The 123,798-nt window shown below is 42.0% G+C and overlaps 1 protein-coding gene across 1 annotated transcript; it reads right to left on the bottom strand.

Moving 5' to 3' along the window:
* Window positions 1–3,078: 3,078 nt before the first annotated feature.
* col27a1a (collagen, type XXVII, alpha 1a) lies at window positions 3,079–113,582 on the bottom strand. Its single transcript, XM_030065872.1, has 62 exons — window positions 113,550–113,582; window positions 100,806–100,873; window positions 78,641–78,711; window positions 71,235–72,757; window positions 64,786–64,839; window positions 58,154–58,207; window positions 56,631–56,684; window positions 56,438–56,491; window positions 48,886–48,930; window positions 44,843–44,896; window positions 44,360–44,404; window positions 43,135–43,188; window positions 42,264–42,308; window positions 38,580–38,633; window positions 36,278–36,322; window positions 33,840–33,893; window positions 33,292–33,336; window positions 32,614–32,667; window positions 31,374–31,427; window positions 31,202–31,255; window positions 31,059–31,112; window positions 30,652–30,705; window positions 30,453–30,497; window positions 28,033–28,086; window positions 27,885–27,929; window positions 27,747–27,800; window positions 27,546–27,599; window positions 24,713–24,766; window positions 23,782–23,835; window positions 19,496–19,549; window positions 18,938–18,982; window positions 18,535–18,579; window positions 18,044–18,097; window positions 15,812–15,865; window positions 15,385–15,438; window positions 14,753–14,806; window positions 14,579–14,632; window positions 14,310–14,417; window positions 14,144–14,197; window positions 13,885–13,992; window positions 13,686–13,739; window positions 13,207–13,260; window positions 12,598–12,654; window positions 12,456–12,509; window positions 12,321–12,374; window positions 12,138–12,191; window positions 9,920–9,973; window positions 9,560–9,667; window positions 9,349–9,456; window positions 8,672–8,779; window positions 8,454–8,507; window positions 7,642–7,704; window positions 7,480–7,533; window positions 7,352–7,387; window positions 7,204–7,221; window positions 7,051–7,086; window positions 6,930–6,956; window positions 6,738–6,791; window positions 6,416–6,584; window positions 6,219–6,328; window positions 5,887–6,105; window positions 3,079–5,709 (listed from the first exon to the last, which is right to left on the bottom strand). Exons 1-62 carry the CDS (start codon window positions 113,580–113,582, stop codon window positions 5,563–5,565), a joined length of 5,358 nt encoding a protein of 1,785 aa, XP_029921732.1. The 3' UTR covers window positions 3,079–5,562.
* Between the last annotated feature and the right edge of the window lie 10,216 nt (window positions 113,583–123,798).

The raw sequence follows: 123,798 nt of genomic DNA, 5'->3' as shown, positions 1-123,798 counted from the left end.
TAACGACAATGCATTCAGAACTTGCTTAGTCTGTAGCAGATCCAATGGCGTCGCCCTATAAAATGAGTAAGAGAAGTTAGAGCAATCTAAAAACTGGAGTTACGCGGTTTTGCTGCGACAGAGGCGTCTACATTGTGAGCCTCATGTCTCCAACTCACAGGGCTGGACCGATGGGACTTTTCTGTGTGATGATGCCTCATAAAAATAAAATTATGATGTAGAGCACATAATAAGAGCGCACATGAAGTGCCTCAGTGTGACACCCCTGAATCAATTTTGTGCAGGGCCAAAGAGGAACTGGAGGTTTGTATGCGTCACGTTTGACCTTTCTGTCTGTGTGCCCCACAGCCTACAATATGCACATTTTACTGCTTAGCCACACAGTTTGTGTGGATGAGTTGCATGGTGATGCAGATGATGGTGAACACACAGAACCCGCGCCCCTATGCCCCAGTAAGCTTGTGACACTGATAGGAATATAGTAGATCACTGAAACCTTGTACAGTATGGGCATTACATCATCTATATAGCTAAAGGTTCATGTTCATATAGCTGAAGTGTTACAGTTCTTGGGCTTTCAACAAAAGAACTGGGTGCTAACAGAAGCACCTCCTATAAAACATCCTTTGTCATGCCAAAAACTACACCTCTGTACTTTGTTGCTGCATCTCTATGGAGCAAATAAAACAGAATGGCAGTAGAAACCCACTAAGTGTCAACTGTCGTTTTCACCTCCAGCCAAAATCAATTTCTTGCGCCCCAATTAACAGTAGGCAAGGCATTATTATAATCATACCACAACATGAAAAAAGCAAAATTAACATTTCAAAATGTACTAGGTACGTAATCTAGTTAGTATAAAGGATAATTAAGCTTGTATCCCAGACTCTGCACCCCACATGAACCAGGCCTGCACAGCCCACAAACAGCAACAGCGACATCAAGTGGTGTAACTGTTAATTTCAACCACAGGAACAACAAGGATGCAAATAAAACCCTGTTACTGATAGAGTGGAAAATGTTATTGATTTTATAGAACAGATGGGATGATCATGTGTGGTTCTGCATCCGGCCAGGGATCAAATGTTATGGTACCATTATAAACCATGTTCCCGAGCTGTTTGCTCCTCTGCAGCATGTTTCCCCATACCAGTCATGACTGCTAGTCTGTTCCTGCCAAATGTTTTATGGAAGATGGTCCACTAGATTAAAGTTTCAAGTTCTAACTAACTAAATTGAAACCACTGACAGTAATTTTTTGTTTGGGTCCAAAGGTAGGTCACTCTGTGCTGAACTGTCTTTCAAGCCAGCCTCCAATTGAACTAAATTAATACCATGAATTGATGCTGCCAAGTAAAGTCATGGCATGATTATATGTTTACAAATCATGTGGTCATGCATAATTGTTTTGCATAATTAAACTATATAATATGTGAATACCTAGAAGATGACAGTAGAATATTTGCACACCAAACATTACATTTAGCTTCTCTTTATCACTGTAAATAGTTAATTTTTGCAAGAGTCAGTCATGGAAACCTCACTTGGATATAAACTCAGTTTCTGATTATAACTTTTGTTAGATGCTGCTATAATGTAGTGTGCCGCATAATCCACAGTAGCACCAGCATTCCTCCTCCTTGAAGTTGGATGTGAGGCACAAGTTATATTTGATTTGGTGCGCGGCTGTGCCATACCTTTAATAAATCCATCAACTCCCTGTAAGATTTGTCTTTAATGGACTGTTACGATTCAGCATTAAACTAGTGGTTTGGCTGTCCACCACACTCAGCTGACTGTACAGCTTAACATTTCCATTTGTGATGCCATATTTGCAACAAAGCAGTGCAGTATTAATCCAAAGACTGTGCTGAAGAATAACAAGCGGCCACCATTGCTGAGGGCATTTTGTTGAACTTCTTGGTTAGTCTGATGTACTAGCCCCTCTTACTGATTACAAAAGGCCCAAAGCTTTACAAACCGCTCTTCTATCTCTTTGGCTGCCTCTTCACCAAATTTTATAATCTTAAAAGGAAGAGGAGACTGTTTTAGAAGATGTTTCAGTCACTGCACCTCCCAAATAGTCAGACTGACCTCATCCACGACCTCTCTGTATGAATGCCTTGCAGTGGAGGGCTCAAAGCTCCCTCTAGTGGGTCAATACCAACTTGCTACAAAAGACAATAAGGGAACTTGGTGCCAGGATTAGCAAACTATACTGAGTATGGCCTTCCCACCTTCATAGCATGTCAACCACTGATATCAAGCATCAAGACAACCCGAATGAGATTCACAAAGGTATAAAGGTCTGTCCCTGATGGCATTTTCACAAAGTGCTGGCAGATGCAGTGTCAAGAGCACCCATCGTGAGTCATTGGTGGGTGGCTGCAAAGACCAGTCGCACCCACCTCCAGGAACACCCACAGTTTGGTGTGGTTAAGGTTAGGGTAAGCAAAAAAAATATATATATCACATTATTTTTATTATGATGGCAAAGCATTTTTTTTTTTTTTTGGCATATTGATTAGGTTTAAGGTTTGGGTTGGGCATACGAATTTGTGGCTAGGGTTAGGGAAAGGATGTAGAGAATGAATGTAAGTCGATTAGATGATGCCTTTGCCACACAAAGAAGAAAAGGCAGAGGGGGGGTCTTTCCCAGAGGTGGGCAGTCCCAGAGCCCTGCAGGTCTTTGTGTCTGCCGCCAGACAACTCCCTTGTGATTTGCAAGTAGTTGTGTTTGTTTGTCTCCTTTAAATGGGGCATTAATTCCATGCCATCTGATCTGATCGGATTAATTATTGAATGGTTACAAGCTTGACTGATTATTATTATTATTATTATTATCATTATTATTTTATTTACTTTCCTATGGATAGTATTATTAAAGTGATTTCTGAATACAGTGCAATGATATTTAATAATATGCATGTCCTGTATAGTTTCAGTTCTGCATACATAAAAATACTATTCTAATAGGAACAATGACTTTCTCTAGTGAACACTTGAACAGCAGCATAAATAAACATTTTTCTTGGATAATCAATCCATCCAAATAGTTGAAAATCAATAGTCCACAGATAAATTGAAAGTATTTATTGAACAAATGGACACTGAACATGTGATGAAAAAGTAGACAGATGAAAGATGTAAGCACCAGAAATGGTCTTGTTCAGAGTGTCATGACTTATTTGGCTGATTTTTTTTTTTTTCCAAACAGGTTTTAATTATAAAGACAACAGAAAATCTTTGCTCCAAGTCATATGTAAAAATGTGAGGTATTCTTAGCTCATTTTAATTCTACAACGGATTTACAAAAAGAAAAAAAAATAATTTTCACATATTGGCATAATTTCTTTAAAACACGTTATAATAAAACAGAGTCCTGGTACAGTACATGGTTGATTATCATAGAGGAAAAACAAACCAACAAAAAACAAAATAAAAAAAAAAAAATAAAAAAATAAAAGACAATTAACATTGCAATAAATTTGTTCTCTGGAGCCCCAAATTTACACATTAAAAAAATCTATTAACTCCAAGACCAGTTGGGCGAACTGATATATAAAGTTGTCAGACAGAGTAGTATTGCTTCGACAAACAGAACCTTGCTCAGTCAGCAACCACGTTTACAACATTAAATAACATTAAATTAGCAAGAGGGGATCCATTGTATACAGCAAGGCTTGCACAATTATACACATTTGTGTTCAACTACAACAAAGATTTTTTTTTTTTTTTTTTAATTAAAACTATTTCCACTAGTTGTGTTCCTAGAGATATTACATACAGCTGTGGGGGGCTTTGTACAGCGAGAAAGAAAACTTGATTTTTCAAAAAATACTTCAAACCCTGTGATTTAAAATAGATACAAAGGAGATTTTTTTTCTTTTCGTTTTTCCTTTTTAAAAATTATCTCTAAAATATATTCCCTTAGAATAAGCGTCTCTGTAAATTGCAGTATAGAACAAAAATAGGTTTGAGTAAGCAACAGGTGTTTGACTATTCAGAAACTATTTAAAGTATTTTTTGGATGGGATATTACCATAATAGTGCATTATGGAAGCTATGACAATATGTTATGCGTATATGGATTCTGTACCATCTGAGCAAGCATGCACTATAAGCGTCAGAAAATTTTTGGCAGAGTGGTGTAATTACAGCACTGGGTTAGCACCTCATATAATTTACTTAGCACCATACATGAGAGATGGGACAGGATTAAAAGAGGTGTGTTTTGACTCCTGGACCCACTCTCTCCTGTGGCTCAGCTCTCCTCGAGGGAATGCCCCCGCCTGCAGCCTGTCTACTGTAACCAGGGTAGGAGAGTGTCCTGGTCCCATGTTGTGCTGGGTGAGCACAAAGTTTGCCCTCCTGTCTTTCATCATACGGGAGGAGAAGAAGGAGCTAACTTTATATCAGCATCAAGACGTGATTTCACGCTCCACAGTTGCAGGGGAAATCAATAAAACACTAAAAAAAAAAACAAAAAAAAAAACTACAGCTCCATACTTGTAGGCATTATAGCTGAAAGGAAGAGATAGTTATCCTAGATCACTCATCTCCATAACCACAGATATACTCCCTAATCACACGTAGCATCCAGTCAGTTTATATTCAGGGAGTGTTCAGACATATTTGATGGGGAATAAATACAGTATTAAGTATTCAATGATTTAATACATATTCAATTAACAGTTGACTGGGCGCCACTGGTTTCCCACATTAGGGAGTAGACTGACAGCCGTGGTCTCCCGTTCGGAGCACTAGTAAATTAAGATGTGATTTCTGCTCAATTTAAACTGATGAGTGAAATTCATATGGGCAAGAGTGAAAGGAGATGAGCACCAAAGGCAAGTAAGATGGCACCCCTGAAAAAGCCTTCAATATCACTTTATAATATAAAATTATCTTCTCATTTTCTATTGCACTTGAAGATTATTTCTTTACATAAGATAAATGTATAAAAGTTAAGGAATAAGCATATATATATACTGTATATGTACATTTAACTGATCCCAATTACTTTAATTCTTCTCTTCTAACAGAACAAGTTTTCCTGGTATTTCCAAAAAGTACACACAGTATACAGACAGTATACAGTACAAATAATAAGTTACTATAATGTCCGCTGATTGGTTAATTGGCAATATCGACTTGGCCTTGGTCTCCCTGCACTTAGCATTGTTCCAGAGAGATTGTGAGGCGTGGAGCCTTATTTTTTTTTCTTCATACTTGGCTTGGTGCGGGGGGAGGAGATCCTTTTGGGAGAAACTATTGCCATTTTGAGAAGACCTTAGTGCAAGAACTCCCCTGCTCCTCCACAGCTCTTCCACGTCCCCCTGCTCTGTGTCCCCCAGCTCCCCATGCTTCCTCCCTCTGTGTCTGCAGTCCAATAGGAGGTTGGCAGAGTGAGGCAGGGGCGTTTAGGGGAGGCTTTTTCCCACTTGGACAGTGCTCAGGGGTGGGTTGGAGGGGACTACTCCGTTCTCCACACCTGCGTGGAGGTGACATCCAGGGGAGATGATCCATCCCTTCACACTCAGAGGACTCACACAGCAGCCCTTATAGGAAGCACACAGGGCCCACCTCCAGGTGGTAGTGCGAACCAGGAACAGTCTCTGGGAGGTTGTAGATGTTGACCACAGGGAGCAAGGTCGGGTCCAGGGAGTGGAACACAAAATGGGTCTGGTGCCAGCGGCCATCCTTCATCTAAAACACAAACACAAAACACATTTGTAGTCTTAGACATAAAAGTAAAATAAGGAAATAGGATGCCACTGAACAAAATGAGCTGGACACCTTCAAGACATTTTATCAGGCCATAATTTATCACTTAATAAGAAAAAATGATTTAAAAAAGTATAGCAGATGACAACATGTTCTTACCCAGCAGGAGTCCTCTATGATATGTGGCTCAAGCTCTCCTCCCACCTCGATTATCTCCCCACTCCAGGCCTTGAAGCTCACAGCCCCCTTGGCAGCGGGCTGATCCTCAGCTAACCTCCACACAGGGACATTCAGGCAGTGGATGATGATGTGCTGCACTGCCTCTGAGCTCAGCAGGTGCAGGAAGTTCATCTGGACACGACCAACACTGATTTCGAGCTGCTCAAACACCCAGAAAAAAGCACCGGTTAACAAGACTGTACTCCAAAGTATATTAATTTACCATTCTCAGAGTTTTATAATCATGAGGTTGTTATTACTGTCTGATTTACCTTTGATACCGTGACTGGTTTCAGACAAGTCTGTCCACCTCCGGTAAAGTTGCAGGAGACTTCAATTGTATCTGAAGAGCAGCCCAGGTTGGGGTCAATCCAATAAGTGCCTGGGAAAGAGAGTAAATCAGCTGACACATATTTTCTCAGGATTATCAGCACAATTATGTGAATGTACACATAAAACATGGACTTACCATCGTTCATCTTCTGTTCACAGCTGTGCAGGTCCCTACAGATGCGGGCGGGGTTGTCCCGAGTGCCAAGCGGATTCTTCAGGCTTTGGATCAGGTTACTGAGGTAGTGGAGGGTCTTAAATATCTCTGCGCCCTGGTCCAGCATCGGCAGGTCCATCACTGGCTTATTCTGCAGACGGAGGGTCAGTGACAGGAGAGGAAAAATAGAGAGCAGAGAAAACATGCATTTTAAAAATGTAAATGCAGCAGTTAAGATAGACACTCATCAGTTGATTAGAGGTCTGATCAATTCTTAGAAAAGTCAAAGTCATACTCCACTGACCTCAGTCCTGAGTGGGGTGTGTGAGTCCACAAACAAATGAAGACCGTCCTCTCTCTGCACCAAAATAACAGAAAATAACAGAGATTCAGCATTTATAATTTCTTGATTCATAACTACTATTATATTTTGAAAAGTACATAACATCTTAGGAAAAACAGATGTATTTAATTTAGCAAAGATAAAGTGTCTTACAAATGATGGAGGGACACCTGGGGGACCCTGGAAAGATGGAAGAAACAGTAAATGAGAGGAGGAATTACCTAACTCTTAAATGGGACATTGCATTTATTTCACATTAAAATAAAGAGCTTACAGGGAGTCCGGGCGGCCCCCGAGGTCCAGGAGATCCCTGATAAATAATAAGAAAGTACTCTATGAGGTCGTATGTTATCAGTCAGGCATTCACAGTAAAATACTGATTGCGTGTAACAGCAGTGAAAAACATGATAATGCATTGCTAACATACCCTTGGTCCTTGCAGCCCCTGTTCAGAGAAAAAAAAAGGACAAATATTTTAAGCCTGAATATAATCACTGACACTTAGATTAAGCAGTGTGAACAAAGTGTAGAAAATGAGAGTCTGTGAAAAAGGTGTCTAGGTTGGTAAGACTCACCGTCTCTCCACGATTGCCCTTGTCTCCTCTAGGACCCTGTAAAGAGAAATGCACAGTCAGCCGGATGAAGAGTGGATGCAAAGACAGAGAGAAATGTAAGGGCTTATTTCAGGCTGGACAATACGTACTGCGCTTCCATTGGGACCAATAATCCCCATCGGACCAACTCCTCCTCCTCTACCCTGAGAGACAGAATCAGAGCAGCGAAAGAGCATGAAAAAAAGAAAGAGCATGAATTGCAGGTTCCAAACACGTTCCAAAGGTCCAGTCTCGTTCAATAGTCTGCTTACCATTGTGCCCTGTGGCCCCCTTGGTCCCTGTATGCCCTTTGGCCCATAGTCTCCTGGAGGCCCCTGAAAATAAGAGGGATAAATATTCATATACACTCATGTCACACTCAAAGCACCTGAGTTAAAACATGATACTCGACATGATGCCTCTGTCTAATGTCTAACATCCCTTGTCTGTGTCTCTTCCTCTCATCTCTTCATAGGGGACATTTGACACCAGTTTCCACATTTAGGACAATGTTTCCCACTGTTCTGTTAGACTCTGGCTATGATTGCATGCATACACACACACACACACACACAAATGGTGTTCTAACAAAGCCACTTTAAAAAGGCTCAAATGATCTTGAGTTATCTCTCGGTTTAATATTCATATTATAGTCATTATTCAGCTGAATATTTCTGAGTATTACTTGAATATGAGTGTGTTTGTGTTTGTGTGTGTGTGTGTGTGCATGACTTACAGTGCCCTACCAGTGCAGAGTGTGTAATATTTAAACAGTTGTATTTTGCCAAGAGCACCACAGATTAAAAAGATGACTCATTAAGAATCTGCAAATCTTCTCCTAGCCCTGTGGGATCAATGCTACTTTTCAGTGAGGGAGTTTTAGGATCCAATCACAGTGTGGTGTTAAATGACCCTGTGGGGTATCTGATCTACAGACACAAGGATCATACTCTCCAGAACTGAGATAGATGTCTATAGCAAATGGAACGGATTGGATGGATTTTAACAGTCGTATTTTCTGAGACTGTTTTGTGTGGTGAGGATAGAGTGTGCATGGTGTGCTGTGGTTGGATGTTGAACATACCCTTGGTCCAAATACTCCCATAATGCCTGGAAAACCTTGTTCCCCTGTATCACCCTGAAAAAAAACAAAAAACAAATAAATCAAGCATCAAGTTATAGAATCTCCAAAAGAAACACAAAGGGACACATGAGGACAAATATGAAAGGTTTTTTAAACACGTCAATACCAGTGTTACATCTGTTTAACTGTTTGTGGACTGATTTGCATCTGCTACTCACAGGTTGTCCTTTAGGCCCCGGGCCTCCTTGTTTCCCTGGCAGTCCCATGCCACCCTTGAAACCTCTTTTCCCAGAAGGTCCTGTCTGGCCTCGAAGACCCTGCTCTCCCTGGATAGATCGATAAATAAATGAATTAACAAGTGAAGCTGTGATTGGTGCACAGCTAAAATAGTTCAGGCCATCATACCAATCCAATTCTTGCATTGTAAGGCGCAACTCGTTTCCAAACAACAATAAATCAGTTGATGCAGCGAGTATTCCGGATGAAACCAGAAAGAAGATCAGTGGAGCGACTGGATAAACATGAATGATTTATTGTTATTTATGCAAACAAGACTGTGAGGAAGATGAACCTAGCGCTGAAACATTTGTCTGTGACTGTGAAAAAGACTCACCTAGTGTTGAAACGTTAGTGTTGCTTGTACCTAATAAATCATTACTGTTTATCAAATCGCTCCTTTGTTTTTTTCTGATTTCCAGAATATTCATCCAGAACACTCCCTGCATCAACTGTCTGCCCTCACTGTGAGTATCGAGCCGCCAGCTAAAGAGCAAAACATCCTCTTTACAATTATAAATCAGCTTTTGCCCTCCACCTAGCATGTCATTATAATTGCTCTTTGCATTTCTCATTTGATTCTATTTATAGTGTCATGCATAACACATTTCCTCCTTACCTTTGGCCCAAATGGCCCCTGATCACCTGGAAGTCCAACAACACCAGGTTTACCACGTGGACCAGCATTACCGGTAAGACCTATTTGTCCGTCATCACCATGCTCTCCCTGCAGACACACGAACAAAGCCATAAGAATAACATTAACCTTAATATTTTTTAAGGAGAATCAGTGAGGAAGTGATTTTTAAGAGTCCTTTATTTTGTCTCACCGGCATGCCTCTGCTGCCGTCTTTTCCTGGGACACCATCTATGCCGGGTGGACCCTCCTGCCCCTCTCGGCCCACCACGCCTCTGGGACCAGTGAAACCAACCACACCCTGAGGAGACAGCAGAGAGCTCGTCATAAATCTACACACAGAGCGGAATCAAAAACATGTATAGTGTGTGCTACTGGCTTCTCTGTGATAGACCTTTTTCGTCTTTTTTCACCCCAGTAGATCAATACAATTAACTTTCATCTGTGTTGGTGGAATTCATAACTTTTAAAATCACACCTGTTGCTAAGAGGAAGCAAAACATGGCAACAGATATAGGAGAAGGTGTGGATGTATGAGGAATCATTGCCTTACCATTGATCCTCTGGCTCCTTTTTGTCCTATCTGACCCTTCTTGCCTTTCTGACCCTAAGGGAGAGAAATAAAGTGAAAAAAATAAGATTATTACTCATAGTATATCTGCAGGGGGCTTGATGGAGTTGTAGATCAGTGCCTGTGACTCAATGATTGCTTCACCAGGTGGTGTCATTTCTGGCTTTGAAAATTTAAAGCTGTGGCTGCATCTGGCCACTAGAGGGTGTTGACACCTCAAGTTTTGTTAGTAAACAGAGCCAGGCCTGTTTCTGGATTCCTGGTAGATCACTTGTACAAATCCTGAAGAAAAGGGGGAGAAAGTGTGCTTTTGGATGGAAATGAGAGGATACATTTCACTCTCCCACGGCTCTCATTGAATTTCTTTATTATTTTGTCTCTGACCTCCAGTTCAAAAATGTGGTAATGCTGCAGACTTTGGGCAACAAGGTAAGCTGCTTCAAATGAACTTTTTCAGTCAAAAGTGCTGATTTCAGCAAGAGGCACTTGCGCAAGTGATTTGAAATTTGGATATATTCATCTTCTAGACAATGTGCAGCGTCAGAGAAGCTTTGAATGAAGCTGAACTGGCGAGGGGGTGAAGTAGAGGGCAGACGACAAGCTTATTCAGGCTGATACAGAAATTTAGAACGCTAAAAGCAAGAAATAATAACAGCCTGTCTGTAAATTATATGGTGGAAAGAAGACCCACAATGATGACTCCCACATTTTACTGCAACAAAATGCAGTAATGCAATATTGCTTAATGTAGCATGCAAGCAATCAGTATTGTATAATATTTTGTTCTCAACCCAAAAAAGAAAATAACAATGCAGTATTATTATTACAGTAAACAAACTTGCAAGATTTGTGTTGGAGTCATGGTCTATATTACCTCTTTGTTAGATGGTTCTACTGGACTTCTTTTGTAATTAGCTGGATAATTTCTCTCTTATGTGAAAATATGACTTTATAATGACCATAAACTGTGCCAGAGACCTGCTGATGTTGTTGTAATTCCTTGATTGCTGATGAAGGTCAATAAAAGTCACAGATTAATGAATGCTGCTTTAAATGACTTGATCTTAGTTGGGTTGAATCGTGCGTCATTAAACGGCAATGACAGCATTCACTTACATTCTATAAAGGCTTCGGCACATTTAATCCCCTCATGTGTCTGTGTGCAGACCATGTTTAAAGTGGTTAAATGTGTATTTCTGCACAGCTCAGCATTTTGATGACGATGGAAAAAGCCTGACTGAAGCTAATATACTGCAGATGATAAACAGGACTGCATATCAAAATACAACACTTAATGCATGCATGCACAGGCAAGCACGCGCTCAGCCAAACACAGTAAGCACCCAAAATGTTGTTATTAGGGGCCCAAGCACCAGAGGTGGAGTTGTCTTATGACTGCTCTGATTTTATTCTTTCTTTCTTAATTACTTCTCTGCTAAAAGTATGTGGATCTCCAAAACTGTAAGTGACCAAACCAAACTGACATAGTTTCCACGTCTTACCTACTGCACAGGCAAGCAAATTCATACCAGTTGGGCCAGAGGGTGGCACTATAATTATGAGTGTGTTTGGGCCAGAACTTGCAAAACCCTAAGTGTTAGCAACAAAATTCTTCATTGGCTGAATTTCCCGCTTCAGGATTCATCTATCCACACAAGCCACCCCAATTTTCGTTAAACCATAAGTCTGCTATTTTGCATTATGTGCAAAAACATGTTTTGCTACTCCTACAAATGTTGCTCAAACTTGCACAGACCACATCTGGATCTGGTCAAACAAAGTTATTATTTGGATTTTTGATATGCAATACCATTTCCCCCAAATTTGCTTTTAGAAATTTGAAGCTGAGGCTAATTTTACCAAAAATATCAATAGATCTGAAACTTCAAACACTTGTTGGGGAGTGTTTACTACTAGGGGGCGCTGCAAATGTAAAAAGTTTATATAAGTTGTAAGAAGGTATGTGGAAAACCATGTTTCCCGAGTGGCTTAGTCAGTAAGTCACCTTCTCTGGGGATGCAAGAGTCCTGTGTTTGAATCCCCTGGTGGCCAAGTCCTACTTCCCAGCAACCTGACAATTCATGTACGTGATGTGGTTTCAAATTGATGATATTGAGGAGAGGACTGCCTTTTGTGCTTGGACCTTGTGAATTGACACTTGTGGCTATATTTGCTTTTGTTTTGATAGGATATATCTTACTTGATCTCCTTTCGGCCCTTTGGGTCCTTGCTGCCCACGAGGTCCAGGATGTCCCTAAAATTGACAGGTGTGTTAATGAAAGCATGGAAATGCAACCAATGTGAGCATGAATGCTGAAGTAGTTTGTGAGTTTAGGATAGATAGAACTGTATGTTGAAATGAAAAGTGAGTTGTCATACTCACAGGGAGACCAGGGGCCCCAGGTTTGCCTCTCAATCCATCCACACCAACCAGACCCTGAAGCAGAGTTGCACTATATTACTACAGAAAACCACAAGAATCATTTTCAGAGCAGCCACGTTGAGCAATGATACTTACAACATATCCTGGATCTCCTGATTCACCTCTTTCCCCTCTGTCTCCAGGTGGACCCTGGTAAAAGAAAGAATTATATCAGTAAAATCAAGACAATTTTTTTGAAATGTTTATCAAACAATGCTAAAAATAGAGATTTACTCACTATATCACCCTGAGGACCAGGAGGACCCTCCACTTTCCCATCATCCCCCTGCTCGCCCTGCAGATGAAGATGAAAACAGTGAAAATTAAAATGTTTCATATCAGACTGAGACAACAGAGCCTTGACACTGTTTAAAGCCCTTCAAACAATTCCTAAAATAGCATCGAAATTGGAAGGTTTACATAGTTTATGCTGTCCTTTAACTGTATTCACATGGCTTGTTATGATGTGTTACAGCAAAAACATAACAGTGAAATGCTATCCTCTCCATACATGTGAAATCAGCTCTACTTTTGCATCTCTGTGCCTTTGTGTAAAATAAAACCAATGTTGTATTTACAGCAGGTTGTCTTTGATGAAGGGCCTGGGATATCAAAAGCAGGTTTGATGAGAATAAACTGCTTACATAGAGAGGTGTATTTTGGGAGGTTTTTTCATATCTCAAATGAAAAACATGGTGTTACTGATTACTTCTAGTCAGTCACTGCAGACAGAATGAAAGTATCTGGTTGGTACTGAGATATGCTGGGACCAGACTGAGCATCTGACTGAAGATGGGGCAAAATGATAGAGATCAAACAGTGTACACATAAAGTGAACAAGGTGTACCTTTTCACCTTTTGGTCCTGGAGGCCCCATGGGGCCCTGTGGTCCCTTATGGCCCTGCAAAGATAAACACATACAAGACAGCTGAATGAACAGCGTAAACCTCAGACAAAACATGCAGGTTATACTTGCTCATAAGCAGGGAAAATGTATGTAATGTGTAATATGAATCTGCATTCAACCTACTTGCCTTACAGGAATATTCCAACATTAGCAAAATACCCCTTTTAGCTTAGCATAAAGACTTTAAGTCTATGGGAGTCATTAGCCTAGCTCCATCAAAGTGAAAAATGACTCCCACAGACTTCATGTCTTGATGCTAAGCTAACATGAAATGCTACCTGAAGGAACCGAACCACTGGATGTACAGAGGATAAAATGGTACTGAACATCTTGTCTCAGTCTGGAAGTCGTAAAAAGAGTATTTCACCCAAAACGTTGGAATATTCTTTTAGGTTATAGTCGCCTAAAAGATAACTCACCTCATAACCAGCAAGGCCAGGTTCCCCTTGTTGACCCATTCGACCAGGAGCACCCTAGAGAGAGGAAGAGTTTGCCTCTTTAGTCACACTGCAATAGCAATCAATAGAATTGCATAAAGGCTTTCTAAATAGTTCAATACAGCATTTGTGTTTTTAAAAGTCAATGATAAATATATGTAACGTTACTGGTCTACTTTACCACGGGTCCAATTGTTCCTCTGGACCCCTTAGGCCCGACGAACCCCGGAGGCCCTGTCTTCCCCACAGGCCCAGTCTCCCCAAGGTGACCAATGTGACCTTTAGCCCCCTAGGCATACACAGGAAGTCATAAAACTATTAACGACAGAATAGCTACACTCACAGCATTTCTGCGACAAGAACATTTATGATGACTAAGTGAACATATTGGGATAAAACTAGAGTCAGAGAGGATCTGAAGAGGGAAAAAAAAAAACAACCTTTAGTCCTAGTTTGCCTCTTTCACCTATCTTGCCGGATTTGCCCTCTTGACCCTGCAGAGAGAAGAAGAGGCAGTGTGGTTCAAGAGTCAAAGAGTCTACAAGAAATGTGTGTGTGTGTGTGTGTGTGTGTGTGTGTGTGTGACCAGTAAGATAGGCCACTTACCCTGACTCCAGTGAGTCCAGGACTTCCAGGTAGGCCTTCTTTTCCCTTTAGTCCAATTTCACCCTTGTCTCCCTTGTCCCCCTCCTGACCCATGTCACCTTTTTCACCCTAAATAACATAAACAGTACAAAAGAGGCTAAGGAACAACACTGTACTGAAACTGTGCTTTTCTTTTGATACCTAAAGTGTTCAAAAACAGAGCAGGTCAACTTATTAGTGGCAGCAGCTGCAGTTCTGGAGTTGGTCAAGGTACCTGGGAACCACCTTACCTTGGCTCCATCAGGACCAGCTGCACCAGCCTCTCCCTCCAAGCCTGTCTCTCCCTGCACACACACACACACACAAACACATAAACACACACATAAAGGTTAGGGCGTGATGCAAATGACTGATAATGAATAAGGAGAATGAAATATTTAATAGTTTAAGGCTGAAAGATGTACCCGCTGTCCTATTAGACCCTGCTCTCCGCTGTTCCCAGCAAGTCCAATGGATCCCTGCCACACACACACACACACACACACACACACACATCAGACAATCTATATATTTTCTTTTAACAAAACAGCATATCTCTTAAATGATGGTCAACATTTAACAAAGTGTTCCTTTAAAGATGGTTTGTGACAGGGAGAAACTGACCATAAAAACTGTCACGGGCTGTTCTGGGGTTGATCAAAAGACCTGTGTGTCCCTGCCGGCCTGCCTGCTGTTTATAGTGAAGCAGTGAAGGGGCTGCTGTGTTCACAGTGACCCCATGCTCATTTACAGGCCTCAGGGGAGTGATGAACAATGAAACTACACACACTACCGAATTTATATGGAGGGGCAGCCAACTGTATCACAGCTCACTCATCTGTGCGTGCATTCAAGTACGTTTATGTGTGCGGGTGAACATGCACTCTATGTGTTTACGCATGTGCACTTGCGTGATAAACCGCAGACGTCACGCTGTAACTTGCTTTGATCAAGTAATGCATGTGATCATGTGATGTAAAAGTGTGCCGCACCTTTTTGTGAACTGAAACGACAAAAACATACTGATATGCAAAAACGTATTGCTCCTCTGTCTCACCTTCTCCCCTGGCTCGCCTGGCAGTCCCAGTTCACCCTCTTTGCCATGAGGACCCTTGGAAGAAACAGGACAAAGACGGAGAGCAGCGAGGGTTGACTGATTTGAATGATTGAAGGCTAATGACTCGTTGGCTTTAGACATAACACATCGTGGGCAATTTCCAGAGAAATAAGGATAGAGGGACACAGAGAGAAGACTCCTCTATAATGTGGGTAATTAATTTAATAAGACAGATTACTTCAATCAGAGAGCATTAATGATTCATAGGAGTGTGGTGAACAGATGCCTGAATGGCGCACTATCAACAAGCTAAACACATATTTAACCATTTAGACTTAACAATACTCAGGGCGTGTTTTATGTGTGTGTGTGTTCTAATGTAATTATCAGTGTGGCTATAAATGTGTTGTGAACATGTGTGTTTCACCTTCGGACCAATTTCTCCCAGCAGTCCCACAATCCCTGGTGGCCCCGGGGATCCCTATAGATGACAAAAAAAAACAACAAAAAACCAGAGATGAGAGTCAGACATAAAAAGCAATCAGTACTATTTGAGATTAATTACTGTTGGATTCCATTTAGCACTGTACATTCTCATAATGACAGATAAATCGGTCCATAGATAGACAGATGGATAGATAGATGAATAAATACAGAGGACTGCAGATGAGCCAAGTGGCAGATCAAGCCATAAACCATCCGAGCGGAGTTTGGCTTTGACCCGAATGAGTAATTGTATGACTGATTATGCCTCTAAAATTTCTCTGTCTCGGTGCATGCAGCATGATGCTCCTTGGTGGATTCCCATCCAATCTAAACAATAGCGAGGGTGTATCTGAGGCCACTCCTGTGGTTCATTTTATTCACATGACCACGCACGAGTTCACAAAAGTTTACAGCAGAGCTCAGAGGTGTATAGTGTACAAACAAAAGCAGCTGTGCAACATGGGAAGCAGAGATGAGAGCGTGCAAGGATGTTAGGAAGGAAGAAAAGAGGTGGTTATGAGCAATAAAAGGGGGAATTAGTGTATATCATTATAGTACTTGAGCACCTCCACTGTTGCTCCGGCTATAATAGCACTTTGTTAAAAGCTAACCACAGCAGCTCGCTTGAATCAGAACTATTTCGACAACCAGCTGTTAATAAAGGCCTAAAAATGTGGGGATTAAAACAAAATAAATGTATGAGGTAAACTAAACTACTGTGTCTCCTTGAGATAGACATGATTAGAGATCCATGTGTTTCAATAAGAAAGGAGGGGAACTTTTTCCTGTGTTTTACAAAAGGCACATAAATCTGTCCTCTGTTATTCTTGCACAGTGTTATTCAGAATAACACATTAGCACAATTATTTTATGATAAAACAGTATGTTCTCATTTTGTCATGTGCGTAACACTCGTCAAGTGAGCGCTGGTCATCTAGTGACGCCAAGTCCAAGAACAAACTGTATGATGAGAACCGTTTCTCCATGGAGTTTCTTCTGCTCAGCGTCAATATCAGACAGGCTACAAGCAGATTTTCTTTTAAAAATGTACTACAACAAAAACTGATGAATTTCTCATGAACATTAATGTGTTTTTTGTCTCCAGATTTTTGATTATTTTCAATTTTTGGTTTTGTTGTTGCATATATGACAATTTAATTGTTGTTTTCATTGTAGTTTATTTTTGTTTCATATGTAGAGATTAGTTATTTTACTTATTTACTGATCATTACATTTGGCTTGTTTTTTTTTTTTGTCATTTTGTGTTATTGATGCAGTGTGACTTTAATTATTGCTTGTTTTTATTGCTGCTGTCTTTGTGTGCACTCCAGGAAGATTTGCGAGCACTTTCTAGAAGGAAATGAGGATACAAATAAAGAATAAAGAATGAAAACTTGCAGACTGGGCATGGCTATCTGTCAGCTAGTACTGGTTTTCTGTGTTGTTGCTAGTGGCATAAGAAATATGCATTCCAATAAAACTCCCTGTCATTTCTCCCAGCTGTATCTCGTTCAAACATCCATCCAGTGAGTCAGTCACCCAGCTAGCCAGCAAGCCTGCCGCTGGCAGTCCGCTTGCCTGCCACTCCAGAGCAGATGTGTGAAGGAGGAGACAATTCCCTGGCTACCTTGCAGGAAACATTTAATACAGGCTAATATATTTTTAATAGACATTGATATATGTCTTAAAAACTAGCTGCTGGCTGTGAAATCTTGGAGTTAACAAGACTGGCCGGAGAGAATCAGGCCGCTGTTCATTGCCAAAGTGGTCCTAATAAAACTAATAAATATGGTTATGAAAAAAGAGGAGGAAACATTTGCTGATGGTTGACTAATAAATTATGGTGCAAAAAAGATTGGGCTGAGACTGAGACAGTTAGATATATAAGTGGAAGGAGAATGATGGTGAAAAGGTAGACAAACAACATCGCACTTCTCCTCCCAGCCTCACAACATCATTCCTCAAACAGACCATCCAACATGGCCACAGGGTCTGCAGGATCCACACCTCTCACCCTATACTGGTTAATCAGGTTCATGTCATTTATGCACAGAATACACACTCCACAAAATGAGCACTGCAGTACCGGACGTCTCCCACACTTTACCACACGGTGCATTTAGCCAGCTCAGACACAACATCTGCATGCAGGAGAAACGACGGGCGGTCTTACCGGCTCCCCAGCTATTCCCTTGTCGCCCGGAGGTCCTGAGGGCCCTGGGACACCCTGCAGACAGAGGGGTCAGTGAGATCAAGGTACGCACAAGCACAAACACACACACACACACACACACACACACACACACAAATACATGTGCACACAGTTCTCATCGGTGGTTTTAAATGTTTCATTGTAAAACAAAATAACAGCAGAAGTAGAATTGCTTGTTTACAAATGAAAAACTATAAAATAAAGTATTTTGCTTGCACTACTTTATCAGCATTAATGTACAATTCTATGTGCATAAAGCATGATAACACCTAAATATGAGGCCTGTCATCTGAGGTGGTAATCAATACTGTTAAGTTATGTTCCTCCCTTGATGAGAGTGATTATCTCAGTATGGGTGTATGTTTTTTGCTTTCCCCAGTGCACCAGCTGGTGTGTGTGTGTGTGTGTGTGTGTGTGATAAAAGAAAGAGAGAAAAGGCATAAAGAACTCACAGGAAAACCTTTAGGTCCAGTTTCCCCAGACTCTCCAATCTTTCCCTGCAGTGACAGAATGAAAAGAAGGATATCTAAGAATAGGATAAATCACAGCACCAGGATTCATCAGCATAAATGTCTGGGATGTTCACAAAACCGCTGTTGTGCAAGTCCTCTACTTGTGATGTGACAAAGAGGTAAGCTCATACATAATATGTTTGTCTCACTGAACCTGGCAAAGACATAAACTAGCCAGTCTCGCTCAGAGTAATATGTTGTTTCAGACTGAGCTCCAAGACATTGTAGGTATCATGAAGTTGCTCTAAATCAGACCGCTGCCCAGCGTCTCTAGAGGAACATAAGCAACAATAATATATGAGAGAGAGTAGTGGAAAACTACAAAAGTAGACCGATGCTTTACCTCCAGTCCAGGGAAACCTATTTTTCCTGGAGGACCGTCAGGACCCTGTGAATAGAAAGAGAGAGCGCAATGAGCTGAAGCATGCCACGCAATTTTATTGCACACCAAAATGTGTTTTCCCTATTTCTTTTGTGTATTTGTGTATGTTGGATTGACCATGTTTACCACTGTGAGGGCTCTAGAATTTTTATTATTTTTCCTAGAAAAACTCATCGACAGACTTTGCGTGGGTGAGCAAAATGCCCCAACTTCTGGAACATTTTGAAATATTTTGAAAGATTATGACCATTGTGTGTTTATACAGTCTAATTTACTGAAAAGTTCCCAGTTTTAAATATAAACTAGGAAACTGCAATAATAACACAAACAACTGAATATTTCCCTTGTGTCATTTTTGATAGTGCCCATTTATCGAACCAGTTATCAGATGGAGGCTTAGATGAATGAAAATATACAATACATACTTAAGCCAAGCCCTTGTCTTGCTGAAGTGTCTTATACCTTACTTGTGGCTGATGCAGTTGATGAAATGACCTTTGACCCCACCAAGATTCTTACCGTCTTGCCCTCTAACCCCAGCTCTCCTGTTGGACCGTCAGGCCCTCTTGCTCCCTAAAACACACAAGACAACTGTCACTTCACCAACAGAGGTCACTGTAACACAGCCAGATGGCCACAACATACAAAAACACCTCTGTGCTCTCACTTGTCACCAATAATACTCCAGGCAGTGTGAGGGCTGCTGTACCCGCAAGCCATACTTTTCAGGAAAAATAAGTAGCTCTGATGGGTACACTGTACAGTAAACACATGTTGGTGTGTGTAAATCAATGTGGAACATCAGTGGGCTGTGTGCAGGTGTGTGTTTCTCAGAGAGAGACAGAGCGAGAGAGAGAGAGAGAGACTAATGGATGTAAGAGTAAGTTATTGGCCGCTCTATAGGATGTCACACACACAGCACTGATCTACAGAGGTCAGACAGATACATTGGGTTCACACTTGAAAAACACACACACACCTTCAGAACAGTCTGAGTGTTTACATGACATGGGCGCATCTGTCAAACATAATCAATCCAGAGTGCTTAAAAGCCCACTAGGCCAATGAGCAGTGATAATAAATGGCAGCCAGGCAGTGGACCAACGCACTCCATCTGCTCTGCACCTGCACCTGAAGACGGTTTCTCCTCTAGGCTCTGGAAAGGCTGCCTCGCTGACACTGAGAGGATCCTCGCTGGTGGATCATCAGTGATGTGTCGGCCTGTGGGTCACGCTTGGCTCAACGCGATTATAAAAAAACAAGAGGAAAACCATGACTCTCTCGGGATCATTAGAGATATTTTAGGAGGAGGGGATGCAGCCACACAGGCAGCCTTTTTGTGTGAGTGGTTGATGACTGGGCGCAGTGGGAGTTTGGCCCAAGGAGAGCACTGCTAGCTGAAGTGCTATAAGCCTATTATACACAGAACTGGATGAGCAGCACTCATTAACATTCCTGTCTGGGGTACCTACTACCTACTGCTTGCGTTTACATAGTTTGATTAGCTACTGTGTGGGGAAAACGTTTCACCAACAACCAACATTCAATCAAGTATTATGTTGCAGAGTTAACTAATTGCATGAAGCTAGACTAATTCTTCTGTCTGACCATTGCAGAAAAGAAAGAAAACACCATTGAAAAAGACCATGGCTTCAAACAATCAAAACCATCACTATGATCTAGCTTAATGCCAACCAGCAACTTCCAAGAGGGTGAGGTGATTTGTATTACGACATCACTGTGCTCCTCAATATGGAAAACATTAGCTGACCATTTATAGGTCGGTCATCATGAGAAGTTATTACATATAAAGTAACCACTAGCAGGAGAAAACTTTGGTTTATGGGTTATGGTTTCATAAAACAAGAAAGAATAGAGAGAGAGAGAGAGAGAGAGCAAGAGAGAGAGAGAAATTGACATGGGTGTGATTTCTCGAGTGGTTTCCTAGGCGTTGGTGGTTCGTTTCCCACATACAGTTTCATCTCCGGCTGATCCCCCATTTTTTCCATGGTAGAAACATAGTTCAGTGTCATGTTTCTGTGTGAGATGTTGGAGTCAGGACAGATGTTATGTTTTTGTCAACATGTTACGATCCTGTGCATCATGCCGAAAAGCTCACATCTAAAAGACATACTGGCCAACTGTACATAGGCCAAGACAATGTAAGTGGAAATAGTCTGATTGTTCCATCTCAAAGATTAATTAATGACGACTCTTCCTTTCCTGTGCAAGGGCGAGGCAGTTTATGACGGGGAAATGGAGTGTGGACTCTAGGAATCCTGTCCCTGGATTATTTCAGAAAATAATACTGTGATCTGAAATTGACTATATTATAGCCTGAACTACAGCTAAATTCCCTTATGTTCTATTTAAAAGTAACACGACAATTTAAGTAATTGTACCTGTAATAATTCTGTGGTTGTCATATAATGTAATATTTGAGAGATTTTCATGACAGAAAAATTAGCATTACTGGCATGCTGTAAAGACCACCTACTGCTGTGAGAGAAAGTGCAGGACCACATAGTCTCATCCCTTTTGAATTTGCCCACAGGTTTCCACACACCCTGCTGCCTTCACTTGAACCCAAACACTGGAAAGTTTTGGTAATGTAAATTTCCAACCAGCAAAAACAATTTCCTAAAATTTCATTTCCCAAAACTGGGGTGGCAGCTGGACTTGCAAGGCCTTTTTAGGGTGTCAGTTGCCACCCAACATCAGCCATTGGCTGCACGTGTCCTCTTCTTTCCAACAGGTCTCCCAAAAGTAGACCCTCAGTAGGCATCAGTAGGCAAATGCACTGGTCCTCCTAGACTCTGTAAAGTGTGTGTTTCTCTATCATTCTCATGTGTGTGGGACAACCACCTCTACAGTGTGTGAAGTCCTCTGCTACACTCAGGTATCTAGTCTGGGACTATCCAACAGTTATGGATCAGCAGGAAGATTTACTGGCAGTGGGGGCTGCTGACATTAGCATTAATTGAAAACACAGCTTGAGACATGCAAGTGTATCCAGGCCAAACACAGCCAGGCCCATCTCCCATTGAGGGCCCAAACAAAGAGGCTCAATGCTATTTCATCACACCTGCCAGCTGGCTCGGTGCAGAGTCCATGGACCACAGCTATAAAAAACATCCATTAAAAGGCTTTGAAAAAGGTTAGAGACGGTTTGCACACCACAAAAGAACATATCAAGGATAGAGATGAATATAGTGCCAGCAGAAGCTGATGTGTTTCCATTCAGTGTACTAAACCTAGTCTCAAAGACATCATTTACTGTAAACTGCATCCTTATTGATGGCGGTTACTGCCGTCATCATCAGTATTCATTTGTATCATTACTGTCATTCTTGCTTCAAAATCATTTCAATCTTCAAATCATTTCATTCTAATTGTGTCTGTCAACTGTGAATTATAGAATTCATAGACTGTATGTTCTTCTTATGGTCTATCACAAGTCCAGTCCATATTTATGAACATGACCAAGACTCTCTCAAAACTAAAAACTAACTGTATGATAATATCATCAATCTGCTGATGCTCCAAAGATAATGAGCTGGTAAAGATAAAAAGATAATAAACATTTCAGATTGGATAGGTTTTACCAGGGGAGCTCTTTCTAATGGCACCCGAGCATAATCACAACTTTTATCTGGTCCCAAAAATCATAACTTTTGTCAGAATGACACTTAGCCAGGCAATAATTCCATCTGAAAAGGCCTCTGTGTGCCTCTGGGATTTGTTTCCTTCCAGCTTGGGAGCCATAGCAATAATCTGACAAATTTCAGGGTAGTTACTAATGTCATATCATGTTCAAAGTCTTAGGAACTGTTATTAAATGCATCATTTTTGGTTCCATTCAAAATAAGGTGTTTAGTGATGTGATGAATATTTTCCTGGGCTTAACAAGGAAAAATGTTAAAGTTGATTCCTGTACAGTAAGAATGACACAATTATCCAATACTGTATTCAGACAGATTTAGGAAAATCAATTAATTTGTATTTCATCGGCTTTTGATTCTTAAAAAGGTTAGAGGGCCAAAAGCTGTTGCCTGGGTTGTTGTGGTCGCAATGGACGGTGTTTTATAGGCCTGGAGCCCTCTGCTAACCCAGAGTGACTGAAAAGCCTGGGAACAGGGCTTGCTGGAGAGCTCAAAGTGGATATGAGCCGTTGTTTGCCCTCCAGGAGGTTTCTGACACGGCCGGTTTCCCAAATTCTCTACAGCACATTTCTCTGTACAATGGTCTCCAGAATATGTCACTATAATCAATGACAGTCAGGTCAGTTTTTCCATGAAAAATGCCATGTAGCCATGCTAACGGCTGGTCTTTAACTCCTATTACTGGTCATTGTTTCGTTTTTATGGAATAAAAAATGAGCTGTTTGTTTTACATCACTGGAGCTCTTCCAGAAGTTATAATGAGCTCTGACTTCTGAAAAGGATGAAACAGACCCACTCTGTAACTCTGACCCCAAGAATGTGTTATGCAAGCACCCATGTCCAGTAAACACACATGACATCACTGCGGAGGCCACTCCATATCATTTCATTATGTGCCACACTAAACCTTTTCCTACATCTCAACAAAAGGAATGGCAGACACACACTGTTTATTTTTTATATAGACAGACATATAAACACACCTACTGTGCGTGCATACACAAACACAGTAATGCACAGGAGGACAGACCATTTTCCACGTGTGCAGTCCATTCTTAAGGCTGGGCACTGTGCTGTGCTTACTGTACAACACCACTTGACATCTAAACTGCATAAAGTACAGGTGTGAAACATAAAGCTTACCCGTCTGCCTTTGGGTCCTCTGCTACCGATTGGCCCACGAGATCCAGGGGGACCCTGAGGAACAAAAGAAAAGCAGGATAGAGAGGGAAAGGGAAGGGTGGGGGGAGAGATAAAACAAATGTTTTAACTGACAGAGCACAGAGCCCCTGCTTGCTGACCCTGGGGGGCAGACTGACCTCGGGAACACACTATTGGGTTTGTTGTTAGATCTGTCACTCACACCAATTAAAGGCCCTGCTCTGGAATCCCGTTCCTCCGAACCCCAGAGCCCTGTATTTATGTTTGTTTTGGTGGCTCGGCGGCCCCCACTTTCCATCGATGCTCGCCCTGCACCCTGTCAGAGCTGGCCGTGGCAAGGCCACAGCGAGGGGAAACAGGGGCAGGGGCAACTTCTAATTGGTCGGAGGTGTTGGGCTTTTGACTGACATGAGGGTAATGCAGCTCCAGCAGGAGGCTGCCAGCTCTCATAACACTCAAAGAAACTTTGGCAACAGACTGTGGGTTATTAACACTGCATACCACTGTCGTGTGCTGAAAGAGGGTATTGGCCAGAATACCTATCCACCAAAGAGACACTTTGTGTAAACAGACACAGCCACAGCCAAAGGTGCTGGTCATTTGGGATAATAATTCAACAGGTTCCTGATGTGTCTTATAATGACATGTATTTTGTCAAAGCCTATTAAAGATTATTGTTTCCTGTCAGTATCTTCTGACAGAGCCACACTTTCTAATCTGTGCCTGGGTCGAAGCCTTGCTGGAGTCTCTTTGGTCAACCATAGCATTGCTAATCCAATATATCAACTGCACTCACAGTGCTGGATGTAAAAATAAGGGAGCCGTATGACTCTGGTGTCAACAGTGATTGAGCTTCTGTATGGAGTGAAAGACAGAGAGAAGGGGCAAAGTAAGTAAAAGAATAGTGACTTACTGGTCTTCCAGGTGGTCCTGAAGGCCCAGTTTCACCTGGTGTCCCTGGATGACCCTGTCACACGCACACACACACACACACACACACACACGCACAATACATAACAGATCAAGGATACAGCTGACATGAAACAGAGCGCTCTCCTGGTGATTAACTAATAAACAGAGTGAATGATCGTATAAAAACAGAAGCTATTTATGTTTTTAGCGTAAAAAAAAAAATCTCAAGGGAAGTCTGCAACTGACTCTAAAATCTGCTGAGTCAGTCCGATGCAAATCAGTTTTGTAACAAAAATGCTTTACATTCAAGAGGTGCAAAGAACACTCCAAACTGTTTTGTTTCATTTCATGTCCAAGGTTCAAATGCTTTGTTTGAAGTGGGAAGGATCATAAATGCGCACACGTGCACACACACACACACACACACACACACACACACACACACACACACACACACACACACACACACAAAATACACAATGTGAATGATGGGGTTTGTAAGATAAGATGAAAATTTAATGATCCCCAAGGGAACACTGGACCATTACAGCAGTAAATACAACCTAGAAATTATATTAGAGTAAAATAGATTTCTGGTGATCATATTATTATTATTATTATTATTATTATTATTATTATTATTATTATTATTATCTGTGTGATGAAAATACAGCAAAGATAAGTGTTGTGTGCTATCTGTAGAAATGCCCTGAGCACTGGAGAGTACGTCTACTGTAACACGAACACACAACTGGGAAAAAGTAAAGACAGACAGACTGAGGATATAATGATTTTATGTCTGCAAACACACTACATTTGGCTGCTTCTATGTCACCTTTACTGGGTTTCTGATGGCTTATCATGCTTTTTTTTGACAAGGCCATTTATCAAAGGATAAATATATAATGGGGAGCATTTTCACTCAGACCACTCAGAGTAACAGGGTCCAATAAAATCTATCTAATGTGCTCTCTATAGCACAGTAGGTCTGATCTCATGCTGCACCTCCACAGAAATACCTCCTGAAAGCCAGCAGTATGAGCTCTCTATCAACAGTCATAGATGTCTGCTGGTCAGCTCTCTTCCCTTTGTATGATGCAGTCTTTTCCACAGGGACTGTTTCTGTTTTGCAACTGAGAGAAATAGGGAAAAAGGGCCAACAGCACACATCCTGGTGTGCCTGTGAGCAGTTAAGTCCTCAGAGATTCCAGTTGGCTGTCAGCCAGCAGGAAACAGCACTGTGTTTCAACAAGAATGATGACTGACTTCTTATCCATCCCAGCCGGTTTTGCACATTAAATGGCCCCAAATAAATGAAGCTGCTTTATGAAGGTCTCTTGCTCTGTGATTGATGGGACAGACAACTGGTGGGACAGTGAAGGCTGGCTTCATTTCCCATGAGCCCCCCGGTTTGGGGGCCAAAGGTTTGGGGCCACCTTTGGTCCAGCATACTCAGAGGGATGGACAGACAGACAGACAGACAGACAGACAGACAGACAGACAGACAGACAGACAGACAGACAGACAGACAGATAGATAGATAGATAGATAGATAGATAGATAGATAGATAGATAGATAGATAGATAGATAGATAGATAGATAGATAGGGCCCTATAAACATATCCTTCATTCTGTCTAGAAACCAGCCAAGTGCACTACTGATAAGTAAAGGAAAGCTCCCTGCATGAAGAGTAATGATCCTCCTCAACTCTATTAAGTAGTTTTTAAGTTTGGGGGCCATCCTAAAACTGCAACCCAGATGTGTTTGTTAAAGATGGCCTGTGAAGACTTAAGTGTACTAGGCCAACTACAGTACGCTCTCCATTATTTAACTGACGATAGAGAGAAGATGAGTGTAGATAAATATTTAGCAGGTCTCACAGCTACAATGTCAAAATAAAGATCGGTTAGTGTTGCTACAACACTAATATGACCTGGACAGAGCCAACATTTTTTGTCTCTAGGACAAGGTGTCAGGGTGGTATTTACAAGGAGGCACACTAATTACTTCTGTGTGAAAACACTTAGGGGCAACAGCTTTCTCCAGTTCAGCCTCTGATTTATTGAGGCCATTTATTCAAATGATTCAATTTAACTACAATTTTCCACTTAGAATACCTGAGGTGCAATGTGCATGTGAGGGAGCCGACTGTTTTGCCATGGCAGCTGAATCAGATCCTGGGTCTTCTGAAGATTTGTCAATGCAGGTATGGCATGACCCGTCTCGGGTTGACACTCCATGGTTGTTGTTGTTTTTATCAGTTGCTATAAATAATAACTGTGCCTTGGCCATGGTTTCTTGTCATTTCATTCTCTGATACTTTAAACAGTGTTATTTTCAAAAAGCCCTTATTTGTCATCCTCTCTGCCTGTTGCAAGTTAGCTGTGCCTTGCTCTGGACATTAGTGCATAGTTCTTCTGATTATTTAACACACAGTTATGCACAGTCTGGTTTAGTAAATTAGTGGGAGCTCCACTCCTCAAAATGCATTTTAGAGTAATTGTGTAAAATGCACTTAATGTTTTCTGGCAGGTGTCTATCCCATTTCCATGGGCAAAACACTTGTGTACATAAGATAGTAGGTCTTAATCAGCATTTTCACACACACAGGTGCTTTCGGAAGTGATGTGGCTGTTTTTCCCTTTTGCCTCTTCTTGTGACATCAACTTAATCCCAGTCTCTTATCTATTCCCATGGGAATAGATACACATTTTTGTATAAGACAGCCAATAAATAAAAAAACAAAACAAAACAAAAAATTTCACATCTTCACACTCTCTCACAAGCTTTACCCCTCATCATCCCCAAACTCTCTCTTTCTTTATGTCTTACTGTTGATCCCTTTTCTCCAGGTGGTCCAGGGTGGCCCATCTCCCCGCGATCCCCCTAGAAATACATATGCACAACATTCAGCGATTGTAAAATCTCTTTTAAAAAGGTAAGACAAGCCCACATGGGTCCTATAAGAAATGAGCTTCTTATAAGAAGCCAATAACAACAATGAAAACGCAAGGAAAGAACGAGCTATTTCACCTTCTCTCCTGCCAGCCCTGCCTCTCCCACAGGTCCGATGAAACCAACCAAACCCTGAAAGAGACAGCGACCCCAGGTCAGATGCATGGATAAGTGGAGGAAAATGCAATTATTCTATTCACCATGTGAGTTCCTTACTCTTTCGCCCACGGGTCCAACTTTCCCTGTGATACCAGGCTCTCCCTGTAAGGACAAATGTGTTGTAATTTGTTAATGGTATTTAATTCAGCATTAATTATGTTTTGAAAACAAGATGCATTTGAATATTGTTCCTATCTTTACTCACCTTAATTCCCTCTGGCCCAATCTTCCCTGGAAAACCTGTTCTTCCCATTCTACCCTGAAAAAAGACACAGCATAACAAAATGAATAGAAAACAAATGACATTTTCATGCCTTATAATGAGGTCATCAACAATCATCATCACAATGCCTGCATTAATACATAATGTCTTTATCCCATGGCAGAGGCAGATATCCCCTCAGAGAGGTAGGAAGTCGTTTGCAGCTCTTGCTCGCTGATCTCAATAGCATGTAAAGGTAATAATGACAGCACATTTTGGCAGGCTGTGCAAGCGCACAGTGACTGTAAGTGGTGCTCAAATGTTCCTCTTGCTGAGAGAGTAATTCCTGGGGTTAAGAGAGGGCTAAGTGCTTTTTTACCAGCAGTAACTCTGGGTCAGAAAAGTCCTTGTCCAACTGCTAAAGACTAAAGGGAACTGAATGACTCAACAATCCCATAGTTTTCCTCCAGAATCGTTGGCAGCTTTCACGAGACGCTGCAGACTCACACTGTATTTCATTCAGAAGCATGCAGTAAAAGCAGATTTTTTGTAGTAATATGGGAATCAAAGTGACATTGATGAAATGTTTATTTAAACATGTTTCTCCAGGGCTGGCCGCAGCCGTCTGTTTTGGGGGAATTCTTATCACCTGATTTAGATTTATATCTAGGACTGATCAAGTTAACCATCCATCACAGTTCTAAGGGAGACAAAATGAAGAAAAGGAAAGAAAGAAAGAAAGAAAGAAAGAAAGAAAGAAAGAACACAGGAAACTACGAAAGACTAAAAAGAAAGCGGCTGAAAAACTGGATGTAAACTCAAAAGAGAGGAGGACGGATTGAGAGAGTGTGAGGAAGATGATAAAAGGGAGTGAAAAAGGGAGTGTGAGAGACAGACAGGGTGACTTTCTGAGCAGAGCCAAAAGGCTTAAAGACAGCTGCCAGTGGATGCTGAGGAGTTGGAGGACCAGCGGCCTCTGGCCAGAGATCACTCACAGTTCATGCACATGCACTACCTCCTCTCTGACGGGGGACAATTAGGGTCAGAAAATGACATGGAAGAGTGAGTGGGAGATCAGGGAAAGTTGAGGGGGTGAGAGTGTCAAGGATGTAAGAAAAAGAATGATGTGACAGAGAACGCCAAGAAAAAAGAAAATAAAACAGGATGTTGTAAAACTGAAGAAAAATAATACTTGCAATAAAGCAAAAATAAAAGAAATGGCTGAAAAAACAAACTATAAAGAGAGCAGGTCTGATACAGCCAAACTCTTAATAGAGGCAATTCTATCTAAAATTGTGCATTTCGGTTATCACTCAGTTGCTGGAGAAATTATGTCAGCAAGTCTTGCATTTCTGATGTAGCCCATTAACATCTTCCAAGGCTTTATGACAGCTATAAATTTGACCAGCTATAAACTGGGTGATGGCAGTTATCACCACCTGGTGGCCAGTAACAGGGACTGCATGCTTTCCTTCACTGTAAGAGAGGATAATCATCTAGAAATATGCTAACCAGGTGTAAAAACCTCCATCTATACACATACCAGCTTCACCCTGATCCTTGCACAATTAACTCAGTGTTTCTCACCACAGATAAATTTAAAGTTCCAAAACTTCCATGCGGCATAATAAACTCTGCAATGTCTAATTTAAGCTAAGCAGTTAAACTCTACCTACTGCTTACAGGCTGCTGAGCGAGCTCTGTCACGTAACATTAGCATTCAGCTGTGTGAAACTAAAGTACAGTCACACATGACTAGGACTCAGCCATATATTATGCAAAGTAAGCCAAATGTGACTTTGGACTCAATTTCACATTAAGTTACACACCTGTTGCCTTTTACATTCACTCTAACAGAGTTACATAACTGGGCCTGGCTGGCACACATTATGCCACTGTTACATAGTTCTACTAAACAAAAGGCTTTTCAGCTGCCATGTAGCAAAGCATTCATTTATATGCATTTTTAAAGTTGTGCTTTCATGAACTGAGAGCTATTTCATTCTTTCTGAGAGTGAAATGGTGTTTTTATTGTTAGCACTGAGACATGATGTAAAGGGGCGGTATAACGCCATATAAACACACACAGATAGTTTCAAACTACATATTTTAAGGGACATGGGCATCCATATGCATACGCCTACATGCAGATGCGGACATTTGCACATCCATGTATATACACACAAATCAGTCTTTTTCTTTCAGTTTCTCCCAGCAGCCACACAAACATGCACGTAAGCCCACACTTACAGTGCTGGCGAAGAGTGAGAAGTGAGTGAGCAAATAACCTGGGCCAGGAGGCTTCAGCTGCTGAGATAAAGAGCTCAGCCTAAATAAAGAAGAGCCACACTTGGTTGATCCTGTTTATCAGCTCTCTGCACTTCCTTTCCATCAGCCAAAATGTTTATTTAATCACAACTCACCTCCAGTCCTGCCGGCCCTGGTGGTCCAAGAGGGCCTTCATCTCCCTGGAAACATAGACGAAATTGATGGTGATCAGCACAGATCATGTTTTGCGACCAAAGGCAGCCCTCAGTAGAGAGAAGGATTGTGCCAGAAGACTTTTAATGCCTTGCTCTACTTTGCGATTGAGATGATGCGGGCTATGTCTGGGAAGCGTACCTCCAACCCGGGCACCCCTCTCGGCCCTGGTAAACCTCGGGCTCCTGGCTTTCCCTGGTTGGGCAAAACAAGATACAGCAATGGGAAAACCACACTTCTATTTATTTAACTATTTATTTAAACTGTCTATCATCTTTTACCACCAATATGTTTCTGTTGTTTCCTTCATCAGATTGTAGGTTATTGGGTAAGACAAGATTATTGGAAGGCCTAGACCATGTAACACTAAACCAATGGCTACTGAAACCAACAGCAAGTGAATTATTTTAGGCTGGCAGCAGACAAAAGTGGAGTGGCCCACTCTGCCTGTAGTTCAACAGAATACTCTTCTGTCCACATACAACACCTTTGTCATATTGTTATGAGTGTAGATTCATTCTGACATACATGACAGTCTTTTTGCTCACCTTTGGTCCTTCAAGGCCGTTCTCTCCTGGTGGTCCCATGTCACCAGGGAAACCCTGTCATGATCGACAGGAAAGTTTCAAGACATCATTTCATGTCACTGTATGAGGCCAATTCTGTTCAAGTCTCAGGTGGAAATGCTTACCTCTGCGCCTGGGGGGCCAGGTGCACCATCAGGGCCTCTCTCTCCTATCGTGCCCTGTGAAAATGAGAGAGAAAAACATTCACTACACTTGGGCTGAGAATGGAGCGCAATGTCCTCAACAATGTCCGTTATGAAGCCGTATCGTTCATGGGCATGACGTCGGAGAGCTTACCTGTGGTCCTAGTTTCCCGGGTAGGCCTGGTAATCCTGGAGCGCCCTGGATACCCTGTCCAACACAAATATAACCATAAGAGTTGGACAGACAGCGAGACAGGAATCAGAAGCATATAGACATGACCCTTGTTGTATGGGAAAAGGCATTAGACATGCATGACTGCTCAGAATCTCTGTTGTCTCAAGGGCCCAATCTGTTCTGATACAACAAGCGTTAGGCTTTGCTTACACACAGAGACAAATGAGGTGGTTTTAAATAAGAATTTCCATAAGCCAGACAGTGGACATCTGGCTAAGTCATTCGCCAAAGGCAAAGTTCTTGGAGGGGGGGCAGGGATTGATGAGGAGTGAGAATGGGATGGTTGGTAAGGCAGGAAGGAGCAGGGTGACGAGACATCCCGAATTATAAGCAGTTGTCCCAAATCCAAAATCCTGTCCTGTTTGTCCCGAAAATTTGACTAAATGAGAGTTTTCATTAGTTTAATAAAATATTAAATACTGATCACTGTGAAACGTTATTCTGTGTTTCCCACAGACGGGCACTTTTATGTCCTCAGTCTACATTAATTATGGCCATTACAGATAGCAGAAGTTGCCTTCGGGATGCGACAGGAAGATGTAGCATTCACTGCACTGATAAAATTCATAAAATAAAATGTATATAAAATTTTATGTAACAGATAATGATTGACATACTGTTACAGACAACACATTATATTTCTTTTTCCAAATAACGGCAGTCAACTTCATTTTCATGAACAACAATAATTCATTTTAGGGTTGAGTTTTCACTTTAATGTGTTCTACTGTTACTGTTTGTTGACAATGAAATACTACTACAACAACTACTACTACTAATATGACTACTACTACTACTACTACTATAACATAATAATAATAATAATAACAATGATGATGATAATACATTTTGTTTGTATAGCATTATTCCTGCTAATCAAAGACAAATCACAGTAAAAAGAGGTAAAAACTGATGAAATAAACAATATTACAAAAAATAAAATAGATAGATTAAAACAAGTGGAGAATTTAATGACAAAGACACAATTAAAGACTAAAGTAATGTGCTGGAGGCCATGAGACAACGCCTATCCTCAAACTCCCGTGTCCTGAATTTCACCCATTCTCATATGGTCATCCTAGCAAGGAGGTATAAGGGAAGTGGCTGTGTAAGCATTTGTAGTGTGCATGTGTATATGTCTCTTGCAGTGTTGGTCTACCTTGTCTCCTTTGAACCCGATCTCTCCCTGCTCTCCAGGAATCCCAACATCACCCTGAAGGCGTTTGGAAGAGACAAAGACGTGGGGATGAACAGAGGCAGGAAGGTGGACAAAGGGCAGAGAGAAAGAAAAGCAAATTAAGGACATTAGGAAGAGTGGTAAATTCTCACGCTGTTGCTCATATTTCCCCTTTTCGACTGAAAGTAGCAATTACAGGTCGGCACAAAACAGCATTCATGAACTACCATATACCACAGTGCTGACAGCAAGAATTATGGCTAGAACATGAGCCAGCTTATTCATGTGGAGTGGATCTGTCTTATGGTAGGGATTGATGGGAATTACTCCATACACCCTTATAAGCCAGTGTTCAACAGATGAGCTCCCTGTTGGTGGCTTACAACTGTGAGGAAAGCTGTATATTCCTATAAACTACTGTAGCATGGTTTTCAATGATGAGGCTGAAGCGACAGAGAAAATTGTCAAATCTCACACTTTATACACATACTAAAACTCATCTGAGGCTTTGTGCTAGTTTGGTTGAAGGAGGCACCCAATAAAAGCATGCGGTACGTTTAAGGACTAGACAGAAATGCAGAGATGCTATAAGATGCAGGGGAGTACATATCCATCACATGCTGCTCAAACACAGTCCAATAACGGGAATATTCAGATCACCTTATCACCTTTCAGTCCTGGTTCTCCTGGGTTGCCGGGCACCCCCTGGAAAAACACAGACACATGGGTTATGTGAAGGGACCCCACAAATCCAAATTTAACCTATATTCAGCCTAACGGTTAACACACTGACCACCACAGGGTTTCAATACGAACAAGTCGATCAAAAGCTAATTTGGCTCTCATGAGATGGTTTGATGGTCCCTCACTTCTGATTGCAGTGCAGCTGGAATAAAAACTTCTAATCTTTGGTTTCTTTCTGTCACAGATACTTGCACACTCGTTCGCCTGCAGCGACACAAGTGGCCGGATTCATTTGCTCCCGGGTCCTGTCTTATGCACAGTGTGAACTCCAGGAAAAAATGGTTTATTCCTCCGCAAGTATGAATGCTATTCCCCACAAACATCCTGCAACATAATAGGCAATAAACAGCATTCCACTGTAGTGTTAACTGTAATAAGGCATGTTACGTGAGTTGTTGGGGATGGTGAAGGACTTAACAGTTTCCTGTGTGTGTGTGTGTGTGTGTGTGTGTGTGTGTGATTACCTTCAGTCCATTCAGTCCTGGTATGCCCAACGCTCCAGCTGGCCCCATGTCACCCTAGTGCCAGGGGAGGAGTGAAATAAAAAAATGTTTCTATGACTAATAACCAATACTCAGATTACAGCTGAAAAAGAGGACTCAGGTCCCCTGCCTTTTATTTTGCAGACACACAGATCATTTTGGCATTCATCAAATGGTAATGCAAGAATAACAATTTCCTTGCAAAGAGTGTATCCACACTGCCATCATATTGGAATCAGTGCAAAATAATGCATGATAATATTCAACTAAACCCAGGAGAACAGGAATAGATTCAACGATCTAAGCCACGTCTCTGGGGGAGATTCTGTTTCATCAAATTCCTGCTGTGAATCTAATAAATAAATGCTTGGGGTAACATCACTGAAAACAGAGGCAGCTATAGCCTACACGGCTCAACGGCGAAACAAAGCCTACAGGACGAGATTACAATTAGCCAGGGAAGTAAGAACTGTGAGAACATCTGCATTTCCTCAAGGATCACAGCAACTACACAGATTCAACACTTCACTGGATTATCTGCTTCCTCTTCACAGCACAAGAGAAGGAAGAGCGACGTTTTTAATGAAATCTCGCCTGCATTAGTTATTAATGCATGTTCATTCCCACAGAGAACATCGGGAAAAGAGAGGACTCAGCAGTCTGAAAGAAGCAACCTCATTTTGCATTTTGCTACATATTCATCTGTCTGTGCATAATGTATTACTTGTGTGTGTGTGTGTGTCTGTGTGTGTGAGACAGAGAGTGAAAAACCTCCCTTTTAAAAAGTCATTTAATGTGATGTTAAGTCTTGAAATCTTATTCTACAAACTAGTGAGAAGATTCTGCCAATGTTGTGTGATAATACAACTTAATTCAGATGCAAATAACTTAACAAGTAACAAAAAAAATGTGAATCAAATTGAAGGAAATATATTTATAGATTTCCCTTGAAGTTGTTTATCATAAAGTGCTTAGCAGAGCAACAAAAGGAACAAATGCATTTAAAAAGAAGAGAAGCCAGAGGCGACAGAAAATAATCAAGGCTCCTTTCCTGGACACTGTGGATACTGTGTTATCTTGCGCTACTGCAAGATAATGAAAAATGATGAAAAACTGAAACTATATTCAAACCAAGTGGGATTAACTCACCCAGTCACACGATTTTCCAGTTATTGAGAAAAAAAAAATAATATTGAAAAGGAGACTTAGTGACTTGACATTTTTTTTTGCATATTTCACTGAAGAGGAATGAGGGGGGTCACTTATGTTTGACAGGTGTTCAGAATGACTCCAGCAGCAGAAAAAGAGAAAGGCAGACGGACAGAAAGGTAGAAGCATAGATAGAGAGACAAAGTGTGGTATTGCTGCATTTTAAGAAAGGTCCTTCTTCACTATGCTTTCGCTCGCTCTTCTTTCTCGTTACTTCTATGTTTTTCTCTTTATTGTGTGCTCTCCAAACCATAACCAGTCCACACTAACCCCATCCCTTCTTCAGCACTGGCCTGCATTCACTCAAAAGTCAAGGCCGGCAGTCTGTGAAAGGCCCTATGGTTGTTTGTATATTTATATCTTCGAGGTGCAGCTCAGTACTGCTGGTGTGTATACTGTCGGACTCGATGGATGCAGTGGACACTGAGTCCAAAGCAGAGCTGTAATCAGAAAGGCCTCCACAGCTCCAATTACAGGCCTACTACCACCGCTGGTGGCCTAGAATAGAGCAGGAGGAGCGGCACTGCTGGGAGAAGACGGGACACGACAAGAGAAACCAGCGACATGTTATAATCAGACACAATTATGTGGTTGCTGGGCCAGGCAGGCACAGAGGGCTAGGTGATGGGTGGGCGGGGCATAGAGGGTGGGTGGGTGTGGGGGTTCCTGTTCAACATGGAGAGAAGTTCAAGAGGAAAACAAGATCCCTTGTTGGGCCTGCTGATTTACCGCTGGATCAATTATAGATGACTGAAATACAACGTATAGCAGGCCTGACAGCCAGAGTGAAAAAATAACCTCTCATCCCCTCACACTGTGGATTCCAAAATACATCAGACACTATTTTAGCACTATTTTAGCAGCCATATATGTTCAGTGTGGTAAAGAACCCCCAGATGAGGTTGGTCACCTGCCAAAGTGGCGAGGAGAGTAGAAAAAAGTACCAGGATTAGGCTGGCGGCTGGTGTTATTTCCCTGCGCTGCTCTCGGCTAGATGGTGCAGGCTAATTGGAAACGTTGTCTTAAATGTGCAGGCATATTCGATACGTAGCTATTGCATTTAAATATAGACCTTTACAGCTGCGTAGTTATGGGCTAAGTGTCTGGGGTAACAGGATGTTTAAACACAGGAGGACACAGACTACACAGTCTCAATATAAAATACGCAGTATGGTTAACACACGAGGAGACACACAGACTCTTGTACTCACAATAAGTCCAGGAACTCCGCTTGGACCAGGGGGTCCCATCTCACCCTGGAGAGGAGAGAGGAGGAGAAAGAGCAAATGAGATGAAGGGAGAGGGAGAAGGAGCAAGTTTCTGGGGTTATTGGCTCTTTTTTAAACAAACATGCTCAGAAGAGTGGCTCAGTGTTCATAGAAGCTTATGAGAGGGGGCTGTGTGTGTGTGTGCGTGTGTGTGTGTGTGTGTGTATGTGTGTACGTGAGTGTGTGTCTGAAGTGAAGGTGGGGGGGATCTGAGCCCACCGTCCTTCTGTGCCTTTCCACTCTGCAGCCTCCATCGCCCCCAACAGATGGAGAGCAACAGAGTGCATGTGCATGAGGCAGACAGAGAATAATATACAGACAGACAGACAGACAGACAGACAGACAGTGAAAGAGAGAGACAGAAAAGTCTTCTTCTGTGCTTCTGCTGCTACATGTAATGCCCGTTTCCTCCTACTAACTCTATTTTAATCATTTCTATGTTTTTTTTAACATTATTTTTTGGCATTTCTTCTTTATGTGACAGTCACAGTAGAGAGAGACAGGAAAGGCAGGGGAGAGAGAGGGGATGACATGCAGCAAATGGCCTGTGGTCAGATTTGAACCCAGGATGCTGTGACCAGGACTCAGCCTTAACATGTGGCACGTGCTCTCATCCAGTGAGCTACCAGGGCACCCAAATATATATATGCGTTTAATAAAAAAAAAAAAAAAAAAAAAAAAAAAAAGACAGAAGAAAGAAAAAAGAAAAAGACAGAGTAAGCTTTGTGTTCCACAGATACTTTCCCCTGCTGTACCCACTTACTGCTTTGCAGAAAGCAAAATGGTCAAACTTCCTTTTCTCACACAGAGAGGGAATGAAAAGAGCAGCCTCTCTAACCTCCACAGGCCCACAATACATTATAAAAAAAAGACGGTGAATCCATAGTTTTAGCCAAAATAAAATTATAGTTTATATTTAGTACTGGTAAGTGTAGTTGTTACATGTGCAGCTCCCTATATATCTGCGTATACACTGTACAAGCACATATTTACATGCAGGAGGGGTGTCCTGTTGTTTTTTGGGGGGTTGTTGGCATTTTTCAATGTGAATTTGAGGATCTGTTTCTGGGAGGGGTGTAATCTGGGTGGGCTGGGTCGAGGGGAACGGGAGGCCTGATTGGGTGGCTGGTTGGGATGGTGGTTGGGGATGGGGGGGTTGCCATGGGGAAGTTATGGGGATGGCCTCTGTATGCCTTGTTTTTGTTTTCCATCTGCACATACAAATGACATCATCCATAAAAAAAAAAAAAAAACAATAAAAAACTGAGTTCAGAATGCACCTGATCATACTGTTGCCTCCTAGATGTTGCACCTTCTGTATCACGGGACGTGGGTGTAGTTTAGGAAAAAGCAACATTTTTGCTCTATAGACACAGCTGGGCTCAAAATGTATTTATTAGGATTTTGGCAGCCTGCTGCGTCAGACTCAACCACTGGAAAACTGAACCACGAGTGAGTGGAGTTTTTCTTCAAACATGAATGTGCTGTTTGTGCCAACCATGTTTATATATTTATTTGTTTATCATGGACATGAAAGTGCGCTGCACAGCAATTTGCTCATGTGTTTATGTTTTTATTTTAGAGCTTTCCACTCTGACTGATGAAGTGCTAATTTTGCAAGAATGACAATGAATGAAAAATGCTGAGATCGAATTATTTTATCTCTTCCATATGGGCAGAGACATGCATGTTGACTATATTTACAATGTTAAGGGGAATAATTACTCAAAACGACATCCTATTACGTCATTTACTGTTCTTGGATATCCCTTCCTAATATGTGTGTGTGTGTTTGTGTGTGTGCGCATGTGTGTCTGTGTGTATGTGTGGTCTATTTCACTTAAGTGGTGAATGGAAAATGACTGAGCTTGAAAGCCAAGCCACTGTGCTTTGCACTTTATGTTGCACGTTTTGAAAATGCATTGCAATTAAAACGATCAATAACAAGGCAAGGGGCAGGATGAAACTAAACACAGCAGTAAAGCTTGTCCAGAGCTCCTAAAGACAAGCTCAAAATAAAACCGAAAAACAGAGCCAGACCTGTTGGACAAACAGATGATTTTCCCATCGGTGCTGCCGAATTATTGCAGTCCAACGTTCCCAGTGTAAAACGCCAGGGGAGAAATGTGTGAGCAAAAGCATTACTCCCTTTTTCTGTGTGCGTGTGTGTGAGGTGACCATGATGCGTGTGTATGTTTATGTATCTAGGCGTGTGAATGTGTGAGGAGCTGGGTGTGTGACATACTGGGTTTCCATCTGGTCCTGGTGGTCCTCTCTCCCCAAAGTCCCCTGGAAACCCCTGGGGACAGAGAACAGATTTTGCGTTCAGCTGCACAAAAGATACTGCAGGTCTGAGACACTTGAGCGCACACATCTAATAAACTAGAGTGTCACATTGTTTATAGCAATGAGGAAGACTTTATATTGAGTTGCTTTTTCTATGTCTGCTCTATGAATGCAAAGTAAACTTTGTCAAACATTGAGAATTGTTGCCTGACTTGATCATGTTGAAAAAGCTGCTGCAGTAAGAGGAGATTTCCATTCCTCTGTTACAGCATTAATGCAACTCAGTATAAAATGTGACCAAAAATTGCATTTCATCTAAACAGCACATGCTCAAGTATTTCTGCCCCATTATACAAGCATGTCATCAATGCAAATATAGAGAAATTGTGCATCTTTGCAGAATGGCAACTCATGGTAACATTCACCTGGCACAACCTTTCGCAAACAGGACTGTAACACAACAAAGAATGCTGCCACTACCACTGCACGGTAATTATAACGATTTCGGTGTAAATCTAACATTAGACATAAAGTAATTTAAAATATGTACAAATTAGGAGCATAACTGCCCTATTATGAGCATTAGATCTAACAGCTGCAGAACGAGTGTTGACGGTAAACGACTCTACTTAGGCTGAGTGGTTTCTAAATGCAGAGAGAAGCAGTGGCCAAGTAGCTATTTTGTCCAGTTAGCAGCAGATGAGGGGCTAATCTGAGCTACACTAACAGATGGTGGTGCTGCTCCGGGAAGCCACATCTCCAGAATGCAGAGAGGCTATTGCAACTGGCGTTTGACCCCACAGGAACACTTATCATAATCGCCGGGTTCTGCCGTTCTGGCGTCCACACATTGTTTCAAAATACTAATTACTGTAGATACTTCCAGAGAAAGGGCCTTAATTTTTGGGGTGGAGGATTAGATTGTGTGTATTTACCTACGTTTCTAAGCCTGGAAATATATCTTGCTGACAAAATGCTATTCTCTGAGTTTATTTTTGGTGATAACCTTTTGGGATAATTACATTTTTTATGACACTCCATATCTAAACAACGATAAAACTTTCTGATTGGGTGGTATGTGAATGTTCACACAGCATCAAAACAAGTGACCGATCCCATCAGGTCAGTGAACGCATCATCGCTACACTGCATGTTGAATTCTACCACATGCAATCTGAGCATGATTCTCTGTCCTCTTGAACCTCCTGCGACAATGTCACCAAAAAGCCATGGGAACAGATTTGGGATCCCAAAGACAAAAAGAGTCATAACATGGTAACGTCACATTAACATTGGGACTTTTTTTATGGTGCCAAAAAATTACAGTAACTGGAAAAGTAGCTGTCCTGACTCTAGATAAGTCAGGAGGCTGGTGCTTGCTCAGTGCACAGGTCACACTAGGCACCCAGACGAACACAGGGGAAACACAAAACCAAGAGAAATCTTACTGAAGCATGACGGTGACCCCAACCATAAAGGACACGGCTGCTATCGCCGCCTTATGACAATGGAACAAATGTGGAAAAAACAGCTTAGCCAAGTAAAGAACTTTAAAAAGGCAACAGAGATTTGAAGACAGTCACAGGAGTGTATTTTATGCCTTTTAGTGGCTGTCTGCATTGAAATGATGTCAGGAAGCCTTGTTTCACTCTAGCTACTGTCTCTGCACAATCAAACTGCAACAGTCTGACCACCGGCGTGCTGTGAGTCAGAGCACCAAACGGACTCAGCAACACATTACCAAGGCTTGTAAATACCGCAGGTCAGTGTAACTGATGAGCCTGACAAAACAGCCTCAAAAATCCAAAAATAACCAAACCAAAACAGACATGAGTCGCAAATGATTTCATGATTTCAACAAAGCTTGTATAGAAACGCAGAATTGTTGGCTCTTGTACTTTGGAAAATTCTCCAGGATACTTCCGTGTTTTATATTTGAAATCTATTCCCTCATCAAACTGGATGGATGAATCTCTACATGTGTTTATCCTCCACAGAGTACAAGCACCCTGGTTGTGTACATTACAGTAAACAGTCTGTGGCCGTGGTTCAGGTGCTTGACCAGTTTTGATCCTTCTTCTGATTCCTTTTCTGATTCACCCAGACTGGTAGAAGATGCTCAATACCCTTTTCACCTCTGTAGGTGCAGTGGTTCAGGTCCTTTGGGTAGAATTTCATGTTATTTTTTCACTTTGACTGAGCTAGGCTAATGACTGCTACAGACTTCAAGTCGGCACGCTAAGCTAATGCAAAATGCTACCCATAGGAACCAAATCACTGGACATACAGAGGTGAAAGTGGCATCAAACATCTTATCTCAGTCTGGATAAGTCGGGAAAAGGGTATTTTTCCCAAAACTTTCAAATACTCCTTTAATCACTCAGAACTACTGTAAAGTAATGATGACTATGATCATGATCATGATGGCCCTATCTGTTTGACAACAGAAAATCACATTTATAGATTTGTGCATGCCTATAATCTGAGTAGCTATGCCTAGTTATATGGACAATGACAGGATGAAAGGCCATGTTGTAAAAATCAGATTATCAGATTTTTATACTGACACACCACATTTTATTTTGTCATTCTTGGCTTCCCTGTACTTAAAAGCAGACCAGCTGCGGTCCTCAAGTAAACTAGGATGTGCTGGGCACAGGAGAGTACCAGGCTGTGATGACAGCACTGCAATAGTAATAGTTATAACAGTGTAGCACTGGTGCCAAAACTGTGATCTGGCCGTAATTAATTTCCTTGCAGGCAAGGAGGCAATGTCCTAAAAGATGAATCAGTTAATAAAATTCAATAGTGCCTAAGGAAGTCCTGATGTAGCCATGTATAAATGAGTTTATCACACACACACACATGCAGAAACTTATACATTATACACTTTCTTGCATGCTTTACATAGCTGCTGCATAAACATTTGTCTTATTGTTAGAGAGCTGCAGATCCGAAAACCTTCAAATTACGAGGTTGCAAGCTTGCATGACTTGCGTGAGACATTTTGGTCTATAAATGCCTTATTAACTGAAAAGCCAATATGCAACAGCTGCAGAATGATCTCAGCAGAGTTTCAGGATAGCTTTCCTGAAGTACTCTATCAAATTGGCTTTGAACACTGTCTACCTAACACACACAGTAGAACCTATGCCTGCCTCCAAATGGCTTGTCTCCATGCTGAGGGGACAAAAACCCTTCACTCTGACAAAAGCCTTTTCTTGTTGCATCTAAGAGGCCGATTCAAACTGCACTTAGCCCTTCCAATAGCCATGGAAATATTGAGTAGACAATGACGCAAATGCAGACCTTATAAATTTTCACATGTGTGTAGGTGTCGGGGTCTTTGTTTCAAAGCCTTTCAATGGAAAGCAGAGATGAATGCAAAACTTGAATGTAATGTGAAGCTACAACATTGTCTCAATGGGATGGGGTTATGAGCATACATCAGCAAGATCGGCAGCCAAAATAATGTTAACATATTGACTTGAATGACCCCAGAAATAAGCCACCAGCTACCAAATTCAATCCAGTCATTCAAAAGTCTTTAATAGCAGACACTACATTCAAGTTCTACTGAATCAGAACAATTCATTACACTCAGGAATAATTATCTATAAAGTATGTTGAGACAAAACTTTACCGGCCTACCCATCTTGCCCCTCTTCCCTGGTTCGCCAGGAATGCCCTGGAAATCAGAATGACAGAAAGACAGGACAGAGACGGAACAGAAAACGGAGAGAAGGCAGATGTAGAAAGAGACAGAAGACAAGTAAAACAAGGAGGAAAGAGGGGAAAAACACAGAGGGACATTATGTAAAAACCATATGAAACCCAAAACAAAACACTCTGAGGCATAGCTGAGTCACGTCCAAAAAACACAATTAAAAAGTCATAGCTGTGAGCCTCTCTCAACTTCACTTTAACCAGATGTGAGAAACAGCTGACTGCGGCCCATCCAACATTCTCTCTAGCTCATTACGAGGGATTTATCGCGCTTTCTCATATATGTGTTAAATAAACATCCCCTCCTCCGGGGAGAGGACAGACAGATGCTGCCTGTTGTGTGCAGCTAGCGTCGGACCCATCGAGCTGGTTGGCCGGCTGTTGGAGGGGTGCTGCTTCCAGCCGGCCTCGCGCTGACGCAACCCCCTGGAGCACGTCATAAGTAGGCTAATTGCTCCATGTTTTAGAGGCCATGCTGGAGGAAGAGGCCTCGAGGAGTTCAGCCAGTTCAAAGGCTCGAGGAGGGGGCTTTTATCGTATGAGTCATCAACACTCCCACACAGCCTCATACAGCAGCATCTCACACAGCTGGGGGCTGTTCCCACATTAAAACAATAACAAGACAGCTGAATGAAATGACAGAGGCAGCATCACTGTCGTCCCATTATTTTTATTTTTTTATTTAATTTTTTTTTTTGCCTGGTTCAGCTGTTTGCTGTACATTTTTTGGCATTTCCAACCAAGGGCGTGCTTGACATTGGAGTGAATATAGATGAGCAAGAACTCACTCTTTCACCATCAGGCCCAGGTAGGCCAAAAAGCCCCGGGATTCCAATGAAACCCTGCAGAGAGGAGAGGGGAGGAGAGGACAAGAGGAGAGGAGAGAGGAGGGACACAGGATGTGAGTTTTTGTGACACTATAAAAGCAACGGGAACAACAGTAACTCCCATTGACGCCCGATTTCAAGGGGTAGAAGGTCCGGCGTGGATTGGGGCGGGCTTCCATGAAGAACCAAGCCATGAGGCAAGTGTATATGCCCATGGACTGCATGGTGCTGGCTTCCACGATGTAGTCCAAGGGCACATACCCTCACGCCAGGGATCTCTGAAGACACCCAGGACGTCACACTGAGCTGCTGACACGTAGAGGGACACAACAGGAAAGCGGGAGCGGCCACAGAAAACACAACAAACACAACAGCTGTAAACTGAAAGAACCAAGGGTGATTATAGTTCCTTTGTCTGATGTGCTGCACAATAAACGGTGCACTGCGGAGGAGAGCAGAGGATATGTGGACGGTGGGCTTCACAGGCTTAGAGAGAGAAAGCTGAAATTCAAAATTGAGAGAGAGAGGGAGAGTGAGAGAAAGGAGACTAGAATGCCTCCCTAAGACAGCAGGGCCTCATACGGAGCTTAAACAGGAAATTCCAGGCGGTGGGGGCAGGGGAGGTGTCGGAGCAGCCGAGGGAAGCTGATAAAGAAGCTTTATTGGAACGCAACATAAAAAAATCACTGTTTGTGTCAGTGAGTTTTTGTCTGTTTGTGTACCTAAAGGGTGTGTGTTTGTGTGTGAGGGCTTATCGACGGTCACAGTCTCTCACTTAGCAGCTGTATACAGTGATACAAGTGTTTACACCGCACCGAGGTGTCCTGGGTTTAGCAGTGGCACACACTGAGCATAGGCATAAAAGTGTTTTTGTGTGCTTAGGTGGCTGCTGGTGCAATGTAGTGTGTGTGTGTGTGTGTGTGCATGCTGCCACCACACATCTGTACCGTCCAAAACAGCATACCAATAATTTGGTGTCTTGCTGTGGCATTCTGACTGAGATTTGTTAGAGTTTGCCTCCTCTGTAAACACTACACAGTAAAACTGTCAGTAAAGCTGCTAGAGTGGTGGTTTTGCATATAACTGAGATTCTCTGGCCCAGTTAAAGTCCTAATGTCGGTCAGTCAGACCAATAGAAAGGAAACAGGACGGCCAAGATAGAATGGAAGAAGTAGAGTCGACCTACCCGCGCGCCTTTAGGCCCCATTGGTCCTACAGGCCCTGGTAAACCCTGCAAAACAAACAGAGAAACATTATTTCAGTGCTTCAGCGCTATTACTGGTCCAGCTGGTAAACAACCTGAAACCCTGTTTGCACAAACACCCTGTGAAAGTGTGGGTCATTGTGCATCGTGAATGAACATTCAAGGCTTTTGGAGGTAAGTCTATTAGCCTGCAACATCAGCTTACAATTATATTGAATGTACATGTATGATCCACATGTGCTTTTTTAAATGCATTAAAACCTTTCAAATGTAACCTTCTGCTCGCTTAATGATACCAATCAGCCCGCTCTGACGCACATGGTTAACATACGCTCGCCCAAATATTTTCCTCAAACAGACCTCCAAATCAGCTGTTCAATCTAACCTAATTCCACTTGGCCCTCAGCCTCTACTATGGCCCTGGCTCTGCCTACTGTACCAGTCACAGCAGAGGATTTACTGCACCTGCCTGCCAGGATAACCTTTGGCACCTGGACTTCCGATTGGACCTTGCTCCCCCTGCAGAGAGGAGAGGGAGAGAGTGAGAGAGAGAGAGAGAGAGAGAGAGAGAGAGAGGGAGAGGATGTTGACCAAAATTATAGTAACACAATCACACAGGCAGGGCTTTGTGCAGAATAGCACATAGTCTCAGGGAGAAAGAGGGCAGACAGGATGAACTATAATGCACCACACGGCTCAGTGGGACAGGGGAAAGCAGCGGATGTGTAACATATTTTAGATTAGAGTGCAGTAGAGTAGACTTGGTGGTGAGGGTGTGAGTCTAGCTAGGTGGTACACCAACTCCTAGGAGGACGCTCTCTTTGCCTGTGCCAGTTTTGATACTGGACATGAGAGCTCTGTTTCATTAGTGACTTAATTCGCCCTCTTTAGTAAAATGTAGCTCCATACGTCATCAAATGATCTCTTGCAGAGCAGGGGGGCGGGGTCTGGAAGTGAACAAAATATTTGACATGGATTGCATTTGCCCTTCAGTGGGCCCAATTATGATAACTAATAATACAAATTACACAGAACAATGATTAACAAAACAGATGCAGATGAGCACATTTTATGTATTGTTGACGCACTCTTGAAGTTGGTGACACACAGCCTTGGTCATTAAAGGGTTGATCTGAGAAAGTTCAGTCACAGTTCTTTCCTGACTGCTAAGAAACATTTTCTGACATTGTGCTCTTAATTTCACACAACTCCAAACACAAATGCCAAATTGCACATTCCTCTTCACAGACTTCAAACTTCCAGGTCAAAACCAAACTCTCCACTTAAAACCATGTGATCCTCCATCTGAACCAAACTTTGCCCTCGGACATCACACACACACGCCATCAAATATACACACATTTTACTACTGTGTTTTTCTACTGCACAAGCTATAGTTTAGCTTTACAGGCTTAACAATTGCTTCAGGCTAATATGTAGTGTGCAGGCCACTGTTTCATGCTCTGGCTATCTGTATGTATCTATAATACAGAACAGTGACACTGGTGAGATCACTTCAACCCACTGCTGTAAAAACCTGACACTGCAATGAATAATGGTGCTTATGCTTTTCGCTCTAAAGCAACCTCTTTACATGATGAACACAATGTAAAGATACAATGCATGAATATATTTTTGAAAATTTGCACTGTAGTATGATATCCTGAATTTTGAAAAACTAAATGTACTTTAAACATATGCAACTGACAAAGACTATAGAGAGCAGTAGATGCTGTAAAATAATTTCCATGTACTTACCAATATATATATATATATATATATATATATATATATATATATATATATATATATATACATACACTAATGAAAAACAGTTTGCACATAAAGAAAGAAATGACATTTATTGTGCGTCAGCATCCTGTTTCTGGGCTGGGTCAGGACAGAGACTCCCATCAACATTACTGGCAGAGCAGGAAAACCCCTTGTCTGTCTTATCCACCCCTTGTAATTCTCTACCCTTCATATCTAAACAAGCCTCCTCCATGGCCTGTAGGAGGTGAACACTGATACAGGAGTTTTGGTCACTGACCTTCCACCATCATGGTAAAAAAAACTCCTCTATGGGGTTTAGGGATGGAGAATATGCAGAGAGAAACATGTTGCTGACTCCTGGATTGTGAGTGAACCAGTCAGTGGAAACCGACACTGTCCCAGATGACAACATCTGGCTCCCTCTGGTCTAGTCAAAAAACATGATCTCACACGTCGAGGAAATCCTGATATTCTGATTGGTGTGTGAACAATTTTGACTCGCGGTGTTTCCACTTGGACACTTGTGTGATAACTAGGTTCCAGTTGTTACGACTTGAATTACAGTAATGACATTGACTGCTGGTGCTTTCTAAATGAGCACATGGTGCAGCCAGTGATAAATGAATGGGTTTGTGTGGAGATTTTTACACAAAATTCAACAAAGTTCCACAAATCTGGATCATGTGTGAAAACAGGCAAATAGTGTTTATAGCTTCAGGAAATGAGTCTGTTTTTTGGTAGATGGCTTTATGATTTGGGATGTTTAGTTACAGTAATAGGCCCAGTTACAGTATGTAAGCAGTTGAGAAAAACTGTGAGTTACGGAACAGAACTTAAACTGGCAGTGGGGATTTCCGAGGCGGTGTTGACAAGAAAGGGTTAAAACAGCTAATGAAACACAGGGCAGTGTTCCCAGGCACTGCTAAGCGTTTGTTTTTTTTTTTCTGCAGTAGCTTCAGATCTGGCGTGTAAACCATATAGCCTAATGTATGTGTGTGTGTGTCTGTGCGTACACGTAATATACCAGTATAGAGGTTCAGGTCGAGGCCAGGATTCATAGAAAGCAAATGTGTTCATGTATAACTTCCTTTGTGCACTGCTTGCCGTTCACTGGCTTTGATAAACACGGTGCAAAATGCAGCCACTTAAAGCGAGACAGTTTGGAAATTAGTGGGATTGAGGTTTGGACTTTTAAGTGCCTTGGATTAAAGCGGGGCTCAGAGGGCCGGCCCGGTGGTGTAGTACAGTAACAAAGCCGAGCCCCAAGAGTCATCATCACTTTATGCAGACCAGCTGCCCTTTGCTCCGAATAGCTGGAGCGCGCACACTGCCAAACAGTTGTGCCTATTACTCAATCACCGCTGCTATGGCGATTCAAACTCAGCGTCAGGATGTGCAGCCGCAGCAGCTACATGGGAAAGAAGGGGGCGTTTGAGGATGGACGGAGGAGGGCATGACAGTGCAGGAGAAAACGCACTCCTCCTCCACGATGAGCAGCGAGGGAACTCCCTGTTGTTGGTGACATCACCCTGAGAGCTCGGACTCACCAAAACTGTGTGACAATGAGGAAAATGTTCCACTCCACACTCCCTGACTAAGGCCTTTTCCTAATACCCCGAGTAGTAGTATGACCCAGCTTGACTGAAAATAGCCCTGGACATGGGGCTGGATGCTGCTGACTTAAAATAGTTCTGCTGGCCTGGACCAAACATTCAGAGTCAGGTCTCCTCCCACTTGTTCCAGGGATGAAAATAGTTCACTCAACGGTGTTTTTTTTTCCAGTTTAAATCACTCAACCACACAGACTGAGAGAGGGGCAGATAGAGGAGACAGAGATTACACAAAAGACAGATTAAAATCGCATCAGGGTGAATTTCTGGGGGAGAGAGATGGAGCACTGAATGCTAAGTGACAGACAAGGGACAGGTCCAGAAAAGAGACTGTAAGGTAAATGGAATGACAGACTATGGCACATTTTGTCCCGAAAGCTGCAGCGTAATGACCGCAAGTTTGTCAGTGTTGGCCCTGTTGTCTTAGCTCTGTGTCTGTTCTCTCTCTTTCTTTTTCTTCCCTTTTCTCTGTTCTCACTCTCTCTTTGACATTGCTCTGTGATATCCTGGAGAGCATTGCTGCAGCACGGTGCTTTGGCCAGATGTCTCTCCTCACTGCTGCTTCATAACAGGCTAATCTAATCTGGCTGCCTGCAGGCGTGCTTGGCACAAACACACACACACACACACACACACACACACACACACATGCACACTGACTGAGAAGTTAGAGTCCTGGGAGTCAACGGTGACTCGTCTTTCAGATTGCGATGAGATGGGAGAATCTGATGGATTGGCTCAGGGAGCAGTAATAAGTGCCTTGATGGAGGAATCTATATGAGTAAAACGATGCTGAAATGTTCCCAAAAAACAGCCATGTAGTGAATGAATGCAAATGGCTAACAGAATCTCATGGTGCATGCATCAAGGCGCTACATTCACCATCTGCAAGGAAGAGCCAAGTAGCTCGTAGGGATTTTGAAATAAATACACCTATGAAGTAAGGTATAATGCAATGGCATCTATTGTGCTGTCTTCAGCTGCAAAGTTTCATACCATTAGAAAGACCGTTATGTGTTAAGAGTTGTGATGAAGTGTGAGGCAAAGGACAGGCAGAAGAGGAAAATGTTTAGAGTATCCAAAGTCATGCAAAAAGCAGGTTTAATAGTAGAAACAGATACTTACAGGCTCTCCAGGGAGTCCAGGTGGACCAGGATGACCTTTCTGTCCCTACGGAGAAAACACACATAACAGATGAGTGAGATGTAGACAAAGAGATGAGGCATAAAATAATGATTGAATAAGGAAAGGCAAAAGAAAACACAGGGATTACGAAACGGCTCACAGTCATGGAAAAGCCTGACAGGCAGGGGAGAAGTTCTCCCTCAGCGTGGGAATGACAAGTGGGGAGTTTTGCACCGACTAAAAAGTGCGTGTTAACACTGAACAGCACCAACAGACAGGTGTCAGTGCCGCATGCAAGGAATCAATCAGCCTTTTTGTCAAGGGATCAGACTTTCCACTGGCCGTGTTCACAGAGAAATGGTACTGGAGCGGCCGTGCCAGGAGCACAATGCCTTCTTGTCTGAGTCAGATCGCAGGTCCCCCCCTGCTATTACCAGAAACGACTGCAAGAGACAGCCTGACATAGTACATTTCTAGAGTTCTGCTGACTCCAGCAACACAGGCCTCCAACAAAGAACGGAAAAAACAAAATCAAAGGTGGGAGGACGTGCTTACCCGGACCACACTTTGACAGAGAGAACGCGAGCGAGAGAGAGAGGAGAACGAAAAAAAAAAGGAAACAAAAACAGAGGAAAAAAGAAAGAAAAGACTCCTGTTGTCTCGTTTTCCTAAACCACAGCTCCAGAGCACCGAGCCAAGAGTTGCAGAGTTCTTGTAAACCGTGCTTGAGCTCTGTCATCTGATGGCGGCAGGCGAGAGGACACAGCATCCCTCATTATGTTACACAATCACACTCTCCACCTTACACCTGCCTTGTCAGTGCCATGGCGCTGTCAGCATCACACTCCATATTCAGTGCTTCAGCAGGTGGGACAACTGTGTGTTTCTGATGCTAATATATTTGATAAAAATAAAAACTGGAATAAACTTGAACTGCAAACTTAATACCATTCTCTGTGTACCTCAAAAGGTTCTCCAAAGCTACCTGCTAGTACACTTTGGTCATGTCACCATCACTCAGTGCAGAAACCCTACCTGAAAAGGCCACTAGGTGGAGACTCTTGGAGCTGTGATGAAAAAGTAATAAAGATAAAAAAGTATAGACATAACCAGGTGCTGTTGGTCTGTGCTGCTGGCGTAATCCAGCCATACTGGCAGAAATGGAAATCTGAGAATCATCAATCCCAGGCTTGCCTATCTGCATGTGTGTGTGTGTGTGTGTGTGTGTGTGTGTGTATGAGTGTGTGTTTTGAGAGTGCCAGGCTGGTAAGTAATGCTCTGGAGAGAATAGGAACGGATGCACTTGCAGACACATGGCCCCTGTGCCTGACTGTTTGAAAGTTTCCATTTGCAAATTGAACCATCATGATTTCCCCATGGGGCAATTACAATACCATGTCAGTGAACATATGCGTGTGTGTGTGTGTGTGTGTGTGTATTGGTTATTCTTCTAGGTTTATTTCTGTTTCCCTGTTATATTCGCTTCCTTTCATAACCTAAAACGTCTATTAAGGAGAAGGACTGACTACAAGTCTTGCTGTTGCCTGTTGATATCCAGAAGCATACACACACACATGTGCACATGCAACTACACGAGCACAAAATGCACAAAGACAGACGGACGTAAATACACACGCACACACACACACACACACATACAAAGACACATGTACCCAGCCATCTTAATACATGGCTCACTTATAATACAAACATATGTGGAGGCTTATGTTCCCAGGCTGAGCTGTGAGGTCTGTTTCACACACACACATCACACACACACACACACCCTGAGTATTAACCATACCCTCCCAGCCCTAGCCAGACCATCCCAGATCCTTATCTCCCTCATTATGAGCCTGCTAATGAGAGCGGCCATTCCCACTGGCCCGCCTCTGTTTACAATGCCACTTGCTTAACGAGCATGTGTGTTCAATCAGATAAACCCACCAGAATGCCTTTCATTTACAAGAGCTCCCCGGTAGCACCGTGTAAGCGCTTTCTTCCCCGCCGTACCCCACTAAGCCGAGGAGCACTCCAGGGCACGCTAAGCGCATTTTGGCACAAACGAAATAAAAGACACATTGTGTCTGCTGATGACGCGTTTCTCCTCTGAGGGAGCACCGGCAGGAGTCAGCGTTGGCTCCGCTGACGAACCATTACCACAGGCAGGATGTGTCACTGACTCCGGCAAGCTCCGTCAAATTATGCAACCATTGTTATGTTACCATGTAGAACAGCCAAATATAATGAAGTGTAAATGCCACTTTTACAATGTCCCATGCATAAGGGGAAAATTTTAGGAAATCAGACAATATAAAAAATGTAACAGTCTGGACAAAATAGCTACCAAATTAAATTATTAATCAATTTTATCACCTTGTGGCATACTGTCAAAAATATCACCTTTCAACTTAATGGGCTTTTGCCTTCATTAGTGGAACAAGTCAACTGTTCTGTACATATTTAGCGTTGTGGGCACTCGAGTGAGCACACACTCCGTGCCCATTAACAGCCATACACCACAAATGATGAATGTGCTGTGTCTACCTCCACTGGACACCATGGAAAGCCCTGGTAGCAAAACTACACCTCTCACCTCATTAATCTCTGCTTTCATGTCCCCCCCCCCCCCCCCCCCCCCCCCAAACTGAAGCTGCCGCATGAAGCCAGATGATTGCTCAGTGTGTGTGTGTGCCACTGGTGTGTTGGATATACAGCAGAATGTAAACTCCCCACACAGTTGTCTGGCTGGGGCAGGCATAACAAACAACAGCATGAACCTAATGCATGGCCAATTTAGCTGTAATCTACCCAGCAGAACAAAAAAAAAAAAAAAAAACATCTCTCATCTCTGCACTGTCTGAACTGCAGTTTCAGCAGCAGAGTATGTTTGCTTCAATACAGCATCACCATTAAACTATTAATAGGAGGAAGACAGAACGGTGATTTGTTGTACTTCCTGTGAGACGTGCAAAGAACTGATGGTTGATTTCAGCTGCACCATAATAACAATAATGAAGAGGATGTGGATTGGCTACTTGTGTAGGATCCAAATGGAGAGAGGAGTGATAGCGTTTTGTTTGGATCTGCCCAAGAAGAGCTTCAGGCAGTTTAATATGACACTATAAACTGCCTGGCAGAAGTGGAGCAGGTGAGTATGATGAACATGTATTTCCTTATGGTCTATCCTTTGCATTTGGGACACTTTGGCTAAGAGAATCCTGATGTGGATCTCTTGAGAGAAAAAATATCTGTATAAAATCGAGGTATATGCACAGCATAGCATCAACGCTACTGGACTGCACGCTACAATGACTGACTCGTAATAAATTTTCACTGTGTGCTACGGTAGCACACACACTGCAGACTGCTGTGTTTATACTGATTATGTGCTGGAGCTTAGGGATCACTGACAAACCTCACTGACCCTAAACCCCTCACACATGTGTATACGGCGCGTACATGTGCAGTCGAGCACATAAGCGTTCAAACACACATGTTGTGAGCAAGGACAGAAAAAAAAAAAAAAAAAAAAAAACATGCATTGAAACAAGGGCATGTAGGCGCACAAAGACCGCAACAGAGTCAGACTCTGTGTAAGCACTCAATCTGCATGAGTCAGCTGATTGCTGTCTTGCCCGTAACTGACTATGTACATTCACTCGTGTTACTGTAAGTCAGTAGCTTTTTGGTGTACTTGTACTTTTTTTTTTTGGAGCATATTTTTAATTTAAAGTCAGCAATTTCACTTTTACTTTCCAAATTAAGAGTCAGTCCACAAAGATGAGACGATAAATCTGGTTCTACTTCATTGGTTCCACTTTTTGTCACTTCCAAAGTAACAGTGCTGCTACTAAATTTCACCAATGACCTTTGGGAATAGTCTAATGATAGAAGGAGAAAGACAATAACAGGGAGAGAAGAATGAAAGAGTCATCAGACATAGGGAGAGACAGTGTTCAACAGTGAGAAAAGAGACAGTTCACACAAACAGTAGGAACCGACATAGCAGAGGGACATAGGAGTAAGGTGCTGGGCGGCTTGTAATGTAGCCCTGTAGTTGAGGTTTGGCCCTGTGAGTGTCCCCGCTCTTTGACCCTGCCTGCCATGCTGAAAACCCATTCAGCGTCTGCTCGGCCGCGCACATGTACAGAACGGAACATGCCTGGCTTGTCTGACACGGTAAAATCACGCTCTCCTATCACACTTTCAAAGCACTGCTGTTCTCTCCATTAAAGTTTTCCATGGAAAACCAGCGGCCAAATTCCAGAATTCCCGGCCGGAGTGTCAGGCCAGGTCTGATTTAAAGCCGCCAGTATGTGTGTGAGCGTGAGAGAAAGAGAGAACGAGAAAAAGAGAGAGAGAGAACGCGAGGAAAAAAAACACAGAAAGGGAAGAGAAAGGAAAGTCTCCCGTTGTCCCGTTTTCCTAAACCACAGCTAAAGAGCAACACGCCAAGCGAGCGAGACGGAGCGAGAGAAACAGGGAGGAAAGAGCAAGAGGACAAGGCGCACAGCTGGAGAGGCAGGAAGGAGAAGAAACGGCACATGGGTGTTTTCAGGGTGGCCCACCAGTGCAGTACAATGGCATTAAAACTCAGCAGGGTGTGCACACGGCATCGTTAAGAGCTTGGTCCAGGCCTCAGTGTCTCAGTGAGAGTCATCAGGTCAGGGCAGGACTGCACAGGCCTTGGGACTTTCCATGTGAGTCGGCTGAAACAGACACTTGGCCTGAGAACGGCAACAAAGCCTTCTGTTTCTAGCCAGACACGCTGCGCTACTAGTGTGTAACCTTGAGAGTGACTCACACATCTATCATGATGACGTCAGCGCAAAATGTGTCTGCGCGTAAGATAGGAGAGATAAGGTGCACGCATTTAAACCCTGCTATTGTCTTTGGGGTCAATTCGAGCCCATTCAGTGTTTAACATCTCTAAATACATAATTAACATAACTTTTTCTTCATATTTAATGACTTTTCCTAACTTAACGGAGACAAGTGGATAAACATAAAATTAACATCATGATATGTTTTCACTACCCTGTACACATTTTCATCAGTGTTTCTTTGAGGTCTGTTTGACCCAAGGCTGTTTTAGCTACATAAACACACACATTTGCTTTCGTTGTTTTGGATGACACTACAAGACGCCATTAATAATCGTCAAAAAACTTCCCTCACCAAACATAACCATAGTGCACGACACTGAGGAGGGGAAAACATGATTCCCTCAAGAGCTTTGATGCGTAAGAGGGGGAGGTAATGTTGCATTCAAAGGGCTATTTAGGGAGTCAACAAGAAACATAAAGTACGTGACACATAAATTTGGGTGACAATTTTTATCATAATAATTTTCTAAAGGTTTAAATTGCTGAGGTCAAATTGATGGGTCAGAATGTTAGTAAATTTGAAAGTAATAGGGGAGTTAAGAAAACAGTGAATGGAATATTTGTCATGCATTAACAAAAGAGATATGGTCATAAATAAACGGGATGCAAAGTTATGTTATGTTGTTTTGACACAGGATGGAAACGGTTAACGCATGTACGGAAAACAAGCTGACTCTCTGTGGTTGCTTCTTTACAAGTTTCCTTTCAAGTCATCGTGTCTGTGGTCCACTGACCAATACCTGTGGCATGCTCTGGTGATGTCAGAGAGTGTGTGTTGAGAGAGTTACTATGGTGACAACTTCCCAGACCTGAGGCTGTGATGTCATACCAGTAGACGTCCTGAGTAGCAGCTTATGTTCTCTGGGGCTTCATCAACACAACCCCTATTCTCTGCACCTCACACACACACATCTCACAAAAGAAGACAGACAAGCAGGTTACAGAAAAAAGAGAAGAGAGTCATGAGAGAGTGAGAGAGAGAGGGATATACAAAAGTGTCAGGGTTAATCTATATGTTAGTCTGCACAATCCATATGTAAATCTGCAAGTTCTTTTCCCTGCAATGTGTTATCTGATGCCTTTGATGCTAATTGATAATTTGAGGCTAATCTCAGAGGTCAGGCTGTTCCTGCAGCCTGGCCTCTGAGCCAATCAGCTGCTCGGTCCTGGCCTGGACTCTCTCACCTAGGGCGCCGATTCACTTGTCACTTTCTAACCTTCTGATCGGCCATCTAATCACTGCCAAGACTCATTAAGTGTAAAAGGAAGGCTGTGGATATTTTTCCACCAGCTTTACGTTTTCCATTAGGACTGTACTGTATGCATGTGTGAGGGAGAGACAGATGGACAGATAGAAGAGAGAGAGAGAGAGAGAGAGAGAGAGAGAAAGAGAGAGAGAGAAACACACACTCTTAACAAAAGCCACATGTTTGGCTTGAGGCAGCTATCCAGCGAGAGTCTGACACACTGTTTCGGAGCACTGTGACTCTGGAAGACAGAAAAAAACATGCAGAAGCACTTTGCATCTCTGTTCCCGCTGCATACATTCTACCTACACATGCTATGTGCACAAACACAGCCAGTTTCTGTGCATGGTGTGTAATCTGCGCAAGGCTTTTTTTTTTTTCAACGGTGTGGTTTTCCTCGAGTGTAAGACGTGCGCTCTGTTGTTGCAGGGCCATATGTTTAGCTCTGAATTTTTTTTTTTGGGTCAATGTGAAACCATATATTTTAATGCCAGCCCAGGGGGAGCACATATGACGAATTGGCTTGGAGTGATCATGTCCCTGCAATGTATCAAACTGATGTCTTTGCAAAGCTGTTCACATGCCTGGGGTTTACACTTTCCACTATACACAAGGCTACCTTCTATTCACACAGGAAACCATCATACGTGCCTAGAAAACACACCCGTACACATAGGCCTACAAGTACACATAACTTTCTTGTGGAATTGCTCTTGCCGTGTTTATTCCAGGCCTGTCTACCAGAGACTCCATCCCAATTTTCCTAGAATCATGAATCACTCGAGCTGAATCTTAAGTAACATGTAAGACACCAGTAATTTTGCAGTATATGATTTCCTCATGCTCCCCCTCTGCATTCCCAGCTCCGTCCTCCTCGCTCTGTTCCCTGACAACAAAAACTTCCCCCTCTCCTTCACCAAAACTCTAACAGCTTTCCTGCCAACACTGGGACCCCCTGTACTGGATCCAGCTGACACAGATGGGAGAAAATGGTGAGCACAGCACAAAAACAAAAGGAGAGAGGGAGAGAGAGAGCGAGGAGACGAAGAGGGATTGCTTCCTTACAAAGACAAATAAGTTGTCCACATATACAAACACGCACACGCAAACTCAAACACTACAAACACGGTGATGATGAAATGGTGACAACAACTCACACAAACCTTTTTATTTTGCCTGCGCTTTCTCTTATTTTTATGGCCTCTTCTCGGCACATTTGGCTGGATGATAAAGTATGTCGTACGTAGTTTACAGATATCAGCGCTGTGATCCCTCTTGGCCCAGAGCATTAAATTGTAATAGTAGGTGGGACCTCCTCAGGGCTTGCATTTGAGAACCTGATGCTTTATTTCATTGGACGGAAAGTGGAAAAAGAGCACAAGAGGTTTCGAAGGGAGACGGGATATTTAATCTTACCTTTCGACCTGGCTGTCCAGACAGTCCAACCGGGCCAAAAATCCCTGTGTCTCCCTGGAAGAGAAGGCGAGAGTATCAGTGCCTGGTTGCACAAATACTAATCATACACGGCAAGTCAGTAAGTCTTCAGAGCATGCTAAACAGGGCAATATTTCAGTCTACTGCTGTGTTCAGGAAAGGAGGGACGTAATACCTTATCTCCTTTAGGTGCCGGCCCAGGTGAGATACCAGGGTCTCCTTTTCTCCCCTGATGGAGCAAAAACACAAAGGAAGACTGTTGTAAATTACCCAAATAATCACTTTACATAGTACAAATCCTGCAAATGTTTCTCCTTGGCACAATGCAGTATGTGGCCGGGGTGTCCCTCTAGAGACACATACACACACACAGGCCATATTGTCAGGAAGGAGCAATGATGGGTTACTTAAACTAGTTAACAGACGTTGTCCATTTACCACATACATTGAAGGTTTTTTAAAAACTTGATAGGTATATTAAAATCACACTGTGAACTACTGCTGAGGGTAAGCAGAGATTCTATTATGAGACCTTATTGTGAGACCAGTTACTCCATTTCAGATGAGTGATAGGGAACAGCAAATGTCAGAATTATTTATAATGATGCGGAGCATGAAGGAAACAATGTGACAGTCAAAGGATGTAATTAAAAAAAGGACTGACAAAGAAAAAAAAAAACAGCAGGGACAATAGACATTAAATCAGGGAGACAAAGATAAATGCAATCTTGCTCTTCAGCGACTCTGTGAAGGCAGGGCTCAGGCGACGGCGGGAAACGGAGTCTGAGCAGCAAGCATGACCGCACTCAGCTGCACAGTTGTCATTTATGTAAGGTATTTTTATAACAAGCTTTAAATATAGGCAGTTCTCCTCAGTGTGTACCATGAGCACACAGCGCCAGAGGTCATGGATGTTTGCTAAGGTGTGTACTGACTGCAGACAATCGGCCGAGGGACACAGAGGATGTGTCTTGGGCAAGGTCATCTGCTGTTCACACATTAAAACAAGACAGTTTTATTTGGACTTCTCACTTTAAATCTCCTGATGTCCTTCCCTGGAGCTCGGATAAATCACTCTGAACTTGCCTTGTGTCTTGCTACCCTTCTCATTTTCCGTCTCCCTTGAGTTACGGCGGAAGCTGACACACAGATCGTCCCGTTTTACACAGGCATAAGCGTATGAATGCACGGCTGTGTACAACATGTGTGTATGCAAAAACGAAAGAGTGCCTATTCAAGAGCTTGCGTTATCTGCACAGACAGCTCAAATCGAACACACCTGCAAGAATCTGACGTCTTGCTGAGCTCGAAACAGCGTATTTAGGGGAATCCTGACATTGACGTCTGCAGCACACATGCTAAAGTGATACAGCTCAACAGTATAAGTGCTGTGGTGTGGGTTCTCTGGTGTCTCAGACTGCCAGGTGTGACTGGACTGCCATGAACTTAGATGGCCCTCACTCTACAACCATAAAACTCTATTAGCATTGCTGGTCTTTATGGATTCCAGCTGATAGGCAACGACCGAGAATGTAACCCATCATCAGAGGACTGTCCTCCAAGTTAAAGGCAGGAAAACATCATAACCTGCTCATTAAATTAATCATAAAGGCGGGCGCATGAACGATGTACCGGCTTAATGTGGAAAAATCAATGTGGCTGCCGGGGGAAAGATTCACATGTGAATGTATAACGTACCTTGAGTCCAGGTGGACCGGCTCGGCCAGGGTTGCCGTGGGGACCAGGGAGACCCTGTGGGAAAGCCAGAGAAACTAATGGTGATCAAAATCCTAATTAGTCTTCATAATGACACTGAGCTGATGCAGACAGATTTATTGGTGAGTAAAAGTAAGACTAGAGGTGGGGCGAAGACTGTCTGGAGAGCCTCAGTCTTCATGTTAACCTATTTTCCTATACATCAGCTGTGACTGTGTGTGTGTGAATTGGGTGGTTAGGTATTTGGGGTTGGCGCTGGGGGTAGAAGCTCATGGAAAATGGGGCTCTGTGCAGGAGGTTGACTGGAAGAGCTCTGCTGCTTCACCATATGGATGTGGTTTTCCTACCCCCTGTTGCCTCACACTTCACAACCCCCCTCCACCCCACACACACATTTTTGGCTGAGCATCTTAATGAGTAATGCAGATCATCTCATATCACAACATTTCGAATTCCTCTGCCGGTGTGTGTTTCTGTCTGCACTGGCTGTTGCTGAGGAAATGAACACAACTGTGTCTGAAAGCAAACAAACCCATGTCTACAGTAGCACCATATTGGTAATGTGAACCCGCTCACTCTGTCCATGTAACCCAATGGGAATGGTTAGTAGAAAACCTTTGAGAGCCACAGAAATGGGAGCCAGGGACTACATGAGTTGACTCAATTGATCATATTGTTTTGCTGAGACAATGTTTTATTTTAACTGTATTTGGCGAGACAACAGATATTTTTCCTGGCTTGACAAGACAACACAGTCATATTCTGTTTGATTCTACTCCTTCTTTGATTCTACTCATCTACACGCAGCAGCACAGGGGGCGATGACAGGTCCTGTCTCTCTCTCTCTCTCTCTGTTCGCCTCTCTGTTTCTGTCTAATCTATCCAGGCTGGCTTACTGAGGGGTCTCCTCTACCTCCTTTTCCTCTGAAGTGAAGTTTTTTCCTATGAATCCGCGACCTCACCCCTGCCCTCCACGTGGCGTGACTCCCCTGGCCCTACCCCTACCCCTGCACTGGGTCGAGGGTCAGCCAAGTCAGAGAGGGCAGAAAAAGAGTCACAACTGATTTAAGAGTCGGGTCAGAGAGTTTCACTGAAGTGAGGCAAAACAAATCAGCAAACCATTACATTAGTGATTTGGTCCTCAGCATCACAAAACAACCACCAAGATCCACTCACGCAGTTCTCTGTTATCCCACAGGGAAAAAGTCATTTGGGGTTTGGGCTGGGTTACACAGTGCAACAAAACCCCCACTGAAACAAAGTTCAAAAACAGACACACTGGTTTGCAGCAGACATGACAACATCAACGCTTTATGCTGCGGCAGCACGTCCTGTCAAAGAGCTCTTTGATGAGGGTCGTGTCTGATTCACTTGGCGAGATTCTCTGAAACAAAGCTCTCTACAAATGAAAAGGACATTACTAAGGGTGTGTAGGAAACGTTTTGTTGTTGCTAATGTGATTAACAGCAACAACAATCAGGCTTTCCACAAAACACTGCTGTTTTATTGTAGAATCCCCATTAGCTAATGCAGTAGCAAAGTCAAGAACTTTGGCCAAATTTCTAGTGACGGTAGCCAACAGATCTCGAAAATATGCAAGATTTGAAATATTTTGAAAGCTTGGCCTATTTTTAATTTATTACGTTTTAGAAATGTAACATTTTCATTCCAGGGATTCTAAAGTTTTATTTATCTCACCTGTTTTTCTTCCACTCTCTCCTGCCCTTTCACTCCGAGTCTCCATCCAGCTGTCATTCCTTAGGGAGTTAGTGTGCCCAGACAGCGCTGAGGGAGACTTTTGTGCCCCAAATAAACTTCAACAAACTAGACATGTTTGAATTACATGCTTCAAAATTAAACCTGTGGTTTACCGCAGTTTGGGTAGTACACTGGTAGGCACTGTTGGCACAAACCTTTGGTACTATATTCTCGCCTGCTTGTCGTGTCCCTTCTCACACAACAGGTGTCTAATTAGAGATGACCAGGGTGGGGCACACACATGTAGAGGGGAGGATATCGAGCCAAAAACCACCAACCTCTGAACAGCGACGCAGGGCGTTACTGTGGTTACTTTGGCAATAATGCTGCTTAACTGTGCACTTCATACTGATTCTAAATTGAGACAAAATGGTTAAAATGTAAACAAATGATAGCTCCTAATGTTTCATGTTATGGTGACATGCATACTGCCTGCTCTTTATATATATATATATATAATTTTTGTTGTTGAAGCTACCTAAAAGTGTACTCCAATGCCATGAGTGCAACTTAAAGCCAAGAAAAATAAGTAGGCCTACTTGATGGATCTTTAATCTGGATGTATGACATCACTTTCAAGGTTAAATTCCCATACTGAATGTTTAAGACTGGCTCATTAAATGGGCTATGCTGTAAACATAGTCTGACTTAAAACACCAGCTTGTAAAGACAGTTTGAATGTGTATAGCTGCCATATAAAGATAAAAGACATGTTCTATGATGCTGTGCCAAAAGAGATCCAAAGGGGCAAGGCCTGATTAACTAACACTGGTTCAAGTGAGCATGTAAAACCCCTGGGGTTTCTCAGAATTAACGTTCCCAGTTATTACACACAGAGTGTTGAAACTAGCCTCTAGGAATCAGGAAAACATTGTTTTACTGCTCATCACAGTCTCTGCCATAGCATGCCTCGCCACCACTCTAACAAACTGGCACACTGGTGCGGCTAGACAGCCGGACAGTAACAGAGGAGGAACGCAAACCCAATGCCACAAAAAGTACAGTAAAACCTCCATCATAATAGGTAACAGGGTGAATTATTGAAACTCCACAGACATAAAATTCAACCATATTTTTTTTTTCCTCCAAAAGCCAAAGTTTATAGCTTTAAAGTTTGTACAGACTGCATGAAAATGGAAATAGGAAAGTAATTCAGAGTAATATATAGGTATTTACAACAATAATGGTAAAAGCCTAGATAATGTCAAAGACAACTTTGGAAATTGCCATGGAAACCCTTGCTAACCCTAACGTTATGGCATACACGTAAGTGGCATTTAAAATGCTGTATTAAAAGTTGTATAAAAATACTTAAAACATTATGGCTGGCTTACTTTAATGGGCCTCATCAGAATTCCGCACAAATCTTTATACACATTTAAACAGAATGTGGCTCCTATATAAGGAACCTACGCCAACTGGATTCTTTTGTACCATGCAACACATCAGCCCTAAGGGGGACTAAAGAAACAGGGATCTGGAGCGCGGTCCATGCTTTCAATATCCTGGAGCGTATTACACTTATGTTCCACAGGAGAGAGATCCATATACTCTGCTTAGACCAGGGGACTAGAAAGACCCTTAAAAAGTTGATCTGCCGCCACTGTGTTACCAAAACAGCCAAACACACTGAACTCAGCACAGCTCAGTACGTTTCACTCAAATGAAAGGACTCCATAACATTTAGTACTTCACAATTTTTCCAAGTGACATGAAAATATGGGGCAGTTAACAGGGCCCATCTGATCTGAATTAGCTTTAAGTTTAGATGAGGCGATGTCAGGGAATTATGTCTGGTGATTGAGAAGCGGTTTTGTGGGAAGCACGACGAATGATGGACGATAGTGTCTTTCACCCAGACAAAGACGTTTGACCCTTCTGGCTCCAGGCAAACAGAGAGGAGAAGATAACCACACTGCATCTACAACACCTTCTCTCTCACACCCATATACCACCATCATCATTTTACACCAACAGACAGACTCCTAAGAGCTCAGACGGCCTCGAGGTATTTGCAGACACCAACCCCTACCAGCCACTTTTGTACTGACAGCGGTTGGCATAGCAACGGCGTCTCACACTCACGTGTGTGGGATCAGAGGTCAAGGTTCATGGGTGGTGCTTGGTGGACTCAATGGTGCTCTCTGTGTCGTCATGCAGGCTTCCAGTAATCCGAGGCTACAGAAGGTCACATGGACGCAAATTACTGGACCAAGTTGCAAATAGCTTTCTCCTTCCTACAAAACCCTTAGAATGAAGTTTTAGGGTTTTTTTCATGTGGAAGATGATCCTGCTGATCAAACCATACAATTCCATTGGGGTAATTCATAAGCCTTGGAGCTGACTAAGTCCTAACCAGTAAACAAGTCGCAGCTGTCAGCGAGCCTCGTGCCATAGAGGGAGGAATGCTCAACCTGTAGCACAAAAATTGGATTCATTTGTTTCAATGATCACCGAGGGAATTTCTTTTCCCAAATTGAAACCACTCCTTTTTTGTCTAGCCCCGAGGGGGTTCGTTTAGATGATATGTGTTTCTGTGTGTATTTTCAAGGGTGTGCGTATGCGTATATGTGTCTCAGTGTTTGCACACACATATGGCAACAGCAATTAGAGCTGTTAAATGCTTTTGTGTGCAGGAATGCTCCCTATCTGTCTCACTCTTTATGTTGGCAGGTCATAAACAGAGCCACAAATGTCTGCTACATGGTGAAGGATTAGTACTATAGTATGTGTGTGTGTGTGTGTTTCCTTGTGAGTGCTGGTGCGCACTTGTGTTTGTGTTAAACAAAATGGCTATGAGGTTGGAGTCAAACACTGGTGATGTGTTTGTGAGTGACCCCTGTAAAGCAGCATCAAAACCAACAGTCTTTACAAGTGCTTTTTTATTGAGGAGTCTTGTTTTCATTGTTGGCCCTTTGCAAACTCACCACTTCCAAAATGACAATGCCACAACCAGTTCACCAGCTTGTCTGGTGTGGCTGACAAATGCCACATCTGAGCCACCAGGATGTAAATCAGTATGAGGTGGCTGGTGGATACACACGGCTGAGGAAGGGCGTGTTAGGTACACACACACATTCACATGCTCTCACTACAAGTATTCCAGTCAGAGCTGTGATTTTATGTCCAAAATTTGTCCAGATGCCAGTTCAAGAGTCAATTCATGGGTCAAAGTTGCTGATTTATTTAGGGGTGGTATCGCATAGTACTCATTATAAAGATGATTCATTCTTGTCCAGTGTTGTTAAACAGCTTGGGGTCATTATAAGCTTATTCTAAAAAGAAAAAAGTTCAGATTTATGCTCTATATTGTTCATGAACTCCTTAATTGGACACAGGGCTGTTGTGGGGATCACACCTGTGCTGTTTTGGCCGTTTGATGTTAAGTCTCACAACGAGATCTCCCAGCACAGTAATACAGTAATACTGTGTGTATGTGTGCGTGTGTGTGTGTGTGTGTGTTTGGCAATTTTTGTTTTGCAAAATATAAAGACAGGAGGCTTAGCCCATTCTGCAGCAGTAACAAAATTAGCCTCAAACTTTACATGAAGCTGTATCATCTTAGTGGAATATCAACACACACTTACTTACACACGTGTGTGTGTAAGTAAAAAGAGAAACTAGGGCTGGACAATAAATCGATATCTTACCAATGTTGAGACATAAAACTACATATCGTCTGGGATTTCAGATGTCTTTAAAGGCTGCATTACAGTAAAAAAAATGCAGTTTTCTGACCTTGTCAGACTGTTCTAGATTTTCTATTATTTGTCTCTAACTGCTTAGTCATTATATCCACATTACTAAAGATTGCAAAATAGCAAAAATATTGTATGTAAATATCTTATGAAAGCACCAAAAGTCATCCCTGCAATATCATCACAACATCAATATTGAGGTATTTGATCAAAGATATTGTGATATTTGATTTTGTCCATATGGCCCAGCCCTAAGAGAAACACACACACACACACACACACACACACACAGAATTCATGAAAAGAAGACCCAAGAATGGTCCTAGGACAGACGTTTTTAACTGCCTTTGAGAAAGAGGCTTTTCATTACGCTGGAATGGGATTCCTATGAAGTGTGGCTATAGCCTGCTGCAACAGCTCAGCCAGAAGAAGAAGAAAGTCCAGTGAAGCCATGTGCTCTCGGTCTGTTTATAGTGCTTTTATTAGGCATCCTGTGGCACAGGCAGCCTTTTGAAAGGCCGTCTTTATAGGAGCTTTCCTGTTTATGTTGAGGGGTGGGAGGTCAGCGCTCGCAGCCCTGTGCTGAATATGGTCAATCTGACTGCATAGGAAAACGAGTGTGTGAATGTGTGTGCGTCAGCTGGGTGATGGGAGGGACTTGGACTTGTGGGGGAGTGGCTTGGAATGGCAGCCTATTATTGTAATTAGTCTTGAATAATGTAGAACTTTGTCTGCCTGGCTGGGACTCACAGAGACAGTCTTCTGCCTGCCTGCCTGCCTGCCTGCCTGCCTGCCTGCCTGCCTGCCTGTCTGTCTCTCTGTCTGTGTGTAGTCCTTTCCCTGCTATTGGGGAGTGATTACTGCATATTTGTTTGTGTCTAAGCTCTCAGCTTACATGCACCTCAACAGCAGCAGCAGTAACACACACACACACACACTAACACAGACACAGAGAGAGAGCATGATGAAGACACTCTCACTAACATGGGGGTATAAGGACTAAATTTGAGATCAAACACCAGACCAGAGTCACTGGGGGACAGAGGTTGGTATCCAGAGATCACCAGTAGAAGTGTAGTTGAGATCAACCAGCTGAGCAGGAAGAGAACAAGGTCAATCACAAAAAACAATCCACAGTGAGAAACAACCCAGACTCACCCGAGGACCCCTCTTGCCCGGCAGGCCTGGCTTCCCTGGGGGGCCTGGTAGTCCCTAGAGAGAGAGCGAGAGAGAGAGACACACACACAATCATTTACAACCTCTTTCACTTCTACCCTCATACACATAACCACTGAAACAACCTCCCTTGTGCCTGTTACAGCTCTATCTTCCATTGAGCCACTGTTAAATATTGAAGTGATTGAACACAGAGGAAGGTTACATGATAAAAACACAGCAAACCTCTCACTACAGAGAATGATGGACTGACAAAGCCAGACCAGCCTCTGTGTGGGTTTCAACAGTCAAACCTCAAAACCCCGTCCAGTCCAGTGAAACTCCTGCACGGTGGCAGGGTAAAGACTGACACCTTTTTTGCTCTGATGTAATTCCATCCCCAGCTGATGAGAAGTCAGCCTATCAAGCAGCCGGGCTGTGTGCCTGTGTGGCAGGAAACTCTCGAAACACTAGAAATAACAGGTCATTTCCTGGCCCACTCGGTGCCCCTGTTTGGTTTATCAGGCCTGTGCTCATTCGTTTTCTTTTCATCAAAAAAGGAGGAAAAGGGAGAAGTGAGGAATAACAGTGGGCTTGTGGCTGCTGCGGGCACCGAGGGCCAGCCAAGAATATCCAGGGACTGCTCCGAACGCCGGACTCTGATGTAAATGTGGATTAAAGCCCTGGTCCATAATTACAGAATGAAGTTTCCTGTTAAAGAGCTGTCGCACCACTACTGCCTTTGTTTACACAGTGGTACATTAGATTGATGGCATGCTTTCCCTCTGATTTTTCTTTCTCTGAGCATTTAAAACACAGATTGACCTTATGTGACAAATAAACATGCCTATTATATGTATTTTGAGGCTGTGAAATATATTTTCATTTGTAACACTGGAGTCAAATGTATTTTCATTGCTGTAATGATACTCCTTCTTAAAGTTCAAAAGAACCCATTTTTCATCTAAAGTCAATTTGAGAGTATATTTGAATATATTCATATTTTTGATGGTTATACATATTCAGAGTGTATTTAAAGACACGAAAATGGCCTGAAATTGATAAAAGACTTTTATAAAACTTTCATAAAAACAGTACCGTTTCTAATAGTGTTACCACATTTCAACTTACACAAGGCTGTGGATTTCAGAAACAAGTGGAAAAGTTTAATTGTTGACATCTATTCTTACTACCTGCTTGCCAATGAAGTTCACCGTCGGCAGGCAGCAGCAGAAAGTACATTTTCTTTAAGTCTGTGCTTTCTCTCATACTGGACAGGCACCCGCTGCTTGCCGGCCACAGGGAAAATGGCTGTAAACGGGGTCAAACTTCATTCAGCTCCAAAAGCACTTGAACAAAGTCCACAGTGACCATAATGTCATGGCAGTCTGTCATGATGAATCTGAGTCGTTAGGTGAAACTATTCTGAATCCCTTACTGCTTGCCGGGCCTGTGCTCTCTGTGTTGATGTGTGCAGCAGATTGATGGTATGTTCTCTACAAACTGGGAAACTTTCTGCTTCCCAATAGGAAACATATGAATGGCCGTGTAAACTGATTTGAAATTTAAATAGGGAAAAGTACATCTGAAAAAATATTGTATCAGCTGACAGTGGTGAAATACAAGAGTGGAAATAGTAGAAACAAGTAGAAAGCTTCCCGACCATGCATGCATAATCTTCTACAGAGAATACAAAGCAAACAATAAGGAATTTAGCAAACATTTGACTTATCATGTTCACTTCTGTTTAAATTGTTCATATTTCTATTTTTTTATAATCCTTGTTTATAGTGTTTATATTGCTTACTGCTATTTATCATCTGTGTATACTGTGTATTTCTTCTAAATTTGCACATTGACCTACCTCTATGCACATTTTATACACCCATGCACACGTTTTTTTTTGCATATTGCTTTTTGCACACTGGGTTGTACTTAGATTTTATTCTGTTGTACTTAGATCTTATTCTGTTGAATTTAGATCTTATTCTTTATTTTTTATTTTTTATTTACTTAATCTGTAATCTGTGGATACTGCTGAAAAACTGTGAATTTCCTGCGGGATGAATAAAGTATCTATCTATCTATCTATCTATCTATCTATCTATCTATCTTTTCACCACATGCAACATGGAGTTAAGTGCTTTTTGAGCTGCCTGAAGCTTGGTTCTGTTTATATCCTTTATACCTGTGGCAGTGAAAAGATTGTCGAATAAATGACATTACAGGTGAGTAGAAAATAAGAATAGATATCAATTCCAAAGTATTCCAAATTATTCCTTTAAAAGCATCTCTTTCTCTCTCTTTCTTTCCCTCTCTCTCTTTCTCACACACACATGCAGACACAATTTTAGGTGTGATTCTGGAGGCATGATCCTCAGGGATGTGGACTGCTCATTAGCCCCTACCTGCATACAGCGGCCTGGCTTGTATCATACAGAAGACTGTAATTGCGCCCCCCTCCCCCATCTCCCTCACCCACACACACACACCTCGACACACACATACATCCTGGACGACCTCCAAGGTTGAGACCACCCTTACTGTTACAGGTGGTGTGTCCTGGTGGCCTGAGGAGCTGTCAGTCAACACACAGCCCTGTCCGTCTTCACACCTCCACTCCCTGCTCCATCCCTCCTTCCTTACACTTGTGTGTTTGTTTGTTTGTTTACTCCCGCCTTCATTTCTTCCTTCCATCTGTCCTTTTCCTTGATTTACGCCCCCTTCCCTCCTTCCTGTCTTTGTACATTTCTGTCTTTCTTCCCCAGAGAATTCGATTTGTTCAGGGATTATCCATTCCATCTGAAAGGTGTCACGGAGTGTGACTTTTTCCAGCGGAGAACTGATTTTTAATGTTCTGAATTTCCATGTGATCAGTTAAATTGATTGCTGGCATTTGAATTTGACATTTTAAAAACTGAACGTGTACAGTTCTGAATATCACATTAGTATATCAATATTAAGTTTGAATTTAATTGTAAAACAGTTTTAACAGATTCAAAGTATTCCTACATGAAGTTTTGCAAGCTTTGCAAGCAAATTTGCGAGCTCTACCTAACATTTCATTGACACAATTTCAATATTACTAGCTGTAGTATATTGCAGCAGCATTTGGTGAAAAGCAGTAGCTTGCAAAAAATAATTAACCTGTCAACAGAAGCCCACAGAGTAAAAAAGGTCTGGGGTTCTTTGGCAAATTTTGACACATTTTGTTTATCTAACCATAGAAAACATCTCTCCCAAATCCAGTCTAATTCATCTCAATTCAGCTGTTAGTTAATACACTCCTTCTAGTGTATGCTTTGTTTTTTCCTGTTATCTTGCCTACTAAGTCAATATATTGAGATAGAAACAGAAGAAAAAAATCGGTGGAATCTTAAGAAAGGATACTGAAAAAACAAACAAACATCTGGATCTGCCAAGAAGGGACCCAATTTTTTTCTTTGGTCTCTCAGAACTTGAATTTTAAATCAGAGCCATGGAACTGAATTGAATTGAGTTTGCAAATTTGTGCTTGACATAACAGTAATTTTGAAACTGCTTTTCAATTCATCTAAAACTGAATACTAATTTTAAACACACAAGCACTCCATTTCTTAAAGCATCCCATTCAAATGCCAGAATTCACTTTTACCAATCACATATACTTACATAACACATAACTCAACTTCAGATGTTAATGAGAACAAATCTCACCCTAAAGGGAGTTATGTGAAGAGAGTAATTGCTCAAGCAGCATCAAGGAGTTCAGACTGCTGCGCGTGCACCGGAGGTTTTTCCTGACAGTGAGAGTGAACCTCATGCATGATGGAAATAACTAACTTTTCCTACAACGAGGCTCCAAATTAAATATTACATCTTTCAAGACCCACCAATGACAGGCTACTGTGTGAGATCTGAATGAATACCATGATTTTCCCCATCTTCTCGCTTTCACATGTGTCGACAGACAGAGAGAGAGAAAGAGAGAGAGAGAGACAGAGAGAGAGAGAGAGAGAGAGAGAGAGAGAGAGAGGGAGAGAGAGACAGAGAGACAGACAGAGAGAGAGAGAGAGAGAGAGAGAGAGAGAGAGAGAGAGAGAGACTGGGCATAGGTTTATGAAATCCTACGCACATTTAAGAGGTGACAGAAAGAGGCTCTTTGGGGATCTGCTGGGGTGTTCTGTGCCTTGCCAGTTTGTACACACACACACACACACACACACACACACACACACACACACACACACACACTTTAAGGTGTTTCTATTGAGTTGATCCTTTGGTGAAATGTACAAAAGGAAAATAGGAGCAAATAGCAATGGTTAGAGTAGGACAGAGTGAGACAGACCAAAAGAAAGTGAGAGCAACATGCACAAAAGACACTTATTAAAACTACTGAGAAAAATCCTAGTTTTGATGAGTTTTGATGACGACACTTTCTCTATTATTAGGCAATTGGCCTTGTTTGCATTGCTCAGAACACACAAAAACACATATAAACACGAAATTACTGATTACTGCATTTAAACCAGAGCACAAACAGACACATTTTTACCAAAACACACTATAAAGCCTAGAATATACACAGTTTCAATGCAGCATCACACATATTCAACATTCTTAACATAATAAAGTACCACTAGGCTTCAGCACAGTATCAGCACCTGTGTCAGACAGCCTCAGTAAATCACATAGTAACCTCCCTCAATCGTCCTTCCCTAGACTGCTTTAAGTGGCTTGTCTCTGTGGTAGATTACAGTGCTTTGTGTTGGGAGTGTTAGGTAGTGCATTCTTCATGGCAGTAATTTGGCTTGCTGTAATGACAGCCAGGTCTGTTGTAGACATCAGCACACAAGTAAATTAGTCAGCCCTAGACGAACAGCACTCTGCAATCTACAGCCCCAAATTACAGAGCCACTACAAAGACTGGGCAAGGCACACGTGTCAAACACACCTTCGCACCAAAACCATGAGGCAGGGAGAGGAAGAGGGAGAGAGACAGAGAGACAGGGAGAGAAAGAGAGACAGAGAGAGAAAGAGAGAAAGACACCATTAGGCCACTGAAAATGAGCATTCAGCTGTAAGCCCAGTTCTCTTTTAAATGATAAAATGAGGTAATTTCTCCTCTTCACTACGTTCCTTCCTTTGTGAGCAATTTGTGACAGGAGGGATCAATAAGTGATGGGTGTGACTTCAGGTTCCCGACAGCCCACCGGTCAGACTGGAAATCAGACCTGGGAATTCCATCCTAATACTGAACATGGCCCCGCCTGCCTAGGTGTTCCTTCTCCTAGTGAGACACGTCTTGCATGCACCAGTGGCTACTTTGAGAATCTGAATGGTGGTGTTTACTGCCTGATCTGACCCTTGACCTGGCTTTGAAGGCAGGCCATGCGACCCCCACAAGCCCTCTATATGACAGAGGAATCTGTTGTAGAGATGACAAGGCGTCAGACCTGACACATCAGGCCCAGCTGGGAGGGGTCTGTGCAGGGAGGAAGGAGGGAAGGAGTGAAAAGAAGTAGGATTTCTAACCTGTGTGGGAAAGGAGGAAGTAGCACATTAGCCAACATAGCTGCACTGTCTCTGACTTCCAGCCCTATTGCCCCAGAATTAAACCTAGGCTTTCACTGCTGGCAAGGGCCAACAGTGATTGTCTATGTTCTCCATGAAAAAGGTTTGGTAGTAAGAGTGGTCTGAAATACAAAATATGGCATCACAACATTGAATAATACATTGAAAATGTATCAAATACTCTATTTATCAGATTTCTTCTCTACTCTGTCTCTGTCTACCCCTCTGTCTGTGTTTGTCTTTGTCTGTTTGTCTCTTTAAAGTTTCACATTTCTTGTCCAACATGTCCTCTGGTTCACTGGAGGTCTGTAGACATTGGGGCATGAAACAATAGTCACTTTCAACACTTCACTGACTTTAAACGCCCAACGCATCACTCATGACTGCCTCTTGTCTGGCATGGACGTCCCAAACAAAGTCTTTTAAATGTTAAAGTAATAATCCATGAAATTCTTGTCAACACTGTGTAGTCTGGGTCTGATAAAGGATAATCAATGTAGTCTGGGTCTAATAAAACCACAAGCCCAAAACAAAAAGAGCCACATCTGCATCACTCCTCACAGTTCCCTCTCACCTTGGAATGCCTTTAGTTTTTGGAAGGCAGCGTCAACATTCAGCAACACTGGCTACAGCAATTATGCTGCAGCCAAAACTACAGTGTTTCCTTTTCCTTGGATTTTCAGTTGATGAATTTCTATACATACTGGACTTTTCAGCTATGGTGGCTATTACTGCTCATGCTAACTACAGAGATTTTCTTCTATTTATTTCAACCTTCCATTTCTGAGTCAGAAAACAGAACATACCCCAACTGTGCAGCACTGGATGTATTCTGGCAATACCCTATACACACCACATACACAAAAATATACAACACAACCCCAACAGGTTCATACCGGAAAGCCTGGTTCTCCCTTCAATCCTGGAGGTCCAGCCAGCAGGGAGAACTGAGTAGGTGCAACATCCCAACTCTGGAAACCATCCGTAGCAGGCTGGGTGACTGGGGTGTAGGAAGATCTGCTGGGTCGCTGGGTGACTGGGGCCATGGTGGTTTTGGCTTGCTTTGGTGGTTTGGTGACTTGTTTGGATACTGGCTTGGTGGTTTTAGAAGGTGTAGTTTTGGAGATGACAGATTTTGATGGGCTGACTTTGGAAATTGTTGGTTTAGAAGGGACAACTTTGAAAGAATTTGCTTTGGACATTGTAGGTTTAAATGGGGTAGCTTTGGAGGTGGTAACTTTAGGCTTGGGAGATGTCTTTTTGGTGGGTTGGGGTTTCTTTGGGAGTTCTCCTTGATCTGCCAAGGCAGAGTGAGGCTTAGTCTTGAGGGGTTTGGTGCTGGCAGTGGCTGGCAGAGCCGGTTTCTTCTTGCTGTCTGGTCCCACTGGCGTCTTTCTGGGGCTGCCATGAGGACTGGGCTTTGGTGGGGTGAGTTTGGAATGAACAGAGGCTTTAGGAGTGGAGGGTTTTGGGGTTGGTGGTTTTGTGGGGTTTACTCCAGTCCTGAGTGGTGCTGTGACAGTCTCAGTCCTGGCCCTTGGAGGTGGAGAAGCTAGCCCAGGCTGGGCTATGACTGGTGTCACAGTTGCATGCAGGGATGGAGAAATGGTCCCAGGAGTAGGCTTTATCGTGACGGTGGGGGCTACATATCTGACAGCAGAGGCAGCAGCGGCAACACTCCGGGCCAGGTTCATCCCCACAGGCTTCCTGGCCATGTCCACACCCCCAAGTCGAGGGGCAGCTGGGGCAGCTGGGGCAGTTGTGACGTTGGGGTCTTGGGTTAGGATAGGCAGCAGGGGAGGAAGGTTTGGCCTGTATGTGTCAGCTTCCCTGCACTGTTTCTTAATGTACCTGCAGTAGTTGTGAGCTGCCTGTGCAGAGGGAACCAGGTCAAACTGGCAGATGGCTCCTTCAAAGTGTGCTGAGGCTTGCTGCTGGCTCATCTTCCCCAGAAGGAAGGAGCCCTGGAGCTCTAGAGCCAGCCCCTCTTCACTGTCCCACCCAAAGTCTGCATGAACACTCTGCTCTCCGCAGGAGGCATATAAAGTCACCCTCTGTCCGCTTATTCCCAATGCCAGCTGGTGCCACTGGCCATCATGGGGGTCATAGGGCAGTGCCACTGAGGTCTTGGGTCCTGTGTGAAGGAGCAGCTTGCCTGGGACAAGCTGCAGACCAAGAAGGAGCTTCTTGCGGCCTGAGAGCAGGGTGAAGAGGAAAGCACTGTTGACACGATGTGAGCGCACACTCAGAACCAGTGCCAAGTTGGGCCAGATGGCCGCTGGGATGACTGAGCGCAACGGAGCCTCCACATGTGCCCGCTGGGTGAGGATGATCCCCGATCGGAATGGAATGATCCCTGCTGGCACCGAGCGCGACGGCTTCTCTCCCTTAAGCCCCAACTTTTGGAGGATGTCCACATCTGGGTAGGAGGGAGAGAGTGGTTAGAGCAGAAAATATATAATACTATGTACACATCATGACAGATTGCTTATTAAGGTTGCACCATGGCAGTAATAAAATGTCGTGTTAACATGCATGATTAATTTAAAGACCTTAACGTGTTATGAGAAAATGAACGCAAAATAATGCAATGTTCAACTTTTACCCACTTGTGACAATTTACCTCACTCTACATTATACACACACAGTGTATGCTGCCAACACCAGGCTACTTGTACACCAATAACAGACAAAAATGAACAACACAACCTGTGGCCTGATAGATGGAAATTTTCTGTCAAGAAGTTTCCCCATGTTTATAGGTGTGGGTGGATATGTGTCCATCCTATAAATGTCCTTGAAGAACAAATGTTTCCAAAATACACCATACAACAGTGAAAGTGATTGTGAAAATGATTATTCATTATTAAGTCATGATTACTTTGTGACTAAAAATATATAATTTGACAGCCCAAGAAAAAAAAATCACACCAGCTTCATGAGCCAATTCTCTATTGTTTTAATTCATATGACAAAACAAGAATCCAATCAAATCCATGTTTGTTTGTTTTTTTCTGATGCACCGAAGCCATGGATAGTGCTGCAGAGAGAGCTCTCCATTCAAGGTTCTTTTTAATTTTAAGTAAACTTCAGTAAAACATGTAACAATGCAGGAATATTAGGGACAGAGACAATTAATCACAGTTACACTGAGCATTTGGAGTTCAAAGTAACTGCTGTCTATGAGCCGAACATTCACTTTTTGTGAGGAAATTATAGTGTAACACAGAAAGAGATGGGCAGAAATACTAGTTCCATTTGTCTATGTGGTAATACTTGGAAACAATTCTCTCTCTCTCTCTCTTTCTCTCTCTCTCCCTCTCTCTCTCTCTCTCTCTCTCGCTTACACACCCACATACACACACGTGCACTCACACACACCCACATACACGCGCGCACACACACACACATGCAAATGCACATACAGTATGTGTACAAGCACACACACAACCACACAGGCACATATGTACAACATATGCACACATGCACTACATAACATTACACACTCAACAGATGTCTGCAAGGAAGTGTATGATTACAAACTTAAGCTGAAGTTATGGCAGAACAAGAGCCATGCCCAGACACTGTCAAGCTAAGGGAAAACTGCTAAACCTCTTAAGAGTATTAATAGGACATGCTGGACCCATTTTTAGTAGATTTGGAAATCTGCTCTTCCTGGAAGAATGGAAGCAAAGAAGCGCAGGGAGCTTTCTTCTCCAGTGGTAGCTGGACTGACCACACTGGCACTTCAGCCAATTTTCCTACAAGTTCCCATCAGCAAAATAAAAACAGCTCTGTATATCACTGTCACACATGTCAGGCATGGTAACATTATAGCCATACACCATGTCAGCGTGATGTTTCCGCTTACACAGAACAGCAGATCACAGAGCTATGGGACCCAAAAAACAAAGCATAGAGAGAAGGGGGAACAGAAAACTGAAGTGGGAAAAGAAACACAAAAGTTGGGAGACTTGCTGCCATTTGGAACTGCCAGAGTGCTAAGGTGTCTAGCATAGTTTTAAATAAGAACACAGGACTATGAACACAGAAATTTATAGGCCTAGATCTATATCCTCCAGTCGGACTGGGGAGAAAGTGGGATGACATAGGAAAGGATGGACAGATGAGATGGGAGGGACCAGCACAAGTGGCCTCTGTCAATCAACAGGAAAGGGCTACAGCTGAAGACGGCTGCACAGGCTTACAGGAATACTTCATCCAACAACGAGAATTCAGCCACTGTCGTGTTAGTCAAAACTCTATTCATTTATTTTGGGTGAACTCTTCCTTTAATGACTTCAGCTTGCAACAGTATGCAAAGCAATTAGTGGTAGAAAACTCTCATTCGGGGTTTCTGGTCTGCATGTTTACTTATTTGATGGAGAATAATTTCCAGGTTCTGATGCAGCTTTGTGCCCCGCCCCATACAAATCCACCATAAATCAATTATTTCTGCAATAAAGTGAAATGAATACCAGAGACAGATTTACCCAATTAACTGTTTACGTTCACTTTTTTTCCACAGTAACAAATAGACCATATCACCAACTTCTTTATAGGAGCTCCATTCCCATTGATGGGCCCCTTCATCCCCATGGTCATGTGAGTCACTGAGGCGAGTGGAGGCCATGTCACTGGTAGTTCACCCTGTGCTGAGAAACAGGGGAACCTGACGGGTGTTGGAGGTAATGCTAAGGGGGCTAAATCACAGCCAGAGCAACCTGTACCAGGATCACACAAGCTGGCTAAAGCAACTAATCCTCTGGTGACCATTTAAGGGCAACGTACACTCCTACAAGGGAAGGAAAGATGGGTGGGATGCTGTACATAGCTAACCAAATGGAAATTTAATAAAAATATTTAATATGCGTCTATACTAAAAGAATGTTATGATTTATGTCACATATGAAGTCATACATGATGCCAACATATGTACTGCTCCTTTGGATATGTGTAGCTTGTATATGTTGAACATAAATGTGGAACTTATATAGTGTATATGTATATATGAAAGCAATGGGGAGGACATGTATTTGTAATGCATGTTAGATCTGTCTATATATATAAAAAAATGCCCATTTCTAATACATTTCATATATGGATATTAAATGTGGCTATTTATATGCCATTTAGGCATATAGATAACCGTTAAATCCCATTAAATCCCCTATACAAATATTATATTTACATATGGGTTGCAAATAAATGTCTGTGAATTTGATGTGCGATGGGCAGAGTTACTAGACGATCAAGCGTATTAGTATTAGCAGGCAAAAGAATAAGACTAAATACAATTGCATTGGAACCTCTTATTGCTATGACATTAAGATATCGCTTCTTTGTTTTTCAGAGATAGCCTGGGATTAATGGACCATATCCCATTGATCTTATCAGACAGTCTACCCTCTTCCCCTCCTCTCTCTGTCATTCTCGTCAGTTGAGTCAACTTGGACTTCCAGCAGAGCATCTCTCAGCCTGGAGACAGACTGCAGTTTCCAGCACACTAGCCAGCCTCTGTTTTCTGTTGAGGGTTTTGATCCAGGCAGTCCAAGCTCTTACTCTTTAGGAGGGGCCTGGAGACTAGGGGAGCAGACATCAGGGAGGTGATTACCCTATGATCTCAGATCTGGGCCCCTCGCCATCCTTGTTGTCTCTGGGCCCGTTCTGACCTGTGGTCACTGGGCCTCCCCTAATGGGGACATGCGCATAGTAGCCGGCTTGTGAAAGGATGGAGGAGTGTCTAAAAAGCTCAGAATGAGTGCAGTCCTCTTTAGACCACATTTGAATGGACAAGCAATGCTTATTCTGACCTGAGAGCATGATAGAGAGAAACTGGGAAAGACAAGGGGAGCCTGATGGGGGAGTCCTGAGTGACAGAGTTTCTGTCTTGTTTATCTAAGAAAGCAACAGCAGTTATCAAGACACTGGACCTGGACAATGGAAAAAGCACACACACTGATGTTCTAGGAAGAAAAAGTATTCAAATGAAATATATGTAAAAAACAAACAAACAAACATTAAAAAAAGGATTAAAAAAGTGTCAAAACATACTTTCTGTTGCTCTCTTACATGGACAACACAAAAACTTCAGTGACTCATCTGTTGATTTTCACTTCTAACAGTCTAAATTCTAATGTGTATGTGTGATGCAAGGCAAATTTTAACAAATTTTGTATTTGAGTGTATCTAAGTCTATTTGCATGGGAAAGATCAAAAATATATCTGGTGTTTCATGCTCTACCTTGAAGCTGTATCATTCCACAAGCAACAGCAAATAATTAGTTCATTCATTTGACTGTTTGGAAGCTTTTTTTTCCAAGATAAGCCACAGTGAAAGAGGACTGAGCCAAATTTAGTCTTGGCTTTGTTATACAGCCAGTTCTTTGTGGTATTTCCATGTAATGCATGAGGCAGTAAAACTTTCCTTTACACTAAAGCATTAGGGCTTTATAAAATGTTTCAACTGAGGAAACCAGAGGTTCCTTGAGATACAGGTCCAGACGTATCCGCACTGAGCATTGACCTCTTTGTGTGGTCTCCTCTACTGTAAAGGGCATCAGGACTTGGCAGCGAGGCAGAAGGGGAGACTTTTGACTGTTAGACCTAAACTGTTAGCTCCAAACTGCTTGTTGTCTTGCTTAACTTAGGGCATATTGTATGCACAGTATTTGAAAACATACACAGGCAGACTTGTTTTTAATGCGTGACGCATAGTTTATTGCTTCACCCTGTGCCAAGTCACTCTAGTGGTAATGAGAGAAATCCAAGGCTCTTCATTGTGTAATCCAGTCTCTCAAAGTGGATAAAGTCACTGGTTCATTTTAATGTATTTAGAAAGTCTCTTTGAAAGAACAGCCTTCTCTAAGCCATTTCTTGGTTTATTTGAAGATTTCATCTTAAGACCAACCCTACAACATTAGGCTACCATAAATGCTTTGTATTCCTAAACTATCATACATGCAGTGAAAATTTGTGACATGTGGCTTTATAAGGTGATGCCATTAAAAGTGAAAGAGCACTACCAATTTAATAATGACTTACAGAGTTTTTTTTTTTTTTAAACATCTGCAGTGCTTGTATGAACCGGAAAAAAGCTATACTGCCCAGATACATAAACCCTTTACCACAAACAAATATCTTGCAATATATGACATACCATTAATCAGCAGCACACTAACTGGGTAGGTGAGCTCCATGGGGATTACAGGGAAGCTTCTGGTCAGCACTGAGCCAGATGCTGCCAGGGGCTCTGAGAGTGACTGTGTGGGACTCGCCTGATTCCTAACAGACTGATGAACAGAGAGCGAACTTCCCTCGATAAAATGGACAAGCTTGACACTGACCTGGCTTTACGCTCACTATGCCTGTGACTGGTGTTACAGTGGGGAGGGGAGGCGCACTGTGCTAGAGGCTGGCAAAGGAATAAACTCCAAATAAAAATAGGCATCCACCTCAGCCCCCTTGAGGATGCACCATGGCCGAGGAAGGAGAGGATCAAAGTGCCTCACATCCCACTCTGACCCCCTGACTGTGAAAGTCAGCGGCCTCAGAGCTGTGCTGCTCCAGCCTCAACAGAGGGTGATGAGCCCCTTTTCCACAGCTAAGCCACCAACCCTGCTGTCTCCTGCACCTTCACCATAACCTTCCTGAACAGTAATACAGAACCAATAGTTACAGGCAGCGCCATTCTTTCCATCTGATTGCTCCTTCAAAGTCCACTGCCTCCCAGGTGTCTGTGTACAGGATGTGCAAGCCAAACAACCACTAATCCAATAATACTGACCTATTCAGAAGTCAGCAACACTGTAATTCACAAAGGTACCAATGCCATTAGAAAAAGGTGCCAATGGCAGATGTCAAGAGTCTACAACCAATGACTTAATGAAGGGAAGAAGCAAGTGAAATCAGGTTTCCTGAACACTTACTGAAATGATTTTTGGAAGTGGTTTTGTCTGTCCTCCGTGCTTGATAGTACTCCACCACGTCAGTGTGGTAATTACAAAGTACAAAGTATTTTTTGGACAGTTTATTTTCTCTCTAATGTCTGTGGCCCACTTTGAACCTCTGATTTGATCGGTCCTTTAGTCACTGAACTGGCTGACTCAACAGTGGTTGTCATAGAAACGGTTGGTCCAAATTGCACAGCAATGTGTTTACATGCTTGTGCTATGACCAACAGGCAAAAATAACCCTAAAATCCCGCCACTGCTCCAATAAGTTTTACAGGTTTTCCGCTGGTAAATATGTGAAGGTGAAGAAAGCGGAAAGAATGGAGGGGACTGAATATGCCATGTCTTACCTTCAGAGTGTACTTGTGCAAGTCCCAGGTAACAAGTACAATATAAAACGGTACAGAGCAATAGGGCTCTCCTGTGGGGAAGAGAAGAGAGGACATTAGATAAAGGTAGCAATGATGCAAACACTGACTCAAACAGTTACTGCTCCAAAACTGCTGAAGTTGTTTCAACACTTTGCATTATTCCCTTACGGTAAACATTACAGGGTAGGTTTTAATGAAGATGAAAATGTTGTCACTAAGTAGCGTAATATCTAACATCTTGTGGTAATAGACATCACAAATATATATAGGCAGAAAATGACCAGGCATGTGATTGGCAAAAGACAAAAAAGCAGGGAAATATATGGAGTGGTGAGTGCAGTCTTGGAAAAGCAGCAATTCCTGATTAATGGGAAAGAATCACATCCCAAATAACCCTAGGCCACTGTTATCAGAGGTTTAGCTAGCCATCAGGACAACAACAGGACTCAAATAAACCCAGAAATGCTTAGTAACTAAATGATATATGAACTTTTCCATGCTTATGCACACCCACATGTCTTCAGTGCGTGGGGCAAATGGACCAAATAGCTGAAAGACAGAGTTACTCAAGCAAAGTGTCAATGTCCTCGATGTTTCAGTCTTTAGACCTTCATCAGGTAACAAAGTTGTTACTGAAACATCATTGATGTTAACAAAATTTATTGTAACTATGAAGACACTGTGCCTGAGTGATTCTCTCTTTCAACTAAACTATGTCTTGGTTGTGGATCACAACAGGGCACTGGTCTCTGCAGGAGTGCATGCCGCTTGGACTGCAGACGCATACTCTCTCCATAAAGGCACACACAAAACCTCCAACTTGTGGCTTGTAGGACTGAAAAACAATAGAAGCCTTATCCATCAACCCTCCTCCCAAAACCAACATGCATATGCTCCACCACAGATGAGCAGAAAACAAAATGGTCCCTCTAACCTCCCTCATCACTGCCAGGTGTGCAGCAGAGCTGAGGACAGTGATTGGCAAGTGGACTGGTAGCTCAGTGGGAGACGAAGATCTGGTGACAGGCAGGGCAGCCACTGTTTACTGCTGGAGGTCATCCAGACACAGAGTCTCACACACACACACACACACACACACACACACACACACACACACACTGGAGGAGGAAATGTGTAAAGCAGCTGTGGTGGATGGCTACTGACAATCAGGCAGATAGGTGGGGGTGGGCCAGAGGCCCCAAATACATAAACTAAGGAAAGTAAGTAACTACTGTTTAAATATATGTCCCTACAGTATCTCAGCCAAAATATGTATAAATGCCAAAACAAAAAGACTGTCCCTCTCTAGCTTACAAAGACAATGATTTCTCCAAACCATGCCTTTGACTTTCAAAAGGGCATGACTCCTGGATGACTGATATGGGTTGATTGATATGTTGGCGTACACCATGTTTATGTGTCTATGTGTGCAAAGATGTTCTTTTATGTATTATATGTGTGTTTGTGGTGTCTAGTTATAGCTCAGTCTGATTGTGGTTATCTGTAGTTAGAGCTACTCGAGGCTGCGAAACCACTCTCCCACCACCTAGTTAGCAACACAACACAGCTCACTGCGGCTCCTCAGGATACCAAGCGTGTGTGTGTGTGTGTGTGTGTGTGTGTGTGTATGTGTGAGCATATGCGTAGTAGCTAAGTTAAAGACATTGGTGAATGAGAAAGATAAATCTTGTGGGTTTGTTTATGTAATGCGTGCGTCTATGTCTGTGAGCGCGTGCATGTGCATGTGCGCGTGTATGTGCGTGTGTATGAGCATGTTTGTGTATCTCCAAGTCAGCCAGCTGGTCATGGCCTCATTTGGTATGTTATCAGCTGGACGGAGATCTGCTTTTGAGAATGAGTCATAAATGCTGAGAATTTTCCTGCAGTGAAAATGACTCTAAATCTGTCCCTCTGACTGTTTGCTGCTGTGTGAACTGGACCCAGTTGCCTGGGAAACACCAATGTTTTCCTTGGCATTTCATATTTTTAAAAAAGTTCTCAGTAGCCTGGCTTTGGTTTTCTTTGAGGCGCTTTTGAAGTGTGTGTGGCAGGTTAGGGTTTTTCATCTATGGAGCAGTGAGGGGTGTTGCTTTGAAGTGAAGCTGTGGTGGCCAGGAGCCAAACTCTGCAATAGAGATTTGAATCAATAGAGCCGACATCGGCACACAGACCCCTCTCTTGCGGTTTTCACACTGCAACACCAAGCCATGACATGACTCCTCAGGGGAATTCTCAGCTGAGCTGAGTGGACAAAATACAGGCCAACAGAGCACACTGCCTCGTCCTAACTCATCAATTACCAGCTAGACAGTCTAACCTATATACTGCACTGTGAGTCACTGAACTCATTTCAAAGACAGATAGAGGAAGAGTCCTGCAAATGCTCTGAGCTGCTCAGATCATCTTTCATAAGACACCCACACACTGAACTTCAGCCCATCTTTGCTGTACACAGCTTTTAGTAAACGGTCTTTAGTGTACAAAGAACAGACAGAGCAATAGAGAGAGAGAGAGAGAGAGAGAGAGAGAGAGAGAGAGAGAGAGAGAGAGAGAGAGAGAGAGAGAGAGAGAGCGAAACAAAGCTGGTTGTTTTATGAATCCAATGCTAAGATGCCTGTGGCCATGGTGCAGCTGTACATCCTAATCTACACATTATCCACATTGGGATATTTGCCTGATAGCAACAACGGTTAACCCCTTTGACTCTGATTTCCCTTAAATTTCCCCTCATTTGGATTCAAAGATAGAAAAATATAAAACACTTTTTCCATGTTGTACAATCATGTCACCAACATTCGGTATCTGTTGGTTGCAACCCTTCAATGAAGCTACATTACACTTACACTGAGTGAAATATTCAAAGCCAAAACGCAGTTGTTCTATGGCTACACCATTACATCAAGAAGAAAATATCTAAATGTCTTGTGTATCATTTTATACACATTTCCCTGTAATTCAACAGCACATACTTGGTGTCTTTGGAAACCTTGGAATCTCCACTTACATTTAAAATAACATTCTGTGGGTTTGAACAAAGCTCAGCCACACAGTGATGACAAACCCACCTATGGGAGAGGCAGAGATGAGGAGTATAATTCACAAAATGTTTAAATGAGAATACCCTCTCTGCAAAGAAATTCAGTAGTTTTGACAAGGATGTAGCCTGCTGGTTACCGCACTCTAACCTGCACACGCGGTCTCTGCACTACCTACAGCCTAAACCTGCAGATGATGAAGTGCTGTCAGATGATCTTGTTTCACTCCTTTATGTGTAAATTTGCTTCAACCCTCTCTTTCCCCTGCTGTGTTTCTCTCATCATCTACTCTCTCCCTCTAAACATTTTTGTATCATCCTCTCTAAATCTTTTATTTAACCCTTAAAAGTATTGCACACCTCCCACAGACACATACACACAGAGATACAGCCACCGACACACACCCACACAGGGGAAATTTGATCTACATGCTACGGTTTCTCACCCCAGCTTGATTTACTTCTCTGACACTTCACATTTCAAATGATCCAAATCAATCTTTCTAGGACTACTGTAATGTCTGGAAGTCTGATGCACAATTTTGTATGACTCATGCTGATAACATACACTCTCCCTGGATTAGTTACTCAATGAATGGAGTTAGTATTCACCAGAGACTTGTTAACTCAGAAAAGTTCTGACATTTGCCAATAGCTTTGATTACGCATCATTTTATCCCTGTCTCTGCTGTTATAAAATATGCCAATGTAGTATCCCTAGTTTCATTATAACTGCAGGAGAAAACCCTGAACCAAAGTTTTCCACATAGTGGGACATGGAGGGCGACACCATGTGGACACATGGTGTATCATGCTGCACGCAGCTGGCACTTCACAGGTAGACTTTCATTACTAGACAGCAATCGCTGCATACCTCAGTTGTTCGAGTAATATACTTAAAAGCAAGAGTTGTGGAGCTGTTGTTGAATTTCTGCAGAAAAAGAAGAAATCTGAAACCTGCTTTTGCTTTTCTTAACTCATGATAATTTCCAGAAGGCATCCGGAGAGACAAAAATTAATCCAGTTCCAAATGGTCAGTTTGTTTTTCGGTGGAAAAACAAAGTTAAGGGGTTAAACGGCGGTCTTAGGTCATATCTCCGGACATTCCTTGGACTACTTCCTAGATTTCTTTATCCCCTCCTCCCCTCCCATGACTGATCCATTCATTCGTTGGGATGCTGAACGGTAGCCCTAAGCAGGCGCAGCTTGTACTGATCATTATCCATCACTGTTACTACACCCTGTACGCGAATATCATTTTGAGTGGCAAGACAATATATTTTGTATTTCATAAGATGGAGAAGAAAATAATTGTAATTGCGATACTCGGTTTGGATTATTTTACTTATTCACGGTGATCTTGACCGAAATAAACAGGCGATGACTACTGTATGAATGTATTAATGTATAAACTAATTAATTAATTTGAAATGTTTTTAGTAGTTGAGAAATGGGTGACAGCTGTAGGAGCTGAGCAAAGCTACTTTCTCAAAACATGAATGTTTCTCACAACATCAGGATAGTACTATACTCCAGAGTAAATGCTTTAGTAAATGCTTACACAAGCCTGCTCCGTTACTTTCACTCTGCGAAAACCTGCGTTGCAACTATGCGAACAAACGCCTGCACTGTGCGGCACTGGGTTGTAAAACCACAAAAACACACACCTCGTAAAATCATGTTGCTTGGAGTAAACTGAAACGCAGCAGAGTCTCGGGTAATCCTGGTGTGGCAAGCAGCGAAAGCTGATTTTGATATTAGCAGACTCTACTCATGTTAAAGGTGCATATCTTATAGCTCTGTGGAAGCCGGTGCCATTTAAAGCAAACTTTGCTTTTTTCGTGCGGGAAGGGCAAAAATGTAACAATCTAAAAAAAAAAAAAAAAAAAAAAACCTGTCTACAAATGATAATGAGTCGCGGAATCCTGAATGTTTGTAAATTGTAAATGTACAAATTAGACTAGTCAATACAGTCCTTGCATCTAATAAATTCTGCACCCAAAACTTTCAAACCCGCTTATAGGCAATCAGGAAAGTTTCTATGAACAACTGTAGCTGTGGCCAATGACTGAAAAATGCTATCTGGGAAGTGTGTTTTTATTGGACATAAGTGGCCAATCTAATTGACCCTGAATGTTCATGATAGCCCATATAATGGGTTAGCTTTTTCATTTCTGGCCGCTTTGCATTATAATGACAAGAGCTAAAAACATTAAATTTGGACTCATTTACGCTCATGTATGTAGATTGTCACATTGGCATATCTCCCTGACAGCCGTGGTCCAAACAGTGGCCACAGCGTCAATGGTCACCAGTGCACAGCACTCCTGCATGGTGAGCTGGACCGCTGCCAGCCGGCAACACAGGTAAGCACATGGAGGCTGACTTGGTTGGCTACGCCGATAACCATCTTGCTACTGTTCCTGCTACTTCAAGCTTATTTTGTGAGCTCAACCCTGCCGCTGATCGATCTCACCATCCCCTCTTCCATCATCCATTCATCAAACCACACAGAAGCACGCGAGTGTAGAAAGATCACTTACTTTGTGTCGAGATGAGAGGTTCTGCAATCTCTCCTTCGGGTGCCTAAATTCATTTGTATTCATTTGTCCTGGCAGTCAAAAACCTGATCCGTTAATCACAGCGTGACTCCTTTGCAAGGGGGCAGAAGGCACCAGTCGCCGTCTTACACATTTGAGTGGCTTGAGATGAAGTTCCAGAGGAAAAATCTCATATTGATTTGCCTATAAAGCCCGACATAAACTCCCTGGGTTCGCTGTGCAGGATGGTTTGACAGAGAGTTTTCCTGTGTGATTGTCTTTCGATATTCCCCTGTATTTCATTCATTTATACCGATCCAGATTTAGGGACGTGCAGTCAGAGAGAGAAAGCTGGGTTTCTTGGAGGGGGTTACGGAGTCAGGAGCGCAGGACTCATCCCTTTCCTTTTTAAATAGGCTTTCTGTGGGTAAAGCGATGGCAAACGCACCGCACAGCCAGGTGTCAAGTTACAAACCCAGCGGTTGTGCCGAGCAACTACACGCCTTCTCCAGGGGGTGGCCACACGGACCCGCTCAAACCCCGGCCCCGGTAAACCGTGTAGGAGTAAACCACGGTGACATATTGTGGGCAGCACTTCATAGACTGAGACTGTCCAACAAGCATCGCCTACAGCTACCCCTGAGTCTCTCCTTGTTTGTCCACCTTATTATCCGTCAGTAGGTGGAATAATTGGGGTAATTCCAAGAGACCATTACCTGTGATAGCCTAGAGGCAGCAAGCATTAAAAGTACTTGACTTCTTTGGATTTTCTCAGGAGTTGAACTAACTGCATTGTTTGAACTAGCAATACTGAACTTTGTGACATTACTGTAAACCCTTCCACCCTATTGGTGAAAGTGAAAGATTTTTGAGGATGCTCAGGAAGGAAAAGGTCAAATCCCAAAGCACACTGATAAAGAGACTGGTAGTAATAAAGGTGGATTTAGTCAAATCAAGGAACATTCTGCAGTCGCTGAGAAATATGCATGATCCTGCTTTACAGATTGTTGAAATACAGTACTGCTTTCTGGCAACAGGCTGAAGCAAACTGAGGATTTTAATATAGCATAGTGTTTGAACTAAGATATTTACATCAAAGATTTACTTGAAACACAGACACAGATGATGTGAGCAATATGCAAACCTCTGTTTCTCTGTTCATTAGATCAGTGCAAATCATGCACGATTCTTTAACCTGCAGCATCAGTGTCAACAGTAGTTTCACCCTTTTATGTTAGAGATGTGTTAATCGTGGCACTCTGTCAATGAAAGGGAGCCACACCTGGATCAGCCCCATTAACCCCTCCTGGGGTCATGGCCTGGTGCAGGATCAGAACTACCAAGGGTCTCCACACAGCCACAAGAGCCAGTAATTACAACCTGACATCTGCCCTAGCTTACATGGACATTTAGGTGGAGATATTTGGGGTTGCTTGAGAAACTACTATATCCCACTCCCACTCCTACAGAGTGGGAGTGGGATATCACTGGAGGCCTTCTAAATGGACAGCAGGCATATCCATCTTCCACCTCTCACCCTCAGTGGGGAAACATGGTTTATGTTTACTTGTGTTACATGACGGAAAATGTTTTCAAAAGTTCAGATGGGACGGAGGTGGGGGAGAAAGACAAATTTATACTACACAAAATTATTGTAAGAAGAAAATATCCTTTAAAAAGCTTTAATGGATAGGTAATCATTCTGACATTTAGTATGCATTTAACCATCATCAAACATTATAAGGAACATAATACAAGCAAACATTGAAGACTGAATAAAAAATAGTACTAATGAATGAACAGCACTAACCTCTTCTGCTATCAGATGAACAACTTTGCCAGTTACTGAGGAACACACACTTCTGGCTTGGGCCTCAGCCCATCAGCTCTTGCTTAATTCTCCTAATTATATTAGGAATAACTAATAATTGCAAGTGATTTTGCCTTGATTTTAATAATCAAATCATTTTAAAGTGGGCAATTAAGTGAGTTATTATCAAATAGCAGTACTTATCACCCATACTCCACCTCGAGTTCACTACATCTGCATGAATAGTGTTACACATGTTGAGTCAGTATTAAAACAAACAGCCAGGTCAAGTGAATACTACACTCAGCAACATCAGTGGATGACATTGGTGGATAAGCAACTAGCTGAGGAATCTAGAGGATATACTGAGGATATTAATGGCTTGAATCTGTTAGCACCCATCCCAACGACCTTAGGCAGAAGCACAGAAAGGTCGTCATGAATGACATGCTCTTAGGGTGGGGCTGATGAGAGTGTCAATCATGGTGATCCCTCTGTGTATCTGCCTAAGGCTGTTGGTCAGCAAGCCCCAGGTGGGTGGGTGCTAATGGACCCAAGTCATTAACATCCTCTTTACAGTCCCCTTCACACACTCTGTCCCTTGTGTTTCAGTGTTGGGTGCCACACCGACCCTCCCATGTACTTCCAATGAGCCACAGCGACTCTGCCCCCTTCTTCCAAATTACAAACTCTGTGCTTGCTAGCGCGCTCACTGCCACCCCTTAAAGCTGCTTAATTATGGTCATTGGCACCAGGTCTGAAAGCTCCCTTTATTCCCCCCCATGCTCCAGAAATAGGCCCCGCCGAGGCACAGAGGCAGCCCAGATCAAACGCTCCCCATAGGGAAGGGGTCATTACTGGTACGTAGGGCGGACACAGCCCAACGGGTGCCGGACCACGCCTTGAGCCCAAATTGCAGCTTGGGCCTAGTGAGGACACAAGACTGTTCTTTGATGCGCAGCAACAGTAACAGCAATACAGGCTGTTTAGATATCAATGTTTACAGTGAGCTGGATACTGTACCTACATATACAACCGATACAGGGCTTTGCAGATTCAAAGTTAACAAAATTGGGCACTGGGCTGGTTGGGTGTTATCTATAACTGATGTGAGCCAAGATGTCATTGCTTTAGATAAATAACATGTTTTGTCGAATTTCATCTAAGTGGAATAAGGCCCATACATTTATGACAGGTATGCATTTTTATCTTAAATATGAAAAAAGTATGTAGGAATTACAGAGTTTTTATTAAATTGATTTTCTCTGCCATTGTCTCTGTAAATCAGCGCTGACAATGTACAACACCTCAGGAAAGATGTTACCTACGGAGCCGAACAAGTGGTGTTTTCAGAGCATGTCTGGAAATAAAATAACCTAATGTCATCCTGCAAATAAATAGCTTGTAAAGACAGACACCTCTGTGTTGGTGTGTTTTCACGCTGGGCAATGGGAGAGGTTACGGAGGTGGTAGTGGTGAACCAGACAGCGCTGTCTCTCTCAGCCCCACTGCACACAAGTAGACTGTTCATATAGGGAATGTGTGTAAGTGTGTGTGGAGTGTCTCTGTGGCGTGTGTTTTTCCCTTACAGGTGGCTCTCTCCAGCTGTTTATGTTCCTGGTTGCTGGTTCTGCCTTCTTCCTGTGTAGTTAGGGTTTGGTGATGCACCAGGATGTGGAAGCTTCTCAAACAGGTCTCTGTCTGCTACGAGCCCTGCCTCCTCGTCTCTGTCGACACCTCTCACTGTCTTTCTCTTGTTTACTTTTAATTTCTCTGTGTTCTCTTTTCATCTGTCACACCCTTTACTGCCTCATCTATCATCTTCCTTTGTTGTCTTCTAAATAAACACCATATTTCTCTGTTTCCTTTGCTCCCCATTCATCTCTCTCTCTCTCTCTCTCCCCCTCTCTCCCTGTCTCTCGCTCTCCCTGTCATTCCGTCACCACAAGCATTTCCAGTGCTGGCACACCAGAGCAGACAGCCACCCTGAATGCAGTGCCACAACCATAATGAGCATGTTGTGTTCTCATAATAACACCAGAATAACCTGCTGGGGGAGGCAAGCTCTTTTAGTGCAGGCTCTCAGACCCGACTACGCTGGATTAAATGTGACAACACCACACAGACTAGCACTTGTTACGTGTGAAATATGGAGCTGTGTTGTCACAGTACGTGCTGTTTTTAGATTGTTTTCTGTAATTTTTTATCATCTCATATTATAGTCTCATATTTCATTGTATGCATTTTATTGCTTTATTATATTCATTTATTCACTGAGTTTGGACAGATCCAAAATCCTGAGATGTTGCTCTAGGGTGCTAAAAATATGCTCATCTATGGCATATAATCCCCAAAGATTATATATAGCTTACTTCATATATATGATTCTTTTTACAGATCCTTTACTCTCTGCAGCATGACTTTCAAGAAGCACTTTGTGAATGCACACACACCCACGCACGCACACATAGGCAGTATATGTGGTTAGCTAGGCAGCGAAAGGGAAATATCACGCTATATCTACAAACTGCATAAAGTATGGAGTAACAGTGGGGCAGAAGTGGTAAAAGTGGGGCAAGAGTGGTCCTGGACTGAATAACTCACTATGGCATCTTTTTTCCCCCCTTTTCACTCTGACACTTTTTTAGCAGCCAGAGGGAGTATTGACACAGGCTGGACTTGGCACCATCAGAAAGGCCCAACGGACTATGAAGTTAGTCCACACCTGTATGAGCATGGGCATAGATGCACTGTATATGTATACATGTGTGCAAAGGTATGCAGGTCTCAGATGTGTGTGCTCGAGAGAGAGAGAGAGAGAGAGAGAGAGAGAGAGAGAGAGAGAGAGAGAGAGAGAGAGAGAGAGAGAGAGAGAGAGAGAGAGAGAGAGAGAGAGCTGGCTGGGTCAGGTGCTGTGAAATTCCGTCCAACAAGCTTCACCCTTCATAAACAGAGAACCCTAACAGTTTGGTGGGAGAGAAGTCTACTAAAGTAACCCAAATTCAAATCCTGAGCAAGTTCTTATTCAATTCACATGTAATTACATCCCACCTCAGTGTGTAATTCATCTACAGATTAAATGATCAAATCCACCTTCAATTTCCGATTCATGCCTTATCATCTGCCTAACAGAGCAATAATTCATTCTTTTTCTGGACACAAAGCTCTGTATTGAATTTGAATTGGGCCACCAGAGACCAGGTTAGCCTAAGTGGAAACAGCAGAGCCCAGTGAAACCTGCCCTCTCTCTGGCATAAAATCACTGTCCAGATTCCAATGATGCCTTCTCTAAAAGGACTTCATTATGCTCTCAGAATATGGACTAGACAAATATTTGGCTTGGTCATTATGATGCTGTATCCACTCCCCCCATGGAACCAATTCCTACACCGGGCCCAGTGTTCTGCATCCCAGAGATGGCCCACCTACCCCCCATCAGCCTCTGTGTCTTCCACCTCACAAGGCACATGAAAAGGAAGGAAATGGCAGTAACACCGCATTGCAGGAAACATTATTTTTCTGTATCGCTAGGACATGAAACATTTTGGGGAACAAGAAACATAGAAAAACAGAGATAATAAAGCAAATGGAGGGGTAAAAAAAAATGCTAGGAGTGGAATTTCTGTTTTTCACAGTCAGGGAATGCTGGTGGTGAGTTATGGGGAGGGGTTATGAGAGTGAGAGCCACTCAGCTTGTGAATCACCTAGCTCCTCTGTCACGATCATTCTGACATAATTCAGAAGTGGTCAGGAAGCGTAACTCCCCCCAGATCTCCAGATCCCTGCAAACAGATGGTCATTCACTCAGAATTCTCAGCTACTATACTACTCCCTCACTCCCACCTTCCTCTCCCTCTCTTTCAAACACAAACACACAGTAATACTCGCTACTATCCCAGCATCCACCCACAGCCAGCGGGAGTCATCTTTTTTTGCTACCTAGGTTATTTCCGTTTCACTGTAAGGGAGGTATACAGTATATCTTTGATGTCGCCTCCATAGATGTTTGATTATGAATGATAGTGATGAGGGAACATGAGCTTAGCTTTTTATATAACAGTGCAAGTACAGATATTAATGTCTGCATATGAGAAAATATGTGAAATTGCTGTTGTTTATGTGTATACGTCATTGGCATGCTTAATATTTGTGTGTAGACATGCATCCACGTTACACACAAAAATGTGCATATGCATGTAAAACTGTCCTGTAAACCATTCCAAGCCAGTGGCTCTGCCCGGGAATCAGTCTCAGCTGGTTCTGATAGTAGGATCTTATCCTACTCATTGTGTCCTGTGACTGCAGGAAATTGGAAAATTTTCCTACAGTCAGGAGTCATGAAGCCAAGTGACCCTAGGTCCTGTCACACCAATGACATAACTTTCTGCTCAGAGCAGAGACATTAGGTATCACAATTAGAAATACCTTTTTTATCTAGAAAATAAAAAAAGGTTTTTCTTATAATAAAGGGGACTCTAAATTGAACCCTGAGTTCCTCTAGCATATCTCCTCGATACAAAGGCAGGGCCGCTGTATATTTCATGAATGATTCTATTTTTAAAAATTACATTGGACTCCCTATAAAACCAATGAGTCTTCACAGATGTGTCATTATATGCCCAGCGGGTTGAGTCTCCCAGTTCACTCATATTATATGCATAAACACTCATTCATCTTTAAATACAGTACATCCACTTAGCTTCCGTCTATCTTACTGTAAATAGGAAAGGAGAAGGATGATTGGACAGATTTAGGATCCATTCATCCATCCAAACCAAAGCTTCACAGTGGAAAGATTATGAGGAAGCTTTTATGTGCTGCACTTAGTACTCATAAGCTGTCCCGGGACTGTGGAAGGTCTTGGTAGGGGCAGATGTACTTCTGCTCAGCTCTGTCCTGTCCAGCGGAACACATTGACCAGGGCCCAGGAGATTGGCAGAATCTGACTGAGCTGCCAATCTTAACTCCCCTCACTCTCTCTTTTCTGCTGTGACCCTACCTCTACCTCTTGCCTCTCATATGCCATGGGAGAAAGCCAAGTTTGGAGGGGAGAGAGGAAAAGCTTATCCTTTCTTTAAGTCCACCGAAACTCTCTCTGCAAAAGCCCTAAGGGCTATATAATAAACATTTCATTTCCCCTGGCAAGCAATAGGAAGGCTTATATGATGTAAAAGAGCAGAAATTGGGACTGCAAAATGCTTGTCATTCTGTGTATCTGGGGCTGGCTTCATTTCTGGCAGCTGAAAGGCTGGATCACTCGATGAAGAGGCTTTTCATTCTGGGAGACATTTAGTTATCTTATTGCAGAAGGATAGAACAGCCTTATCTTGAATAAAGCAAATAAATTGGGGTCATGTTTTATTCAAACGATACCACGGAGGCCTGGGTCATAGTAGAACCACGACAAGGAATATTTAATTTTAGATCAGCTCATGACCAGTGATGAACACCTCATTATAGACTTGGCTGTAATATATTCCTGAGATATAAATCCTGTGGGTACAACCTTTCTCTGGGCCCAAAGAAATTAACTCCCAAAATATCCCATTAAAAACTTGTTTCATGTAACAATAAAATAAGAGCCATATCTCAACCCTCAGTTTTAATTTCAACATGTTAAAACTATTGCCTTTTCCTGTAGAATTTATAATGATGGTCTATCCACCTGTGATTACCACGTTGGACAGGATGATGCTCTCTGCTGTAAGGGAGAGCAGTTTCAGCAGAACAGAAATAATCCAACGTAAAGAATTTATACTTTCTGTCAAGGATTTAAAAGGGCTTGCTGTCCCTCCTGATTGTCCCTGAAGAGCAGGGATCAGTAGTACCAACTAGTACCACATTTGTGAACACCAGAAAAACCATCACATAGAAAAACAATAAATCTACCTAAGTAACTAACTAAGCAAACAAACAAAAAAAAAAAGTTTGGAAAGAGCAATTTACAAAAGCCATGTATGGAAGTATTTTGCCTTCAAGGCAGATGGAGAAAGCAACATACACAAGCAAAACCCAGTGAGCAGACAGTGCTGCATTTTCCAAACAAAACCTAGCCAGTCACATTCATTGTAAAAGCTATTATATTACACAAATTTATACTGACGTATATCATGGTAAGATTTTTTTCCCTTCAGTTATCAGTATGTGGTATGAACATGATTGCTTGCGTAGAGTATTGTATAAGACAGCATTTTAAAAGCCAATGAATAAACTACATTTAATGACATTTTACGTCACGTAACAAAACTTAATATCAGGGGAACAGAGATGATAAATGAACCCTTGAACCAAATCCAGTTGGGTCATCTCAGGATGTGCCATGCAGTCTATTTAACTGCAGATGCTGTTGCTGAGGTGATGTAAATACCGTAGCACCAACACACCTGGTGATACATTATGATTGTGTACATCACTTCATTATATACTATATTACCAGTCTTCACTATGTCTTTATGATGTTTAAGTTGCAGTACAGTAACTGACAATCTTTGCAGGTTATGGAGTACAGTTAAAGTAAATTTTTAACATTTTCGTTATGAGGGGAAGAGAAAGCACGAGTCATGCATTGCAGAAGCAATTCATGCCTTTAATTACTATGACGGCAGTGGAAAAGTGTAGAACAGGTGCAAAATGTTTGTCAGGAAATCCATTCACAGAACTCCTTTACACAGACCTTTACACAGACACTTTTTTTTGTTGATCAGATACTGTATTAAGCACCAAATTCAGAGCCATACCCCATCAATTTCAGAGTTGCTACACATAGGAATAAGTGGTTCTAAGATATACATGTAAAGTGGGAAATACGTAAAGCAAGGTGAGCACATTAATCTGCTCCATCCAATTACATTAAGTCACTTTAAATTGTGTCTCTAAACACATCTGAAGCTCATCAAAATCTGGTTCTTAACGTAAAGCAATGATGTATGAATTGAGGGGTCACAGAGAATTAGAGAAATTACATTGTGTAGCAATTAGTGTTGGTATCATAATAGAACACAATGTTATTAGGACATATTCAAGGTTGGACAGGCCAGCATACCTTTTTTGTTTGTTTGTTTGTTTTTTTAACTGTACAGTCTTATAAGACAGATGTATAGCAACTGCCAGAAGCTGGTGGATGTGGCCTTAGAAAGGACCGTCCGGGCTGACCACCTGAGCCTGCTACCACCACGAACTGGTACCAGATAAGAAAATGGATGGGATGGATGGCTTTGTACAGTCTTACTGGATGTGGGAGGGATACAGTAAATCTTACATCTGCATCTCAGTTTGCAGTTTAACACCCCACGGTCAGAATCAGAAACAAAAACAGGAAACATCTCTCCAGCTTCATGGTCATTATTTTGGCTTTTTGAAATTGTAGGCCATTGTATCGCCATGTGCAAAAGGAGCACTGGGTCATTTCAAAATCTACAATGGCTGGCTGCACAAAGACTGAGCCAATTATGAACCCCAGCAGACATTTTCACCTGCACGTTAAAATGTCTGAGCTGCCTGAGCCATACTCATTCACCAACTGAGTCTTTTCCCATTTTATTATTTAACTGAAAAAAACTTATCTATGTCACTTGCTCTTTTTTGAAAGTGTGACACATTGTATAGTACTGTATTATTATTATTATTGTTATTATTATTATTTGATCCTACCTCAGGAGCAAAGGAATTGACACGTTATTTCAAAGGACAGAATAAAGGTTTGGTCCAACATTGGTGCAAAAATAACAAAGTGTTCTCAAGTGAATGTCATTATTTAAGGCACCGACACAACTTTTGGAAAGTGCTGAGAGGAAGTACATCGGGATGTTCCTGTTGCAGAGCCCTGAGTGAAACAATAAACTCAAACAGATAATTAATGTAAAACCATCTGTTTTCAGTGAGAAGACACTGAAAAGTTGCATGATCTTTTTTATACTAGTGATTTTATGAAAGTAGCCAAAGAGTAGATGACTATTTATTTTTAAATGTATCCAGCTTGAGGACCTAATCAAGGTGATACAGTAAGCATTGTCTTTGGATTATACCATCTTAAGAAAGGCTGACTTGGTCATTGATGTGATGGTACCAGAAGTATGTTCAAATTTCTGTTGACTAAAGAGGGCATTTCTGTAGTTTGCACTGATATCTCACTTATGCTGCACTAACAGGATTTAGATTATATTGTTCAAATAATCACCCATAACGACAAGTACGTATGTTAATTTAAATTAATACAGTAGTTCATTTGTTCTCTTTCTTGTAATGGACCTATTTTCCTAGTTTTCTTTTACTGGTTAGGCCGGAGAGCTTTCCAAGGTTCCAGGCAGAAAAATACCTTGGAGGGATGAGAGATGAGGGGTTGAGTTGGGATAACTGTTTTTGTTTTAATCCAGCTCCTGTATTCTGTATTTAATTAAATGTCATACTTTTCATCAAAGTATTTTGGTTGTGGTGGCTTGGTGGTCTTCAAGTCTTGAGAGTGAAGACATTAAATTTCAAAATAGTATATCTTCAATTTTCAGTGGAATAGCAATATATTCATGGTATTAAATCAACTTATACAAATTAATTACATACAATTACATAAAACATGCATGGACAGGTATTAGACCAGACCCACCAGTTACTTGATGCTAAAGAACAAGGGGGCATCATATATATCATATATCATGATTGACAGTTGTGTGAGTTCAGCAGATATCAGTATCACAACTCCAACCCCCAATTACTACTACGCACACTCTGGCTGAGAAGACCTGCCCCTATTTTGCCTCTGATTGGCTAACCCTAACCCCACTCTAACTGTAATCTTGACCAATGGTGGCAACAAGTGGAAGCCAATCAGAGGCAAATTTCCTAGAATGCAGGTGAGGGGGGAAAAAAAGTATGGCAAAAAAAAATTGACATGTAGCCAGATGTCAATGTCCATAGCTGGCTAATGTAATGTTAACGTTACGTTAATGTAACGTGAAATTGTCTAATACTAAGTTAATAAAAATAAATAAATAAATACACACTATTAGACATTTAACTGTCAGCTGCTGTGCCTGACAATTTCCCCATCGGCCTTTACATGTACCAACTGCAAATTTAATGTCTACAACAAATATATGGTAAATTTTAGACAATTTATGACCTTAATTACCCTGATTTTATATTAACACCTTAAGGGCTTAAACCTTATGCAAACAGATTCCTTCCATGCTGTTTCAACTTGTTCAACTGTTACCAAACATATGGATCGATTATATTTCAGTACTGACAGTACTATTCAATATAACTTTTCTTAAGTGCACAACTGTCTGTAGCTTGTATTATATAGCAACATAAATCAATATTAAAATATCTTGAAGATGAAAATTGTCTTACCTGTTGAGCAGGTGATTTCATATCCATGTCAACAGTCTTCACTTGACTTTTAGTCTTTGATTATAGATGTGTTACCGTTGTCAGGCCATGACTGCCCCTAAACAGACTACATGGCCTGGAAAAAAACAGGAGAGAAAACACATCATCTATATTTATATATAAGGGGTGTAGCATGTTTATATTTAGGGTGTCATGCACTTCCCAGACAAGAAAATTGTTTTGTTATAGAAGAGAGTCTGAACTTGCCTCGCCAAAATGTCAGTATGTCACGCCAAGGTGTTGACTGCTTTCAAAGGGAATGACAAGAGGTAATCTGATTTCTCAGGATTGATGCCAGCCCCCACCACACCTATTGCTGAATTTAATCCACCTGATCTGGCCCTTTTCACCACTACGCCTTTGCCTGTGGCCACAAAATTTCCTGCGCCCGTGCGCTAATGACTCCACCTGCGCCTTGATTCACGAACTTGAGCCCAGACCTTGGTGTGAAAACAGCAGCGTTGACCTCACATTGTGTTGACAGCATTGGGAGGACTTCCCAAATATCAGGGTTGAGTAAAGGGTAATGATGCTGCCTTACTAACATAACAAATGGGAAATAAAAGGCAAAAAAAAAAAAAAAAAAAAGAGGACAGTGTACCGTGAGAAAAGGAAAATGAAAGAAGCAGAGATCCAGCATGGTGGCTAGTGCCCTGAAAATTGATTGGTCAAACCATGTGCCACCCCCAAATTTTTGTCACGTCATGGGCTTCCATCAAGGGGCTAGTGCTCGATTGAGTAGTTAATCTTTAGCTTGATGCCCTGTTTTGAGATTTTTGAGCGCTTTAACTGCATTGACCAGGAATGCACATCACACACACAAAAAAAGTGATCACACAACTGACATTGTTTATTTCATTTGTTCAGGGACATTTAAGACATGTCAAAGAGAAAGGAAGTAGAAATTCTTAGTAGAGCTTCTTAGAGATGAAAATCTGCCAGTCAGTATCAGAGATCCACCGTCAAGAGTACTCACTCTAGTCTGGATCAAAGCTGATCAGGTGATCCAGGTGAAGCAAGCCAGGGCCATGCACAGAGCAGCACAAAGCCACTAGATCCAGCATCAGGTTAGCACAGTGACAAAGCCACCTGGGATGGTCAAGGATTTAATGCATGTGAAGTTAACTAATTACAATGTTAATATGTTCTGGCAAACTTGTGATATTGTAGGAGTGTATTCCATCTACCAAATTTAATCTGGGGGACAGAATATTAGAATGAACAAACAGAGTAATTAAAAGCTTTCATGTGATGTCTGTGGTCAGCAGAACGGTTTCCATGGTGACAAACTGAGCACCTGGCCATCCAGTGGATCTCTGTCGTTCTATGTCAGTGTGCACAGCTCGCAGTAACAGCAAAGGGGACACAAGGAGCTACCTTGTGTCCCTCAAAGTCAGAAACAAGCCATTGCATTCCAACTACCTTCGGCCCATTCAGTTTCTATGATGCAGCTGTGATCATGGAAGTAAAAGAAAGTCAGGTTTTCAGTGTGCTTGCTGATGAGACAAAGGACTAAAACAAAAGGGATCAGCTATTTATAGGTTTAAGATATCATGATGATGGAAAGTTTTATAGACTTCCAGCAAGTTTACAAATTGGATGTGAAGGTTCTGACCAGCATGATCATCTCAACGCTTGAAAGGTATGGCCTGGAATACAGAAGCTATCTAGTGGGTCAAGGCTGAGCTGGAGCCACTGAAAGGAGTGTCAAGCGCTCTGGGGTCTCCACAAGAAGGAGGTAGCCAAATATGCTTCATGTTCACTGCAATGCACATTGCCTCAGCCTCACTTGTAGACACTGCCAAAAGCTGTACCAGAGGCTGACAGCTTTTTAGCAGTTTGAGAGCAGTTCGACAGCTGGCTATGTTACATCACAGTGAAGAGGGGCACTTGAGGATAAGGCTTCACCTGCCACCACAGAGAAGGACCTGATGGTTAGTTAGGAGCACAAGCAGTTCAGGTCGGAGGCAAATTATCGTCAAGATGAATTAAAATCGAAAGTTTTCCAAAGTAAGCTGCAAGTAGTCAGTCATTTGTAAATTTGATTAGTGTTGCTTCACTTTTGTGTTTAAGTGGAATCTAGATTAAGTATCTAAACATCCTGATGCAATTCATGAAAGAAAGTAGTGGTTTGGAAGTAACCTTTTCTACAATGTTAGATAAAATATGAGATGGGCCTAAAATTGCTTAAAATAAGGGGGTCCAAGGAGAAGAGTTTGAACAATAGCTTGTTTCTGTCTGGATAGAAATGAGCCAGTGGACAGTGAACAGTTAATAACAAAGAGGACAACAGGGCCCACGGTCTGAGAATCCTCCTTTAAAAACCATATAGAAATGCAATCAGAGGGAGAGGGGGCTTCATACTCTCCTTGTCTGCCCAGGGCTCAGGAGAGAAATTTCATTAAAAAGGAAAGAAAGACAAGGGCCAACACGAGTGTCACTGGATCCATGGGGAAACTTCAGCCTAATATTTTCATTTTTATATTTGAATTGCTGGAGTAAACCCTCATACCTGTCCTGGGTAACCCCAGAAGACATGATAAAAATGAGACTGATAACAGTGTATGGTGCAAAAAAAATTATTCTGGGATTGTTGCCTTAAGCCATGAGAGTATATGAGAAACAGAAGTTTCTGGCTCGCTGAAGGACAGATTGATTTGGTGATAACTAACTTCAGGTTAGAGAAGAATACAAGGTGTTTATCTCGCTTTCAGCTTCACTCAGGCAGGGATAATGGTCTCTTTTGGAATGAGAGTACTGGCTGAAAAACCGTCTCTGAGCAGCCTCATGGACAATAGATCTAGAGACCCAGCCACTGTGCCAGCAGCAGTAAACCCCAGCAGCATCAAGGCACAATGAGCCCATATTTGTTCTTGGATTTTGGGCCAGCTCTTACACACATTGTATGCCAAGGTCCATGAGATGCATACACATTGAGAGGGACTTTATTCCCAAGCATAGAAATGTTATCATTTGGTGAAAATGGCTGCTCCTTTTCCTAGCCAAGAAAAAGTGGATATATTTGATCAAGAAAAGATTAATCACCATCTTAGTGAGCGCTGACTAATTCAGATACGATAGTGGAAAGGTATTTCCTGTGTCTCTATACTATTCAGATGTGAAAGAATCAGTGTGACTCAATTTGGATGCTTCCATCAGTACAAATTCCTGATTACTCTATCTTCTCACTTGCACAGTGTGGGAATTTCAATTGGATAGTGTCATCTCAAATAGCACATGGCCATATTGCACTTATGGGAAATGATGATTGCAACATTTGACTGCCTCTTCTTCTTTTTAATGGTGAATTGCAATTGGGCTGAGTATTAACACCAATATATCTGCCTACTTGTTTTCTCAATTCAGTTTTATTAAAAATGTTTCTTGCTTGTGTGTGCCCCCTGTTTCACACACGGTGGAGATTATGCTGCTGCCAGTGTATCCTCCAATATGTTCTCCTACTCGCTGAAAACGTACCAGTATGTTGTTACATATTCAGTGTTCAGCCATTTCATCTGCAACCACGGTAGTTTCCTCGACCGCCATTTTCACAAGTTTGAAACCAAGTTGGTTATCTCCTCTGTTCCGCTATGTAATCAAGATGGCAGCAATCGACGGTGGGAGGTGTCCGACGTTTATACCATTATGAGTGCAACGTCAGGGTATTCAGAGTGCACTGCATTTTCTCATACTCGTCAGTGTGAATGCACTTATGCACTCAAAATACCAAGTGTAAGTTAGCATGCGAACTGAGACACGGCAATAGTCAACTGACGTAATCTACCCATCTTTATGTCTTGAATATACAGCATGCGGAACAAAAGCCAACGTTTGTGTCTGTGTCTGCAACGGAGCATATGGCACTCTTTTTATGAGGCAATATTTTTAACGTTTTAAAGCTAGGGCTAACTCTGTTGGGATAATCGATTGTGTGACATCAGCGAACCCTGGAGGGCTGCAAGCACACTGCAGTGCCTAGCCTCTCTTTTCCATGCTCAGGACTCTGGGTGAGGGTCTGCATGCGTATTTCCATTTGAACAACTTGTGGTCCACCATCTCCACCAGAGGGGGTTGTTGCATTACAGTATGGCACCCTGAAGCAGCCCTGCTGTATAGTTTGGCAGTCTGTTTTTGGCAAGGGATGCTGAAAAATAGGGGATGTATGGATCAATTGTAGAAACGGACATCCTGGCACTATTTCTGCTAACAGTCTTGTAGGACCTTTCCGGGCCTTGCCACTCACATGAGTAACAGGGAACGTGGTGGTGGGGGTGGGAGGGCTCCAATCAATCTCCAGGCAAACCTAGGAAACCTGTCAGCTAATTTTAGAACGGGGAGGGGTGTTAGACTGGATGCTTCAAGTGCATACATGGCCTTTGTGGCTTTTGCTGGCCAACTGCAGAGTGCCAGTGATTTTTTCCTCTGATATGGGGAAAATCATTATGAGACCACTCAACCATGGGCTCCGAATGAGCTGCACTGTGTAAGCTGTTGTGTGCAGCCAGCACGGACACTCAGCAGCAAAGAGGCTTTACAGGGAAGGTGGAGTAGAGTACGCAGAGAAAAGGCTTGGCGCGGGTGCCCTCAGCGTTTGCGAGGCCAAGTCATTCCATACTGACATACCCATAACCCAGCCTTTGCTAATACATGTCAGTCACACCATTTGCACCTGGTGATGCAATGGTGATTCAGTCAGCCATGATGCTACACGCTAGCAGGAGGGAAGACGGATGACCAGCTCATTAAATTAGCTGGCTCTGAGCCTTAATGTACGTGGTAGCAAAGAAAAAATGTATCGCAGAACAAGCTTGTAACTTTGGGTAGTTGGCCTGGAAAAAAAATGAGGTCTAGTGGTAGCTGTACGGTATGTTAGCAGCTAATTAGCGAGCTTAGAAACAACCCAAAAAACAACCCTGAATACCAAGAGGATATAATTTTTACTACAAGTAGCTTGCCCGCACCACTCATTGTCCTGGGGCGAGAATGTGCCAAAGTTAACAATGGCTAACTAAGTGGTACAACAATATAGAGTAGTGGTCAAATAAAGTAAGAATGAAGCTGCCAGAAAGTTTGTATAGTCAAGGGTTTATAATTCATGTAATGGATGCCTTCCACCACGTTTGATACAATTAGCCTAGCTTTAGCCAGCAAAGCTAACTTTAGCAAACAAAGCCAGCTTTCACAAACAAGCTTAGGTTTTTCACTGTTTTATTCAAACAACCAGAAAAAAAACGCTTTGTTCTAATATGTAGCTGGCTAGCTAACTAAATATAAGGAAAACAAGCAACAAATTGTTGCTTTTGATGTTGTTCTTAGTTTCCTGCATATTTGCAAATTTAGCATTAGTGTCTTGAGAATTAGTGTGTTTCTCACTCACTTTTTTTTTTTTTTTTTGTGAAGCTCTCATGTCCTCCGTCTTCTGTAAGTCTGGGGGTGGAGGTCTGTTTGAAGCAGTTTGAATGAGAGTGTGAGGCGATGTGTTGCTATTTTACTGCAGCACAGCATCCCTGAGCCCAGGGTTGCCAGATCTGTGAGACAAAAGCAGCCAAACAGCATCTCAAAACCAGCCCAAAACCCGCCCAACCGGGTATAAAAACGGCCCAAAAATCAGCCCAATACCAGAACTCAAAATATGCCCATAAAAATCCATACATGTTGCTTTTAAAGTCCAACAGCATTGCTATAATTGCAAAATGCACTATAATATCTATAAAATAACATCATAAACATTAAAGGCAATTTCCCAGGCAAAGGCAATTGAAAATCAATTCAGCTCACCTGTTAAACTGCTGGCTGTCTCCAACATAAAAAAAAACTCCATGAACTTGAACTATTTACAGCGTTGTCCAGTTTCTTTTTAGACATGTTGAGATCCCTCGCCCTGGTCCCTGTCATACAGAACTGTATTGAACAAGGCCACAGTTATGCCACAGGTCTGCCCAAGCCCAACCCGAGGACAAAATTTGTTACCCGCGGCAACACTTAAAAAGTAGCCCAATTTGGCGGAAAAAACGCAGACTTGGCAACCCTGCCTGAGCCGCAGCCGGGCTGTACCAGTGCACAGACTCTGGACACATCAATCTGTCAATAAAACATACAAACAAACAAGACAAACACACATTGAATCTAGTAATGCGATTTAGTTTTACATGGATTTTCTGTTGATGACATTTGAGTATCTTTTCTTTTTCTCTTCTCTTTACATTAATTGGTGATTGTCATGGTTTTGTGTTTCTTGTGTTTGCTTGGTCTCGTTTCATGTGTTTCTTTTGCCTGGTTCTTTTTTATTGATTTCACCTGTGTCTTGTTTGCTCCTCCCAGTGCCACACCTGTCCTGTGTCTGTCAATTATCCCTGATTGTTTTGTTCCCTCCCAGTGTTTAACCTCAGCCCATCCTCTGTGTTCTCCTGTCTTGTGCTCCAGCCCCTTCCCCAGGTGTGTCTTGTTTGATCTTTAGTTCTTGTGTATTTAAGTCCTGTTTTGAGTTCTGTTCCTTGTCGGTTCATTGTGTTGTATTGTGTTGTGTTGTATTGTATTCTGCTTCCTGCCATGTGTTCCCTGAGTGTCCTGCAATCCCTGTAAGTCAATTAAATATTTTGTTTGCCATTGAGCATTTTTGCCTGCGGCTCCTGCATTTGAGTCCTCCACCTACCTCCCACCGTGACAGTGATAAAGTAGAACAAAATGAACATTTATTTATTTGAAAATATACAGATGATCTTATTTCTATCAGTTATGCAGAATTACAATATATTTTTTATTCTGATTGTCAAGTATTTTGCCGATGTCTAAATAGTCTTGTGGTAAACTGAACATACTGACGCAGAAGATCAACAGGTAAGTATAAACTTATCTGTTATATGCCATTGTAATCTGTATTACAATGGTATGTCTGAAGTAATCTCTTTTGAAGTAGAAGTAGAGCACTTGCAGCACTTGTAGAGATGCTCCACCTGCTGTGCTTGTACAGTATGTAAGGTCAATGAAGAGTCATGAACGGAGCCGTCACACATGGCAGTCATGTTTTACAATGTCGAGAGGGGCTGATGCTAAGTCTGACGTGTACTGTGATTATAGTGCAAGTCAGCGTGAGGTAAAAACTGTCATTTGTAGCCGATGTAGCAAAACAGTTATGACACAGCATTGTAAGTTATGAGGCCACAGCAGCAGTGATGACGTTCCACTTGAGCTGGAGCACATGTGTACAACCGGATTGCATCTGTGAGCACCTGTTGAACTTGACACCTGTCAAACTTTTGGGCATTTAAAATTCTTGTCCTAAATCAGAGAATTCCACTTATTTCCCCAACCAAGTCAACTGCTTGATTGACTTCACCGTAGGAAATATGGACTGTGGATATGACTCTGGATATGAGTCTTGAGGATGATTCGGACGAGGTGGTGCAAGCCCTCCTGTCCGGTGACCAACATGTGAGACAGCAAGTTATCAACACTCTGAGCGAGCCTGTGGCCAAAACCTCAGGGGTCCGCGATGCAGAGCTTCATGCTTGTGTTGAAACTGTCCCAGGTGAGAGCTCGTCTGCCCTGCAAAGGTGAAAGGCAGCCACTGCACAAAGTAAAGCTGAGTAAAAGTAAAACAACTGTACATTTCTTTTGTTGCTGTCCAGACAAATGTGTTCCAGGCTGACTATTTGAGAATGTGGGAGTTTGGGGCATCCGCTATTCCTGCTGATTTACAGACACAATACATGATTTCATTATATTAAACAGTGTAGCAGTGCATATCCAGTGAGAGAGGGAGAAACACATCTAAGTAGGCTAAATAGGCTATACAGCTTTCATATTAGTTTGTTTAGGAACAGTCAGTTACCCAACATCTCAACTGCAAGACGTCTAGTCTGATAAAACTCAATAAAACCGTGACGACCTAACCTGGATCGCAATGTCCCTTCTAGTTCATCCCAAAGGTGTTGAATAGGGTTGAGATCAGGGCTCTGTGTGAGCTAAACTGTGGATACCTGACCCGAGCCTATCAGGATCCAATGGGTTGGGCCAGGCTCAGACCAAATTTTAGGAATTATTCTTGGGTTCAGGTCAGGTTGGGTCAGGTCAGCTGTTTCAGGAGGTAAATGTAACCTAGGCCAGAGAGGAAAAATCTCAGGCTCATATTGGGTTCGGACGCAAACAAAAAACAATGGCTGTCGGGTTCGGGGGCTCAGTTACTATGCTCCCGTCTCGGTCAGGCTCGAACAAAAACATGTGACCCGATCCGCACTCTAGTGTGAGCCAGTCGCGTTTTTCTACACCAAATTCACCCGACCATGCCTTTACGGACCTTGCTTTGTGCTGTGGGGCACAGTCATGCTGGAAGACAGAGAGAAAGCGAGAGAGTTGGACAGGAGAGACACTGTGCTGCTGCCGGTTGCTTTATGCTGCTCACTAAAGTGTCTACCTGTTCATTCACACACAACTTCACACTCATGACGTTTAGAGTGTTGGGACTCTTTCCAACTGTATGAGTAATGTAATTATTTCTCACAAATGTCAAGTCAGATTTGTCATATTGAGTACCTCTGCCATGGATTTATATTTTGTTATTTATAAATTTTCATATGTGTTCGAGTCATTTGTTGGACTTTTTAAATAGTTCTTTAAAATTTCAGATTAATAATACCATTTGGTTTCTTCATCTTCATTTGCATTTTAGGTCAAAATGGTAAAATCAGTAATCACAGTGATAAAGAAAGGACCTATATGGATCAAGTTATGTATGCATAAAGAGCTACTGTTATGTTCTTTCTGTGATCAGACACTGGCATTGGGACTGAAGTACATAGTATTCTTTTCTACACGATTTCCAGTGCCAAGCAGCCTGATGTAACAGCCTCCTACACCCAGCACACCATAATCATTTCCTCCCCATAACAAAAATATATACTCGTAATGATAATACTTGGGCTTCCTGTTTATATCTGTAGTGTACTTAACTATGTACGACAGTCTGTTCCATGCTGCTGCTAAACCATCATATGTGGGATGGCAGTAGGGGAATATAACGTTTTCATGAGACTGCATGCTTATTTTCCGGGACAAATAAGCATCCTCACTCGTCTCATCCCCCAGCTTCTCCCTGTGTGTGTAATCTGAAGGCGATGTCTGACTGCACAAGGGAGACGTTTGCCTCCGGCGCTTTCTGTCACAAAGCCATCCTCAATCCTAATTCTAATCTTAACCATTTTCCTCACAGAGTGTCTGACAGAAAGTGCTTGAGGCAAACTCCCGGCAAAACAGATATTGGGTAAAGTGTGTTTTTACACCCCTCCTCATAGCCCGACTCTGATTGCTGAATTGAGTTACTGCACCTTACTTGCATCACCTTTTACATCCTGTTGCACTTCTCCCCACAACCTACCTGCTAGGACAGAATTCAGCTTTTGCATAGTGATATGTTTTTAGGTTGTTGTTTTTTTAAAGACACCACTTATGTCCTAAAGCGCCTTTGTCTTATGAACATTTGTTGTAAACACACACCAGTCTTTTCATGTTGCCAGTGGAATGCAGAGAGGGCCGTCCCTGTGAGCTCATATAAATGATAATGATACAGCAGATTCCAACCTTTAGGATGTGGAGACTTCACTGTGAGAACTGTGGGAGAATTGCTGGGTGTGGAACATTAAAACCAGCATGATGTGCCCACAAAGACATCTGTACATAGGACCAAGGGCTACGGGACTGGAGCATGGCAAAACAGCACTCCTTAGTTGATTAAAAGCACTATAGTTGCACTGATGTAGACAACTTTTAATTTAATCTGTGTTGGCTTTCCGATAGCACCTGTTCCAAATGTTTCATTTCATGTATGATAGCTAAATAAGTAATGTTGGCGGTGAGGTCACTTTTGTTGCACCTGAAAACGTAATGATATGTAAGACACAAAGATTGCTTCCCTGTTCCCTCAGGCAGCAAATTAAAACATAATTTGCTTCTTATAAAACATTCTTGAATGTTTTTATGGGTATGAGTGTAGGAGTCTGCAAATTAGAATTTTTTTTTAAAATGTCTAATAAAAAAGCTTGAAGGCGAGTAGTACATCATCAAAAAATTTAGGAAATAATTACACCACTGCATGAATGACTGCTTTTCTTGGAAATAATCTTGGAGGAGCTTGTTCCATAACATCAGTAACTGTAACTGCTTTTACTGTACATTTCCACCGTGTCTCCATTCTCTCCATTGTATGTCCCTGCTCGTTTCCACTTTCTCATGCAGTGAAGGACCCATTAGCAGATTTATGACATCCTCTGTTTTGGCCTTCATAATGGCCTGGGTCATAGTGTCCTTGCAAATGAGACTGTCATGGTTTCCCTCGAAGAAATGTGCCTTTAAGTGACCTTGTATTTTTTTCAGTAAATTAGATTGGCTACATTAAAATTCAAAGATGCTTTTAAATCTGTACAGTCTCCATCTATTGACATCTGATTAGCTGTAAGTGGTACAACTGGGGCAAAATCATAATCGACAGGTTTTGACTGAGGGAGGTAAGAGTCCTTCTCTTTCTCCACAAACTTTCTCATAGCGAGTCTGTGGATTTGGACCTGCTTGCCAAGCCTCTCAAACACTTCAGCCCTCAACACATGATGTCAGCCTCTAAGGTAATCCTCAGTGTGATGATATCCACATTGCAAAAGCAGAAGTGTGAATTTGTCTTTTATGCAGAAGACGTGCTCATGCTAAGAGCAGATGTGTCTCTTTCAAGAGTGCATATATGTTGCTTTGTGTTGGACTGGGCTGCTACTGTACATGGAGCCATGTAAATCCACAGCTCTGGCACATGTGACTCACTGAAGCTGTAGTGGCTTTACTTGCATTGAATACAGTCTCTATGCGCCTCTGTTATTTCTGCGGGGAGGAAGGGAGGCAAAGAGAGACAGTCCATTCCAGTGCCATTTCCAGTGGCAGTCAATGAACGCTGGCCCTCTCATAGCACGGGAGGCTGTGAAACGCTTGGAGCTCCTTGCGTGTTTGAGTAAACACCCTCTTTTGGTCTGGGGCCCCTCCAAGGGTCAATACCCTGTTACATCACAAAAGCTGAATTCATGGTTAGTTGCTCCAAGGTGTAGAGGAGGGAGGGAGGGCAAAGCGCTGCCTCGATTGTGCTCTTTGTCACTCCTATGATATCTTCCACAGCTATCTCTTTGAATGATTTTTTTGTCCCTCTAAACTCTCACTCGCTTTGTTCTCTCACCGACCAATGTCTTGTCTTTCATTTTGTGCCGGTTCCTTGTTTGTCGATTCCATTCATTTCATTTTATTTTGTCTCAGCCATTACACTCTTCTCTGTCTCTTAGTCTTTCCATGGAACACACACAATTTCTTTGCCTTCTCTCTCCTCAATTTTTCCTGGACGCAGGTAAATTAAAGCAATGAGTGAGTGCGGTGACTGAGGCCACTGGCTGCCCACACCAGCACCCTCAAACCCCTGGGAAGAGGAGGAAGTGAGGCCAAGGAAGACTAAGATGATCTGTCTCTTCTCGACCAACAAACCAACTTCCTCACCATCCCAATCCCAGAAAACCACTCGGGACACCTCTCTCCACAAAACCAAAAATGCAACCGCAGAGTCAGCCACATGGCTTTATGTTTCACTGAGGAAATTACAACACCGAACATGCAAGGAAACTATTAAAGAATGGACTCATGTCGTGGAACAAATTTTGCAAGGCAGCACATTCTTGAAGCTCAAAAACATTTGTTGCAGATTTACGAGACATGTTCATGTGATGCTTGTGAGTGACAGGTCTGGAGAGGAATAATGCTACCTCTGGTGGTTGAATGTGAACAATGCATGCTATAAAAAAGTATCAAGCCGGAACAGCCAGTTCATGTTAACAGTGGAGGTTATGTCGGGGATAGTGTGACAGTTTTGGTATTGCGCAAAGCCCTGGATTGGTCCAACATGGAATACAGTGTATTTTAACATTTTAATATTATATTCTGGCAACAGAACAGCCAAACATTATTCCACTGATCATGTGTCCATAAAAGCAGGTGAACCATGGAGGAAAAAAAGAGAAGGTAATATTTCCACAACATGAACCGACAAAACAAATACAATCCCATAATCCCCTTGTACATGGAAAGGGCTTGTTACTGAAAGTCTAATAGTGAAGACACAGAGGGAAAATTAGTAGCTAGCTACAGTCTACTATATTTTTCTTTGAGCATATACAATAATTAAGTTTATATATACGTTCCCAAACCCAATGCTTAGCTATCCCCAGCTGTGTATTTTTGGTGCCAGCAACCAGGCGGAGGCCACTGTCATTTCCCAACATGGATACAGTCCTATGCTTCCTTGCCCCAGAGACATATGAAGCCTCCTGGCTTAAACCACCACACTTGTCCCAGTAAACCAAACCTTAATGACAGGCTTGTCTAAAGCCGGAGTCTGTAAAAATGCCTCTGGGCACTTCGTCTAGTGTCTATTTCCTATTCCTACTGTTCTGAGTGCATCTGTGCTTTTCTTCTTTATTCATGGTTTTTGTTTCCGGTTATGGGAAAAAATGTTATTTCAACCTTAAAAAACTGGCACCAGGACCTTTGTCCTGTTCCAGTGTTTCTACTTCCAGCAACTGAAATAGAAGATAAGTGTGCAATTTATAAAATTTGATTTCATTCCTTCTCTCTGAGGCAGGGCAGGATGCAAGCCCAACTGAATTCCCAGTGGGACCCTGTTTTTTTCTCTCTTTTCAGGGCCTATTTTGAATGGGGCCTTTCTACAAAACTCATTAATATCATAGTACAGTCACACCTATATTCGCTTGCTGAACTTCCTGCAGAAATCCAAACAGGTCAGAAAGAGACAGATGGACTTTTGAGAATTCCTCATGTTTGCCTCCCACTAGAACAGCAGGCCTGTGTAGAGCCAGGGCTCTGCCTTATGAAGGGCGCTCACTAAGACATCACTGAGACTCGTTTCACAGAAAACATCCATCAAAAGGCTTCATTTAACTACAGATGAAAGGTGAGCCTTTTAACTCCTTCCTCTACCTAAGCCTGGACTGTTGACTTTCTCATCTGTTTACGTTCCAATGCATAAACATCGAAAGCACCTTATGCATATGAGGCTCATTCCTTCACATGATTGGGGATATCATGAAATCCTCATATTTTCTACATGATGAAAAAATATGCCTACCATACAGGGTCAAATATTTACTCCATTTTACGCATGGCAGTACTCACGAGAGAATGTGAGCCACGTGCACATTTGTGTGTGTGCGCGCATGCAGGTGAATGTGCTCATCTATAACAACAACTGTTTTTTGGTCCTTTGCACATTACCTCAATTCCGAAGATCTGCTGGTGTGTGTGTGTGTGTTTGTGTGTGTGTTTGTGTGTGGGTGGCCCATGTGTGAATATATGTCAACAAAGAAATGCTGTGAGAAAACATAACATATCACATGTAGTATCACAGTGGCATGAACAGGGAGATGTGATGGATATTAAAATGTGAGTGTGTGTGTCTTGATATTATTTATATTAATTGTCTGACATATTGTCTGTAACAAGTCCACACTCAAACCAAATTCACACAACGGCATTACTTCCCTCCACAGTGTTTATGTTTTGAAAGAACTTTTTATACACACTTTTATTTTTCGAAATGAAGAAAAAATCCATCTTAGAGCAGACATACCACAAACAGCAGCGTGGGGAAAGGCTGTTTTATGCAGCTGTTTTCATTTCATCTGTGATCAGTGCCACCACTGTTGTAAACTGAGTGTGGGAGGAAAATCCAGACTGGTGAAGTGTTTCTGCCTAAATAGCTGCCGTAGGATGGATTAAAAACATGATTTAATTTACACTTATGTTCAGTGTGGTTACAATGTGCCCCTGACCACCACTGGAAGTAGCTTGATTACAGTCAGTCCTCAATGAGTCGTTGGTGACATTACAGTATTTTTATGAGCTTATGCATCCTCTAATGGCAGTCTGATCACCCACGATGCATTTTGCATCAGGTATGAAGGGGAACAGATCAAACTTTCATCTTAACACCCACGTCCCAACATTTCTGCTGTCACCGCTATACAGAATCTAATTTTGTTAAATGTAACATTTTGCAATTTTCAACCCAAACTCTCATTCTGCTATGGAGGCTATACGTGTGAAACACACATACAACTTATGAATGCCCTCTGTGTGTCAAGAGCTCGACCCAGCAGCCGAGATTACTTCCGCCGCCGGATAACGCAAATAGCATCATCTGGCGGTGGAAAAAAATCTCACAGAACTACAGCACCTTCACAAATTGAGAGAGGAGTATACCACGCCATCTTTGTTTTGCTCTGCTCTTGCTGATATTAATACCCCAGAGCACATACAAAAAATTACTTTCATGATATTTTTTTGAGTCAAATATTTGTGACAAATTAAGCCTGGATAAAATGTCGAGGAACTCAGGAATCAGAGGAGGCCGCTGCAGTCGCTACATCCGAGGGAGAGTCTTTGGCTGGCCAGCCTCGCTCTGCAAGTGACCGCTGCTGTAACTGTACGCTCACACCAGCACTGACTTTGTTGTTGTTGGTTGCTGGTTGTTGTTCATTTCAAATAGAGCCAGAAGTTAGTGTGAGAACTGTTGAGGAGAAATTGTTATGCCGCCTGGAGTTCCACAATACAATCATAATGAAATAATAATTGCTATTTGCATCTTAACTGTCATTTTTAAATTATTTACCGGTGATTGCAATCAGTTATCATGGCCCAAAATTAAATTACTGGAAAACATATTTAGTTGATCAGTATTGTGTAACAATCTAAGTGAATCATGGGACATGCAGGTATGTAATGAGCACTGGGAGCTGTAGGACTTTGAGCAGGGACAATTGCATCCACTTCATGTCAGTTTTTCTCTGGTTATACTGCAAAAATGGAGAAAAAACATTTGCTCATTTACACTGCGGAAACTTAGAGTTTTCACATAATGCAGACGATTCCAGCAGTGACATTATTTTTAAGATACAAATGAGACAACACCAATGCAAAGAAACGTAGATTTGTGTTATATTGACCAGCTTGGCCAGCTATTACATCTTGACTGCAGAAATGGGTATGATATAAAAGTCTGGGTTGGGCCGCTGAGCTACAGTTTCTCTCCCTTACACAGTCCTTGACAGTCTGTAGCAGAGTTAAATGTGACATGGGATTAAAGCTCTTTCACTTAAATGAGCTCATGTGTATCCTACATATTTATAAAATAAAGAACTCTTTACTTAAATGATGGTGGGTGGAGCTCTTCCTGGTGTTAAAGACTATATTCAAGCTCTGCTGGGTTAGAAGGAATGTGTGGGTGTGTCTAGCGTGTCCACACTGTATGTGCACATATACAGCAAACAGCAAACATACATCGACATCAAAAGTGACACCCCTATAGCTAAATACCCACCCCACACACTATAGGGAACACTAAAAGATGCAGCAGTGTTCACACTCTGACAGACAGCACTGAGTAGGCATGACGTGTCTTGCATAGTCACTGAATACGGCCAAAAGCTCAGCCATTTCACACGTTTACATCACTCGTTAGCCCAGGATTGCCCCAACACTTGATCCCCTTGGGACGCAAATAGAGGTGAATGTGTCTCCTTGAGCCCAGCAGTGGTCTCTTCATTTTACAGCTGGGCAACTTTAAAGCAACTACAAGGAGTTTTAAGAAACAGTTGCAATTTAATATTGATGCCTCTATGACCTACATAAGGAAATGAGACCATCAATAAGAAGATTGGCTATTTCTGTTATGTTATTCTAAATGCCTATGCCGATTTATGGCACGCAGATTGGCGGCCCATGTTCTGGCTCCATATCTTGTCCTCCCCGCCTTTGCTGGTGCGTCCCTCGGCCATGTTTGTCTCCTCTGCCTTCTAGAATAAGAGCTATCTAGCCCCAAACCAAAAATGTTACGTTACTGTGTTTTTCTCGTTTCTTCTCTTCCATGAACTATCCTTACTGCAGGCATGGCAATTTGAAGATTTTTTTGAGGCATATCTGCTTTATTAGACAGTGACAGTGGAGAGAGACAGGAAAGACAGGGCAGAGAGATGGGATGACATGCAGCAAAGGCTCTGGGCTGGTTCTAAGGTTGTATACGCTCCACACAGTAAGCCACCGGAGCGTCCCAGTTGTTGGCATTTCATCTTTTTTAGCTAAACCAAACTTCTGAGTCCACCAAACTGCAGAGAGGCTGTTGGTGGGCAAAAGTGATTCGACAGGTCTGGTGCACGTTTACATGAATATGCTATTTCATTTTCCCTAAGTGATGCTTTGATAAGCTGCATTGGCTGTCCAGCTTCAACTAGGCATGCTTCCTCTTATTTCTATATTAACTGAAATTGGGTTTTCCACATATTCATGTTATTAAATGCTATTTTATTCTTTTGTTATTCTGCCGTGTCAAATGTGTGGTACCTACTGAAATATCTTGGAACTGCAGAGCTTAAAAACACACCAACACAAATCATGTATAGATCACACCAAGGTGTTGTTTTCTGCTTTTTACAGTTTTCACCAGCAAGAATCGATTTGTTCATTTTATGCAATACTGACAATAAGATTGCACAATTTGCCGAGTCAAGTCAATGTCAAGTCAGTTTTATTGATATAGCCCAATATCACAAATAACAAATTTGTCTCAAGGGGCTTTACAGGAATACAGCATCCTCTGTCCTTAGACCCTCACATAGGATGATGAACAACTCCCTAAAAAAAAAAACCCTTTAACAGGGAGAAAAAATAGGAAGAAACCTCAGGGGAGCAACAGACGAGGGATCCATCCCCAGGACGAGCAGGCATGCAATGGATGTTGCAAGTATGTGCCATAAGATTGCATGGTAAATTGATATAAGTAAGAACTGCGATGAACTACCTAACGCGAGCTCAGTGGGAGAAATTGCAATAAAGGAGCACACTCTAAGAAAGAACTGGTATGAGGGTTTTGCCCAACAAAACTCAACTGCGGGAACTGTATTACCTCAGATACCACAGATATCTTAATTGTCAATGGGGAAAAATATCAGTCCTATCAAAACAAAAATCAGACATAAGCACTGAGTGAAAACATGAGTGAAATCACAGCAAGCCCTGCAGCACAGAAAGCCCAGCGAACACGTTGTTAAAACCGGGACCAGCCTGCATTTCAGTTTGTGAAAATGAAAGTTAACTTGGGGTTAGAGGGACAGTTAAACCTTGGTTAAGTCAAAGTATGGTTTGCCATAAAAAGGCCTAAATTTGAGGACAATATAAACACATAATGACGGGAGGACAAATTAATCCCAGTGGCTGACATGAAATAAGTAAACAAAGTTCTTGGATCAAGACATATAACCTGCAAAACTCTCATCCTTTGCATTTTCTTCAGTCTGGCATCTAACGACATGGCACTGTGACTTGCTCAGTGAGATGGTGATATTTTGCCATGTGGTCAAGCAATGGAGAGGCAATGTGAAATGCTGACTATCAACCTGGAAAACAAAATTTAGTGAACTATTTGTGCCCTCAGTCATAACTCATAGCTGTCAACACTATTCAGGTCTCACTGGCAAGCTGACTGAAACAATTTTAACAGAGTAGTGGGATAATAAGAGATTGGCAGCACAAACACAGCCTGACAAATGGTTGTCTCATCTTTTTTAGCTTACACACACACACACACACACACACACACACACACACACACACACAAACACTTGTAGGTACACACAGGCACACACATACACACAAGGACATTTCTAAGAACCTATACTCAGTTATATTCCCAGAACATGTCCCCGAGGTAACTTTGGCAGTTTGCGGATGAAACCGCTGAGACCTCAGCTCTGAGCTCTTTATTTGTAGACAACAGCAGCTGCTCAACAAATCAGGAGAGGCAAATGCATACAGAGACACAAGGTGTTACGCCATGCATAGTATACAGCCATCCTTTCCACTTTCATGCTGCATCCGTCAGATTTCCCTCCTTCTGTTCATTACATGTCATTCAGATGAGGAGTTCCTGTCCTCCTGTCTATGTCAAACTCTATTTCTCACCTTCCTGCTCTCCCTTTCATCTGCTATTTCTCGTCACCTGCTTTTCCATTTCTGTCTTTCACCCTCACTTACTTTGTCCATTTCCATACCTCCAGCTATTTCCATACCCAATTGTAAATCCCATGGGCAGTTTGTGGTTAGTGTGATGGTACACACACTGAAAGGGTGTACTGAGGACAGCTCTCATAAACTCTGGTGTGAAAGAATTTCCCTGCTGAATACAGCTGCTTGTTTAAGGACCCCACTGAGCATCCCTGAAGATGCCAGCTGGACTGTCTCTTCCCCCTGTGGTTCACATGTTTGGAGAGGAACCACAATGGATGGAAAGCTGTTACCAACAAAAAATAAATGGCATTCATACACTGAAATGACAACAATAGTGAATTTCCACTCAGGTTCCTCTTATAACACATTCTGTATATGAGCATGTGTACGTAGGTGCAAATATGGTGGACAGGATACTGTGCTCTTCTTTATCAGTGTTGCACAGACAGCTTTTTACATTTACATATACAAGAAAATTGGCATTTATTTAGTGCAAGTCTCTTTAAAAACATCATTTTTTTTAAACATTATTGTGTTCATGCACAGCTAGTCATTAGCATAAAGATATGCCCCTAATTGACAATATATGGCAACAACATTCTTCGATGCCAGGGAAAAAGGCATTTACTGCATGTCTCTTTAAAAATGAACAGGGCTCAGACACAGAAAAACAAAAATAGATGAAAGAACAATCAGCAAAATAAAATGTTCATTGAAATATGCATAAAAATGTGTCTGCTAACACTTTAATTCATTTAAAACGGTGTTAATGCAATATGTACGCACTTTGGAGCTCCAGTGATGTTAGGAAATCGAGCGATGGTGTGTAACTCACAGAAGTGTTGGGAAACTGTTAGGTGGAGTCAGTGCAGTTGTGGTTCTGAGGACTGCAAGGGTTATGCCAGTCATAATGGCCTGTAAAACAGCAGACCTATTCCTTATCTCTCACTGAAATGTGGTAATAAATGTGGTAATGTTGCCAATTTCTCCAGGGCAGACAGGACATGAATTTCTCCTGATGGCAATAGTACATTTGGTCTCTCTTTCCTGTGTTTGGTGGCAGAGGTTCAATAAATAGGCCTTGGAAAACACAAGCTTCTGATTTGCCACTTATCGCTCTCAGTTAAAAAGCCGGTGTGCTCTGTGCAAAATGTACTCTATCTGCAATGCAGCATGTGCATAACAAATGTCTTGTCTCCTATTTTTTTTTATTATTGAGCTGTAAATTACTTTTACCCTTAATTTTTGCCCCATTTAAAATGACTGTTAGCCATTTTAAGTCAGTATGCTTTAAAGGGGCATGAGAGTTGGATATGCACATGTAAATGCAGGTTAAATTGCTTATGAATTGTATAAAATATATTTAGTCTTGCCTATTGTAACCTAAGCATTTTTACATTATTTTTAGGGCTACATTATCATGACAAAATAACAATCCCAATTTTTTTCCTCTTGTTATTTATGTGTTGTGGATGATTTTTTTTTTTTTTTATGATAGCTTTACAGTTATTTTGAATATTTACCTTAAATTTGACTTTGTAATACAGTATTTCAAAAAGCAGCTGTAAAATCCTTATTTCATCCTTACTCTACTTATTTCTTTCCTTATTTACTAATTTGAAACAATACTAAACAAATATAACTGAAAATATGTGTCCTTAGCATGCATTACATCACTGATTTTTTCTGAACAAAGAAAACAAATAAAACGAGACTACAGTTAAGTCGAAGGAGCAGCCACGTCTAAGGCAGACTTAGCACAGAATATGTACTTGTTGGTTTTCATTTGGCTTAAAACTAAACTATCTCCAGATGACAGAAGATGATCCATTTTTAGGAGCTAAAACCTTCACATTCAGACGCAAGAGAAGGGCTTTCCCCTTTAATGTTCAGCCAAACCATTCTTTTCCTCTTTGCTCATGTCTGTGTTTTCCCAACGATAGTCTGTCTATAACATTTCCTTTCCTGCTTCTGTCACAAGTGAGCATGGCCAGTGGACCCAAACGCAGGAGACGGCGGGCAAGTGGGCTTGAAGTGAAGACATTTTCAGTGTAAACTGAGGCAGGGACACAGGAACAGGTAACAAAGCAGACTGGCAAACACAGCAGGAGCAGACACACATGCAGAAGGAGCAGGCACACAAGGGCAGGTGTGGAGGTAACAACTATCTATGGGAGAACGTGAGGGACAAAAAAAAACACAGAAAACCAAGATACAACAAACACTAGGGATACAGAAATTATAATTCCTACACAGAGTAAAAACACAAAAAGTTCAAAAAATATCAGTCTAAAAGAAAACACAAGAGATGAAAAATACAAAAGTCAAAAAACACAGATTTATGACAGCTTCTCCACATTTTCTCATTTACATTACACAGGAACATTTTACACATTCAGACTTTGTCACTGGTTATGCTGAATATAGGCGCTTGATATGTCACAGATGGATTTCCAGCGGAATTTAACAAATACTTTAATACCACCAACAAAATTACATGCTTATTAAATAAACATTATAATTATTTTCAGTTAATTATATAGTCCTAATTAATTGTAATAAAAACTTTTCATTTGATTGTCTGTTCCTGTATGTCTTGGTGGATAGTTATGGCTTCAGTTTTCCACTTTAATCACATGGTGCTGTGCGTAAGCAAGGCCAGAGCTGTTAGAAGTACTCGCATGCATGTTGCACACATGGTTGTACACACTGATTAATGGGAGCCCTGTGTGCTCTCAGCACTGTACAGAAAGACTAAAGATACTTGAATGAAGATGAAGATGAGCATCCAGGTTCAATCCCCCATGCGTACATGCCCACTGAAGATACTTAGTCCTTACCTGCTCTGGGGATGGCACACTAGCTGGCTGAAAACACTAATCTATACACTGAATTAAAATTTGCTCAGAGAATATAATGTAAATCTGATTTTGATCCTGTAAAGATCTCCGTCATAGCTGACCCTGCACTTCAGCTCGGAAATGAAAAGAGAACTTCAAAACTTGGGGATAAAAAAGGTATATCAAATCAATCACTGTTTATTATTTGTGAGATATAACCCACAAAGATCATATCACTTGTTTCATTACTTGTCAGACCAATTACAGCGAGTGGTTTGCCAATAAATAATTAAATTTAGTAGCTTCTAAAGTTAATAAATAAAAAAACATTCATTTTTTTTGGGTTTGACCATGTAAATTTAAATGTCTGATCAAATGGTTTGAGTTGAAATTAAACTAGGCAGGGTAAGCAGCACAAGAAACAGTGCAAACCACTGGCAGTCTGACCAGCTACACCCACCAAAACAAACAGGTCAGGCAGCCTCAGAATTAACCAGGATGAGGCCGGTAAACAGCCTGGACTTGAATACACTCAGTAACTCCTTCAGTCCATTTAGAGACACAAACAGGAAGTGACCAAGAAAATGAGAGGTGACAGAGGAGAGGACTGGTAATTGGATAAACATATTCTCCTGTCATAAAATGTTTTTGATGCCATGCTGTGACACGTTATACAACATGAATATATATACAGTGTAAACAACCATTGATGGAGGGATCAATGGGTTGAGACAGGGTTGCTGAGGTGAAACTAGGGTAGTCATAATTGCAAGTATAGAAACTAAAATCCACATTTCAAATGCATTCATTCTCAATGTTTACCGTGTTTAAATGAAACACCTAATTCACATCTTTTTGCTTATCATCAAATCTAAGTTAATAAATTCCCAAAACTTGTTAATTCCAGTTGCAAATGTCTTGCAACAGTGATCCTGCAGTGGCGTTGAGCCAATTCAAGCTGAGGGGGCATGTGCCCCTTCAAATATTTTTAGCTGGAACACCATAAAATCACTCTCTGCCGACTCCTGCTCATCAGAGACACCTCCTCAAATAGTTGACTCCATCTTTGTGTCAAATAACTCTGTGAAACTGACAATTGTTTTACGAAACATTTTGTTGTCTCCAGCTTGGTTGACACATTAGCTGATGGTAAGTCACCCACTCTTCCCTCTGTGAGTCAAACCTACAACAGCCACACTTTCTCCTTCACCCCCTTCTCTATTAGGGAGGTCTGTACGGCTTTAAAGGGCCTAGATCCTAGAAAATCCGCAGGTCCTGACAATCCTCCCAGTACTTTTTACGCCTGGCTGCAAATATTATAGCTGAACCAGTGCCACATTTTTAATCTTTATATACAAAACAATGTTATTCCTGATGTTTGGAAAACCGCCTTTGTACTCCCCTTGTTGAAAGGCAGTGATCCCACGGTGTTGAACAGCTACCAACCCATTTCCAAACTCTGTATTTTAGCTAAGGTTCTTGAAAGGCTGGTGAAAGACCACAGCTAGGATTACTTTAGCTTAAAAAACATTTTTATCTCCTCACCAGTCTGGTTTTCGGGAACAACATGATACTGTAACCACTTCCTTGAAAGTCTTAAATAACATTGCGGAAGCCATGGATGGCAAGAATTATTGTGCTGCACTTTTTATTGATTTGCTCAGGGTATTTAATGCCGTTGACCATGACATTTTATGTCAGAGCCTGTCAGATATAGGCCTGTTGGACCAAGCTGCTATTTGATTTTCAAATTATCTCTCCAAACATAAGCAATGTGTGAAGCTTAATGGTCTCTCTTCATCTATCTTAATGTAACCAAAGGTGTTCCACAAGGTTGAGTTCTTGGACTCTCTTCACTATTTATGCAAATAATGTGGTCAATACATATATGCATCTTTATGCTGACGATACTATTATTTATTGTTGTGCAAGCACTGTTGCCCTGGTATTTGAACGTCTTCAGTTGGCATATGATGTTATTGAGTTGCAGCTGTTCCACCTTAGACTAATGCTAAATGCAGACAAAACCAAGGCTATGTTTTTTTCTAATAAAAAAAGAAGGTGCCAGGGTTCTTCTTTGAATTACATCTGAAGAAGGTACCCCAACTGAGTTTGTGCCCTCTTACAGATATTTAGGTATCACAATTGAGTCATTTGAACCCCACACTGATAAACCTTTTGAAGAGTTTGAAGAGGTTTTTTGTTTGATTGTTTGTTTGTTTGTTCTGTTTTTCTTTTAATGCAAGGAAATGCCTTGTTGCTGCCACCTTCTTGCCTCTTCTTGCCCCATAACCTACACTCCCAGGACTTCATGACTTTCACTGTCCCCTCAGTCGATACAGTGCTCAGCATTTTCCAGGTGTTTTTTCAAGGCATTTTCCTACTCTGCCCCAGGAACTGAACTGAACCAACAGCAACTGAAGCTGTCCAGCTTAATTTCCCGAGGGGATTTTAAATTTCTTTTCGATGCTCTGGACAGAGCATCTTTGGGAATTTGCTCTTGTCCTTGGTATTTTAATCTGTTTTGGCACTTTTGCACATTCACTTTAATGTTTTGTGTTCTGTACTGAGTGACTTGTTTGCCTGTAACTCAGTGTGTTTTGTTGTGTTTCTACTGGACAGATCTCTCTTGAGAATGAGACCCCGTGTCTTAATGAGATTACCAGTATAAGTTAAGTTTTTTTTTTTTTTTTTTTTTTTTAAATGGAGTTTTTTTTGCCCCAAAAATGAAATCATATCAAATAAACCAATTGCAATGGCAGCACAGACAAGATATTTTCTCTAAAAACATGGCTCTAATGCAGACTTCGGTTGCGTACAGTCTGATCCATGTCTATATTGATTTATTCCAGTTGAGTCATGTCTCCTTTGAGACACACAGAGCAGTGGCTCATGGTACTTTTTTGCCCTGAAAATTGCTGCCTTAGAGTCAACAATGTAGCCAAAAAAAAAAAAAAAAAAACTCAAAAAATGCAGGAACAGCCATGAGACTTTGTAAACAGCTTTGAATGTGATTTGATCATTGTTTTGTCTCAGAAGAAGGTGGGGTTGACGCCACTGCTGCCAGGACAAAGTTGTTCTAGGTAAGAGCCAGCTGAGTTGAGTGAAAACCCTTGGAACAGACAATACAGATCCACATCCAGCATTCCTTACATAGCAGCTGACCATCGAGTGTATCAGTGTACCCAGTCCACCTGAGGTGACAGACTCTACCCATCGTGTCAGAATCACATCAGCCACTGGCAACTGATAGTTTGTGCATCTTGTCTGGCTGTCTGTCCATCTCTCTGATTCCACTTGTGTCTTTGCTCGTCTCTATGTGTGGGTGCAAGCATGCAAAACACTATGCGTGAGAGACAGACAGTTGTGAAAGTGAGTGAGCATCTTCCAGCATTACCAAAAGAACAAAACAAGAAGAAAATGAGAGGGCTGGCAAGATACAATAGTCCCAAAAGCAATTTGCTGGCACCTGATCCAACACACAGAATAATTTGGTACTAGAATTGGGCTTGTATAGTTCAGCGTAGCAAGTCAGAGCTGTCATTATAGGCTGGTTGCTTCTCCTCTTCAGTGACAGTCACACAAGGCAATTGTTGTCAATGTCCATTTTAGACGCAGCCTTTGGTCTGGAATTTGTTTTCTGCTATTGTTTTTCTTAAGCTGTTTGTTCCCATTCACTGAGGGATGACTTATGCCCCTCCAAATAAAACATAGAGAATGAAAGGAAAGGAATCATAGTTGAAGCAAAATACCTTCGCCAGATAAAATTCTAGTGGTAGGCCCAAGAAAGTGTGTTTATACAAGATCTCCCAGAAGAACCCCTATGAATTACAACATGTACAGATAAAAGACACCAATAAAACCGACCAGCAGCAGCTATCACACTGCCGTGGGACACTTATGTACATCTACTCCCAGAGAAGAGCTTGTAGCGGGAAAAGAGCTTACAGCCGTGTGTCTCAAGTCAGGCTGGTCTCAAGACCCCTGAAACAAAACTCCATTCAGGTCAGATTAAGATCACATTCTGAGGAAGGGCAATAAAAGCACTTATCTGGAGCCAGAAGAAAGAAGAAGATTGTTTCACTGACCTAAGTTAAGTGAGATAGCAACATAGCTTAATAATGTCGACATTATAACAATCAGTCCCAGGCAGGTATAGCAGTAACAATGCAGGGAGTCTAGGGAGTTCTTATATCTCATTCCAAGTGGTTTTATTCGTTGGGGTAACTGTTTTATATATACTGTACATTTATAATGACATACTGGTTATTTAAAAATAAACAAGAATGATATTTCAAACACAGATGCTCTGCTGGGGTTTGGCCCACTGGTGACACTATAAGGAAGGTCATGGGGTCATCAAAATTGCCAGGTTTCCTGCTCCAGCCAGCATGTATGTTGTCATAAAATTCCCTGGCAATACAAAAAGAAAAAAAATAATAATAATTTTTGAGAGGTAAGTTTGGAATAGTAACAATTTGACCTGTTGGTGGTGCAACATAATGGTCATAGGGTCACCAAAATTTACATGTTTCATTCTCTAGATTAGACCTGAATGATGTCACTAAATTTCATGGTGATCCCAGGAATAGATTTGGAGATATGCTCTGGATCTAACTGCTGACTCACCAAACGGCATGGTGACATATCCTGGAGGAGTTCATCTATTCTGAGTGCAGATCCAAGTGTTTTGTTTATGTTCTAGGGAACACCAGAGAAGGAGAGTTGCATCTCAGGTCACCACAGGCCTGCACTACCTACTGCTTAACTCACTCAGTTTTCATATGCGCTGCGCCATGTCTGGGATCTGGGCCCATCTAGCAGGCAAGTCATGGGAAGCAACACTTTGCTGTCTGGTTGCATATTAGTCCAGTCATTTTATGAAAAAACCTAGGACAAATTGCAAGAGAAGAAAACTCAACTGATTTTGTATCCTCAGTTTGTCCTGAGTGAGGGAAAAAAAGTCCCAAGAAATCCCATTGGTGGAAAGTTTTGAAAATCACCTATTTATGACCACATATTACCAAAAAACACTGTTTTTAACACACAGGGGAAAGGGGTTCAAAATTTGACTTTCAGATATCACTATAAAAATTCACAAGTTGATTACATACACAAAGACAAGAAAAAAAGTCAATTACAAGTTCTTTGAATTATTCTGTTTACACATGCATATCACACATTATCTGATTGGATATGCTCTAATAAGGAATATAAGGAATAAATGCCAGAAGAGACATTTAAACTGTGAATTAAAAGGTTACTATATATACAGTAACCTTGAATTCAAAGGTTACTATATAACAGTGAATTAAAAGGTTACTATATATATAGTAACCTTTTAATTCACTGTTTAAATGTCTCTTCTGGCATTTATTCCTTATATTCCTTATTAGCGCATATCCAATCAGATAATGTGTGATATGCATGTGTAAACAGAATAATTCAAAGAACTTGTAATTGACTTTTTTTCTTGTCTTTATGTGTGTAATCAACTTGTGAATTTTTATAGTGATATCTGAAAGTAAAATTTTGAACCCTTTCCCCTGTGTGTTAAAAACAGTGTTTTTTGGTAATATGTGGTCATAAATAGGTGATTTTCAAAACTTTCCACCAATAGGATTTCTTGGGACTTTTTTCCCCTCACTCAGGACATACTGAGGATACAAAATCAGTTGAGTTTGCTTCTCTTGCAATTTGTCCTAGGTTGACCCCAATTTTGGCCTAAAATTACTGGACTATATGCTGTATCATACTGTATGCTTCACCTGTAGTGGCAAAATTACTGGAATAGAGTCTGATTCTTGCTGGTAAAGACCTCTGCTCTGTGCATCAAGTGTATCACCTTCTGGTCTCAAAGAAGCCAGAGGCAGAGCATGTCTTTGAGTCATTTCCTGCAGGTGTTAACACAGCCTGGCCTCATACTACAGGTGGTGAAGGATGAGCTGCTGGAAAGGTTATTAAATGAGCCTTCCACAAGAACAGAGTAGCAACGCAGGCTGGGAGGATGTCCCTGAAGCTGTGTTTAGAACTGAACAGTAGGCAGTAAACTGCAAAGCAGATATGAATCATTTTAACAGAGCAAGTGACAAAATACTATTGTTTACTACAGTAACAGAAGCTGTGGTTAAGGCCCAAACAGTTCAGATTTTGCCTTCCTTTGATGTTGTTTTTCAAAAGAAAAATACCTATCAAAATTAATCGCTTGTTTTCACTAGTATAACAAGACGGGAGCCAGTTACGACATGCAATTTGGAGGAATACTTTCAGTAAAATATGCAGTGGTTTCCCAACAATTTTAAGGACTGCAAATGGCCTATGTCTGAAATTGGCCAAGCATAAACTAGTAAAAACTGAGGCTCAGTAGAGCTGGCTCTACGAGGCATTCCATTCAACAACTTCTGTGAATTCCAGTGTAAATTCACTGTAAAATGAAATCTGAAAAAAACAACAACACTCTTTTATTCATTGTTGTTATGAAAGGTCAAGGGAGGGCAGCTAAAGATATATTTTCTTGCTCATTTGTTTGTTCATGTGTCACATGTCAAGTCACAGACACACCACTGGTGAGATTTTTACAGGACCCTTCACAAGCAGTGCTTCCCTTCAGTATCTGTTGATGGCTGTGGGAAATTTGTACCTGGTGCTCTCAGCTCAGCATTAAAGGGCAGTTTTATTTAACTGTTAATTCAAATGCAATTTTTACATCCATTTTTACTGAAGGTCAGGGTTATACAATTCCTTGACTTCCAAGTAACACAACTCTTCAAGATAGTGACTCTAATTTGTGGTCAGTTAAATGTGTAAACATCAACCATAAACACAAGAGTTAAGTTAAGGATTAAATTTGACAAACAAATTCTACATTAGACACTGAAAACAACTACCCCCTGACAAAATCAAGGACGGAGGAAACTGATAATACATAAGTTTGACAGAAATGTTCCCCTGAGGAGGAGGCTTTAATGACATGTGCTGCATGTTGAGGTGGTTTTATTGGGAAGACCAGCTTTGTCATTACTTATTGCAAGTCAACCGTCATCTCCAGAATGCAGACGCACATGCATATGTACACACACGTCTACATGTGCACACACACACAAACACACACACACACCAGCTCCACACCCTTCCCTGCCCAGTCTGACTACAGTGATTACAAAACAGTTACTAGGACTCACTTCCACTAAAATTCATCTAATACACTGTGAGAAAGTACCCAGTTCTCACTCGCATGTCTGCCTAACTACCAATCAACTTAATATATCTATGTAATAATACTAATACGGTAACACTTTACAATAAGAGTACAACAATTAACGTTAGTTAATGCCGTAATAAACATTAAGTAACAGATAATAAACATTAAGTAACAGTTAACTAACCATTAACTAATGTGTCTAAGAATCATGTACTAATGCTGTTCATGCTAAGGT

The sequence above is a fragment of the Myripristis murdjan genome, chromosome 12, assembly GCF_902150065.1.
Source record: "Myripristis murdjan chromosome 12, fMyrMur1.1, whole genome shotgun sequence".
Classification (NCBI taxonomy): Eukaryota; Metazoa; Chordata; class Actinopteri; order Holocentriformes; family Holocentridae; genus Myripristis; species Myripristis murdjan.
Note: the sequence above shows the minus strand (reverse complement) of the source record. Positions and strands in the feature narration are given on the sequence as shown.

Bases quoted from the DNA above. Each gene is read 5' to 3' on its own strand.
- col27a1a (XM_030065872.1), bottom strand. From the start codon at position 113,582: ATGGAAATAGCTGGAGGTATGGAAATGGACAAA. The intron at 27,930-28,032 runs GTGAGTAAAGAT...TTGTCCTTACAG, and splicing joins TTGGGCCAGAGGGAATTAAG to GGAGAGCCTGGTATCACAGG. The intron at 9,974-12,137 runs GTAAGATATATC...TCTCTCCCTTAG, and splicing joins AAGGGCCGAAAGGAGATCAA to GGTCAGAAAGGCAAGAAGGG.